At 43.3% G+C, this 144,179-nt stretch overlaps 2 protein-coding genes across 2 annotated transcripts; both read left to right on the forward strand.

The window, feature by feature from the left end:
* Positions 1-15,111: 15,111 nt before the first annotated feature.
* LOC124722420 lies at positions 15,112-95,996 on the forward strand. Its single transcript, XM_047247586.1, has 5 exons — positions 15,112-15,156; positions 16,369-16,522; positions 17,660-17,804; positions 75,977-76,124; positions 95,902-95,996. Exons 1-5 carry the CDS (start codon positions 15,123-15,125, stop codon positions 95,994-95,996), a joined length of 576 nt encoding a protein of 191 aa, XP_047103542.1. The 5' UTR covers positions 15,112-15,122.
* A 43,414-nt stretch (positions 95,997-139,410) lies between these two features.
* Positions 139,411-140,856, forward strand: LOC124722423 (translation initiation factor IF-2-like). Its single transcript, XM_047247587.1, has 2 exons — positions 139,411-139,862; positions 140,364-140,856. The coding sequence occupies exons 1-2, from the start codon at positions 139,411-139,413 to the stop codon at positions 140,854-140,856; spliced, it is 945 nt and encodes a 314-aa protein (XP_047103543.1).
* The last annotated feature ends 3,323 nt before the right edge of the window (positions 140,857-144,179 follow it).

Below are 144,179 nucleotides of genomic sequence, written 5' to 3' on the forward strand. Positions count from 1 at the left end.
GACTTACAATAGCGGTATTCTCAACGAGGCGGACACCAGCGTCCGTTACTATAGCAGTAACTTGTTTTCTGCGCACCTGTCGTATTTCACTTGCAACGTGATAGGTTGACGCATTGTCGTCGTCATAGCCACACCGGGCATGGCTGCGGATCTGGACTCCTTTCCCCTGTTCAAGACGGATGCGAAGGACCTTGTTTTTAATTATACTAAGACCCGGCCGAAGGTCTGCATCATGACCTTCAGGGACGTCGAGAACATACTGGAGGCGGTGTTAATAAAATGGAAACTTACGCCGGATCCAGAATAAAACTTCACGACTGTAACGCTGCGTGGCTTTCCTGAGCTGTGACTTTGGAAGGTATGTCCACCATTAGAGGACGGATCTGAAGCTGCCCACTTTTTGTATGCAGTGCTGCCACACAAGATGCACTTCCGTTAGGTGAGAGGCTGCAGCAAGGTGACTTGTATTGAATTTCCAGACGAGCGAAGCGGTCACTTAAGTACCACCCTGCTGCTTCATTTCACTTGCAAAGTCACTGTGGTCACTTAGAGACACAGACTGCTAGGATACTCTGTATAAACCGTCTTGTGGAATTTTGAGACGTAGATCCTGCCTATCCTATTGGCACCGTTATTATAAATATGCTTGAACAGCGTTGAAATTGTATGAAAATGGCATCATGTGTCGAATAATTCCTTAGTAGCCAAGATCTCCGCGAGTTCGAGACATTTAGTAGGCTGAGACTGCTGGTCGTCCGAGGCTACAGCACAGTTACAATGGCCGCCAATTACTATTGAGTGGAACGTGGTCAAAAGGGAGCAAACACCTCTATGAAAAAAATTGGTCATATTTCATCCATGCCGGGAGTCGAGAACATATCGAATATTTTTGCCTGTTATCGACACAGATATTGGCAAGGTAACAAACAGTGTTTGGAGTTCCCAGAATTGAGAGAATGTTTTAATTTTAATTTTGAACTCGGATACAAATTCCCAAAGAAATATTTTGTTCGTATGATGTCATTACAAATTCTCGTTTTTCTGATTTTTTTCCTTTACTTGTACTGTGAAAATTACTTCCTGTCAAATTTTATGACTCCAGGTCAACAGGAAGTACCCTATAGGCTGTAATTAATGAGTTTGCATCTATGAAAATATGTGAAAAAGACAGAAATTTTGATTGCATTGACTTAGAAACAACCATTTTTACACCGCTAAGGGACCGTACTTAATGTGTGATGCATATTTAAACTTGATAATCTACCCATTCCTGAGAAAATGTGTTTTTAACAGGCGGACAGACAGACAGACAGAAAGACGAACAACAAAGTGATCCTACAAGGGTTCCGTTTTTACCGATTGAGGTAAGGATTCCTAAAAAGGTGGACCTGACACGTTTGTTATTTGTGCCAGACGGCGCATATATATTGAGAAATTACACCCCACTGATATTACACATCATGGCGTGGCGCAAGCACGGCATTATAAAGAATTGTGGTGCCACGTTCAGTGTTGAGGTTAATACTGGTAGATGACACAACCAGTTTTACTATCATAACTCTTGACAGTCACTTTTTGAAGTAAAATTCCTGTAAAACCTCCGTACTTTTAAAAAATCAGTAAAAGGTAATATTTTATGCACAGTTGAAGTCGAACTGAGCGTTCATATGGAAATCGCTTTCAACTGTGTGTTATTTGTAGGCATTTAAACCCGTGAACTCAATATAAAAAGCAAAAACAAACGTGCAATTACTGCCTTGTAAAAAACACCAACGACAAATTTTTTAACAAATCTTACAGACATTGCACTGTAACAAAGCTGAACTCAAGTCGCTACTTTGTTAGTAGAGATTTGTGTAAAACATTTCTTCCGCAACAGATGACAACGGGTCAGGAGAAAGCTAATTGCGTATTTTCCTCCTGCAGAGCGCCCGCTGCCCGCTGCCCGCTGCCCTGCCCAGCGGTCGAGGTGGCCGTTTCCGCCCGGCTGACGGTAGGAACGGCGCCCTAGACTGTCGTAGCCGAAAGTCTACATGTGCGCTGTGGCGCCTGCTCGCTACTCTGGTTGTTTTTTCACTTAGCGGGCGCCGCGGCCTGCACTATTGCCTTGTTAAGAAGTGTCTTTACGTGTTCGGTTTGTTCCCGAATGCTGGTTTGCAGAACGACTTTCTCGTCATGCGGAACACACGAATATTAACTTTCGGTACCACTTCCGCTTCCCGGCGTTCGGAAACGAATGTTCAAAAATGTTCAGATGTGTGTGAAATCTTATGGGACTTAACTGCTAAGGTCATCAGTCCCTAAGCTTACACACTACATAACCTAAATCATCCTAAGGACAAATACACACACCCATGCCGAAGGGAGGACTCGAACCTCCGCCGGGACTAACAGCACAGTCCACGACTGCAGCGCCCGGCTAATCCTGCGCGGCGGAAACGAATCTGGGCCCTGTTCGTTGCCGCTATTACCTCTGCTGCTCCTCTTGTGTGATTTTTTGTTGCCCACAGAAACCCTTGCTGGTGGGGGTGGTGGAGGTAAAGGGGCCTCCATTCGTTCCGGAACCTCATTTCAACCGGCGGTTCCTGGTGTGCCGCCTGGAACTGTTCCGGTGTTGCTGACGGATCCGGAGTTACCTCCATCCCCGTCTGCTTGTGACATCTGTCGGGGTTGTGGCCACGTACCCGTGGTTATAGAACTCATTAACTTAACAAGAGCGCCACCAGCGCTCTCACGAGGAACCTGCACCTGGCGTTTATGGGTGCAGTCTATCCTTGAGTATTCCGCAGAGTGACAGGTAGAACAAGCTGAGGTTGACCAACATACGTGACCTGAGCCCGACATCAGCCAATGTTGACATAAGAGGCGATGTGTTTCTTGAAGTCCACACGAACACTTTTCATATCACTATCAATCATATTGGTAGGCACCGGACCATTTCCCATTTGTCACTGGTAGGACTGCAGCGAACTAGGTAAGAGCGCGAGAAATCAATTCTTTTGGGCACTCAAGTGACACGTTAAATATCCTGCCTTTTCGAACACCTTAACCAGATAGCACACTTCCAGCAAAGGGCTTGAATTTAAGGTCTCCGCCGTTTTTTATCCTAGAAATTGCTCAAAAATGTCATTTGTCACGAGTTTCAGAAACAGCGACCAGTGTACCAGGTGGTTACGATTAAACTTCCCCTATTTAACGCGTTGTAACACGGAAACTAATAACCGTACGAGAATCCAAGTTGGTAGCATTAATGTCCAGAGTACAGGGTGGATGATTTCCATGCGTCACAGTGCCACCGTCCTGTTCCAACTGTGGTCACTAGGTGCCGTGACCAGTCATCGTTATTCATAGTCTCACACACCTGTCCAATCTCAGTGTGTCAACATCAGCTTGGGCATTATTGGTGAAGTTCTTTTATCAAAACAATAGTAATGTTGCAGCTGCACTTCGAGAATATCGCCGGCCGAAAGTATTACGGAGGGGTCCTCTTTCTCCATCTGCTGTGTGGAGCATGATGAAGAAGTTCGAATCACCTGGAGAACTAGGTGTCGCACCTGGAAGAGGTTGATGACCGGTTGTACCACACGTGGTTGATGAAATCGCTGTTGCTTTGGCAGACAACGCTGGGCGCAATTCCCGATCGTCTGGCAGTGCGCTTACTGTTTCACGACTGTTGAACTCCCTGTGGTCCACTGTACGGGAGGTGCTTCAAAGCATTCTCGAATGGTATCCGTACCAGATCCATATCGTACAAATGCTTGCACCACAGGACGCACAACGACGTGTTGACTTCGCTCTCCATTTTCTCGCAAGGACTGAAGTTGACGAGGGCTGGCCCTGGACCATCCTAGGGACAGACGAAGCTCATTTTTCTCTAACGGGTGAGGTGAACAAAAAGAATTGCCGAGTGTGGGGATGTTTACTTACAGTCACTGTGCATGAAGTTCCTCTGTATGGTGAACGTGTCACCATGTGGTGTGGCTTCACGTCTATGTTCATCATTGGCTCGCTCTTTTTGAACAGGCTGGCGCTCAAGGACCAAAGACGTGCAGTGTGACAGGCCAGCGTTACTGCGAAATTCTTCGCCAGCTTGTCATACCCACCCTACGGGAAAGAAATGCATTGAACTCAACAGTCTTCATGCAAGATGGGGCCCCACCGCACATCGCTCGTGAAGGTCACCTGCTTCTCCGAAACACATTTGGAAACGATCAAATTATCAGCCGATCGTTTCCAGATGCTTGGCGGGCACGATCACCTGATCTCAGTCCCCGCGATTTCTGGTTGTGGGGCTACCTGAAGGACAGTGTGTACCAGGGGAACATCCACACGCGTGCTAATCTGAAGCGCAAGTAGCCAGCATGCCTACGGACATGCTTCGTTTGGCTGTGCAGAATGAAATCTTGCGCTTTCAGGCTCCTCTGGACACCGATGGGCACCATGTTGAGCCCATTTTGTAGCAGTAATGGTACCGGTACGTAATGATATGATGTACCCTAGCAGCACATTGAAAGCGTTTCAATTGAATACATTCTGCTTTATTTCTCTTCCCCATGTCCTTGACATTAATGCTACCAAGTTTGGTACTCGTACGATGAATAGTTTCCGAGCTCTAACGTGTTATATAGGGAAAGTTTAATGATAAGCACCCGTTATATAAAGTCCTACTGGAATACATCTACCATTACTTCCGTCAGTTTCAGATTCTGCAATAACCATTTATGAATCTCAAATAATGCCAGGCGCAAAGCATTCTACTAAAAAACGCAGCGAATAGTGTTGGCTCTAGTGAATGTCCACAGTTTTGCTTACAGCATTTTGCATCTTTCCAAGATAATTTACGTGGTAAACAAAGTAACAGTACGAACTGTGAAAACCTATGTCCTAAAGTACTACTCTGTTTTGTGCTGTTCTTAAGGATGTACTGCCAATACAGTGAGACTAAGTTAAGAGAAGTCACCCAAGAGGCACCCACAATGATGAACTATATTATAGTACGGTTTTCGCTAACTTATGACCCATACTGTGGCAAATTTTCTGACATACCTAAGCTTCTTAAACGTCAGTTGCTGATAAATTATTTATTCATCTTTGTTATTTTTAAATGGAACCTTTTTCTTCATTTAACTAAGCTTTTGTTCCGCATCGGTCAGGGATCAGCATGATTAATTTATTTATTTATTTATTGCCAAATTATAGACCTGTTACCTGATTTTTAAAAACAGGTTGTACATCTTACAATTTTCGTTTTTCATCTTTTAGCAGTTTTCTTTTATTTTATCTATAACATTTACAAAGAATAATAATTTTCACACTAACAATAATTTAAGGTTGAAATAGAGATAAAATTTTGTTGTTTTTTAAGAAGAATATAAAAAAAACGGTAGGATAGAGGAGAGATTTGTTAGTACCATCTCCGAATGTGACTGACGGTGAATACCTCGGAATGATTTCTTCGAGCCGTTGACAGCCAGTCACACGCACACAGAAAAACACACACACACACACACACACACACACACACACACACACACATAATTGGTTGTTGGTAGAGAAACAGTATTACTTATCCTGTTTATGTGTTAACGTTAGGTGACAATCCGTGTACAGCATTTGGTTACTTCTTGGCTAGATCGCCAGCACCTTACGCTTATTTACTGTCACATCTCGGCTTCCTCCTCCTGTTTCTCCTCATTGTCACTGTTTTCGGTGTCACTGTGGGTATCGCTGTCCACCCTCTGGAGATTGTTGTTACGCTGACATTGGCATGTCTGTTATGTCGTGTCCGCATGCACTCTTCATTGTTTTTTAAATACCGTTTGTCAGTACGTTTAATTGTGCCCATTGTTCTTCGCCTCTTATTGCCGTGTATATATCTATGTCAGTGTCTGTGTAGTCTATGTATACTGTATGTCTATTGTTAGCGTATTGCCCGCAGAGAAAGACAGTGTGTTCTGGGGAACCTTCTTCCTCGCCGGTGCATGTAGGTGTCTGCCTCAGACTCACGCGGTTTAATTGCATACGATAAGGTCCGTGTCTGGTTAAGAAATGTACCATACTGGGGCTAGGATCGATATGTTTCACTCTCAACCGCTCCCTTATGTCAGGGAGGAAGTCGTGCAGTCTACGTCCCTTATCACTTTCATCCCACTCACCTTGTCATGTATCCAAACGCCAACTTTTAAGGTGACGTATCGTCTCTATAGGAACAACAGTTATTGTGTGTACCTTATCTAGTCTCGCCATCTTTCACCATTACCTTGCAGCTCTGTATTTGATCGTGATATCTATGGGGCATATTCCGAGCACCAAACACAGTTCAGCCGCTGAGGTGGTACCGAAGGCTCCAGATAGCCTAAGTAGGACACTTCTCTGCCTTCGTCTGACCGATGCTTTATAGCTGACAAAGTTCAGTCTATGCGCCCACATGCTAGCTGCGAAGCTGAGTACTGATTCGAAGAGCGCTAAGTGGTATGTCCGTATGACTGGTAGAGGTAATCTGTACTGTTTTAAATTTAGCCTCACCAGTTTGTGTAGCACTTTTTCTGCTTTGTCTGTTGTTAACCTTATGTGTTCGTACAAATTCAATTTTTCATCTATGTGTAACCCAATATAGCGCGTAAAGTGTACTCGTTTGATGTTTGTGTCCCCAATTTTAACCGAAGGATTCCTTTGGAGTGATCCTTTCAGTAATGTGTATGTTGATTTGTATTCAGCTATTCTGAGTTTATTGTAGTGACACCATTGTGTAATTGTTTGTAGTATTCCACAGGCATTCTCTTCTAACTGGGCTCTGTGATTAGCAGTGACTACAACTACTAGGTCATCTGCGTAGGCGACAATTTCGTCTGACCTGTCATCCCCATCCAGGAGTTGTAGGAGGTGTTCGATTGTTATGTCCCAGAAGATATGACCGCAGATCTACACTTGAGGACAGTCCTTGGTGATTCTTTTAATTACTTTCCGACTGTCCATCTTCCATTCGACTACTCGGTCTTTGTAGTAGTCTAGAAAACTGTTGTACAGTGACTGCAGTACCTCCAGATGTCTTAACCTCTGAAAGAGTACAGGCCACCAGAGATTATCGAAGACTCCGTCAATGTCAATAATTATTGCCATGGCGTATTCCTGTTTTATAGTACTAACTGTGTGTTGGGTCTGGTTGATGGCATCATCTATTGATCTGCCAGTTCTGAAGCCAAATTGGTGTTGGCTCATACTCCTGAGAGCTCTGTGTGTTTGCAGGCGCTTACACCGTAGCTTCTCCTGATTCTTTGCTAGGGTGTGTGGTTTGGTCGTTGTGTTCCGAGTGTGAGTTAGTGCGTATGTTATGACATTGTGATCAATACTGGTTATTTTGTCGTGTACAGTCCAGTTCGTTACATATGCCATTGCTGCATTATTTGCTAGGATCAAGTCGATATTACTGCTCTTACCATCGAAGCTTGCATATGTTGGTATAGGTCCTTCCGTGTTCATTACATGTAATTGTGTTTCTTGTATTAGGTCGGTGATTACGCGTCCTCTGTCATCAGTTCTGTCTGAGTTACAGAGGGTCGATCTGAAATTAATGTTAGCACTTATCACTAATTTTTTGCCTCTGGCATACATTACTATGCCTCTGATGTAGTCTGTGTACGGCTCTATTTGATGGCTGTATTGGGCGTACATGGATGCAATACCCAATGGGACGTTCCCATTAGTTATCCCTACGGTAACTAAGTGTTGATTGCATAACTGTGTTACCTTAATTATGTTACGAGTTCTATTTAAAATTACTATTGCAGTCTTACAGTCATTTCCACCTGTTATTGAGGTAGCATGTTTTGGTAGACATATTATTTGCCCATTACTATTATACGGTTCATGTAATCACATGATGTCTGCCTGCAAGTCTTATATTATTTTAGGGGTTTCCGCGCTGACTGTCGTGCTGTTTTTTGTATTATGTTGTAAGATATTCATTTTTTGTCTATGTGTTCTGGGTGTTTTACGTGTACAAAACATTTACTGCCTTTCTGTGAGTAATCTAAATATGTTCGTCAGTGTGCTCTTACATGATCTATATACAGGGTGAGTCGCGTAAGACGTAACACCCCCTTTATTGCGGGGGCAGCATCCGCTGCACTGTCTTCACAGCATCTCTTTTTTCTCTAGTCTACTTAAAAGTAAGTTAAATTCTACATTATCGTAATAAGCTGTATGCTGGCTTGCTGTTGGTGCTGGTTTCTGTTGCGGTTTCTGAGGTGGTACTAGATGGATTGTGGCTTGGTGTTGGCCGCTGACTGGGAGACATTTAAGATCTCTTTGGGATGTGCAACGGTTACACTTCATTTTGCCACACGTTTCTTCAATGCTTTTTGCCCTCACATGTTTTTCACTGATGTTGGTGGTGCTTGCTGGTGTGGTGTCGGTGATGGTGGTGATTTGTGTGGGACTGACTGTATGTCTTATTTTGTCTTTGTTGGTGTATGGAGTGGAGGTTGTTTCTAGACGCACGTTGACATCGTTGCAAATGTCACATGTACCTCCCTCAGATTGGTCCTCAACTGTCTACTTTTATAAGGCTGCGTCCTGTAGTTCAGAGTTTTGTATTGGTTTGTGGCCTGATTGTTTCCTTGTGTAGTGACTCAGGGTCTACGTATCTGTCTATTCCTTGTTCCTTTTGACTGGGGTGAAGAGTTCCTCACGAGACAAATTTGACTGGTTTGACGTACTGTTCACATTTTAGTGTGTCGTAGGGTTTTTCATGTGATGATGATTCTGGTTTGCGTTCATCTTGTGTACGTGTGATGTGACATACTTCGGTTGGGAGAAATTGTGAATGAGTATGTCGGTTTTGTTTGTACATTTTCTTGTGCACAATATATGTAAGCTCATCTTCCATCTCATCTATCCTCTGCGTTAATTTTATTTGGAAGTTTATCCAGTGGTGCAATTACCTTTTAATTTGCTTTGCTACCTCGTAGTGGATGGAGCCACCGATTGTCATGTCATCTATATATTCTATCGTATTAATACAGCTATAATGTAACATCGTTGAGTGTGTTAGAAGCGGGATGAGTTCATTATCGTCGTAATTCTCCGGCGGAAGATTCATTTGTCTTCTCCAGGAAATTGCTTTTTGGTAGCTTCTCTGTAATGTTGACGGTGATTTGTATTTGTGTGTTTTAGTTGGTTGGCTTTAGATGTTCGTGTTTCTTGTGTGTGTGCTGATTTTAGGTGCCATAGTCTGTACTGTCCAGAAGCCGGTCATGCAATTGTTTATAGGTCTGACTATCACCTCCTTTTGTTTTATTGCAGACGCGACCTCTGTATTTGCAGGGGATGCAGATGCAAACCTCGGACGTGCACTCAGTGCGCTTGCGTTCTTGGTTACCGCACTTGGCACACATAACGTCGGCGTTTATGCATGTTTTAGTGCTGTGTCCTCGGTCACAACACTTAAAAGATTGGTTTACTACTGAATAGTCTTTCACAGAGAGTGATTCGAAGTCTATGTAGACTCTCCGCCTTCGCGTAATGACTCTGTACAGGTGTGGGCTAGCCTCCAGTCTCTGGTGACTGGAATCCCTTCCCTTATGCCCTGTTTTGTTTTGTTTTGTTTTGTTTTAGGGTGCAAGCAATAACTGGGGTCATACGTGCCCAGGCCCTCTTTTAAACATTCTTTTGACTTCTCTGTCGAAGTCCTCTTTCGTGGTATCACTGCTCGTAAAGGCTTTCTAGAAACTCCTCGGCGACCAGCGTATCTGGCACGTGATATACTGCCACGAGTGGCTTGCGTTTTGGCGGCCCTTTACAGACAATGGTTTGCAGGTCTTTAGTCTTTTCAATTATTTCTCGACAATCCTCCTCTGTTTCCGTTTCTACTATAACTGCTATCTGGGTAAGTCTGATTGACTCGATATGTATATTCTCTTTCCTGGGATTTATGTTCTTGGTGACTGTCTGTCGAACAGCTCTGGCGTCTTGATTTCCTGACGATTTAATATATGGGGTTGTGGCCTGTTTTGTTTTAGCCTGTTCTATTCTTCGAGCCTCTTTGATTTTGGGCTCTATTGTTAAGGCGGCAGCATATGTCACTGTCTGTGCTTGTGTTTGTGCTTGTTGTGAGAAATGGTTCAAATGGCTCTGGGCACTATGGGACTTAACTTCTGAGATCATCAGTCCCCTAGGACTTAGAACTACTTAAACCTAACTAACCTAGGGACATCACACACATTCATGCCCGAGGCAGGATTCGAACCTGCGACCGCAGCGGTCGCGCGGTTCCAGACTGTAGCGCCTAGAACCGCTCGGCCACTCCGGCCGGCCTTGTTGTGAGACTTTATTAGTTGATTCTCTAATTTGTTGTTGCAAGTCTTTGTTTGCTACACTGGGTTCCCTATTTTCGTCCTTTAATTTCTCATCCTTCTCTTGCAAAGTTTGTATTTTTATGTCTTTGACTGGATTCGATGGTCTCTGTAGTTCAAGTCTTATTCGCCTATTTTCATCTTTTAGGCAGGACAGTTTAGCTTCAAGGCTAGTTATTTGGAAAGCTAAGGGAAACACTTAGTCTCTAATGAGGGTTAACAGAGCAGATGAAACATGCTTAGCTTTTAACTCTACCCCTATTTCGCACAGTATTTTGCTAAGGCTGCTATCTTTTGACTGCGGGACATAGGCACAAGTTCTTCCTCCGTGTGTTCCATTCCGGGTGTGACGTTGATGGCTCGAGTTAGCGACACGATCTCGGCCAGCGGGAGGGCGACGACCTCTCCGTTGACGCGTTGCACACGACGAACGCAATAGGAGTACTTTAATCACTCTCTTTGTTTTATTTACAGTACGTAATGAGTAAACGAGAACGGACCATATAAGATAACACTTACGCTACCCGAGAATTAAATATCAATGTCCACAATCAAATTTTTACCGAGAAAAACTGCATCTGAATGCGGAGACACATCACACTGCAACCGACTCGGCAGCAATCTTGGACCAGAGTTCGTTAGCATGGTTAATGATGGATTTGTCACGATTGGTTTAAGAGGTGGCCGAATGTCCCTCCCGACGCAATTCCGTTACCCCTGGGACGGAGTATGTGTACCCCAACTGTCTACGATAGTGTGGAGTGAGTGAAGGTGTTCTAAATGTTTGTGAATCATGAAACTGAGCCGCGCGGTGTAGCCGCGTTGTCTTGGGCGCCTTGCCACGGTTCGCGCGGCTGCCCACGTCAGAGGTTAGTGTTCTCCCTCGGGCATGTATGTGTGTGTTGTACTTAGTGTAAGTTAGTTTAAGTTAGGTTAAGTAGTGTGTAAGCCCAAGGACCGATGACCTCAGCGGTTTGGTCCCATAGGAACTTATCACTTCCATCATGTAACTGAGGCAGTGCTCGGCTACTAACCGCCCAAAAACCATATCCAGGCTGACCGGCACACGGACCCTCAGCTTTAATCCGCTGGGCGTATTCAATCCGGAGTCGACGAACCTCCCCGTCCTGGAAGTGCCGCCTTAACACCCGGGCAGGTGTTCTTTTTTTAATGCAACAATATATTATTTCTAGACATCAGCACAGCAAGCCACTGTCCCGCCGTCAGAGCAGGAGGCCCCACAAACGACTGTTCTGTAATTAACAAAAGCAAACGCATAACTCAGGTACGATTAGTGTGTTTATTATTACGTTGTTGTAGCAAGTGGTCAAAGAGTTTACCATTATTATCGATACATGTCATAAAGTGATTCCGGTCATATAATAACGCATATTAATTTCACCTGAACGTGACGTATCACAGGCGTTTCATGCGTGAGTCGTCGGTTATTCCTTGCTTATCTCTAGTTTTAATTTTCGCCACAGATAAAATTCCAGAATTGTTAAGTATGGTTACATAGCTGGCAATTTTATATTTACGGAACGATCAATCCAACGATCTACATATGTTCTATGAAGGTCTGTAATTAACTATGAGGAATGGGTGGGAAATCTGTTATGTTAATACCACATAGAGTGCCTTACGTCTAGTGTGATATCTTCCACTAACTGCCGCAGCATTTCTCTTAGGAACTGTAGATACTACTGGCTGTTTAGAGTCCTGTTAGTTAAAAAGGGACCAATGATGCGATCTATGACAAACTCGCACCACACGGTAACAGACGAAGTCGTCGTTCTTCCACTTGTATCACAGAGCTTAGATTTCTACTGACGGTTGAGCATACTGCGAAGATCGATTTGCCCATGATTTGAAAACGATGCTTCAAACGTAAACAAGATCTTGCAGAGAAACGCCACGTCACTTTGCAGTTTTAGTATAACCATTTGGAGGACTGCAACCGATTTCGAAACTCGGTGTCACGAAGCTTTCGATGTATCGGGATGAGGAAAAACACTTCTTACGCTCGCCGAACTCGCTCATTCTAGCTGCCTCGTAAAGACAGGTGGATTGTGTGTTCCCGCTTCTAAAATGCTTATTTCGTGTCTCTCATGAACTGCTGCTTTTTTTTTTTTTGGTTTGGCGTAATTTATCAGTCACACTTTCAGTTTCTTCACTTCTTTTATGATTTTTGCAAAGAGAGATGGCGATAGCGTGCCACGATCAGGATACTTTTCATGGTACATAGACACCGCTGCTCTAACAGTCTAACTGTCGTACACATTGTGAAAAACTGAATAGCTTTAGGAGTAAGTTGTCTGACGGCTACAACATCAGAGCACAGACTGATGGGCGTCAGGTGTACAAGGAAACACACGAACCATACCGGAGTTGCGTGTTTGTTTACTTTTGGTGCAGTAGGGCAGACGTTTATGGATGCTCTTCCTCTGATAGCGGGGCTGTGGATTACGGCACTGTTACCTTGTTACTATTAGGGCAGTGAAGTCAATCTCCGAGGCTGCTTCCAGTAGCATGGAAGAAACTATATACGCTGCTGCCCAAAACTTAACGACAAAAGTAAATTTCACATGGTGTGTCACTTCCAGGTAACGTAGGCCGAAGAAACCTGGACCATACATGGAAATGACTGCCACGGTATAGTACAAAAGGTAACGGAAATGACAGGTAACAGAAATGACAGATAACAGAAATGACACTTCTATTCAAGGACAATACTAACACTGAAGTCACTACGATTTATGATGGTACCCTGAACATGAGAGGCGAGACATGGTTCTTAATAGGGTATGTGAACACCACGGATGGCAGTGCGTGCTCCGTAACGTGTTCCAGTGCTAGCCACCATGTCGATAAGGATTTCCTGTAGTAGGGCGTTCCACTCCCCCAGCACGTGATGAAGTAGTACAGTACCACAATAACGTTGACCGATGAATATACCGTGTTCAAAGATCAAGAGGTCACTAGGGACATGCAGAATTGTGTCTCCCCACACCATAAAACGAGGACCACCAAAACGATCATGTTCGACAATGTTCCTCGGTTCGTTATATGTTCCCACCTCTCCCCACATGACGGTGCGTTCAAAATCACTAGTTAGACTGAATCTGCTCCCATCCGAGAAGAGAACACGAACCCACTCCTCGTCGGTGCAGTCCCTGTGCTCTTGCCACCAGCGAAAACGGAGTCGCCGATGTTCAGGTGTCAAAGCAACACTATATACTGTTCGCCGGGCAAAGAGACCACCCTATTGCAGTTGCTGTGCCATTATGGAGTGTCAGATTGCGTGCATTGCAGTCGTTTTAAATGTGGATGCAGTTGCACCCGTTGTTTGGTGTGAGTCCCTCCTTGCCTGTTGCAGAATGTAGCGGTCATATGCTGATGTAGCGGGACGTGGTCGAGCTGTTCCTCTTCTTAGGGCAGCTGTGCCGGAGGTTCGAAACGCTCCACAATCACGTGAAACAATCCTGTGAGCAACACAAAATTCCTGGGCTACACTCGTAACACTTGGTCCTTCTTCCACTTTCCCCATGATTCTTCCCGCTGAGGAGCCATGCAAAAGTTCTCTCCATGCCATGTTCTAACGAAGAACACTACCACAGTGCACCGTAACTGCTCGCTGATTGACACACACTATCTGTTCGCGTTTCTCCAACTACTTCATGTTGTGGAGGTGAACTCACGCCATGTGACATCTCATTTTCTGTGCAGGATTTCGAGACTTCTGGCAACATGCTGCCGTACATTCATTTATTTCCACAGGCTAGTTAATATGTTACTTTAACCAGATGGTCTTTAAGTTTGGCACAGCGGTATAGTTCCACATAAAAAAGCGAAGTTCAAAGTCTGTTTCATAATTCGGGAACTACAAATTTTAAAAATTACTTGCGTTCGTCAGAAAATTTTCCACACTGTTGGCTATAATATAGTAAACGAAGCACCTCATTTATTTATTCGTTCTGGACATAGTTTGGCTGGTCTGTCCCAGCAGCACCACGCCTCACGCCACCGTATACAGATAGTTCCTCAGAATTAATTGAAGTAGTAACATTGTAGAGGCTGATCACAGGCCAGTTGTATCAGCTAACCCGTAAGTACTCTCATTTTCTTGAACAAGTGGCACGTGTTCGCGGAAACTAGTTCCTCAACCTTTCTTATTTCCCCTCACTGGAGATATTCAAATTTTGTACATCAGTAAAACCATATCCACGTTTGGACAGCTATCAGTAAGAGGGAAGGTATGGGGTTTCCCTTCGAACTTTTACGGGTTATTTAAGGAAATCGAAAGTAAGGGATTCAATATGGACGGAAGTGTAGTTAATAATAATTCACCTTAATCTCGTTTCATTTATGCATTTTATGATCAACTTTTCTCCACCTGTGACTAATTCTCCTTCGTTTAATACGAATAATTGATTATTTCCTCATACTTATCATTCTTTTTTGTGTTACTTTCCAAACGACAACACTGTATAATGTGTTTCATGGTGCCGATTACACGGTATTGCAAACTCATAGGGAGTTGAAAAGCGCTTCGTCAGCGTCTTGACTCCAAGATCTGTCAAAAGATGGAACAGGCGTCGTCGTCGGCGACGTTATCTCCAGCAGCTACCATGGTGGGGCTCTCTCGCGAGTGCTGCAGCGCCACGGAGCCGACGCAAAGCTCACCTGCGACCCGCGTCATTCTTTCGCCGATCGCCGAGCAGCGCAGTCGTATTCCGGTGATTTGCCGTTCATCTGGTTAGGGTTAGAGACATGGAGTGCGGCACTATCATTCTACTTCTGTTAGGTAAGACTAAATTTTCACTGCCTCTCAACTCGATAATCATGGCTGTATGAAGTGTTTCATATAGTGACATAAGTTAAATATTTTTCAAACTTGCTCTAAATAGAGAGGTAAGGGAGTTCGTCTGATTTATGTAACACCTTTTGGAAAGATGGTCGCAGTTTAGTGCTCTAAGACTGAAGGGTATTTACTAATGTTAGTCACATGTCGTCTCACGTAGCCCATCATCTTCAGTACTCTTTGCATTTACCAGGACTAATATTCTGAGAAACGCTTTTTGAATTGCAAAGGAAAGGCAAGTATGTAGATGTGAAATGAAACACTTGTTTTCTCGCAAAAAGTGTGATTGATCATATCTGCACAAAGAAGGTCTATATAATTTGGAAGAACCGTGAACTATCTCTGCAAGGTTCATTTCACCTTTAACTGCCTTATTGCTTGGGTACTTGTCTTTAACTGTTGGCCATAGAAGTGGTAGCTACACAGAATTTCTTAACAGAAATTGTAGTGGATTGACAACTGCCAGTGACCTTTTCATTTCTCCTTTTAGTAAGACTGATTTTCAGAAATATAAAAATAAGAACAGTGATAGGTATTCCAAATTAACTGTTGCAGTGACTTGTATGTCGGGAGGTTATACGGCGCTCAGTTCAACGAACGAAAATATTAATGAGTAGTTGAAATTTTGGAGACAGAAACAGCATTTATTATTGTAAGAGTTTTGAACATAATTCTTCAAATAAGCGTTAACAACAAATATATGTGAACGACAACTTCTGCTGCTCTCATTGGAATCCTTCCGGGTACATGACTGCGCTATAATACATGAAATACTATCGTGGCCTAAACCTGTGTTTCTTTCAGTACTTTAGTATTTAAGCATTTTGTGATATGAGGTAGTGGTACAGCCACAAGGATTTTAATGAGACTTACAAAGGCCGCGAAAGTTAAGTATTTATAACTTGTATTGAGATCCAACTCAGTTTTCTTCTACTAACTATTGATATAGCTGTGTGACTGACTTGAAAAGTTTTGTACGTGAAGAGTGGAATGTCATCTACTTAGCAGCAACGACACAAACGACTCTTAATTCTTGATAAAGTGTTGCTAGGAGGTCTTGAATTTCTGTAAATTTGTCTAGAAATCATAACAGTACGAACGTGCACAGAAAGTCTGAATTTAATATGAACACTTATATAGTCTGTTTTGTTTCAGTATTTCATACGATGTATGGGCAAGGTCTCGCAGATGGTGGCTTAACCACTCCTACTGATTCTCTCGCAGATGGTGGCTATTCCACTCCTGATTCTCTCGCAGACTATTCCACTCCTTCTGATACGCAGTATGAATTTGCTGGTCGTCAAACAGAGTAAGTAGTAGAAAAATTTTAATACTTATCGTTCCACTTGTTCCCGTATCCCGTTGCACAGGTAATAGTGAAATTCCGGATGAAGTACTCGCAGTTCAGTTCAGTGCGACCAAATGTAGGCTACTGGGAGGTTCGGCCGAGGGAAGATTTAACCGACTGCTAGCGTGCTGCATGACTGTGTAGAGATTACCCAATTGTCTTTGAAATAGGCACGTGCCTACTAAAACATAACTCAGTCTCATCATTTCTGGAGCCATCTTGTAAGTACTTATTATCACTAATGTTGTGCAGGGTGATTTAACTAAGCAGTTCTCCTTAAATATTTAAATAAACCAGTTATTATTGCTTTCTCTGTCTCAACCTTACTGCAATTAGTAAAATAGAATATTACTCGAGATGCGTTCCGATTATATTGATTATTCTGTAAATATGGGTACACATGTTTGTACATTTTTGGCTGTTTTAGGTTAAAAACAGTATTTTGTTTATAAAGACTGAAAAACCAATAAGAATTGATTTTAACATCTGCTGCGGAAGTTAGCCATGTAAACAGACATATTATTTAAAGAAACGCTCAGGATATCGCAATTTAGTTTTCATCTAGATTAGTTGTAAGAAATTCGTCACTAAACGGCACACATTACATCTTCATAGCTATATTCATAAAGTTCATATCATTATAAACACTTTTTTTTAACTTAAGTCTAGTAATGTCTGCTGCTAACGTAGCAGATCTCAAATACATAAATTCCACCACGTTGTATTCCTCGAAATTCGATAAGTACTTTCGAAAAAATTAATAAATTTCAAACTCAGTAGTTATTTTTAAACCAGTTGTCTTATGCGGAAGTTGGTGTGTTCTTTCCCAGTCAGAGTCAAATAAGAATTACGTACTTAAATTTTCGCCTTAAGTTAATAAAGTCATAAAATGTGGCACATCTCTTCCTTCTTTCCAGGGAACCTAACTCTCTTCCCGTACTTATTCGAAACTTCTTAGTGTTTCTTTATTGTTTCTTGTGACAGTTATATGAGTTTCCTGATTTTATGTTACTGTCACGTACATATTACTAAGAAAATGTGTAAAGCAAGTGTAGATTTTTCCAACACAGCATTAACCACTTCACTTTTCATATCCAGGAGCACTCTTGGATGTGGGCAAGAACTCGGAGGACCGCAGCCAGAATTTAGCTTTACACAACCAACCGAAATTGAAAATATGTCGCAGCAAAAGGAAATATGTGATGTGACGACGGAGGAAGCCGGACTGGGTTCCACAGCGCCGGTACAGCCAGAGCGCGAAAAAAACGGAGGCCAGGACACATCAGAACCAGACCTATACAATCTTTTTTATGAAGCCACCATCGCTTTCTTGAAGGGTGTAGCAGTATTGTTAACGTCATTAGTTAGCATCTGCATTGCAATATCAGTCTGGGTAACATGCAAAAGTTATTTTTTATCCCCTTCTATTAAACGCCTTTTTCACTGCGGCCCCGAAGTTCTACCTGACATATGCATGGATTCAGTTGCTGTCGAGAAAGTTTAGACGCTTTCTTTCTACTTTACTTTTTCTCTATTTAATTTCGTCTCCCTCCCCATCGTTCATCTCTCTCTCTCTCTCTCTCTCTCTCTCTCTCTCTCTCTCTTTCTCTGTCTGTCTATCTATCTTTCTCTCTGCCTCTCTATCTGTCTGTCTCTCTGCGTCTCTCTCTCTCTCTCTCTCTCTCTCTCTCTCTCTCTCTCTCTCTCTGTCACTAAAGTAGCCATTAATAGACACAAAGACACTCACACATGCACACACACACACACACACACACACACACACACACACACACACACAAATAATGATACCGAGACTTTCATCTAGAAATAGATACAATTAATACTCGACTAGTTAGAGAATTGTATCACTGACTATCAAAACACTTTTGAAACACGTATCCCACTAGCAGCTTCAGTGTTATATGAAGTAAACTGTTAAGTAATACTTTTTATAAACAAAACGGTGGTGTCACAAGAGCAGTCTAGCGTAACGCCTTGTGAAAATTACCACTTTCGCTTTAATGTTAATTTTACGCAATGTTTGTGCACCTGTTGTTGTATAAATGGAAAAAAACGTTGCATGAGAATAAATAATGCACTACCTTCGGGGTGCTTATGAGCAAATGTAGTCGACTTCAGTTGGATTTTATCCGTTCTTACCATTTGTGCCCCTGATTTACAGGATTTCAGGGAGTATTTTGACTGCACAATTACTACGCATGTGAAAGGAATAACCATCGACCATCCAGTGACCTTTTTCTATGAACTTACTTAATTCGTAAAAGTCATACTTTTTAATATTTATGCCACCAAAGGTCAGAGCGTTATGTACCTAGGCAGTAGTGCCAGGCACTAAACTTACCACACATTCCAGATAATCTGCACGCTATCAGAAGGTTACCTGAAAGAGAGACGAAGATCAGGGACCAGCGGATTGTCAATACGAAAAGTTGCGGAAGTCATTTACGAATGAGGTAAAGGATATGCTGAATGTGTGTACCAGTATAAGGAAACCGAAGACCGGCATTATGGGCGACAAATGAGACATCACAAGAAAATATATATATATATATATATATATATATATATATATATATATATATATATATATATATATATACAGCATGAAACTTCCAATCCAGTGTGTTTCTTTGAGCAATAGGGAAAGTTTAATAAAGGTAACATCATGTACTTGTAATAGCAGTTGCCCGTAATAACTATACAATTGTAGTGATAGTGAGAAAGTCTCTAACCAATTGTAATAAACGGATGCGATCAAATACGCATTTGCGTCACAAAGTGGAAAAATTCATTCAACGCTTCTAGAACAGAATAACTTGTTGCAGATGCTTGTTCTGGTCTAGAGAGGACAGATTAATGTCCATATATATTTTTTTATACGTGGCAAACCAATTTGTGGCACACTAATACACAGTTGAAGTTTGTCATTATTCGGCTAGTTCATTTCACAGTAATTTTCAATCAATAATTAATTTTGTGTGCAGTGGATCTTGAGTTCAATGTAAATAATCTTATAGTAGTTTTGTGACGGTATCACTCTTTTCTTTTCCAGTCGAGTGTCTTTTTCAGGCACAGAAAGAGAACCATGTGGGTCTGCCATTTAATTTACATTTACTTTCATGTTATATGTAGGTAGAGTTCATTACCTTATTCTGTTTCTATGAGCCATCATGATAATAGGAATAACTTTCTGCCTATAGGGATGATCATTTTAATCAAATATAAAGTTTCACTTAAATATAACAATATTTGAGATCACAGAAGTAAGCAAACATTTGAGTGTTGTGCAAGAGCGATTAGTTTTTGAAGGACTCCATTTTACTTATGGCACATCATATATCTGCCACAACAGACTATATAATTTATTTCTCTCAACATTTAGTGCATAATGTATGATCATTATGGAAGGCAGTACGCTGTCGACTTCCGTATTAACATTTTGAATGTGTTTACAGGGAGAAATATATTACTACATGACATTGAGCGTTCCGGGTCCCATAGAGAAAGCATACTAGTTATAGTGCAGGGGAACAATCACATATGATTTGTTACTACGTTTTTCTCTTGTCGAGGGGCACACTATACTATAGTGATCAACGTACCATACACCTACGATGCATAAGCACAATACTGCAAGAAGCCATGGAAAAGTAAAATTTCGCGGTGATAAAATGTCTCCAGCAGCAGTGCTGACTTTTGCTTCTCGAAATGCACAACTGTCAAGAATTCTATACTTCAGACTCTATGAATGACAGTTACAATGCCTTTCCGTAAACTTTTATCAGATTCTTCATCAGCTCTCTCCCATTGAAATATTGCTTGCACGAATATAATGCCAATAAACGACATGTTTGGATAAATTGTGAAAGTATAATATAGTCTCGACGGTGAAGTGTTAATGTCATAATATGAAATAAAGTCACAAAATATATACAGAATTTTCTACAACTAAACAATAAAGTGCGTGAGGACGACATCAGTCAGTCTAAAAATAGAAACGCATTACACCAAGCAGAAAAACATAAAACTGTCATAAAATTATGGCACAAATAGTATAGTCATGATGTAAAATCTATGGTACTGGATCAACAATTTTGAAGTTAAATTAACAGGTAACTGCCACAACCACTTCACCAACTATCTTAATGTAAAATCAGCCTGATCAGTTACTAAATCACTCATAAATAAAGACTCAAATGTGTACAATGATGTATCAGTTAGGATAATGAAGGTAAGTATACGCTACATCAGTTCTGTACTTCCCTTGTTCACTTTGTCTTTCATATGCACTCTGTTTCAAAATCCGATACAAAGCCACAGAAACACTGAGTCATTTCATCACCGACGGTATTCGCGTGGGCACCGTACTCTGAGAAGGGAGGAACAATGAAAGATTAGGATTCAAGTTTTGTTGGCCACTAAGGGTATTTTGTGAAACATTATTACATTAAAAAACACACATTTCTGCCACTTACTTCACTAATTAAATTTTTGTGACCTCGGTATCGAGCTATTAAACCACTATCAGTGAAGCTACACAATGCGCTAATAGTCCGAAATCTAAGCCGAGGAAAGAGTTCTTTCCCTTTATTAAAGTTTAACATTACATTGACGACGATATCATTAAGCTGACATCGGAGATTGATGGGCAAGGAAACTGCCCATGTCATTTTCAACGCAAAGATTCCGTCACTTGGTTTAAACGGTTAAGGGAAACTCAGTTCGAGATAATGTAAGTAAAGCTATCAAGTTTAAAATAAGCAAATCATCTGGCCACCAGCATAGTCACGACTCAGTGTATTGTTTGCTTGGTAATATATAAGGTTAGACAGTGATGAGTCAAAACATTTTGGGCACCTGCTTAACGGTGAGCTGATTCACCATTGTAACGCAACAAAGCAGCTATTCTCAGTGGCAGAAATTTGTAAATCCTTTGTACATCTCCCAAGGTATATACCAATAGCACCAGATGTATACGAAAAGATCACATATTTCCCGTAGATTACGGGCCACAGATTTCTGGGTGCCAAGCTGGGGCCCAGTAGCGTCCCACATGCAGGGGTAGACAAAAATACGGAAACACTGAAACCACAACACACTACCATGCCTAATACTGTGTAGGAAACCCGTTGTCATTCCAAACATCTGACAATCTTCTCGGAATGGATAAATACAGGTTCTGTGTGGTTTCCAAGGGAATCTTACACCATTATTCCTGCAAAATAGTTGCATATCCAGGTAATACCGATACCAAAGAAAGGATATGGGAGCAATCCGCTGAATTACACACCCATATCACTAACGTCGATTTGCAGTAGGATATTGGATCATATACTGTGTTCGAACATGATGGGTTACCTCGAAAAGAACGGTTTATTGGCAAACAGCCAACATGGATTGAGAAAATATCGTTCTTGAGAAACTCTACTAGCTCTTTATTCTCACCAAGCAATAAGAGCTAACGACAAGGGAAGTCAAATTGATTCGATATTTTTAGATTTCCAGAAAGCTTTTGAAACCTTCACAAGCGACTCACAATCGACTTCTAGTCAAACTGCATGCTTATGGAGTCTCACCTCAGTTTTATTTATTTTTTATTTCACACGTCTATATCAGAAGTACCAAACTGAGGAGCAAATCTCCAAGGTCATAGAACGTGTCACCACATGATATTACAACATGACATAAATAACAGAAAAAATAAAATGTTTATGAACCCAAAAAGCAAGCCATAAGTTTATGTAAACGCAGTCAACAATATAACACAGGAAAAAGCTGATTCTTTCAAAGAACTCCTCGACAGAATAGGAGCAGTGACCCATGAGGAAACGCTTCAGTTTCGATTTGAAAGCCCGTGGATTTTTTAATTCTTGTGGTAGTTTATTGAAAATAGACGCAGCTGTACACTGCACACCTTTCTCCACAAGAATCAAGGAAGTGCGATACAAATGCAGACTAAATTTCTGCCTCGTATTTACTGAGTGAAAGCTGCTAATACTAGGGGATAAGCTGGACTGCGACTGGATTCCTGGCTTCCTGACAGGAAGGTCAAAGTTCATAGTAACTGACGAAGAGTCATCGACTAAATCAGAAGTGATATCTGGCGTTCCCCAAGGAAGGCCCTCTGCTGTTTCTGATCTACGTAATCGATTTAAGAGGGAATCTGAACAGCCCTCTTAGATTGTTCTAAAAGTGGCAATTGACTCTAAATAATGAAAAGTGTGAAGCCATCCACATGAATACTAAAAGGAATACGCTAAATTTTGGTTACAGGATACAACATACAAATCGAAAGCCTGTAAACTCAACTAAAGATTTAGGGATTACAGTTACGAATAACTTAAACTGGAACGATCACATGGATAATTTTGTGGGGAAAGCAAATCAAAGACTGTGATTTTTTGGCAGAACACTTAGAAAATGCAACAAGTCTACTAAAGATACACCCTGGACTGTGCTTGTCTTCTGGAGTGCTGCTGTGCGGTGTGGGATCTGTATCAGATAGGACTGACGAGGGTCAAAGAAAAACTTCAAAGATAGGCAGCTCGTTTTGTATGATCTAAAAACAGGGGAGAGAGTGCCACAGATATGACATGAATTCGGGTAAGAGTCACTAAAGCAAAGGCAATTTTAGTTGCGGCAGGACCTTCTCATGAAATTTCAGTCACCAACTTTGTTTTCGGAGTGTGAAAATATTTTGTTCAAAAATGGTTCAAATGGCTCTGAGCACTATGGGACTTAACATCTGTGGTCATTAGTCCCCTAGAACTTAGAACTACTTAAACCTAACTAACCTAAGGACATCACACACATCCATGTCCGAGGCAGGATTCGAACCTGCGACCGGAGCAAATATTTTGTTGGCGCCACCTACATAGGGAGGCATACTCACCATAGTAAAATAAGAGAAATCACAGCTGGCACGGAAAGACATTAGTGTTGGTTTTTCCTGGGCGCTGTTGAAGAGTCGAACGGTAGAGAAATAGCTTTTCGTTGGTTCGATGACCCCCTGCTAGGCACTCAATTGTGAATTGTAGAGTAATCATATAGATGTAGATGTACCGATGATGGAGCTGGATAGCGATTACGCACGCGTCTCTCCAAATTAGACCCCAACGACTCAGTGATAGTGAGATCTGATGACTGTGATGGCGAGGGTAGATGCAACAATTCAGCCTCGCGCTCGCTCGACCACAGCATCACCACTAGGCAACAAACATTGTACCATGGGATGGACCTGATCAACCAAAATGGTCACATTATCCATTGCAGTAATGCAGCCTTACCTGGTATCCATGGGCTCCATGGAATATCACAATATGTCTGCCCAAATCTTCAACGAACCCGCACCACGTTTCACTGTTGGGACATAAAGCGCGGTCAGAAGCTGGAAACAGTGTGAAACAAGACTCGTGCGACAAAATCATATTCTTCCACAGTCCATTTTTAATGGCTTCGGTACCACTTTTTCCTGTTGCGCGAATTTCCATCACTGATGAATGGTTTTGTAATTACAGCTGACCCGGTAATTCGCAGCTTACGGAGCTCGCTTCATGTTGGTTTGCTGCTGATGGGTTTCACGAGTGCGGCATTCAGTCCTGCAGTAAATTTTGCAGCTTTCATCCTCTTATTTGTCCTCACACTCCTCTTCAGCCGGCCGGTGCGGCCGTGCCGTTCTAGGCGCTTCAGTCTAGAACCGCGTGACCGCTACGGTTGCAGGTTCGAATCCTGCCTCGGGCATGGATGTGTGTGATGTCCTTAGGTTAGTTAGGTTTAAGTAGTTCTAAGTTCTAGGGGACTGATGACCTCAGAGCCATTTGAACCATTTTGAACTCCTCTTCAAAGGCCGTCCGTCGCTCACCACACATTTTAGTACGCATCTTGCGAACGATGTCTTCCCGTTTCTCCTGTATGCTGTATAAACCTTACATGTAGTGCTTTTTGAAACACCAAACACATTGGCCGCACTCAAAATTGCACAGTATGCTGTTCTGACCACGACTGAAACTTTCATCGTGTTAAGGATATCTCACTGGTGCTGCTCGTGTTCAAATACAACTGGGAAACATGCATTACTGTAAAGTATCTGCATTTATGTTCAAGCATACATTTCCATATTTTTGTCCAACCCTCTATGTCCATCGAGTGCATATCAGGCGAATTTGGTAACTGATCCATAAATATGAATTCACTCTCATGCTCCTCACGTCAGTGCGGCATGATTCTGGTCTTTTGACGTGGAAAGTTATCCTCCTGGAAGATATTGTCATCGAGGGAGGCTAGATGAAGCGTGAATGGATGCAGGTGGCCGACAATAACGTCCATGTAATCCACGCCTGTCCTGGTGCCTCCGTTACTGCCACAGGTCCCGTAGAAGCTCAGTTGAATGTCCCCATAGCGTAAAATGCCCTCAGCAACATGCGATCGTGGCGTGGTGCATGTTTCGAGCAACTTTCGCCCTGGTGCAATATGAAACCGACTAGGCGACACTTTTCAATTGATTCACAGTTGAATCTCAATGGTTCGAAGTCCACTGCAATTGTAACTGACGATGTCGTTGGGTCAACATGGGAATATGTACGGCCGTCTGATGTTGGGTCCCATGATCAGTAATGTGCACTGAACGGTATGGTCTGAAACACTTGTGCCTGCACCGGAATTTTAGTCTGTTACCATATTTGCCACCAGTAGCTTGTTTTAGAAAGCAGGACATTCAATTTCAAGATGGACATTCGTCATCTCGTTTTGGCTCATCAGTCTATATATCATAACGTTTGCATACACCTTAACATGTGGCAAACTTGTTGAAGACTAATACTGCAAGTGAGATGAGTCTTTATATCGTGTGGGGCATTCTTTAAATTATATGTGTCTCCTTGATCATGTAAACTGACACTGTGCCCGCGTTTAGGATTTTCATCGTTTCCCTCGATCGGTTGAGGCGAAATTGGCGAGGGTTTCTTTAAAGGACTAAGAGGCAAAGATGAGTATCCGGGGGCTATTTGCCTGTTGATATACACAAATAAATCAACCGTCGTTACTGTGGTTCCGTCTAATACCACATTCACGTGGCACCTGTCTGAATGAGGCAGGTAGAAGGTTCTAGCTGGATATGTTCACTACAGTCAATATACAAAAAAAAGGACAAATTTTATCCGGAAAATACAATTAATTAACGTTTCCTTAAGGCAAATGCATCAGTGAAACTTGGAGAGATTGCGGATTGGCTATTACGTGAACACCTATATGCATCATCGTGATCTTACATATGCCAAGGAATCATGCCTGGAAGATCCATGAGTTAACGACATGGTACCTACTGCGTCTGAAACCATTCAAATTACCATTTTTCGCCACCGCCACCCCCTGTCATAGTGGCAGCCTTGGCTAGCAGAGACCCATATTACCGTAGCAAAAATCTCTTTGACTTCAAAATAAATTTACACCCTTCAACGAAGTGTGCCCTCATGTGAGACTTCCTTGTAGATTAAAACTGTATGCTAGAGCGAGACTCAGACAAGGAGCTTTTGCCTTTCGCGAGTAAATCGTTTACAGACGGAGCGATCTGGGTATCACTCACGATCCATCCCCTCACAACTTTACATGTGCTAGTCTTCCCTCCTACTCTGTAAACATCAAAGACGTTCTCCTGCATACCTTACGGAAATTAGCATTTACGGAAGAGGAGATGTTCCGGAGAAAAGGCTTATCCGCAGCGTAGAGGATGGTTTCCAGAATGAATTTTTACCCTGTAGTGATGTGCGCGCTTCTATGGCGCAGACAGTCGCAGAGTTAACCGACTTCAGAAACAGACGTGGTCCTCCTCCCAAGTAGCTATCATAGTCATAGTTATCGGTAAGCTTTCTGTTCTAAGCGTAGTGCAAACTAGAAACTTCGTTCGCCAGATGTGGTCACTATGTTCGTATCAGCAGTGTTTATACAACTATGACTGTGAGCGGATAAAGCTTTCAGTTCTAAAAACCAATTTATCTTAAGAATGCCTTCATTAGCACTGCAATTACCAAACCACAGAAACACAAATGAAGAACCAAATCCATAACTGATTGCCAAATGCGAACGTTCACAGAGAAATTGGAAGTTTTGAGTAATACAGACTGAGATTCATGTCAAGAAATTGGACACTGCAAAAGAACTATGTCCAATGACCGAAAGAACGAACGTTAAAATAATGAAGAAATTGGAAGTAAATTTACACAGTTCTGTTTCAGTCTTTTCTAACATAACAGGAGACACAATTTTCTCCATAAAATGTAAAAAATAACACAAAACGTTGACAGTAATATTTAGCATATGTCATTCATTATCAAAACGCTCTTTCAGTCTATAATAATGAATGGAGAAGGAAATAAGTGCGATCTATTCGCAGTGGTTACACTATAACTACTGCTGATACTTTGTCGATAAAAATTATAGGCATCTTGATCCGTGACCATTTCAATTTGCAGTATGCTTTAACCAGACAGAAACCAAAATGACAAATTTCAACCATCCTTTAACAGTGGTATTTTACAGCGGGCTTATCACTAAAATTTAAGTTTCTGTAATGAAGTAATTATCTATCATTGTGTGAAAATCACACACAAAACACCGACCCATCACATAGCAATTAATTGCAGCAGTCCACTCTCTGCTTACATGATTCAGCAGAAGATTTAATTTCCTCTCTGGCAGGTTATGATTTTGAAACGCAGGCGATAAACAATACTTCAGACTGTCACATCACCCTGCATCCTCACACCATCTCTTCCCTCCTTCTTCCCAAGCCGTGTACGTTATAATCTGTGTTCGTGGATGGATTCCAACGTTTTATTATCTAAATTTAGTCCTCTGTTTTGAGTTATACAATTTTGGTGAGGAGTTGTTGCAGAAAGTCTAGAAGCAGAAAGTTTAGTAGTGGACTAATGAAATTGTTTGATCCCAAATCCTGCAGTTTTCAACATGTTGAGAGCCACTGAAAAATCTTGGAGGTTAGCGCAGGAGCTTAGCAATACCTTCAAGATAGTTCTTGGGTTCATTAAGTGCTCTGCTAATACTATCGTTAGCGTGCTCTTGTTTGACTGAAAAACTGTGGCAGGGGAGGGGGGCGGGAGGGGACGCACAAATAGAACAAAAAAAAAAAAAAAAAAAACGACAAATAGACATGGAGACTAGTGCTCTCACAGTTGACGTAACCATGAATAAATTAGAAAAAAGCTATTGAGAAGTTGAAAAATAGGAAAGGAATGGTTTTAGATGATGTGAGAGTGGAAAAAATTAAATATTTTGAGAGCCAAGCAAATTCATTACCACCGTAAGTTTCGTCATTTTCATTTGTCCCAAAATGACGAGCAAAGCCCAAATCCGTGTCGTTAGCACTCTCTTCAAGTCATTTTATACACTTACTTTGGAAGATGTTGAGTGCTGTGGCAAACGTCCGCTGCTGTCGTCAGTGCAGTTTGGGTGCAAAGCGGTGTGCTGTCTCGTTGTATAATTAAGGGAAAAATGTATCACAGGATATGGTTCAATTCCTAACACTGACATTCATAAAACAGTATGAATGATTGTCACCAGCTTTGCCTTGACCTGTGATAGCAAAAATGGTCACCCTTTCCATACCACTATTACCACTATCAGCCCTGTAGCAATCTGATTACATTCAGTTAAGTTCCTAACTCCCACAACTAAACGAGAAACATAAATCAATGCTAGTATCAGCTTAACTCCAACTACCACCACACAGTGTCAGCTAAAATCTGCAAAATAAAATTCTTAGGATTATCTTTAAAAGGACAGTCACATGAAATTAAAGATGTTAGTTATGACATAATCAATACAATTAATTCTCATTTCAACAACCACCTCCACGTCCTTTTGTACTACCTATACGTCATACGCTCGAGAAGGCTGACTTAACAATTCTGGGTTTTTCTATCTCTCCCCACCATTTGAAAAATATAATCGACGATAAGATATCACTGCAGGAAGCTGCTACAGTAACGTTACGTATCTCAGTGCTAAATCACGCCACTCGCCTCAAAAGTCGAAAGCTATCGATGAAACATCACGCCCACACACAGTGACATAACTTATCGTTCTTGTAATACTTCCGTGCTGGAAACTTTGCTTGTGTAATCCCTACGGAAACAAAACGTTAGTCGTGAGAAACTGATATGTTAGCGAAACTAATTACCGTACCCTGCTATCCTCTGGACACTAATGCGTCTTCTGCCCTAGAAGAGGTACAAAAAATGAACCTCAGTCCAGTGAATTCTCAGAGACCCTTGACATTATTCAACAACTACGCATTTTCGCCAGTCACCGTATAGCTACAGCGCGGCAGGTATCCTGCCGCAGTCAAGGCCACTTCCATAGATGTTCCCAATAGTAGCACGCGAACAGCTGACCAGCTCCGCCGTTTCCGAGGTGCTTGCCCTCAGGTGCCAGGCCACAATAATTAGCCCTTTGTCAAAGTTGCTTATATATTGATGTGCATGTCAGGATGTGGCTGATGTGGAAGTGGGGTCTAAAAAAGAACAAGTGTTAATTTTTCAACTCCGGTCGGCAAACTGCCTCCCGTTTATTGAGAAAACATTAACTGATTGACCTAGCCGGGGTACATTATGTGGGTTTAGCGGCCCTAAGGCGCAAACAGATTGAGCTGGGGCTCGAAAAGTGCATGGAGGCAACCGGCCAATGCGTCTGATCTCGACGGGGGCCTGTCTATAAAAGAGAGCGATCCACACGCCTCGTCCGCGCAGCTCGGTGCAGTGGGCGCTCACACGTGATCTCCTGGACCTTTCTGATTGGCTGCTGTAGGAGCTCTGCCTAGGCAAGCGACGCTTCCCTAAGCGTCACCCCGTCAACAGAAAGGGTGTTTGTTCGTCGAGCACGTGAAAAAGCCGTGGGATAGCGGCACATACTGGAAAAATCTTATGTGTTGCCTACCCAGGGTCCGTGCACGGCTTTGTGAAGATCCATTGCCATCCATAGATCACACATTTAAAAAAAAATTCCCTTTATTGAAAATAAAGGACTCCCGTACTCAATCTGTCAGCACCTGTACATTGGATTTCCCCAACTCTGGCCCATATTGTCTCTGGAATGATGCCTCGTTCGTCTCTACACTGAGGTCGCAAAAGACGTGGGGTAGTGATATGTACTTATACAGATGCCGGTAATATCACATACATAAACTATACAAGGACAGCTCATTAGTAGAGCTGTCATTTGCACTCAGGTAATTCCTGTGAAAAGTTTCCAATCTGATTATGGCCCCACGATGGCAATTAACAGACTTTTAACGCAGAATGGTAGTTGGAGCTAGACGCCCGGGGAATTCTGTTTCGGAAGTCGTTAGGGAATTCAGTATTCCCATATCCATAGGATCAAGAGCGTGCCCAGAATAAAAAACTTCGGGCATTACCTCTCACCGCGGAAAACTCATTTAACGATCAATAAAGGCCGCGTTAGCATAAAAATGTCAGTGCTAACAGATAAGCAACACTACTTGAAATAACTACAGAAATTTATGTGGGACGTATGACGAACGTATTTTTTGGGACAGTGCGGAGAAAAGGGCGTTACAGGGCTGTGGCAGCAGACGACCGACGCGAGTGCCTCTGCTAACAGCATGACATCACCTCTCCCGATGTCGTGATCATTTCGGTTGGACTACATAGGACTGGAAAATGATGGCCTGGTGAGATGAATCCAGACTACAGTTGGTAAGAGCTGTTGGTAGGGTCTCTATTGCAACGGGGTTAGCTTTTCTAAATAGTTTATAATAGTATATATGTGACTGAGCATAAAATTTGTGCATCATGGTGTTCAACACAATCAACCTGTTTGCTAACAGAATGCCCCTCTAGCAAAGAAGAATGAAGAAAAATGTTGTCAATCGTTGTGCAACAGTTCCCCTGCACGCTCGCTGGAAAAATACAGTTTGCATCAGGTGATATCTATTAAGGAGAAGAATGAGCATCCTCTTCCTCGCACACTCACTTACAGAATTAACACTAAAGTCACCACATACCCCTCCACGATGTCAGTTTTTAGTAACATTACGTGTAATTTCTATATATTAGCTTCTTAAGTCGTAAATCATGAAGAGTATGCACACATAAGTATGATTCTGGTAGGGGGTATGCATAAAGTAACAGAACAACCAATAAATGGAGACCGTTCAGTAGCATTTCTGGGACAATTCTGCAGTCGTCATTCCCAGTGGTAACAAAGATAGTGACCAAACTTTGCAATGTAAATTGAGTCAGTGTCAATCGCTAGCACAATAGGTACTGCATTGTATCCTTAACGAGATCTCATAAATACCCGTGTGGCGCTAGCCGAGAGCTTGATACATCACAGAATAAAGTATGACTGTCTTAGAGAAATATGTCTGAGTGAAGTGCAAATTCTGTAGTACAGGTAGGTTCTGAAGAGCACACTTGGAGGACTATAACTTTCTTTCTGTACTTCATACAAACTGAAGAAGGTGCTTTATGATAAATGTTAGCACTCCAACGAAAGTGAAGAAGTGGAACATATGGATTTGAGGACCGCAAATACTATCTTGAAGAACAGAAAAGTCCGACTGGATAGTGGAATATGAACGCAGTTGGAAGAAAATTTGCGTGTAGTGTGTCATTCCAGCAAAATCATTGCAGGCCTTCTCTCCACGTTAAAATTGCTGTGAGGCGGGACTCTATACTCAAGGCTGTGCATCAACGGCTCTTACTAAAGGCACTAGAGAACAGTTTTCACTTTTCAGTTTCAACATTTTTGAATCATTTAGAATTTCATCCCAGTGTTTCAGATAATCTTAATAACTGATTGCTACAAGGAAGTATTAAGTGTCCATTGGGTGGAGATAAAGAAATCCCTTGTTGGTCTTCACGTCCACGCTGTGATTTCAGAGTTTAGAATTTCATAACGCATATCTCGTTTCTACTACTGGTTGTAGCAACGCTGACCTTCAAATGCGCGTTTCGGCATCCGTTGCATTGATAGACCAAGGAACATAACAAGGGTTTGGGAAGGATCTAAATATCGGCGTGACGTTTACTACGCGCCTCGTGGTGCTCTTATTTGAAGTAAACTATCTGTGGTAAACGTCTTTAAAAACGAGGGAGTGCAGGAAAGTAATGCCTCCGAATTCTTTATGTGAATACTCATAAAGCTTTTAAAATAAAACAAATGCTATTAGCATTCTATATCTGTATTCTTCATGTCTACATATCTGCAGCTCTCAGCATCCAGAAGTTTTCGAATTGTAGCATGTAACATTTGTGAGTGTAACGTAACTATGTTTGTGCGTGAGAAACAGCGTACTGTAATCGAATTTCGAATTCGAAGGGTTGGTCTACACATGAAGCACCGTCTCCTTCAGCATTAAAATGCCAGACGACCCACAACTGCTGCGACATTTGCAACAATCCGACGCCTTGGATTCACTGTCATCGATAATTCCTCGAACAGTCCCGACTTGGCCCCACTAGACTGTTTTCAAAACTTAAAGACCACCTTCGACGACTTCACTTTGATAGCGATGAAGAGGAGCAAGCATAAGTGAGGTTGGGTCTCCGTCATCTAACATTCTATAGTGACGGTACCAACAAACTTGTAACTCGCTGAGAGAGATGTGTTCATCGCACCGTTGACTACGTTGAGAAATAAATATGTATACGTGAAGAATAAGGATGTAGAATGTTAACGATGTTTGCTTTATTTAAAACGTTTTAAGTGTTTTTATATAAAAATTTTTGGAGGCATTACTTCTCACCAGGCCGTTGTATATTTCCAATTTCTACCACAAAATGGATAATTAACGACGTAAATTCGCGAAACGATTTCCAAAATTTCTCCTTCTAACTGTTACGAAAAAGTATCGAATTTTATTTCGTGTTTTTCTTAATATTAGTGGTATGCATACTTCGAAACAAGACATCTTACGGGAGAACAATGTAAACGTTTGTTATCCGTGTTTCATAGGTTGAGTAACCGTCACTGCTGGCGCGGGTAACTGGAAACAGAATGACTTTGAAACGCATGCTACGGGAAAGGCAGTAAAATTTACAGTTATAAGCGGTACTCTCGTTGCTGTTGCGTTATCGTGAAGCTGAGAGCCTGCTGCTGCAACCTACGCTCGCCTTTCTGGTTTCCCGTCGCTCACTAGCAAAAGCATCAGTACGAAATTCCGACTAAGGAAAGTGAGAAATACAGCAAAAACCACTATTTATGACTTAGACAGAATTTCTAGTTTGTGTGATGAATTGCACTGGCTCTAAATGCTGAAAAATGTAAGCTAATGCAGATGAGTGGTAAAAACTATCTCGTAATGTTCGAATACAGCATTAGCAGTGTGCTGCTTGACACAGTCTCGAGGGTGAAATATGTGGGTGTAACACTGCAAAATGATATAAAATGGAACGAGCACGTAAGGACTGTAACAGGGAAGGTGAATGGCCGACTTCGGTTTATTGGAAGAATTTTAGGAAAGTGTGATTCATCTATAAAGGGGAACTCATACAGGACGTTAGTGCGACCCATTTTTGAATACTGTTGGAGTGTTTGGGATCTGCATCCGGTCAGGTTAAAGGAAGACATCGAAGCAGTTTAGAGGTGATCTGCTAGATGTGTTACCGGTAGGTTCGATCAACAAACGAGTATTACGGAGATGTTTCGGGATCTCAAATGGGAACCCCAGGAGGGAAGGCTATGTTCTTCCCCAGCAACACTACTGAAGAAAATTTAGAGAACTGACATTTGAAGCTGACTGCAAACGATTTTACTGCTGGAAACGTACATTTCGTGTATGGGCCACGAAGATAACAGAAACTGGTCCTCGTAGGAGTGATGTACACAGTCCTTTTCCCTCGCTCTATTTGCAATAGGAATAGGAAAGGAAATAACTTGCTGTGGTACAATGTACCCTCTGCCGCGTTTCATTCGTTGACTTGCGGAGTGTGTATGTAGATGTAGATATAGATAAATGCGTAGTACATGGTCACGTCGCTACATACATAGTGAGTTCCTGAAATATACTCTACTGCCTTTAATGCTGTAATATCTGTAAGAATAGAAAATAACGAAATTTTACTTATTGTACGTACACAGTATAGTAGGAAGAGTACGTGACTAAATTTGTTGGTGATCTGGGGGTGCAGAGGGAGAGGGTGTGAAATTTAGTACACCAGCCTACCACCTCCTGCAGCAGCCACGTTTCTTCTACGTCTGGGAGAGGTGGAGTGAGCTTGACTGTCAGTTCTAACTACATCAGTTCTAAGTTAGATTTCATGAATGGTAGTGGCTGGCAAGTGATGACGTGATGTCTCTCAGCAACTCAAGACCAGATGTTTTCAGTGGGTGATGTATCTTGTGAAGGAACTGTACAGACTGACACTCGAACAACCTCCGTATCCAGACGGATCGGGACGTGGCGGACAACGCGCGGTCTTGCGCTATCTTGTGAAAGATAGGACACAGACACCAGCCTTAACACATCAGAAATGTGGCTTCTGACATCGAAACTACCGGCTACGGGAACCATAGTTGACATTATTTGTGACGAATTACCGCTGCCGTTTCTGAGAGGCCAACGGAATTGAGCAAATCATGAAAATAAAAATGTTTTTGATTTTGTGGAAACATCACAAGCGTAACTCAATAATTTCTCCGTTCTCCAAATAGAAATATAGTGTTGTGCACAAACTTTCATTTTCTTACGTGGATTACACCTTGACCTGTATTCTTGTACTGAAATCCACCAATCTCCTCAAAAGTAAATGTTTGTGAAGGAAAATATTTTTAATTTCTTGTCCGTTATTGTACTGATACTAACCCATACTAAATTTATCAGTATAACGAGTCAAATCTAACCTACCGTTACTGCATCATTTTGTGTGATTAGATTCGATGGGTAGCTCCGGTGGTTGATGGAGTTCGAAAAAAGAACAGTGGTCGATTGCGTGTATTCAGCAGCCTGCATCTTGCTGAGGTGTAGTCGCTCCGCTGTGCTCGGTAGTTGCGCCCCTGAACTTGTGCGTGTAGGCATCCCGCTGCATATATTTTAATAGACCATGAGAAAACAATGACAAAATGGTTCAGGCGTGTAGGGCCAGAACTTGAAGTTCATCAGACATGTTGGTCATCGAGATACGGCTGTATATCCGCGAATTAGTGAGTGAAGACTCTGGCAGAAACTCCTTAATTAGTTACTGAGTATGTAGGTCTCCATGTTGGCTTTGTGACACTGTTACGTGAAATAAACGAAGCTGCCTTAAGTTGGTTCATGGGCATGGTTTAGCCACGAGCGATCAGCTCGGATAAGGAGATGTTACAGCGACATCCCAGGGGTGGGTGTGGTAAAATCACTCTCCAATTTTAACATAGACGAATATATTTTTTCCTAAATATAAATATGAGGCAACCACCCCTTCGACTCACAAACTGTAAATTGTTACTCTCAGCACAAGCAAAATGGAAATACTAATGGTGATGTGCTAGTCTGCACTGACGAGCCAAAACATTATGATCAACGGTCATTTCGAAACTGAATGCCGCCTGGTGGTGTTGCGAACCCGTGTAGCGCTGTGTAAAGTGTGTCAGTGAAATAAAGTGAGGTGACAAAAGTCATGTGATACTTTCTAATATCTTGTCGGACCTCCTTTTTCCCAGTGTAGCACAGCAGCTCGAAGTGGTACGGACTCAACGAGTCGTTGGAAGCCCACTGCACAGTTACTGAGCCATGCTGCCTCTATAGCCGTAAGTAATTGCGAAAGTGTTGCTGGGGCACGATTTTTTGCACTAACAGACCTCTCGACTGTGTCCTATAAGTGTTCGATGGGATTCATGTCGCGCGTTCTGGGTGGCCAAATCATTTGCTTGAATTGTTCAGAATCTTCTTCAAACCGGTGACATGCCACATTGTCATTCTTAAAAATTCCATCGGTGTTTGGGAACATGAGGTCCATGAATAGCAGCAAATGATCTCCAAGTATCCGAACGCAGTCGATTCCAACTAAACACAGCCCACGTCATTGGGGAGCCACCACCAGCTTGCACAGTGCCTTGTTGACAACTTGAGTCCAGGGCTTCGTGGAGGCAAAGTTGCAAAAGTTGGACCATTATGGAATAAGGGGGATAGCTCGCAACTACTTCACCTCTTAAGAACATACAGCGGAAGGTCATTCTCCCCGAAACTGAGAATGGTTACGGCGTGCGGTCCCAATAGGCCACACAGTTAAGTGCGAGATGCTCCAGGGGTCGGTGCTGGAGCCGCTACTGTTTCTTATTTTTGTAAATGATATTTCTTCTAGTATTACAGGTGATCCTAAAATATTTCTGTTAGCTAATGACACCAGCTTGGTAGTGAAGGATGTCGGGTCCAATACTGACATAGTATCAAATAATACAGTTCACGATAAAAGTTCGTGGTAGAAAATTAAATTGAAGTTACATAACACTAAGACTCACTCTTTACACTTTCTATTACACAATTTAACAAAAACTGGCATTTTGATACACACAATGGACTTATATTAGTGAGACTGAACATTTCAAATTCCTAGGCTTTCAGATAGACAGTAAGCTGTCGTGGAAATCCCACGCTCAGGATTTTGTTCAAAAAATAAATTCTGTTTTATTTAGCAATAGAATAGTATCTGGAATAAGTGGCAGTTCAACGCGAAGAGTAGTCTACTTTGCTTACTTTCATTCGCTTATGATGTATGGTATTACTTTTTGAGGTAACCCTTCTGATTCAAAAAGGGTATTTTTGACTCAGAAACGGGCGGTTCGAGCAATATGTGGTTTAAGTTCACGAACCTTTTGTCGACCGCTGTTCAGTAGCCTGGGAATTGATATTCCCTTTAATGTCGTATTTTGTTAAAAATATCAGCGTATTCAGAAGAGTTAGCAGCTTTCACTCCGTTAATACTCGGCAGAAATCCAAACTGCATTTGGAACGAATCTTTTTGACTCTTGTGCAGACAGGCGGGCAGTATTCTGCTGCACCCATTTTCAATAAACAGTCACAAGAGATAAAAAACCTTAGCAGCAATCCACGCACTTTCAAGTCTAAATTGAAGTTTCCTCGTGCTTCACTCGTTCTATTCTGTCGAGGAACTCATGGAAAACTTTTTAAAAGATTTGAGCTGATTCCGATGTTACGTTACTGATTACGTTTATTTAAACTTACGGTATGTCGTCTGCATAGGATTCATATACATTTCATTTTATCTATTATTATTCTCCTGTTATAATTTCGTGTATTGACTCCAACCATGACCATGGAGACTTGCTCATTAGTTTGGTCCTACGGAAAATGACATAGAAAATAAAAAAATTAAAAAGTAAAACATAAAAGAATTAGATGCACCATCAGAAGGAATGTACACAGATGGTCGTTAAAATTGGAACAACACGAAGGCGGCGTGCAACGAATGTCAAACTGGCATCACGTGTATTATGTGCATGAATGCACAAATAATCAGTATTTCAGGGCAACCGCACTACGTTTGTAGCAATAAATACCATTTATATTCTCTGTCTATATCAATATCTACTTCTGGTAGATATCTAATATATCTTGTACATCTGGTACTAGGGGACTTGGAAAAAGTAAGTTAGACATGTCATCTCAGGCTACGACAATTGCGCAACAACAGTGGGGCATTGTCACTTTCTGGGTTTCCTGCTGACACAATTCACGTGCAATAAGGATAATGGGTGCATCACCGTGTGCGACTGAAATAGGGCAACAACTGGGAACGTACTCCAAAACTTGAAATACGCGGGACAGTACCACTCTAATTGCTACAATATCTAAATTGCAAACAGATTCGCGTTGAAATTATGGCGACGTATGAACCGACTACAACGTCACATTCAACAGTGAAATGGTGCCAACAAGTTGACCAAGGCCGCACAGACGATGATGATGTTGATCGGGAAAGAAGGCTACTGACATCGAACACAGACGACAATGTGCAAGCCGTCGACAAAGTGATTCACCGCAGTGACAGATTCTCCGATGACGAGCACGTTCAGACAACGATTCTCCAATGGCTCCGTGACCAAGGAGATGATTTCTGTCATCGAAGAATTAAATGACTGGTAGAACTTCGCCAACTTTTTATAGAGGCTTTGTGACTATGTAGGAAAATAGTGTCATGTATACGTGTCGCTTTGAGATGTAGTGCAGCATCAATAAAAGTTACTCTACCAGCCATAATAGTGTGGTACTTATTTTTTGTAGTTCCCTCGTACATACATACCTCGCAAGCCAACTTACAGTGTGTGTCGGATGAAACTACTGGTAGCACTATCGGTTTCCCACTTCTCTAGTCCATTCGCGAAAGACACATTGGAACAATGGCTGTCAGTAAACCTCTGTATTAGCTCTGTAGCCGCCTGGGATGAGCGGGGCCACTAAGGTGTGGAGGTCGTGGAGTGGTGGATGGCGAGTCGATGGTGGTGGCCGGTGGTGACTAGGGAAATTCAGCTGAAAGGTAAAACATCTTTTATTCAATCTTGTATTACAATAATCGAAGTGCTGTAATGCCACGCACATGCCCCTTGTAGGCGCGTGGTCTGTCTGCAGCGCCGTCAGTGTCTGATGTCGTGCCAGCGTGCTAGGCATGTGGCGTACGCGTTCCGCTTTGCTGACATCGTTTGCTCTCTTAGCAGCGCCTGACACTCTTGTACTGGGCGGCCAATTACGAGGAGTGACATCGACGGGAACGTCTGCCGGCTTCTCGTAGAGGTCTATTCTCACCGGCAGAGAAGCTCACCTTAGTGCGAGTGGTTGGCGGTGGTAGCGCCCTGGCCACGAAACACTGCTCTCCAAGGCCGCTGCTGCAGAGCCTGCCGACGGATTGTCGGATGTACTGCCCCAAGACCACGGTTTCGGACTTAACCCTGTGAGCTGATCCGATGAAGGCGGCTGCCCAGACCGGCGTCAGCTGTTCGCTAGTCCATAACGTGGTGAAGGCTTGTGTGGACCTGGCGTCACCAAGGGTGCTGCCAGACTGCACACAGTTGTGCTCGAATCAGAGGGTATTTATGGCAGTTAATGCCATGTTCGTAGTGCGATCGTTTATTCCAGCTACGTGCAGATCAACACCTTCGTGGCCCAATGATGTGCAAACACCTCCCAGTCCTGTTCGTAGTTACACGTTTGTCTGCATCGTTGCCAGGATTGCGTACCTCAGGCTAGACCACCTGGTGGTACATAAACAGTTTCGTTTAAGAAACCACATACCAGTGCATTTGCGGCTGCCTGCTCGCCCCACATACTGCTCGAATGGGCTTTTCTTACAGTAACGCCTATAATTAACACAGGCGGTAGAGCTCTGTCCTTTCTTCTAATTGTGGTCATTTCATGAGCCATATATGGAAGGAATTAATATGTTGCCGACTGTTCCCAGAAATATTCTTTCGGAGTCTCTTGAGAAAACCTTTCGGTGGTGCACAACGCCTGTCTTGTAGCGTCTGCCACTAAACAGTCTCGTGGCGAAATGCGCCTGTCTTCGTTGGCTCTTGTCTATCTCTTTCATAAATCCAACCTGGTAGAGGATCCAAGACTGATGAGCAATACTCAAGAATCGGTTGAACGATTCTTTTGTAAGCCACTTCTTTTGTACATGAAATACATTTCCTTAAAATTCTTCCTACGAATCTCAGCCTGACATCCGCTTTTCCAGTTTTTTTATTAAATGGAAATTCGGTTTTATGTTGTTTTGGATGCTTAACCCCAGGCATTTTACGGTGATCTGTCATCAGCAGTGTAGGCGTACAAAAGTAAATTTCTCCACCTACTTATGCACAATATACTACATTTACTTGCGTTCAGGGTCTATTACCAATCACTTCACCCATCAGCAATTCTCTGATGGATTCCTGCAACTGACTACTCTCTCTTGGCGTTGCTACCTTCTTAAAGACAACTGCATCATCCACGTATAGCCTCATGAAGCTTCCGACATAACTCACTAGACCATATATATATATATATATATATATATATATATATATATATATATATATATATATACAGTAACCATTGTATTACACTCCCTTAGCGTACTTCTGAAATTAGCTTTATATTCGTCGCTTGTGATCCATTAAGAGAGACGTTTCTAATTCTATCTGCAAGGAAGTTCTGAATCCAGTCACAAATATTCTCTAATACTTGATAAGCTAGCATTTTTTCACTAAGTTACATTGCGGAATTGTGCCAAATTTCTTACTGAAGGCAAACAATAGGCCATCAAACTGAGCGTCGAGTGAGTTGAGTTTTGCAAGATCTCTGTGTGCAGAATCCATGTTGATTTTTAAAGAGAAAATTTTCTTTCTCCAAACGCGTCACAAAACGTTTAATAACTGACTCAGTATTTCTACTACTACAGTAATCTGAAATGGTTAATATTTTTAAAAGGAGTAGCTCCAGTTGGAATCAGCCCTACGTTTAGTTTATCCACTTCTATAAGTGTACAGTTTCAAACAAATGAAAGAAGTACATTAGAAATAACACAGTCGTTACATTAATAACATGAACACAAAACCACTATCATCCATGTGCAACCTAAGGCATGGAACATCTGTTTAGTAATTGATGTCAGTATTACTTTCTACACGCAATTTCAGTAACAGTAGAAATTATATTCATTGTAATATTTAATATAAATACTCAGTGGAACTATGCAAGCCTAATACGCCTCTTCCATACTCCACAGTGTTCAGAGCTAATGTACAAATATCTCTTATGTTTGCTGAGTAGTCTGCAGTATGTAACGTTTACGATTACGTAAAGTTAGTTTAGCTATGATTACTTCCAAGTCGCTCTCTAAATTACTGGTCACTCATTGCTTCCTTTACACTGCAGTCATGTAAAGCATCATAGTGAGGAAGTAAAGATGCTTGACTGAATGATATAAACGTGAAGTGTATTATCTACTGAACAAAACTTTAATTATTTACTAAGTGATCTTTCATAATCACTTCATCGTTCACTCAGTATCTGCTCTATGACAACAATCGGCAACAATTTTACATTTTGAAAAGTGAGTGCGAGTAGAGTATTTTTCATCCAGCAGCACTATCCCTAAATTTGAAGATGACCAAAAACCTTTTACTTATTTCATGTATCAAACAACAAGTTCTGAAACACAGAGAACTAATTGTCCCGTATGGAAGACATTATTATTATTATTATTATCGTGTCAGAAACATATATAAAACGCAGTTTACACAATTTTTGATAGATAAACACAGTTCATATACTCTCTGGCCAAAATTTGATCACTTTCAGTGTATTTTCCTTGATTAAGGTCATCTTCTGTGGAGGTGGCTGAACACCGTCGATACTGAAGCATATGTTGAACAGTCTATTCTTCCCTGCAGTCACCTTGGGTTTAGTTTTCTTTAACGTATCCCCATTTTTCCAACTTAACCCGTGATCTATCCACTCCTGACCTCAGCCTATTCCAGGGTTTCCTGATTGTGGAATTCTCATCATGACCAGGGAGCAAAGATTCTGAAAATCTTTTCCAGCCAGAGGGGTAGGATGTCTCAGCCCTCCGTAGTTGCAGCCTGGCTTCTCCATCAGTGGTTGTTATTTCCTACGATGTTCTGAGAAAATTTTTCCTTGCTCTTAGTCGTTGTGAGTAGCGTTGTTGCCCATGCACATAATGCGTTTTTTTTTTTTTTTGCTGCACCAGTTTCGTTCTTTCCCCGTTAGCTGTTATTTCTTCTTGAACAGGAGGTGGTGGAATTCCTGCAAGGTGGTAGAGCCATTCCACAGGGGTTGACTTCAAGCAGCCTGTTATTATTCTGCATGTGCCGTTTAGGTCAATATCCACCTGTTTGGAATGAGTTGACTTATAACGGACAGGACAGGCATACTCTGCAGCGTAGTAGCATAATGCCACAGCAGTAGTTCAGATAGTTTCAGCTTAACTATGCCACTGTGATCCGGCCGGTTTTCTCAGTAGGTTGTTCCTGGTGGAAGTTTTTATTTGAAATTCATTTAGTGTTTTTTGAACGTTAGGAGCCTCCCCAAAGACTGCGATTGAGAAAAGCAATTGGGCGTACCCTTGGTGTCAGAAAACAACGGCTAATCCTGTCACACCAGAAACATCCATACATAAGACCTTTCTAGGTCCACAGCTAAGCATTAACTCAATCAACATAGAAGGAATAACATCAGCCAAAGAAGAACTACTACAGGAACTTTGCAGGCAGCACCAATGTCAAGTACTGTGCATACAGCAAACATACAGGAGCTGCGACATGCGTAGACCGAAGATACAATTTGAAAATTCAGAGGCTTCTTTTACCAGATTCACAGAATAGCTGGCTGTTTCTCAAGGAGTTCCTTGCACAGAGGAGGAGTGGCCATGCAAGTAAAAAACAGTATTCCAAAAAAATGGTTCAAATGGTTCTGAGCACTATGCGACTTAACTTCTGAGGTCATCAGCCGCCTAGAACTTAGAACTTATTAAACCTAACTAACCTAAGGACATCACATACATCCATGCCCGAGGCAGGATTCGAACCTGCGACCGTAGCGGTCGCTCGGCTCCAGACTGTAGCTCCTAGAAACGCACGGCCACTCCGGCCGGCAAACAGTATTCCATTTGAGTCCATAGACATATCATGGCACTGCACTAAACATATATTTGAATGTTGTGCTGGAACAGTTGAAATTAGTAAAACTGAATTTCTAATTGTTGTTGTTTATAGGTCCCCTAACTCTGACTTCTGAGCATTTCTGCTAAAGTTAGACAAGGTTCTTGGTTCACTTTATAGGAAGTACCAGAAATCAATTACATTTGGTGACTTCAATATCAGTTTTGTATATGATCCTGCAAGAAAAAAAAAGTTGGTAGATCTCCTAAACTCATATGATCTGATGCAAACTGTGTTTTTTCCAACTAGCATGTAGAGGAACAGTAGCACAGCCATTGACAATATTTTTATTCATTCTCCATTACTACATGGACATTCTGTTAATAAAAGGGGGAATGGCCTTTCAGACCATGAGGCCCAAATTTTAACACTAAAAAGCTTTTGTACTCAAACAAATGTCACATGTAATTGCAAACTATGTACGAAAGCTAATCCAACGTCAGTAGAGCGTTTTTTAAACCTCATGAAGGAACAAGAGTGGGAGGATGTTTATAGTGCTGATAACATGGATGGCAAATAAAATGCTTTCGTTAACAAATTTCTTACGTTCTTTGATACCTGCTTTCCATTAGAACGTTCTAAACTGGGTACTAGCAGTAAAAGGCAGCCTTGGTGACTGACTAGTGGGGTAAGGATATCACGTAGAACAAAGCAGGAATTATATCAAAACGTTAGAAGTAGTCACAATCAAGCTACAGTAGCCCATTGCGAACAGTATTGTAAGGTGCTTAAAAATGTTATTAGGAAGGCAAAGAGTATGTGGTACGCAAATAGAGTAGCTAATTCACAGGATTAAATTAAAACCATATGGTCAGTTGTGAAGGAAGTGTCTGGTCAGCAGCACAACGTCGACGATATAGAGCCAGTTGGTAGTAAAAATATTTCTGTACCTTATAAGTCGGATATACGTACAGTATTTAACATTCCCCCCCCCCCCCTTCACCCTCATGAACCATGGACCTTGCCGTTGGTGGGGAGGCTTGCGTGCCTCAGCGATACAGATGGCCATACCGTAGGTGCAACCACAACGGAGGGGTATCTGTTGAGAGGCCAGACAAACGTGCGGTTCCTGAAGAGGGGCAGCAGCCTTTTCAGTAGTTGCAGGGGCAACAGTCTGGATGATTGACTGATCTGGCCTTGTAACGCTAACCAAAACGGCCTTGCTGTGCTGGTACTGCGAACGGATGAAATCCGGGGGAAACTACAGCCGTAATTTTCCCGAAGGCATGCAGCTTTATTGTATGGTTAAATGATGATGGCGTTCTCTTGGGTAAAATATTCCGGAGGTAAAAAAGTCCCCCATTCGGATCTCCGGGCGGGGACTACTCAGGAGGATGTCGTTATCAATAGAGAGAATACTGGCGTTCTACGGACCGGAGCGTGGAATGTCAGATCCCTTAATCAGGCAGGTAGGTTAGAAAATTTAAAAACGGAAATGGATAGGTTAAAGTCAGATATAGTGGGAATTAGCGAAGTTCGGTGGCAGGAGGAATAAGACATTTGGTCAGTTGAATACAGGGTTATAAATACAAAATCAAATAGGGGTAATGCAGGAGTAGGTTTAACAATGAATAAAAAATAGGACTGCGGGTAAGCTACTACAAACAGCATAGTGAACGCCTTATTGTGTCCTTGATAGACACTAAGCCCATGCCTACTTCAGTAATACAAGTTTATATGCCAACTAGCTCTGCAGATGACGAAGAAATTGAAGAAATGTATGATGAGATAAAAGAAATTATTCAGATAGTGAAGGGAGACGAAAATTTAATAGTCACGTGTGACTGGAATTCGAGAGTAGGAAAAGGAAGAGAGGGAAACGTAGTAGGTGAATATGGATTGGGGTTAAGAAATGAAAGAGGAAGCCGTCTGGTAGAATTTTGCGCAGAACATAACTTAATCATAGCTAACACTTGGTTCAAGAATCATAAAAGAAGGTTGTATTCATGGAAGAAGCCTGGAGATACTGACAGGTTTCAGATAGATTATATAAAGGTAAGAGAGAGATTTAGGAACCAGGTTTTAAATTGTAAGACATTTCCAGGGGTAGATGTGGACTATGACCACAATCTATTGGTTATGAACTGTAGATTAAAACTGAAGAAACTGCAAAAAGGTGGGAATTCAAGGAGATGGGACCTGGATAAACTGACTAAACCAGAGGTTGTACAGAGTTTCAGGGAGAGCATAAGGGAACAAATGACAGGAACGGGGGAAAGAAATACAGTAGAAGAAGAATGGGTAGCTTTGAGGGATGAAGTAGTGAAGGCAGCAGAAGATCAAGTAGGTAAAAAGACGAGGGCTAGTAGAAATCCTTGGGTAACAGAAGAAATATTGAATTTAATTGATGAAAGGAGAAAATATAAAAATGCAGTAAATGAAGCAGGCAAAGTGGAATACAAACGTCTCTAAAATGAGATCGACAGGAGGTGCAAAATGGCTAAGCACGCATGGCTAGAGGACAAATGTAAGGATTAGAGGCTTATATCACTAGGGGTAAGATAGATACTGCCTACAGGAAAATTAAAGAGACCTTTGGAGAGAAGAGAACCACTTGTATGAATATCAAGAACTCAAATGAAAACCCAGTTCAAAACAAAAAAGGGAAAGCAAAAAGGTGGAAGGAGTATATAGATGGTCAATACAAGGGCGATGTACTTGAGGGCAATATTATGGAAATGGAAGAGGATGTAGATGAAGATGAAATGGGAGATATGATTCTGCGTGAAGAGTTTGACAGAGCACTAAGTCGAAACAAAGCCCCGGGAGTAGACAACATTCCATTAGAGCTACTGACAACCTTGGGAGAGCCAGTCCTGACAAAACTCTACCATCCGGTGAGCAAAATGTATGGGACAGGAGAAATACCGTCAGACTTCAAGAAGAATATAATAATTCCAAACGCAAAGAAAGCAGGTGTTGACAGATGTGAAAATTACCGGAGTATCAGTTTAATAAGTCACGGCTGCAAGATATTAACGCGTATTTTTTACAGACGAATGGAAAATACTGTTAGATGCCGACCTCTGGGAAGATCAGTTTGGATTCCGTAGAAAAATTGGAACACGTGAGGCAATACTGACCCTACTACTTATCTTAGAAGCTAGATTAAGAAAAGGCCATCCTACGTTTCTAGCATTTGTAGACTTAGAGAAAGCTTTTGACAATGTTGACTGGAATAGTCTCTTTCAAATTCTGAAGGTGGCAGTTGTGAAATACAGGAAGCGAAAGGCTATTTACAATTTGTACAGAAACCAGATGCCAGTTATAAGAGTAGAGGAACATGAAAGGGAAGCAGTGGTTGGGAAGGGAGTGAGACAGTGTTATAGCCTATCCCCGATGTTATTCAATCTGTATATTGAGCAAGCTGTAAAGGAAACAAAAGAAAAATTCGGGGTAGGTATTAAAATCCATGGAGACGATATAAGAACTTTAAGGTTCGCCGATGACATTGTAGTTGTGTCAGAGACAGCAAAGGACTTGGAAGAGCACCTGAAGGCAATGGACAGTGTCTTGAAAGGAGGATGTAAGATGAACATCAACAAAAGCAAAACGAGGATAATGGAATGTAATCGAGTTAACTCGGGTGATGCTGAGGGAATTAGATTAGGAAATGAGACACTTAAAACAGTTTTGCTATTTGGGGAGCAAAATAACTGATGATGGTCGAAGTAGAGAGGATATTAAATGTAGACTGGCAATGGCAAGGAAAGCGTTTCCGAAGAAGAGAAATTTGTTAACATCGAGTATGGATTTAAGTGTCAGGAAGTCGTTTCTGAAAGTATTTGTATGGAGTGTAGCCATGTATGGAAGTGAAACATGGACGATAAATAGTTTGGACTCGAAGAGAATAGAAGATTCGAATTGTGGTGCTACAGAAGAATGCTGAAGATTAGATGGGTAGATCACATAACTAATGTGGAGGTATTGAATGGAATTGGAGAGAAGAGGAGTTTGTGGCACAACTTGACTAGAAGAAGGGATCGGTTGGTAGGTCATGTTCTGAGGCATCAAGGGATCACAAATTTAGTACTGGAGGGCAGCGTGGAGGGTAAAAATCGTAGAGGGAGACCAAGAGATGAATACACTAAGCAGATTCAGAGGATGTAGGCTACAGTACGTACTGGGAGATGAAGCAGCTTGCACAGGCTAGAGTAGCATGTAGAGCTCCATCAAACCAATCTCAGGACGGAAGACCACAACAACAACATTCAACATTCATTTTCTGAGCATTGCCAGTGAATTAAATAAAAACTTAGTTTCTACAGGGAATCAGAACTCTCTCGGAAAATGGCCTTCCGAGACTGAGATCTGAAATACTACTCTGTGATACTGACAAGGGGGAGACTGAGTCAGTAATTATTTCACTGAAGAGTAAGGATTCTCACGGATATGATGGAGTGCATAACAGGATATTAAAACATTGTACTGCCCATGTTAGCTCTGTATTTAGTCACATTTGTGTTTTAGGAATGGTCAGTTTCCTCAACGATTAAAGTACTCAGTTGTAAAGCTGCTTTTTAAAAAGGGAGAAAGGCATAATGTAGACAAATTTAGACTAATTCCTATGCGATCAGTGTTTGCTAAAGTTATTGAAAAGGCTGTGTATGTAAGGATAATTGATCATTTTATATCACACAATTTGCTATCAAATGTATAGTTCGGCTTTAGCAGTCGTTTAACATCTGGAAATGTTATGTTCTCTTTTCTCTGTGACGTACTGGGTGGATTAAACAGAAGTTTTTGAATCATAGGCGTATTTTTTGATTTAACTAACGCGTTTGATTGTATTGTTCACAAAATATTGCTCCAGAAGTTGGACCATTACGGAATAGGGGAGGAGCTCACAATTGGTTCACCTCTTACTTTAACAACAGGCAGCAAAACGGCATTATTCACAGTGTTGAGAATGGCTCTGATGTGGGGTCCGAGTGGGGTATTGTCAAATGCGAGGTGCCCCAGGCATCAGTGTTGGGGCCACTGCAGTTCCTTATTTATATAAATGATATGCTCTCTAGTATTACGTGTAATACTAAAATATTTCTGTTTGCTGATGACACTAGCTTGGTAGCAAAGAATGTTGTGTGCAACATTGGTTCTGTTTCAAATAGTGCATTTCATGACACAAGTTCATGGCTCATAGAAAATAAGCTAACGCTAGTAAAGTGTCGTGGAAACCCCACGTTCAGGATCTTGTTCAAAGTCTTAATGCTGTCATTACTACTATTCGAACGGTATCAGAAGTAAGTGATCGTTCATCACGGAAATTAGTCTACTTTGTTTATTTTCATTTGATTCTGTCGTATGGTATTATATTTTGTGATAACTCGTCCCATTTTAAAAGAATATTTTAAGCTCAGAAATAGGTAGTTCAGGTAGTAAATGGTGTAAATTCACGAACCTTTTGTCGCCCCTTGTTCACTAGTCTGGGTATTTTGATATTACAAAATTGTTAAGGCTTTCGGGGCCACTTGTTGACAAACTGCCTACTGGCTTCTGTCTCGGGTTCTTCGGCCGACGTTCATCTAATGATTTTACTGGCGTTTCGCCAGCACGAGTGGCTGGCGTTGTCAAAGCTTCACCCTCAATTTCCGGTAGTGAACTGGAGCTGAGCTCGCGGCCGCAGACTGTATGTACCTGGCGCGCCAACGTCCGAGAGCTTCTCCGCGGTCATTTCCGGTGCGGTTCTCCTCTTGCTACCTGCGACGGTCGTTCGCTCCGGTACGGAAAACCAGGATCCGTTTACCTTAAGGCTTTCCTCTTTCTTGTTGAAACTGTTCGCGTGTTTTTGTATTTTTACAGCTTCTCTGAACAAGCGCGTGTGATAGTGCTTCTCTACAGCCAGAGTTTCCGTATCGGCAAATTTTATTACGTGGTCGGTTCCACTCAGTGCGTGCTCTGCCACGGCTAATTTCTCCACCTGCCCCAACCTGCAATGTCGCTTATGCTATTTGATCCTGGTGTTAATCGACCGTCTAGTCATTCCGACATAAACTTTTCCGCATGTGCACGGTATACAGTATGTTCCCGACGTTGCAAGTGGGTCCCTTTTCTCCTTTGGCGATCTAAGACATTCTTTGATCTTCCTTGTCGGTTTGAAAATCGTCTTTACGCCATGTTTGCGCAATATACGGCCGATTCTGTCCGTTGCTCTGGAAATGTATGGCAGAAAGGCCGCACCCGAAATTTCTTTTTCTGATTCCTTACTTCGCCGAGTGTTTGGCTCTGTTACACTTCTAATATAATTTATGGATTACCCATTGCTCCTCATAACACTTTCCAGGTGTTTCATTTCTCGTCTGAGGTGCTGCGGCTCACATATTCGTCCTGCTCGCGTTACGAGCGTATTAATCATGCCTCTTTTCTGACTCGGATGGTGGTTTGATAGTTTGTGCAGGTATCGGTCCGTGTGTGTCGGTTTTCGATACACGCTGTGTCCCAGGTTTTCCCCGTCCCTTGTGACCAGCACATCTAGAAATGGCAGTTTCTTGTCCTTTTCTACTTGCATGGTAAATTTTATGTTGGCATGGAGGATATTCAAGTGTCTTAGGAAGTCACCGAGCTGTTCTTCACCATGGCTCCACACCACGAAAGTATCATCGACGTATATTTACCACACCTTAGGTTTGCAAGTCGCCAAGTCCAGTGTCTGTGCTTCGAATTATTTTGACATTGCCCTCTCAATATATATATATATATATATATATATATATATATATATATATATATATATATATTCTTTACTGTCGTTTCTTGTTAATAATATCAGCTTATTCCAAAGAATTAGGATCTTTCACTCAATTAATACTCGGCAGATATCCTATCTGCATTTGGATCGCACTTCCTTAACTCTTGTGCAGAAAGGTGTGCAGTATACTCCTGCATACATTTTCAATCATCTACCACTAGAATTTAAAAAACTTAGCATTAATTCAAATCGAAACTGAAGAATTTCCTCATGGGTCATTCCTTCTATTCTGTTGAGTAGTTCCTTGAAACATGGAGCTGATTCTTATGTTATATTGTTGAATGCGTTTACTTAAACTTATGGTTTGATTTTTTTGGGTCCATAAACATTTTATTTCATCTGTTGTTACTTTTATGTTGTAATTTCATATACTGACACGCTCCATGACCTTGGAGATTTGCTACTCAATTTGGTCCTAGGAAACTAGACGTGGAAATAAATAAATAAGTAAATAGAAATGCGCCTTTCCATCGTAAGACCACATGATTGAATACATAAATGCTCGTGACTTAAAGCTTCTACGTATTTGTCGTAATTGTGCTCGTTCTACGTTTAACACAATAGTTGGCAGTACATGGCACAGTACCTGTAGTGGCAATGTGAGTACGTCTCACTTTTTTCTTTTATCTCTATCTCTTCGTTACCGCTATTACTTTCCTCCCGTTAATCAATGATAGTAGGAACCGTTTAATGTAAGTAATGATCTGGAACTAGTTTCAGTTACAGCCTGACAAATGATGTAGCAAAGTATTATTTACCGTAAGAGTATTTATTACTTTTACTTTTACTTTTAAAACAATTTAGAGAGAGATTACAAAAGAACTGTTCAGAAAAATCGTAGTATGAAACTTAGACTTTTTTACAAACTTGTGTACTACTGGTGATTTCTTCCGCATTTCAATAATGGTACCATACATACCATAGACCTTCCTAGACAGTACTTGACAGTTTTGCAGTCCTTTAACGAGTTCCTGTTGCTTCAGTTACGTTGCTTAGTCGGGTATCTTGTGTATAATTCCCGTGTTTTTACTTCAGACCGACACATTCATTTCTAGTATGGCAGTTTCCGCCTCTTGACCACTCACGTCACCTTTTAAAACTTAAAATATATGCTGGGCTATAAGGATTGATCTCGCGGAACAGTCTTCAAAGTTTCTATTCCTCCGATAGTTCTGCCAAATTTGCATCATTAAAACTGTGCATTGACTGTTTATTTGTTTTCTTTCATCCCCCTCACCCCAAGTGGGCTGGGCTGGGCTGGGCTGGGCTGTCCGTAGTACAATACGCCATTCCTTAGGCAAGAGCCTTTTTAGAAATTTAATGAGGGATGATTTAAAAAACCCAGTTCGGACTGTTTTCTTTTTTTAAAATTAGAAATCGAAAACGGGCAGCTAAAAAACGAAAATATACTATACATTTTAAAAACACGTCACAGAACGGTGAAATTCTGTAAAGAAAAGCACTGAAACACTATACTTCCACTTAAAATCTGAAGGATCTGCTCTGGGAGACAATATTTTCCACAGGGCTGAGGTGTGACTAGAAAAGATAACGGTCTGTTTTTTTCGAAAACTAGGGAGACGATGGTAGCCGGTGGGGTGGACAATAAAGCGAAGACAGAAGATCAGAAAGACAAAGGGTGTAGAAGACTTCGGAGTGTTGGTAGGGTAGTGTCAAAAAAAAAGAAAAGAAAGTAATGTGAATGGATATACAAAGAGAAAAGAAGAGAGAGCACTCATGTGGAGCTGGATAGATGGGGGGAAAGATGAGGTTGGTAGGAGGAATAAATACCTGGGCGTACGGTTCGTCCATAAACCAGTTCTCTAAATCATGAACGAATTATACTGCTATCTCCGTTTAAATAAAGAATGATTTTTAGTAGGAGCAGTTACCCGGAATTCCGCATAGCGCTAAAGCATACTGCTGCTGCTGCCTAGCGGACAATGGCGTTACCCACATACTAAGTTACGCTACTTTAAACACAGATGTCTCTTCTGCACTCATTCTGACATTCTCGCCTCACGTAACCCTCACATGTCAAAATAAATATCAGCTTCACGTCATTACCGAAGATGGCGCAGGAATCCAGTCAACAGAGTTTCTCACCGTTAGTTTTACTTTCAAAAGCAGACGTGATTCCATCGTATGTTACAACATGAAAATGAAACATTTTCCATAATTATCCAACATATTGACATCAACTTTATACGCCAGAAATTATGTGCATATGTCCTCCGTCTTTGAAAACGGGAGTGGCCAGCGCTTTTTTGCAGTCGCTAGGCACCCGTGAGTGCTCCTGCAAATTTCAGTAAACCGCTGCTGAAAGAGGAATAAGAGCTTTCACATTTGTTCATTTATACCGTATTGTCTCTCATCTTCCGACCCGCTGCCAGTATGGCCACTGAGCAAATTCGATCGGATTAGTGACCTAACATACGAGCAAATTTTTTTATAGTTTTTAGTCAGCTCTGTTAGCAAAATTTTACTTTCAGACCAACTGTACTCCTCTCTCATTGCTGTCTATATGTTTATTTTTATATCGTTCAGTTTTTGCTGGCCAGCTAGGTATTTCCTTCGTTTAAATATACGACGAAGTTCTGTTGGCTTCCGTACCAACGTTCTGACGTGGCTATAAAGCCTCCGTGGTTCTTTCCTGTTTCTTAAAATCTTACTCTTAAGATAGTTGACTCAGGCGTATTAAACGATGCTTCTGAATTATATTCTATTCTGATCCACATATTCGTCCTCAGAACTCAATATTTAATGCTGACTACTCAGATATTACTCCATTTGTACTCCATGCTCTTGCAACGAAACAGACTTTTCCTAACATTTTCACCATTCCTTGCAATACCGTAGGCACTGAGACTGTCATACCCTTATGATAACCGATGCCATTCTTTTACTTTCAGTGGCTGAAATTTCATGTCTGTTTGTTCCTAGAATGTCCAGGACGTTACCCGCACGAGCTGGTTGTCCATTTCCTCGAAGTAATTTACGGAGAAGTCGTTCAGAATAATGTCAAACGTATCCCAACCTCTGTCACCAGATTTGATCAAATGACTCTCCTTCTATAGCTGGAACGAACTGAAGTCTCCCCTGTTACAATAGTTTGAGTAGGAAACTTGTTCACGATAATCTACAAGTTCTCCCTGAAGTGTACAGCCAATAGCAGCTCCTGCCATAGGCGGTCTATAAAAATATCCGATTTCTATGTTTGACCCACCTTTGATGGTTAATTTTATCCAGATTATTTCACGTTAGGGATACGCAATAACCTCACTAGATACTTTACTGCAAAAAATGTACCGCCACCATTGATTTCTAGTGTCTTGCGATGTACAAGGTGACTCCGTGATAATACAGCAGACTTTTAGGGATAATGGAGAAGGTTAAACATATCAGTTTGAGGCAGGGGACCCTGGTCCAGAAACGATCGAGTCTAAAGTTAAAGCGAAAGTCGTTCTGACACTTCTGACAGTGGATCTCTTCTACTGCAAGGTCTTTGCTTCTCATATTTTGGGAGGAGGTGGTATCGACCGAAATACGAAAAGAGTCGCCGGCCGATGTGGCCGAGCTGTTCTAGGCGCTTTAGTCTGGAACCGCGCGACCGCTACGGTCACAGGTTCGAATCCTGCCTCGGGCATGGATATGTGTGATGTCCTTAGGTTAGTTAGGTTTACGTAGTTCTAAGTTCTAGGGGACTGATGACCTCAGAGGTTAAGTCCCATAGTGCTCAGAGCCATTTGAACCATTTGAACGAAAAGAGTCCAATAAACATGGGCTCTAAAGTGTACACCTTACGAGCTATGATCACTCGTTCATCTTTGCTTCTGTGAAACAGCTCTTCTATTGAACAAAAGCTCGTTGCTCTTAAGGCCTGCAGTTTAGAGCCAGTTTGTACTGGACACTTTTTTACTGTTTTGGGACCTACTACCTCCTTCCAAAACAAAGAAAGCAAGGAGCTTGCTATAGAAGAGGTCCTCTGCCAGAGTTATCGGAACGGTTTTCGCTTAGACAATAACTTCCAACTCGGTCGTTTCCAGGCCAGCGTCCAAAGCTCAAACTGATACATTTACACTTCTCCACCCTCGCTGAAAGTTTATAACATCATTACTAAATCACACTGTACATTCCAGTCCGAATTTAGGATTTCGCTGCTATTCCCTTCCGATTTCAATTAATATTCTGTTTTTAATAATGTCTGGGTATTATTACCGTTAATAAGTGATATTATTTCTGACACCTTACCAATGATGTTTCTGAAGTTTACAAAAATGACACTAACCTTTACCATTTTTTATCAGCGAGAGCTGACGATCTTTGAAAATAATGCAGTACACATTGAAAGATTAGGCTGCACGTTTCTCGTTCCGAAATCGCATTTTTATGTTAGTTATTTGTAGGAGTCCGTGTTACATCTCATGAATAAAGAAAAAATATCTGCGATCAATTGCTGGAAATAAAGATCTGCAGGACTGCGACCTATCAGGTCCGCAGTTTTTCGTTCGGCGATATTCATAATCACATTGGCCGGGATCCCATGCGTGATTCGAATATGAAATATATTGGTCAATACCTAACACCACACATTATAGCAAAGCTCCACGATGCTAGTGCCCGACGTGACAGACACACTATGTGATCAAAACTATCAGGACACCTGTCTGAAAATGACTTTCAAGTTCGTGGCGCCCTCCATCGGTAATGCCGGAATTCAGTTCGGTGTTGGCCCACCCTTAGCCTTGATGACAGCTTCCACTCACGCAGGCATACGTTCATTCAGGTGCTGGAAGGTTTCTTGGGGAATGAGAGATCATTCTTCATGGAGTGCTGTACTGAGGAAAGGTATCGATGTCGGTCGGTGAGGCCTGGCACGAAGTCAAATGGTTCAAATGGCTCTGAGCACTATGGGACTCAACTGCTGTGGTCGTAAGTCCCCTAGAACTCAGAACTACTTAAACCTAACTAACCTAAGGACATCACACACAGCCATGCCCGAGGCAGGATTCGAACCTGCGACCGTTCGGTCTTGCGGTTCCAGACTGTAGCGCCTTTAACCGCTCGGCCACTCCGGCCGGCGGCACGAAGTCGGCGTTACAAAACATCCCAAAGGTGTTCTGTAGGATCCAGGTCAGGACTCTGTGCAGGCTAGTCCATTGTAGGGATGTTACTGTCGTGTAACTACTCCGCCATACGCCATGCATTATGAACAGGTGCTCGATCGTGTTGAAAGATGCAGTCGCCATCCCCGACTTGCTCTTCAACAGTGGGAAGCAAGAAGGTGCTTAAAACATCAACGTAGGGATGAGCTGTGATAGTGCCACGCAAAACAACGAGGGGTGCAAACCCCCTCCACGAAAAACACGACCACATCATAACACCACCGCCTCCGAAATTTACTGTTGGCACTACACACGCTGGCAGATGGCGTTTTGGCATTCGCCTTACTCTCACCCTGTCATCGGATTGCCACATTGTGTACCGTGATTCGTCACTCCAGGTAACGTTTTTCCACTGTTCAATTGTCCAGTGTTTACGCTCCTTACACCAAGCGAGACATCGTTTGGCATTTACCGACGTGATGTGTGGCTTTGAGCAGCCACTCGACCATGAAATCCAAGTTTTCTCACCTCCCGCCTAACTGTCATAGTACCTGCAGTGGACCCTGATGCGGATTATAAATTCCTGTGTGATGGTCTGGATAGAAGTCTGCTTATTAGACATTACGAATCTCCTCAACTGTCGGCTGTCTCTAGCAGTCAACAGACGGGATCGGCCTGTACGCTTTTGTGCTGTACGTGTCCCTTCTAGTTTCCACTTCACTGTCACATCGGAAACAGTAGACTTATGGATGTTTAGGAGTGTGGAAATCTCGAGTACCGACGTATAACGCAAGTGACACCCAATGACCTGACGACGTTCGAAGTATGTGAGTTCCGCGGAGCACTCCATTCTGCTCTCTCACGACTTCTAATGACTACTGAAGTCGCTGATACGGAGTATCTGGCAGTAGATGGCAGCACAATACACCTAATATTAAAACGTATGTTTTTGGGGGTGTCCGGATACTTTTGATTGTTGTTGTTGTTGTTGTCTTCAGTCTTGAGACTGGTTTGATGCAGCTCTCCATGCTACTCTATCCTGTGCAAGCTTCTACATCTCCCAGTACTTACTGCAACCTACATCCTTCTGAATCTGCTTAGTGTATACATCTCTTGGTCTCCCTCTACGATTTTTATCCTCCACACTGCCCTCCAACGCTAAATTTGAGATCCCCTGATGCCTCAGAGCATGTCCTACCAACCAATCCCTTCTTCTAGGGCGCTGCAGTAGTGGACTGTGCGGCTGCTCCCGGAGGAGGTTCGAGTCCTCTCTCGGGCACGGGCGTATGTGTTTGTGCTTAGGATAATTTAGGTTAAGTAGTGTATAAGCTTAGGGACTGATGACCTTAGCAGTTAAGTCCCATAAGATTTCACACATATTTGAACATTTGAACTTTCTTCTAGTCAAGTTGTGCCACAAACTCCTCTTCTCCTCAATTCTATTCAATACCTCCTCATTAGTTATGTGATCTACCCATCTAATCTTCAGCATTCTTCTGTAGCACCAGATTTCGAAAGCTTCTATTCTCTTCTTGTCCAAACTATTTATCGTCCATGTTTCACTTCCACACATGGCTACACTCCATACAAATACTTTCAGAAACGCCTTCCTGACACTTAAATCTATACTCGATGTTAACAAATTTCTCTTCTTCAGAAACGCTTTCCTCGCCATTGCCAGTCTACATTTTATATCCTCTCTACTTCGACCATCATCAGTTATTTTGCTCCCCAAATAGCAAACCTCCTTTACTACTTTAAGCGTCTCATTTCCTAATCTAATTTCCTCGGCATCACCCGACTTAATTCGACTACATACCATTATCCTCGTTTTGCTTTTGTTGATGTTCATCTTATATCCTCCTTTCAAGACACTGTCCATTCCGTTCAAGTGCTCTTCCAAGTCTTTTGCTGTCTCTGACAGAATTACAATGTCATCGGCGAACCTCAAAGTTTTTATTTCATCTCCATGGGTTTTAATGCCTACTCCGAACTTTTCTTTTGTTTCCTTTACTGCTTGCTCAATATACAGATTGAATAACATCTGGGAGAGGCTACAACCATGTCACACTCCCTTCCCAACCACTGCTTCCCTTTCGTGCCCCTCGACTCTTATAACTGCCACCTGTTTTCTGTATAATTGTAAATAGCCTTTTTCTCCCTGTATTTTACCCCTGCCGTATTTAGAATTTGAAAGAGAGTATTCCAATCAACATTGTCAAAAGCTTTCTCTAAGTCTGCAAATGCTAGAAACGTAGGTTTTCCTTTCCTTAATCTTTCTTCTAAGATAAGTCGTAAGGTCAGTATTGCCTCGCGTGTTCCGACATTTCTACGGAATCCAAACTGATCTTCCCCGAGGTCGGCTTCTACCAGTTTTTCCATTCGTCTGTAAAGAATTCGCGTTAGTATTTTGCAGCTGTGACTTGTTAAACTGATAGTTCGATAATTTTCGCATCTCTCATCACCTGCTTTCTTTGGGATTGGAATTATTATATTCTTCTTGAAGTCTAAGGGTATCTCGCCTGTCTCATATATCCTGCTCACCAGATGGTAGAGTTTTGTCAGGACTGGCTCTCCCAAGGCCGTCAGTAGTTCCAATGGAATGTTGTCTACTCCCGGGGCTTTGTTTCGACTCAGGTCTTTCAGTGCTCCGTCAAACTCTTCACACAGTATCGTATCTCCCATTTCATCTTCGTCTACATCCTCTTCCATTTCTATAATATTGTCCTCAAGTACATCGCCCCTGTATATATCCTCTATATACCCCTTCCACCTTTCTGCTTTCCCTTCTTTGCTTAAAACTGAGTTTCCATCTGAGCTCTTGATATTCATACAAGTGGTTCTCTTTTCTCCAAAGGTCTCTTTAATATTCCTGTAGGCAGTATCTATCTTGCCCCTAGTGAGGTAAACCTCTACATCCTTACATATGTCCTCTAGCCATCCCTGCTTAGCCATTTTGCACTTCCTGTCGATCTCATTTTTGAGACGTTTGTGTTCCTTTTTGCCTGCTTCATTTACTCCATTTTTATATTTTCTCCTTTCATCAATTAAATTCAATATTTCTTCTGTTACCCAAGGATTTCTACTAGCCCTCGTCTTTTTACCTACTTGATCCTTTGCTACCTTCACTACTTCATTCCTCAGAGCTGCCCATTTTTCATCTACTGTATTTCTTTCCCCCGTTCCTGTCAATTGTTCCCTTATGCTCTCCCTGAAACTCTGTATAACCTCTGGTTTAGTCAGTTTATCCAGGTCCCATCTCCATAAGTTCCCACCTTTTTGCAGTTTCTTCAGTTTTAATCTACAGTTCATAACCAATAGATTGTGGTCATAGTCCACATCTGCCCCTGGAAATGTCTTACAATTTAAAACCTGGTTCCTAAATCTCTGTCTTACCTTTATATAATCTATCTGATACCTACTAGTATCTCCAGGATTCTTCCATGCATACAACCTTCTTTTAAGATTCTTGAACTAAGTGTTAGATATGGTTAAGTTATGTTCTGTGCAAAATTCTACCAGACGGCTTCCTCTTTCATTTCTTAACCCCAATCCATATTCACCTACTTTGTTTCCTTCTCTCCCTTTTCCTACTCTCGAATTCCAGTCACCCATGACTATTAAATTTTCTTCTCCCTTCACTACCTGAATAAGTTCTTTTATCTCATCATACATTTCATCAATTTCTTTATCCTCCGCAGAGCTAGTTGGCATTTAAACTTGTACTACTGTAGTAGGCATGGGCTTCGTGTTTTTATCTTAGCCACAATAATGCGTTCACTATGCTGTTTGTAGTAGCTTACCCGCAGTCCTATTTTTTATTCATTATTAAACCTACTCCTGCATTACCCCTATTTGATTTTGTATTTATAACCCTGTATTCACCTGACCAAAAGTCTTGTTGCTCCTGCCACCGAACTTCGCTAATTCCCACCATATCTGACTTTAACCTATCCATTTCCGTTTTTAAATTTTCTAACCTACCTGCCCGATTAAGGGATCTGACATTCCAAGTTACGATTCGTAGAACGCCAGTATTCTTTCTATTGATAACGACATCCTCCTGAGTAGTCCCCGCCCGGAGATCCGAATGGGGGACTTTTTTACCTCCGGAATATTTTACCAAAGAGGACGCCATCATCATTTAACCATACAGTAAAGCTGCATGCCCTCGGGAAAAATTATGGCTGTAGTTTCCCCTTGGTTTCAGCCGTTCGCAGTACCAGCACAGCAAGGCCGTTTTGGTTAGTGTTACAAGGCCAGATCAGTCAATCATCCAGACTGTTGCCCCTGCAACTACTGAAATGGCTGCTGCCCCTCTTCAGGAACCACACGTTTGTCTGGCCTCTCAACAGATACCCCTCCGTTGTGGTTGCACCTACGGTACGGCCATCTGTATCGCTGAAGCACGCAAGCCTCCACACCAACGGCAAGGTCCATGGTGCATATGGAGGGATTACATAGTGATATTGTTCGTTTGAGCGTGTAGGATCGTACAGCCACGTCAGGTACCTCGGGTTAGGAAATGGGCTGATAAAGAAATATCCACATGCACAGTGCGACGACGTCTGATGCAGCATCGCTTGTCAGCACGACTTTCCTGGACGTGGCAGTGGACGGAGGAGCACAGAAAGTGGTGCGCCCAGCGACAGTGCTGAACACAGGAGTGGCGTCAATTCGTATTTTCAGACGCTTCCCGGTTCTGCGTACAGCATCACGATTTCTAAGTCCGTGTTTGGAGTCTCCAGCGAGAACGAAGGTTACCAGACAGCTTTCGCCCAGCTGACCAGATGGTAAGGAGAAGCACTGAACATACAACGCGATCGCCAATGGTTCACATAGCCGGTGATTTTGGAGAGCAGGCGCTGCATTTCTGGCGTGTTAAATCTGAGAACTATATTCTCTCTTTGAGGTTACTGTTACGTTATATTGCAAATAAATAACGCCAGACTGCATGTTTCTACTGGTGTCCTGACTTACCTCGATACAGTGGGTTTTCAACTGTTTCCGTGGTGGCACATTCTTCAGAGTTCTCAGTCACTGAAAATATCTCGCAATGCATTGCCTAGAGAAAGGCGCGCCAACACGCGTCAGCTGCTACGATTGGTGAACTCTGGTACAGAGTTCAAACAGCATGGAATGCCAACTCCCATCTGTCACGTAGGCTTAGTTTGACATGATGCCCAGCCGTGTTAGAGCGATTGTTGCGGATGGATGTGATCGCTCTGTTCACTAAATTTCGCGCACTGTGTATCTCCAAATCACCTACAAATTATTCATTCCTAGAACTGTGTATACACACATTCAGCTAATTTTCATTATTTACATATTCCCTGGTGTTGGAATTTTAATGACTGACAGTATGACAAATGTGTATTATAACTACCTTTATTTTCTGTTCTTTTCCTTATATCTCATTAGCCAAATCGATTTCTTTTACCCTGAAGTCCGATTATTTGTCGGCGAATTCCGTTGCTGTTACGTAACGATACGTTTGCCCATACTGAAAATACAACACATTTGTTCATAAAGCTCTGTTCTAAAAGCTTTCCCCTCATCAGTAATGTTTGTTTCATTAATAACTGAAAACCCTGTGTCCTAATGGTTCGGAAGTTTTCTTGCCTTCATGCTCGTCCATTCTACATTATTACGACCGTCCTATATACAAAAACGAAGCGACGAGTATTGGGGTCGGTGCCTCCCGTCGTTCCTGGAGACTCACGAGGAGCTCGCAATGAAATGTATGCTACTGACAAACATAAATACGAAACTCAGGTTGGTTGCTCATGAGGATATCACAGCAGATGTTACAGAACACTGAAATGAGACTGGTCTGATTACGAGCTTGAAGTATGCCATTAAACAAGTGATGTTCAAATGTATAGAATAAAATACGTATTCAGTATAACTTTAATGAGAACGACGTTCAATGAAATGTTTTACCTGAGACATAACTATTTCATTTCATTAAATCTTCAGCATTATTTAACTCGCTCTATATTGTCAGTATTTGCCTCCTGAAAGTGAAAAACTTAAACGTTACTAAACCCAGACTTCAAGAAATGTGTGCTGAGGAAAACGTTCACTTTGCAATTTGAAAACACTATCGAAATCTCACTGCCAAACCTTGCGCATTCGACCATCTGTTGTTAAAATGAATGTGACTAACTTCACAACGATCAAAGCGGCAACTCTAATCACTCGCTTGCACTGTCTACGTAACACGGACTCGGGAATTGTTATACTGAAGAGATTTCTTATTATGTCTGTCGCCCTTTGCTTGCGACACATCTGTGTGGCACAAAGTTTAGTATCGTATTTTTTCATTTTACAATAAAACTCATTAATTCTATTTGTTTGAATTTTGTCTAGCGAGCGGAGAAAGCAGGTTTCCTAGACACACTATGTTTGAAGTCAAGGCTGGTTTTAACAGTGGAATGTTGATCCTGGTATGGATCGAGGGTGCTGAACTCAGCACTCAGTTTTTTCTTGCGTGACCAGTTCATGAAGAACGTCGTAGCCGGACATCATACAGGGGGGACTGGGTTGGCATTCGTTGGTGCACGGGTCAGTGCAGGACGCAGATGAGCTTGCGAAGTTGAACTGTAGACCCTGTTAGACGTTCACGAGAGCAGCTGGCAGTGATACACTGTTTCCGCAGAGGGTAACAGCAGCAGCAGAGTATGTCCTCACTAGGGAAATGGGTAGAGAGAGGGTATGCGTGCGTAACGAAGCTCTTCTGGCTGAGTCAAGAATCAAGGTCCCCAAGTACGAGTCCTACAGTTTATGGAAGTTAGCCAGCAAATGGCATTCCGGCTGGATGACATCAGTTCAACTCCCAGTGGCATCTGGACTTCTGAGCAACAGGTACACCTGCATTTTATTGAAGACTGCATCTATAAATCACAGCTGGATGACCAATTTCAGGATACTTCTTGGTTGATATTGATAATATTTAAGTGGACTCAGCCCGTCACCGTTTTGAAAGGCCATTGTTCTCCTACGTCTAAGTCACAACAGAGCCGATGCATGAAACTTTGTCATATGACAATGTGGTTACTATCGCCACAGTGGTCTCTGCCTTTCTGCTGTATCATAGAAGTTACAGCCCTCGCTGCGCCATTGGTACTTGAATGTAAGGCAGCTCCCCCTATCACACCGTCGAGATGGCGTTTCTTGTAGTGTCAGCGAAGTCCACATGTGGTTTCTCGTGTAAAAACACCTAGTTGGCCCCTGTAGCTGAGACTTTTTGTGCCATCCTGCCGTGCCTTTCTCTGATAACGCGATTACAGGTCTCTATAACTAAGCCAAGAGAAGCAAAGGCGCAACAGTCTATTGCAACAAAAAGTTATATGATTTGGGTGGCGAAACGCATCAATAGTTGTAGGCCCAAGCGGACTGTTGTAATACAAAAGGTCGAAGGATATTCATTACAACTTTTGACAGTGAAGGAGATCAATAATTACGGGTTTAACTGTTTTATGATACAAATTTTCGAAAGGTAGACATTCCTCAACTACAAATAGCTATCGCACTCTTTTCTTTGTATTTTATTACTGTTGTTGGTGCGACAGTTTGTAGAATGAAATGTATTTACCACTGTAAAAACAATAGTAATGGTACCCTGACATATTTGATAGGGTTTGAAGTTCCTCGAATATTCATTCTTGGCGATACCCACCCCAGGTGCATGGGATAGTCCCCGCAGTACTCCACTTGGTTTCCTGTAGAAGTTATCTACAGAGACTTACTTTCGTAACTATCTACCAGTCGGAAGTGGGAAGTATTCTAACTAAATTAAGCACTGTGATGACGTGGAGAGATCAATGTGTTACCTCCCGACTACATTGACATCCTCTGCGTATGAAATCAATTAATGTCATTACAGAGTCGTTCTTAATTACCATACTACTGTACCAGGAATCATAGTCTGTATTCCATACCAGAGCCGCTGCCCTTCGCAGACTTGCTCCAGAGTAGTGTTCAGATACCAGTCCTTCCTCCAAGGAAAACATCTTTACATTTCTAGAAAAAAATCCAGGTACTTTTCGTGACAGTCGAACACGATGACTGCTGGTACTCATAGTCTTAAAGCTGCTGTAGAACAGGGCCGCGACCAGTCAGGCAAGGCGCTTATGTCCTCTTCACCTAGGGGCCGCTGCTGTCGCGTTGCCGTCCTGGAGGGAGGTCCGGTCAGCGTGCGACTGGCTGACTTCTTCCCACAGCCTTCTCTGTTCTGTCGTTCCCGACTGGCGTGCTGGCGTTTGAGTTTACGCCGTAACACCCACCTTGGCCACTGGCTGCTACGACATAACCACTGGAAGAATAAAAGTTCCCTTAACTCTCTTGATTCATCATCAGCCCTCTGTTTGCTTTGTACCCACCACCTCGGTGCAATCACGCCAGGGAGAATAGCTGAACGCCATATACCCCCCTTGTAAGAGTGGGGTTTTGTTTTTGCTTATTCTAGAATTGAGAACAACTGTGTGAGGTGAAATCACAAGTTTAATGTCGCACTATTTCTCACAAAATTACAGCTTTCACGCAGTTTTCAACTCGCCAACATAAAAACAGCGCAATGGATAATGCATCTTGCCAACAAAAAAAAAGTGAAATAAGTTTACACACAACAATGTTAAATATTAACTCTCTGAAAGCACGTTAATCTTAAACACAATATTATGAAAGTTTACTTGGAAGTTTCTTTACAAAATTGCTCCTACACATGCGTTATGATGTTGGTCATTTCTACGAAAATCGTCCGATTCGGTTTCAAAGTTTGGTACTGTTTAGGATGACAATCAAGTCTACAGTGGATGGTTAGTCAAGTGACAAATTTGAGCACAAGATTACCCAAGGCCGCTCGAGTTTACAGTGGACGCAGCTGGTGAACCAAGAAAGATTATGCCTCTGCACGCGGTATTTACCTTAGGCTGCGACGTGCTGCTGTCTGCAAAGCCGCTCTCTCCCACTGAAATTCCTACAAAACTAATCTGGCCTTTGCTGAACTTTCCAGCTAAAACTTTCCCTATGTTTCTCTTTATTCGAGAAATCATGTACTCAATCCTAGTCTTCTTATGTGGCGATATACACAAATATGGTTGGAGCAGTGTGCATATTATAGTGCCCTCTCAGTTCTCGCAAGAACAATTAACTAATTAGGCTGGTTCGTTGCTTCACAGTTGGAGCTAAAGATTGCTACAGCTAATTCTTTAACTGGAGTGCAGCCGCTGTGAACGTAGTGTCCACATAAATTTCTTCTCTGCGTCGTAGGCAGCGTTCAGCGCTTCATTCTGCACTTGATGCCAGTTCAGAGAAGAGTCCCCAAATTTCTCTCTTGTCATGCTCATGGCAGAACTGCCGCCACCACTTGGGTTCCTTTTTTACGTCACGGCTTTTTTCGACCAATAGAAGTGTTCCTCTTATTTTGTAGAAACACAAACTAGCAATTGCAACGTCCCTTCTATCAAACTCCGTCGAAACTTCAGTAAATTTCCTTCGTAGTGCGTTTCCGCCAATCAGAAATTTTGTGCCCGCTATAGACGCCTAAAGTACATTGACCTTTCCATGTGTCGCACTTACTGGACGAAAATGTGTCACTCTTTTGTTCGTATCCCATTGGAATTCCGAAACACCGTTTTCTAAAGCTTCTTCTCTGCCCTTGTGCAGATGTCCCGCTACAGGCGGTCCTCCAAGTTGAATGACCTGGCCTGGGTTCACTGCCCTCCTTCCTGCCTCCCTTTTAAGTGGTTTCTGGAGTAACTCCTGTAGCGCGGCTTCGCCAAGCCGTTGTGGACCTGGCTTTTCAAAACTAAAAGCGACTAGACTCGCGTGCCCTGTTCTACCTTCCACTCAAAGACATGCATTGTATAGGAATGGTGTGTTAATAGCCGTCAATTGACTATCATCCCTTTTGTATTAAATATTGATAGGCAAATGTTCTCATAACTGCTGATTTACGTTAGGTGTCATCTTCACCTTCTCATTGCAATTTGTAAAGGTCTCATGTAAGGTGCGAATCAGACCATACATTCTGCCACCTTACACCCTCTAGAAGAACAACTCTTCACCCACCCCAGAGATTAAGTCACCCAGACTTCTACAAGAAACATTCTGAACTATGGCCTGTTCTATAGAACAGTATTTGAGAGTATTCATGTCAATACTGGTACTACCTTTTCCCGACATCCACTATTGGTATATGTATAGTAAAGATGTAGGTCCTGTACTCTAAGCCATTGTGTATTAAACCAGGGATCTAGAAGCGATGAAGAGGCTTTGTCCCGCCATAGCCCTCAGTGGTTCACAACCCCACAACAGGCCACAGCAGTCTGCCCACCTCACCGCTGCCCCACACCGAACCCAGGCTTATTGTACAGTTTGGCCTCGGCCCCCAGTGGACCCCCCCCCCCCCCCCCTACCCCGGAAACGTCTCATACCAGACGAGTGTAGCCCCAAATGCTTGCGTGGTAGAGTAATTATGGTGTATACGTACGTGGAGACAGTGTTTATGTAGCAATTACCGACATAGTGTAACTGAGGTGGAATAAGGGGCTTCAGCCCACATTCGCCAAGGTAGATGGAAAACCCCCTTAAAAAACATCCACAGGCTGGTTGGCACACCGGACTTCGACACTAATACACTGGGCGGATTCGTGTCGGGGACAGGCCTTCCCGCTTGGGAAGCATCATGTTAGACAGCGGGGCTAGCTGCGTGGGCACTCTAAACCATACTTGACACATTTCTGTTAAGTGATATGATTAACACACTAGGTTGTAGCGTACCCCAGCGACAACAATTGTTACAACAAATAATCAGCTGTATGTATTTAATTGAAGGTAACGGCCTTGCCGCAGTGGATACACGGGTTCCCGTGAGATCACCGAAGTAAAGTACTCTCGGGCGTGGTCGACACTTGGTTGGGTGACCATCCAGGCCGCCATGTGCTGTTGCCATTTTTCGGGGTGCACTCAGCCTCGTGATACCAGTTGAGGAGCTACTCGACCGAATAGTAGCAACTTCGGTCAAGAATACCATCATAACGACTGGGAGGGCGGTGTGCTGACCCCACGCCCCTCCTACCCGCATCCTCCACTGAGGATGACACGGCGGTCGGATGGTCCCGGTAGGCCACTCATGGCTTGAAGACGGAGTGGTTTTATTTTTTTTATTGAAAAAACCTCTTTTTTGAAGTTACATTGCTCATATAAAATGAAAAAATACGATTTACAAATTTAATATTTTTATGTTTTCATATTAGTGGCTAAAAATTTAACTGAGTTTACTCAAGATATAGTACAACTAGACAGAAATAGTATATTACCGAACCATTTAAAAAACATATATATTCTGGAAAGTAAAATGGATGAATATGCTGAAAAAGTGAAAATATTGCTATTTTCAAAATATGCATACTTTCTATTGTTTAAACACTGCATTCATACGATTTTGTTCAGAAAACAGGAGAATCATTTACATAATAACGAAATTTAAGAATCTGAATCAAATTTACACATATTTGACGTACACCCACGTCGCGGATAATGTAGCTGTATCCGTTGCTGAATGGATGGTGGCAAGACGAGCAGGCGTTTTCCTTTTCCGGTCGCTTTTCCTGCTGCAAAGGACACACTGCATAGTTTCGAGGCGCTCATTCTAACTACAGTCCTACTTTTCAGTATCATCATATGCATCCTCACCCTCTCCTGTAGCGTACGTGGAATCGTCTTCATCACTCGGAAAATTCTCCTCGTCGCTTTTTTCAACAAGCTCGTTAAGATTTTAGTCCACTTTAAGGTACTCTAATATAATCCGAATTCATAAATTATATACCATCTGATTATTTGAACCCAGATTTATCTATAGTACAAAAAAGAAGTTGTTGCTGTTGTGGTTTTCAGTTCGAAGACTGATTGGTGCATCTCTCCATGCTACTATATTCAGTGCAAGCCCTTTCATCTTCGAATAACCACAGCAACGTATATTGTTCTGAATCTGCTTACTGTCTTCTTTTCTTGGTCTCCCTCTACGACTTATACCCCTCCATACTTCTCTCCAGTACTAAACCCTTGATGTCTTAGAATGTGTCCTACCAACCGATCCCTTCTTCTAGTCAGGTTGTGCCACAAATTTCTTTGCTCCCCTATTCTCTTCAGTACCTCTTCTTGTCTAAGCTGGTTATCACTCATGTTTCACTTCCATACATGGCTACACTCCATGGAAATACTTTCATAAAGGACTTCCTGACACTTAAATCTCTACGCTATGTTAACTAATTTCTCTCCTTCAGAAACGCTTTCCTTGCCATTACTAGTCTACATTTTACATCCTTTCTACTTCGACCATCATCAGTTAGCTTGCTGCCCAAACAGCAGAACTCATCCCCTACTGTAAGTGTAACGTTTCCTAATCTAATTTCCTCAGCATCACCTGATTTAGTTCAACTACATTTCATTATCCTCGTTTGGTTTTGTTCATACTGATCTCATACCCAACTCTCAAGACATTGTCCCTTCCGTTTAACTGCTCTTCCAAGTCGTTTGGTGTCTCTGACAGAATTACAGTGTCATCAGCAAGCCACAAAGCTTTTATTTCTTCTCCCTGGACTTTAATACGTACTCCATTTTTTTTCTTTCTTTTCCCTTATTGCATACTCAGTGTAGAAATAGAATAACATAGTGGATAGGCTATAACACTGTCTCACTCCCTTCTCCACTACTGCATCCCCTTCATGCCCTTCGACTCTTACGACTGCGATCTGGTTTCTGCATGAATTGTAAATAGCCTTTCGCTTCCTGTATTTTTCCCTTGCTACCTTCAGAATTTCAAAGACAATATTACAGTCAACATTGTTAAAAGCTTTATCTAAGTCTACAAATCTGTCAACATAGGTATGTCTTTTCCGAAGATATCTTCTAAGAGAAGTCATAGAGTCAGTATTGACTCATGTATTCCAACATTTCTTCGTAATCCAAAGGGGTTTTCCCCGATGTCGGCTTCTACCAATTTTTCCACTCTTCTGTGAAGAATTCATTTTAGTATTTTGCCGTCATGACTTATTGAACTGATAGTTAGATCATATTCACACCTGTCCGCATCTGCTTTCTTTGGGCTTGGAATTATTATAGTCTTCTTGAATTCTGACCGTATTTCGCCTCTCTCATACGGATTGCTCACCAGATGAAACAGTTTGGTAAAGGTTGACTTTCCAAAGGTTTTCGGTAGTTCGAACCGTGTAAGGTGTCATGAAAACCCTGACATGATAAGCAAATCCAGTAGTATGTCACATAGCTCCGAATAAATCGTGACATTAAATTAACCAAAGTAATATGAGTAACGAGTGAGCAAATGGAAAACCACAGACTAACACAAGAATGCCTAAATGCATGTCATAGCTTCCCACCGTTGGACAGACGCAGTTCCGAGGGGAGAAACGAGAACAGAAGCCGAGAGCAGAACCGTGTTAAGCTAGAAGGCCCTACGATAAGGGACGGACACCCACGTAGCCAGCTAACCACCAGGACCACCCCCAGCCCATGTTAAAAGGTAGAGCCCTCCAGAAGAACAGTATAGATCTTACGATAACACTAAAACGGCCACACCAGCCGCAAGTTTTAGCGTGAGACTTTTTCGCGTCTCTGTTACGTTGCAAACCTAAAAAACATTGCCCCACCATGAAAAGTAACCGCTAGGACCACCCCCCAGCCCATGTTAAAAGCTAGAGCCCTCCAGAAGAACAGTATACGTCTTACGATAACACAAAAAGGGCCACACCCGCTGCAAGTTTTAGCGTGAGACTTTTTCGCGTCTCTGTTACGTTGCAAACTTTAAAAACATTGCCCCACCACGAAAAGTATAACGTTTCTCATTGGATAGACAGAATTTTTGTAGGTACAGCTTAAGGTTAACATTGAGGCCCTGATTGGTCAGATGAAAACACAGCCAGACAGTTTTTTTTTAACCAACTTTGGTAAATTGTAGTAAGGAGAAGTTAGAAAAGACTTGCTTCCGAGATGGTGAGATGCATGGAGCTGCGCCATCCGCCACCCCCTGATGAACACCGACAAGGTAATGAACGCACACGATGCCGCATTTTTGAGCGCATAAGGCTTCACTCAGAACTGCAGAAGTCTCATCTGTTACATCCCCTTTTTACGTAACACTAGGGTCGATCGTCAATTGAAGCTCATGGTATTCACATTTACTACATAAGTTAAAATCTGAAACGCCATGATTTTTCTGTTGTATAATTATTTAGAAGCCACATCAGCCACTGTAATTTATGACAAGTTAGATAAGTAATTAAAGATAATTGTGGGTCACTGTAGACCATTTTGATAGTTTTCTCTTTTGTGAAACTTAATTTAAACCTAGATTATAGATGTGATATGGCATACGTCATCCTTCGATCCATTGTAGAACTTGGAAACCCATTAAGGGAATATTCGTTCACATTTTTGTTGAATGCAGTTGGTTTTTATCATCCTGGGCTGAAACATTTCCTTTTATCAATAGTGCAATTTATAAACAATGTTTTGTGAGTAGAATAAAATTTCCAATGGTAAACTTAGCTGCTTATTCGACGTTATTTTATCAGCTAACTAAAAATAGGAAAGCCTTGAACCCCTTCCACTAAATTTAGTTAGTATTAAGATTCTTTTACAGGGAGTGCAGTGGAGCTGACGCTGAAATCATTAAGTATTTGGTTATTTCATCGCTAGTCTCACAGAACTTTTCTGAACTCTACATGTCATGTGTGGTCTGGCGTCTCCTTACCAGCAACAGGTCCCAGGTTCAAACTAGTCAATTCCCTAAAAAACACGCTCAGAGCGTCGTTGCGCGAAAGTGGTAGGGAGACACGACATAGAACAACAGACACCACGCAGAATGTTAGAACGGAATGTTATCTACTCCAGGGGCGTTGTATCGACACAGATCTGGCAGTGCACTGTCAAATTCTGTTCGCAGGGTCATATCTCCCAATTCATCTTCATCTACGTCCTCTTCATTTCTATAATATTGCCCTCAACTACATCACCATCGTGTAGACACTCCATATCTTCCGTCCGCCTTTCAGTTTTCCCTTCTTTGCTTAGGACTGCTTTTCCATCTGAGCTCTTGATATTCATACACCTGCTTCTTTTTTCTCCAAATGCCTCTTTAATGTTCACATAGGCAGTATTTACCTTTCCCTTAGTATTACATACTTGTAAACCCTTACATTTGTCCTCTAGCCATTCCTGTATTTATTATTGGTTTCATTTTTTAGACGTTTGTATACCCTTTCGCCTGCTTCATTCACAGTATTTTTGTATTTTCTCCTTTCATCAATTAAATTCAATATATTTTGTGTTACACAAGGATTTCGTCTAGGCCTCGTCTTTTTACCTGTTTTAACCTCTTCTGCCTTCACTATTTCATCTCTCAAAGCTACCCATTCCTCTTCTACTGTATTCCTTTACCCTGTTCTTGTAAATCGTTCCCTAACACTCCCTCTGAAATCCCAACAACCTCTGGTTCTTTGAGTTTATCCAGGTCCCATCCCTTTAATATCTTACATTTTCGCAATTTCTTCAGTTTTATCTACAGTTCATAACCAACAAACTGTTTTCTAAATCCATATCTGCACCTGTAAATGTCCTACAATTTAAAATCTGGTACCGAAATCTCTGTCTTACCATTATATAATCAATTTGAAACCTTATGGTATCTCCAGGTCTCTTCCATGTATATTAGCCTTCTTTCACATTCTTCGACCAAGCCTTGGCGATGATTAAATTATGTTCTGTGCAAAATTCTAATAGTTGGCTTCCTCTTTCATTCCTATCCCCCAGTCCATGTTCACCTAATATTTTTTCTTCTCTTATTGTTCCTACTGTCGAATTCCAGTCCACAATGACTATTAAATTTTGGTCTCCTTAACTATCTGAATAGCTTCATTTAGCTCATCATACATTTCTTCAGTATTTTCATCATCTGCGAAGCTAGCTGGCATATTAACTTGTACTACTGTGGTAGGTGTGGACTTCGCGTTAATCTTGGCGAAAACAATGTGTTCGCTATGCTGTTCATAGTTCCTGTCTTCTTATTCATTATTAAACCTATTCCCGCATTACCCTTATTTGATTTTGTATATATATTCCCAAATTCACCAGACCAGAAGTCCTGTTCCTCCTGCCACCGAAGTTCGCTAGTTCCCACTATATGTAACTTTAACCTACCCATTTGTTTTTAAATTTTCTAACCTACCTACCCCATTATGTGATCTGACATGCCACGCTCCGATCCGTAAAACGCCAGTTTTGTTTCTACTGACAACGACTTCCTCCTGAGTAGTCCCCACCCAGAGATCTGAATGGGAGACTATTTTACCTCCACAATATTTTACCCAAGAGGATGCCATCGTCATTTAACCACACAGTTGAGATGCATGCCCTTAGGAAAAGTTACTGCTCTAGTTTCCCCTTACTTTCAGTTGTTCACAGCACATGCAGCCAGGCCGTTTTGCTTGATGTTACAGAACCAGATCACTCACTCCTCCAAACTGTTGCCCCTGCAACTACTGAAAAGGCTGCTGCGCTTCTTGAGGAATGACACGATAGTCTGGCCTCCCAACTGATACCAATCCATTTTGGTTGTACCTACAGTATGGCCATCTGTGTCGCTGAGACAAGCAAGCCTCCCACCAATGCAAGGTCTATGGATCATGGTGGGAGGGGGACGGGGAAGGGGTGAGGTTAGACATGATGTAACATAGCATACTCACTTTATTTTTTACTCTGATTCCAAAATCTACTGGAAATAAAATTCACTTAAATTTCACAGACTAGACCATACTTCATACCCTGGGGTTTAGGCAACACCAGTCGATTGTGGACGGCTGCCACAGATGGGTTGACGCTTCCATTGTGATGATAAGGGCTTTAGGATAGTGGTATTGTCGAATGCATAACAGGTGTCACCTTAGACCAAATTTTCTCAGGTTTATATACTTAAAATTAACGAAAAGGGTACTTAGAGTGTACTGCACTCCAATGTGTCAAACAAAGATTGAACTGTCATTATCACAGGGTATTATAGTAAAGAAATACACCAATCAGTTAAGGTATTAAAATTATTTTTTTGATTATGATATCACATACTTGAACATAGTGTAGTAAATTTTCATATATATCATTCTGTGCAAAGAAAAATTTTTTTAAATATGTGACAGAAGGCATAATGGCACAATGGCAAGTCACAGACATCCTGCGTTCTCATGTGGTCCCATCCTAGACGACTTTATTGTGATGCTATTTTCCAACAGGACAATGCTCGTCCACACCGCTACAGGTGTCGACTCTGTCCCAGTGCCAGTACCAATGATATGAAATACTAGTTACAACAGTTGTGGGGCAGCTTGCACCAGGTGGGGATACAACAGCTTTATGACACTCTTTTCAACAATCCTGCTCTGAGTTATATAGTCCAGTATTCATATACCTTCGATGTGTTTCTTCCAGATTCTGTGATCAAATAATACGCAGCAAAGATCAACTGAGATTATTTAGTAATGCTTGAAGGTATTAGTCAACTTATTTGCCAGTTATATGACATACCCTGCTCAACAGAACCGTACGTTTGCTTTCCACAAAATATACTATTCAACTCTCGCTGCATGGAAGGGAGTGGAGAGTCAGAAACTGTGTGATAGCGTATTACATTGTGGGACTCAAACTTGAAATTTGTTTTCTGTAAATGGATATAGAATACATTCATTTATAAAACAAATATATTGTGTATGTTTTACTTTCTGTGTAAAAAATAGAAAACTACTATTATTTCGGTTTTCGTGTCTTATTTGCTGGTTGAACATCCTCATATGAATTACGGAAACAATTCCGTTAGCAAACATAATCCATTCGAATCTTTTATTCATATATCACAACTTAATAATGAAATGGCTATGCTTATATTATTGGCCATAGTTACACTGGAGAGCTAAAAAAACTGATATACCTGACTAATACCGTGTAGGGCCCCCGCAAGAGCGCAGAACTCCGGCAGCAGGACGTGGCATGGACACGACTAATGTTTGAAGTAACTGGAGGGAACTGATACCATGAATCCTGCAGGGCTGTCCATAAATCCGTAAGAGTACGAGGATGTGAAGATCTCTTCTGAACACCACGTTCCATGGCATCCCAGATATGCTCAATAATGTACAAGTCTGGCGAGTTTGGTAGCCAGCGGAAGTGTTTAATCTCAGAAGAGTGTTCCTGGAGCCACTCTGTAACAATTCTGGACGTATGGATTGTCGCATTGTGCTGCTGGAATTGCTCGAGTCCGTCGGAATGCACAATGGACAAGAAACGATGCAGGTGACCAGACATTATGCTTACGTATGTGTGATCAGTCGGAGTCGTATCTAGATGTATCAGGGGTCCCATATCACTGCAACTGCACACGATCCAAACCACTACAGGGCCTCATCAGCTTGTATAGTCCCCTGCTGACATGCAGCGTCCATGGATTCATGAGTTGTCTCCAAGGCCGTATACGTCCATCCACTCGATAACGTTTGAAACGAGGCTTGTCTGACCAGGCAACGTGTTTCCAGTCATCAACAGTCCAATATCGGTGTTGACGGGCCCAGGCGAGGCGTAAAGCTTTGTGTCACACAGTCATCAAGGGTACACGAGTGGCGAGCGGTCTAAGGCGCTGCAGTCATGGACTGTGCGGCTGATCCCGCGGAGGTTCGAGTCCTCCCTCGGGCATGGGTGTGTGTGTTTGTCCTTAGGACAATTTAGGTTAAGTAGTGTGTAAGCTTAGGGTTCAAATGGCTCTGAGCACTATGGGACTTAACATCTGTGGTCATCAGTCCCCTAGAACGTAGAACTATTTAAACCTAACTAACCTAAGGATATCACACACATCCATGCCCGAGGCAGTATTCGAACCTGCGACCGTAGCAGTCACGCGGCTCCGGACTGAGCGCCTAGAACCGCGAGACCACCGCGGCCGCCTAAGCTTAGGGACTGATGACCTTAGCAGTTAAGTCCCATAAGATTTCACACCCATTTGAACATTTTTACACGAGTGGGCCTTCGGCTCCGAAAGCCCATATCGATGATGTTTGGTTGAATGCTTCGCACGCTGACACTTATTAGTGGCCCAGAATAAAAGTCTGTGGCAATTTGCGGAAGGGCTGCACTTCTATCAGTTGAACTATTCTCTTCAGTCGTCGTTGGTCCCGTTCTTACAGGATCTTTATCCGACAGCAGCGATGACGGAAATTTGATGTTTTACCGAATTCCTGATATTCACGATACACTCGTGAAATGGTCATAAGGAAAAATCCCCACTTCATCGCTACGTCGGATACGCTGTGTCCCATCCCTCCCGTGCCGACTATAACACCACGTTGAAACTCACTGAAATCTTAATAATCTGCCATTGTAACAACTGTAACCGATCTAACAACTGCGCCAGAAAGTTTTTGTCTTATATAGGCGTTGCCGACCGAAGCGCCGTATTCTGCCTGTTTACATATTTCTGTATTTAAATACGCTGCCGGCCGGGTTGGCCAAGCGGTTCTAGGCGCTACAGTCTGGAACCGCGCGACCGCTACGGTCGCAGGTTCGAATCCTGCTTTGGGCATGGATGTGTGTGATGTCCTTAGGTTAGTTAGGTTTAAGTAGTTCTAAGTTCTCAGGGACTGATGACCTCAGAAGTTAAGTCCTATAGTGCTCAGAGCCATTTTAAATACGCATGTCTATACCAGTTTCTTTGGCGCTTCAGTGTATTATGATGTTTCAGAATTAAGTTACCCATCGTACTTCAGTCTGAGAGTTGGCATTGTAATATAGAACTGCTCTGTATTTCATGTTGACACACTGCAGGTAATACATTTCTGTCTGCGAACCGTGGCGAATATGTAAAAAATTATATCTAAGAAATGTGGTATAACACTCTCGGGTGGAGTAAATTAAGCTTATGTAGTGGATGTATGCCCGGCCTTGCTGCAAAAAAAATTGCTCTGAGCGCTATGGGACTTAACATCTGTGGTCATCAGTCGCCTAGAACTACTTAAACCTCACTAACCTAAGGACATCACACACATCCATGCCCGAGGCAGGATTCGAACCTGTGACCGTAGCGGTCACGTGGTTTCAGACTGAACTTAAACCTCACTAACCTAAGGACATCACACACATCCATGCCCGAGGCAGGATTCGAACCTGTGACCGTAGCGGTCACGTGGTTTCAGTCTGAAGCGCCTAGAACCGCACGGCCACACCGGCGGGCGCCTTACTGCAATCTACTTTCCTAGTATGCGTTCATTTAATGTATTTCATAAGCCATTTATCAATAACAGAAACAAATGGAGTTCATATTACACTAACAATTGTCGTCATATTGTATACGAGACCATTAGAGGTAGACAATCGCAGGTCCGTTGGCAGAATTATCTACATGTATCTATCATTCCATCTAGTCATCAGAGTTGAGAAAGGTTCATTCGTGAAACAATACTAAATATGACTTTTTTTTCGTCCCTTTCGACGAATTCTATGTAACGTGATCCAGTCGACCTGCCTTCAGTCCCATTTCTGCATAGATTCTCAAATACTTCTTGCTACTAGGTATTCTGCGATTTTAAATTCCATTAAATGTTTCTTTCTCTTCCGTATATCAGGTTTCATTTAATGATTTACACTTAAAAGCTTCTCCCTGACTATAGGAGAAACAAATGTACTATCATGACTGGAAACTATTTGGTATATTTTATATCAGATTTATTAAATCGTTCCAAAATAATTGAGAAGTGTCACACCACTCTCACACTTCAGCTACAATGTTGATCAGAATAATATTCTTTTCTGATTTATGTTTGTCATTTTTTGTAGGATTTATCAGCTCGATTGTAGTTATAAAATGATGAATAAAAACTTGCCATTACTTTTCTAAACTTAAATATGGCACTGTTCTCATTCATACCCCTCCACCATTCACTGTTTTTTTTTTTTTTGTGGCGATTCATGGATACACCAGCAATTCAAAATTAAGTCGTATTAATTTGAGTTCTAAAAGTGACCGCCTACATGGGTAACCAAAGGGCAGTAAGTTAATTCACTAATTTGATGTATAAAAATTCAGGGTGTAGCCCACAATTTCAAGATTGCCGAGAAGATAATACTATCTTTATGTAAAGATAAGAACTTTTATCATCACGTGGACATATATTCATGACTAAAGCAAGCGAACGCTTGTATAATACGAGTTTCAAATGAATAAAATTTGAGAGGTCTTCCCTTCATAATGCAAAGAATACCAACAACGAAGGATTGTTAATGTTGTATACGACATGGACGCTATACAGTTAATTGCTACACACGTAAGAGCTGAATGCCGAATGTGACAATGAAGTAGAATCACGTCATATATAGAGGACGATGCCGTCATTGTGTTCACCGTGCAGACTGGAGAAGGAAGCCGTAAGTCGGATGTCTTAACGTTTATTCACAGACTGGCGCTGCAAAATGCACCCACCACTGCTTCTGAAAGGCCAAAAAGAGACTACTTTGAGCTGCAGCCAGAGTGTCCAGATAGCTGACCGATCAAGATAGTCATGAATGCCTCACAATAGCAGCGCACGAGAGAAAGTTCCTGTACAAATCTTCTTGCACTTTGTTTGCAGCCTTGCAACCTGATGAACTGATTTATGTTGGTCCACCTGCGCGTCAAGACCATCTTCAGTCTCTGATGGAACATCAAGTCCCGGCCACTGCACGCCGCAGTGCTGCCTTCCTAGTCAATACCGCTGAGAAGCTGTGAGTGACATTGTACAACACGCCTTCTCGTGGCTTAACCAGGGGGTCCAGGGAGCAGCAAACTACGGTCTTTACGAGTGGCGTGCCATGGCTGCCGCCTGCCTCTCGTTCCAGTGGGCGTACTTCGATGGTGCGGGCCTTCCTCCTGTCGGAGGCCTCAACTCAACATCATACACTCCTTGCAGGGCTAGTCGGTATTTACTGGAGTGCCGTTTATGATCTCAATGAGAGCGTCCTTGCTACACACGCTCCCCTGAGCTGCTAGCGACTGAGGCAGAGAGTGCAACACTATCGAGCGTCCCGTCATGCCAGGTTGCAGCATTATTTAATAATACAGTGTTTTACAAAACTCAGTCTAAATTGCAACTGAATTTGGTATTTTCATGTATCTAAATTCTGACCTGTTATGATAAAACGACTACCATCCAACCAGAGTCGAAAAATAAACGTTACTCAGTCTCTTGTTGCAGCTCTGTCAATAAAAACGTGGTTAGCACCTAAGGAAAATACATCGCAAATTCTCAGCAATTCCAGCGGAATCCTGAGTCATAATGGATTAACAGCTACAAGTGAATGCTTTCCAACCGACGTTTTCCTTCACATTGGTGTTTCGTTAAATATAAACACAATTACCAGAATGTAAGTTAAAATTTCGAATCTGTCTTGTTTTTATCATTGTATTTATCATCTTTATGACCTTAATACCATAAATTTTCTCAAGCAACATTATTAAGATTACACAGTGAGTTTCCTCTGCGTTGGACGACAAATTGCATTCAAATATACGTCTGGACTATATCAAGTGTAACAGACAAGACAGGATTGCCCGGTGTAATCTGCCACGTCATCATAAACACCTACACACACACTCAGCAAGCCACCAAACGGTGCATACCGTATATTAAGATGACCGATCGCGGAATAGAAAAGCAACTACAATCGCTTAGTGTTGGGAAGGCACCAAGTCCAGAAGTGATACCTATAACATTTTCAACGATTATGTGTAAGAACTTGCTCCCTTTGTAGCAGCTGTTTAACGTCTCACTGGAGCAACAAAGGGTACCTAGTGACTCGAAAGAAGCGCAGGTATTGCCGTCTTCCAGAAGGGTTGTAGAACAGATGCGCGTAATATTACACGCCTATATCATTGACGCCAGTTTGTTGTAGAATTGTGGAAAATGTTTCATGTACAAGAATTATGCGTTTATAAAAATCAGCTTGCAATCTGCTAACAGAGATCTTGCGAAACTCAGTACGCTCTGTTCCTCCATGAGATCCATAGCACTGTATACAGCAGCTCTCAGGTAAATGCCATGCTCCTTAACTTCACGAAAGCAATTGAATACTCATACTGCCGTTTAGATAAAAAAATACGAGCTTACTGAGTGTCGAACCAGTTTTGCCACTGGATTCACTACTTCCTTGCAGGCAGAACTCAACACCACGCTCTTAACGACTGATGTAAAGGTAATTTCGGGAGTACCACAAGGAACTGTGATAGAACCTGTTTGCAATGCATGTAAATGATCTTGTAGAAAGCGGCGGAAGTTCTTTGAGAGCGTTCGCTGATGGTGCGGTTGTCTATAAAAAAGTAGCAGCCCAAGAAGACAGCACTGATCGCAGAATGACCTACAGAGGGCTGATGAATGGTGGAGGCTCTGGCAGTTGACCCTAAACGTAAATAAATGAAACATATTGCACATACACAGGGAATGAAATCCATTACTCAATAACTACAATACTGATTACATATTGTTGCTAGCAGTGTCTACTGTAAAGTATCTAGTAGGAGTAACTATCCAGAGTGACCTTAAATGGTATGACACATAAAACAAATGTAGGAAAAGCAGATGCCAGACTGAGATTAATAGGAAGAAACTTAAGGAAATGTAACTCATTCACAAAGGAAATGGCTTACAAAGCGCTTGTTAGACCGATTCTTGGGTACTGTTCATCCATCTGGTATTCTTACAAGGTAGGTGTGATAGGAGTGATGGAGAATTTTGTGTCGTCTCGTTGTCACAGTAGGCTTGTACCATGGGATGCAAGCAAAGGATGTTGTTGGTGTCCAGTATCCTCTTTCTGTATCACAACTGCATCCATATATTAACAGGGTTCTTTACTCATAAGAAAGCTGTTTAACTTAAGGTAGTTGTTTTGGTACAAGCTCTTCGTTAATAATCCACGTTAGCCTCACTGCTGGTGAAGAACAAGTCTGCTATATACACTACTCTGGTTGCTAGGTACTGACTGACTCTGGTTAGAGGCTGAGCTAACTGCGACTGCGACTCTCACTGGGCTGCGACTGACGACTCGACTCAGTGATTCACTGGATGATTGGCTGCGATTGACTGGGCCCTCCAGTCCGCGGCGGCGATTTAAATACTGGTGCCTGAGAGGGCGTTGGCAGCACGTTCCTTGTGAATGCGTCGTTGGTCTCTCTCCTCATAGGATCGTTGCTGGCGCTTACTATCGACCCTCCTCGCAATCTCTTTGTCGCCTGGTGTGCTGGCGACAGCTTACACCAGCACAGAGAAGATAGAACCAAGAGCGGCGCGTTTCGTTACGTATTCGTTTAGTCAGTGAGAGAGCGTTATGGAGATGCTCAACAATCTTCAGTGGCAGACGGTACAAGAGAGGCGTTGTGCGTCATGGAGAGGTTTACTATTGAAATTTCGAGAGATCACGTTCCAGGAGGAGTCGGGCAACATATTATTTCTTTACTTGTTCCCACACGTATCTCACGAACCGACCATGGCAAGAAAATTGGAGAAATCAGAGCTAATACAGACGCTTAGCGACAATCATTCCACCCACGAGCCATTCGCGAGTGTTAGGTGGCTTGCGGAGCATGATGTAGATGTACCACAATCAGTTATTTTCTTTCCTATTCCACTCCGAAATGGAGCGAGGGAAATACAACTGTCTTTATGGCTCCTTAACAAACCTAATTTCTCTTATCTTGTCTTCGCGGTCCTTACTCAATATATACGTTGGTGACAGTAGAAACGTTTTGGAGTCAGTCGCAAACACCGATTCTCTAAACTTTCTCAGTATCGTCCCTAGCAAGAATTTTACATTAACTCCGTCTTCCTAAAGGTGCAGCCTAGCAGCTGCTGTGCTGAGCCCGTTTGCACAAAAGGGTAGTAGCAAATCAGATCCCAGCGAGGAATTTTCAGTGGCAAGTTCTGGCGCTGTGGGAGGTCAGTGCTGCGGCCCACTGGTATGAGGGTCCGGCAGCGTGCGCGTCGCGGCGGCCTGCCATGACTGTGCACGTCTGTCAGAGCCTCAGCGCTCTCGTTAGGTGAAGCCGTCCTCAGGCTCATCCCCAGATATCTGCGTGTCCCTGTTGTAGGTTATGGAGATGTCGTGTAGGGAAATGAAGGTCAGCCCGAGAGGTAGTCCCAATATACTGCCGGTAGGGCGGTACATGTACTGCCCAGGAGTGGCGGCACAGGCACCCTGCTCACAAGCAGAAGCGCTCGCAGACAAGCACTCGGTTCTTCAGGTACTGATGATTGAGACGGCTCTCATCTTCAGTGAGTCGCCGTTCTGACCAGCAGGAATACACCTCGCAGATTTGAAATTCCCTTCACAGATAAATGGTTGCGCATTCACAGCAGTGGGCTCCAAAGTAGTGGTGGCTGTTGACACTTGGTTGTAGTCACAAGGACGTCCTGCAACTAGTAGAGCTGACCTTCAATCGCTTTCAATGATGCAGGTGGACTGGCCTAACCCTGACAGTGAGTGCAAGGTTCAAATGGTTCATATGGCTCTAAGCACTATGGGACTTAACATCTGAGGTCATGAGTCCCCTAGACGTAGAACTACTTAAACCTAACTAACCTAAGGATATCTCTCACAGCCATGCCCAAGGCAGGATTCGAACCAGCGACCGTAGCAGCAGCGTGGTTCCGGACTGAGTGCAAGGAAGGCGATGGATTTATAGTAGTCGATGTCATGATAAACCCCACATTAGTGACAGAACGTACTCCCGTTTTCTGATCCTGCTGGCGCTCCTGGCTGCCATAGTGTTTAACTTCAAGGCTTCAGTGCGTTCCTTTGCGCAAAGTTTATAACCTGAAAGGTGTTCTTGTGTCATCCCTAGTTGGAGTTACTACATTTATCCTCGTTAGAGAAGAGCATCGTGTCTGGTCTGCGCTGCTGTCTAAGTGCTTAATCAGTGGTTCCTGCCACCCTCTAAAAAATGGCTCTGAGCACTATGGGACTTAACTTCTGAGGTCATCAGTCCCCTAGAACTTAGAACTACTTAAACCTAACTAACCTAAGGACATCACACACATCCATGCCCGAGGTAGGATTCGAACCTGCGACCGTATCGGTCGCGCGGTTCCAGACTAGAACCACTTGGCCACTCCGGTTGGCCTTGCCACCCTCTCTCGCTTAATGTGAGGCAGTAGGCTCCTTGTTCCTTTGTACTTGAAATCCTCCACTTAGTGTCCTCCTGGCTAGTTCTAACTAAATTTTGTTACTACACTTCATTACTATTCTCCAGTGCAACATGCCCCTGCCGTTTATAAAATTCCTAACGAATTTTTGTTCATTACCAACTAGTATACATGGTCCACTAATTCATCCCTCACAGAGTATTTCAGCTTTTAAACTGAAGCTTTTACATAAGTCGTAATCTTCTTAAATAACACACTAATTCCTAATAAGTCTTTATTCTTACTTGCTAGTGCGTAGAGCTATAATTCAACATTAATTACTCCATAGCATATCCTGTCACACTGCTAAACTGGGCAACAGGTAACTGATGCACGGGAACTTGTGTTTTACCGTTCTCTGCTTGCAACGAACGTAAATTACAAAATTGTGACGAGTAGCTCAAATGGTTGCTTTCATAACCTGGTTACATTGTTTCTGTTGGTACTGTTAGACGTGTTGCAGCATACGTTCTTTGGGTATCCACCCCATCTCCGTCGCTATTAATTGTTATAATGAATGAAGGATATCCGGGGGTAGGGTAGTATTTAGACATGATGGTTTTTGGAATGACAGTATCTCTAACGATTTCTCTGGCCGAAACAGCGCTGAATGCTTTAACTCCATCATTGTGGTACACATGATTGTTGCTGGTAGGAGAAATGTCGTCTCCAATATATCACATTCCGTTCCCATTATTATGATTCTGCTGTCTTTTAGGTGCAACTAAGTCGCACCTGTGGCTTTCCTTTTTTTGTAACAATTCACCATAATAATCTCTGGAGTGTGTGTCAAATATAGCCTGTGGTGTCACCGCCAGACACCACACTTGCTAGGTGGTAGCCTTTAAATCGGCCGCGGTCCGGTAGTATACGTCGGACCCGCGTGTCGCCACTATCAGTGATTGCAGACCGAGCGCCGCCACACGGCAGGTCTAGAGAGACTTCCTAGCACTCGCCCCAGTTGTACAGCCGACTTTGCTAGCGATGGTTCACTGACAAATTACGCACTCATTTGCCGAGACGATAGTTAGCATAGCCTTCAGCTCCGTCATTTGCTACGACCTAGCAAGGCGCCATTATCATTTGCTATTTATCTTGTGATGCATGTACCGTCAAGAGCTATGTTCACCTCTTATGGATTAAAGTTAAGTATTCCAGCAGCTTCGTACTTTATTTGCTAGTCTCAATTACTTTACCTGTTCCAGACCTCATGCCAGCCTGCATGAGCTTAAACGCGCGCCTTTCGGCTTCCTCTCATAGTGACTTGGCTGTCTTGCCAAGTCACAACATAACCATTGCATGCCTAATCTTTGAATAGGCTGATAGGGAGTTAATACTTCCCTCTGACACACTGTTGCTTCAGCTTCGCCCCAGAAGCAACTGTACCCTACATGCCTGTGTGTCTGTCCGGATTACCCGGGTTGGACAGACTGAGATGCTCACCTGCTGGCAACCCTGTTAGTATTTTTTTGTATCCTGCTTGGATACGCAGCGTGTGGATCCGCACCAATTAAATGCTTCTGCAAAGTAGGCCGAGAGTGAAGGACGCGAGTAGGAGCCAGAAAAGGTGAAGTACTTCCGTACTGCAGAGTTAAGTTAAAGCACCTTTACTGGTGTATAAACAGATACAAACACATTACTTAACTTTTGGTACAGATTTGCATGTAGGTGCAAAGCCGTTCATGTATCAAAGCTAACAGTTACTAGAAGTTACAAAGGCAAAGTCTATAATGGCTAGCCCCCATACAAGTCGAAGCTAAGTTACTAGGTCATCTGCTCTTTGTCACATTGGCTGAATCTGGAGCGGTGCTCGTCGAGCTCCATATCATCGGCTAGAGGCTGCTGTGGTCGGCGTTGTTTGTCCGCTCTTGTAGTGTCAACCTATGACAGCTATCGATATCACATCCCTCCCCCCTGAAACAGCGCACCATTGTTGAGCAGGGCTTCCGACGGCGGTTGGAGGGACGCAGGGTGGCGCAACTGAGGGGGCAGACTGCGGAACTGCTGGGGCGCGCTGCCCACCCACGTCTCCGATTTGGTCGCGAGGGGGCGAGGAAAATGCCCCATTGAAAACCAGTCCCGGACACGCGACGCCACTAGGTATGCTCGGATGAGGAGGCGGAGGATCAACCTCCATGGGCAACGGCGGCAGCGTTGGCATGACGGCAGTCTCAGAGTCCATCGCCTCCGGCACCGAAGAGGAACACGGCAGCGGTGGCAGGAGCGCACGCCGCGGATGCGCGAGCGGCGGAGTCATGGGCTGAGGCAGCAGAAGCCGCGAAGCCTCCAATTCTGCCATAAAACAACCAGCAGCAGAAAACCGAGGACGACACAAACGGATCTGGCTCCGGTGTCGCTTGACAGTGCCGGAGGGACCAGAAATGACAAATAAGGCGCGACCAAGCTGGCGAAGAATGCACCCCTGCTCCCAGCGCTGCCTGCCAGAGAAAACGCGATAGAACACGAATCATGCGGCGCCAAGCCAGAACGAGGCGAAGCAGTGGGAGCGCGCGGCGGCAGGTGCAATAGCTGCAAGAGCGACTGATGGGTGCTGCCATGTAGGCAATTCAGCTGGGGAATGGGTACCGCGCAGCTGGGAGCGATATGAAGCCAGGAAGAGTGTGCGGCATGCAGCTTGCTCATCCGCCAGTTAAATGTACGCACAAAGCGTTCAGCCTCGCCGTTTGACTGGTGGTGGTGGATACCATTAGCAGCACAGAACGCTCGGAGGACACAAATTGGGGGCCACTGTCGGAGACAATAACTTCAGGAAGGCCCTCAATGCAAAAAATAGACGTCAAAGTCCGAATAGTACTGGCAGATGTAGTAGAAGACATAGGTACAACAAGAGAAAAGTTGCTGTACGCATCAATAAGTATCAACCAGTGGGTGTCCCAGAAAGGGACCGCAAAATCAATATGAACGCGCTGCCAAGGTGCAGTAGGAGTCGGCCACGCAAAGAAACGCTGGCAGGGAGCAGATTGATGCTCCACGCAAGAGCGACCATTAGCAAGCAAATTCTCAATTTGTTTATCAGTGCTGACCCAAATGCAGTGACGACGCGCTAACTGATCATTGTCAGTTCGTAACAAAATAACACCATGGTGTACAGACAAGTTGTGATGTTGCGCAAAGTAACGTCGAACAAGGGATCATGAATCTGCATAGCAGATGGAGACCATTGAGTACGAATACACTGCAAAAGAATCTGCAAAGAAGCAATACGACGAAAGTCCACCAGAAAACAATCAGCCAATTCCTTATCCTGCGATCAATAAACATGCGTGACAAGTCGGAAGAATCAAACTCGGCGGCAGGACCGATAGGGAGGCGAGACAAAGCATCGTCATTGCCATGCTGGACCGTAGGCTGAAACAAAATTTCGTAATTGTAGTTAGACAAAAACAAAGATCAACGTTGCAACTTTCGTGCAGTATGGGCTGGAACTGACTTGACGGGTGAAACAATGACGTGAAAGGCTTATGGTCGGGGACCAAATAGAACTTGCGACCATACAAAAAAATCATGAAACTTAGTCACTCCATATACAATAGCTAAAGCTTCTTTCTCGATTTGAGAATAGTTTTGCTGGGCAGAATTGAGCAACTGAGACGCAAAAGCGATCGGGCGATCGACAGAATTAACGCGGTGCGAGAGAACCGCTCCGATGCCGTGAGGAGATGCATCGACAGCCAAAACAACTGGTTTGGAGGGATCTAAAGGAGTCAAACAGTGATCACTCAACAAAGCAGATTTGAGCTTGTGGAATGCAGCATCACGTTCCGAAGACCAAACAAAAGGAACGTTCTTACGCCTAAGGCGATGCAAAGGCGCAGCTATCTGCGCTGCATTTGGTATAAACCGAACATGATATGCAATTTTGCCCAACACAGACTGAAGTTCTTTCAAGTTCCTTTGTGCTGTCAAGTCTCTACTCCCACTGAGATGTGACTGTGAGGGGTAGATACCCTGTCCATTAATCATATGTCCTAAATACAGAATCTCAGTTTGAAAAAATTTGCACTTGTCTCTATTACACTTTAGTCCTGCCTGCAAAACTACAGTAAATATGGCAAGCAAATTATGCAAATGTTCGTCAGGGGTTCGACCCGACATAACTATATCGTCCAGATAATTTGAGCAAGCAGGGACAGTGGCACACAACTGCGGCAAGTAAGACGGAAAAATAGCAGAAGCCGAAGCATAACCGAACGGAAGGCAGCGAAACTTGAACAAACAAAGGTGGGTCTTGATCACAAAGTAGCGCTGCGACTGTTCGTCTAGCGGAATTTGAAAGTATGCGTCCCGCAAGTCAATCGTGGAAAAGAATTTTCCCGCACCAAGCTTATCAAAAATGTCTTCAGAACGCGGTAAGGGAAACGTAGCTACCATTGTCTGGGGATTTACTGTAGACTTAAAGTCAGCTCAAATACGAAGACGACCGTTTGGTTTTTTCACGTACACTATAGGCGAAGCCCATGGCGAAGCAGAAACAGGTTCAATGACACCACGGTCTTGCAAATACTGAAGTTCAGCAGCTACGGTGTCGCGCAGTGCGTGCGGTACCGGGCGTGCGCGCCGGAAAATAGGTATGGCATTGTCTTTAACTATAACATGCGCTGCAAAGTAACCAACTCCATCAGAAAAGAGTTCGGCAAAATCATCGCATAGTGCAGCAACACTGTCTGCATGGTCACTAGCGACGGCTGATGTGGCCGAGCGGTTCTAGGCGCTTCAGTCTGGAACCGCGCGACCACTACGGTCGCAGGTTCGGATCCTGCCTCGGGCAAGTTTAAGTAGTTCTAAGTTCTAGGGGACTGATGACCTCAGATGTTAAGTCCCATAGTCCTCAGAGCCATTTGGACCAAGGTCACTAGCGTTGATGCAAAGTACATTGTTCCGAATCGGGAGGTCAAAAAGTTCAAATGCGTCCAAGCCCAAAATTTTCGGAGCATTACAAGAGTGGAGCACATGAAAAGACACAGTTTTCGTCGTTGCACTATACGTGTCTAGCAAACTACACATGCCAAGCGCTGAGATTTACTGTCCAGTAAATACAATCAGTGTGGAATGTGAACGACGAAGCGGGGACAAACCAAGCAAGTCATACGTTTATCTGTTCAGTAAAGAAACAGACGCGCCAGTGTCCAGCTGCATGCGAACAGAACGTCCACAAATGTTCAAAGTCACAGAAAGTTTCCTCATATTGCGCTGAATGCGAGAGGAAGTGTCTGGAAAACTTGATTCACACGACGAGCTGTAGAAGCACGTGAATCAAAAGGCTGTGAGTAAACGGCATTAACGCCCATAGGCTGTGGTGAACCATGATCACGGCGGTTTCCGTTGCGGTGACGCCCACGCGAGTCACGCGAACGGGAAACAGGCTGCAAACTAGAGCTTCTCCAACTGCACACAGCTTGCATATGTCCTTTCTTATCACAAAAATAGCACTGTACTTGACGAGATGCGCAACTGTCCTGTGGGTGGGCACGAAAGCAGTTAGGACATGATTTCAGTTTCTGAGTAGGTGCCCGGTTGGAAACATGTTCACTTGAGCTCGAGCGGCGCGGTGCGGCTCACTGTGCCGGGACAGAGCAGGAGGGCACGTGTTGTGCCTCGCTAACAGTACAGACACCCGAGGTCACGTCGAACACAAAAATAGCCATATTTAATGTACCTTTTCTGTCTAGCAAGTCCACTACTTCCTGCAAAGACGGGTTTTTAAATTTTAGGATTTGCTCGCGGATGCGGTGGTCTGCCACATTCCGCGCAATAGCGTCTCTAATCATTATATCCGCATATGAGCGTCCACATGAGCAATTAGAGTCACGGTCAGATGTTAGTCCCTGAAGGTCCGCTAACCATGATTTATTGGACTGAGAAGGGCCACGCCGGAGACGAAAGAATTTGTAGCGTGCAGCTACGACATTTACATTGTCACGGAAGTTGGAATTCAAACCGTCAATCACTTCGTCGTAAGTTTTAGTTTCTGGGCGGGTGGTGGGAAACAATTTTACGAGCATACGTTATAACACAACACCCGCGTTGGCAATAGAAAAAGCCAGCCGCTCTGTACCTGGTATGTTGCATGCTGTGAAGTGTGCCTCGAGCTGGGCGATGTCTTCTGGCCAGCGTTCAACGTCCGGATTGAAGGCACGATATGGCGGTGCCGTGGGCGTCGGCAGTGGTACAGGCGGTGGCGTCGGAGGCGCCGTAGTAGCTGCAGTTTGTAGTGTGACCACTCCATTTACAGCAGCAAGCAGCTACGTCATTTGCTGAGCCTGAACCGTACAAGATCGGACAGCGAAGCCTGTTCCTGTGGCGAAGCCATCTTTTACATAAAATGTCTTACAGCGAAGGGTGGAAGCACTCATAGATGCACTCACACTGGGAAATAGACAAAGCTAAAGCAGTAGCGAGCAAAAAACCCAAGAGGAGAAAAAGAATGATCCTCGTCGCCACTTTTTTGTATCCCGCCTGGATACGCGGCTCGTGGATCTGCTCCTGTGAACTGCTTCTGCAAAATAGGCCGTGAGTGAAGGACGCGAGTAGGAGCAGGAAAAGATGCTTTAACTTTACTTACAGTACCGAAGTACTTCACCTTTTCCTGCTCCTACTCGCGTTCTTCACTCTCGGCCTATTTTGCAGAAGCAGTTCACAGGAGCAGATCCACGCGTCGGCTATCCAGGCGGGATACAAAAAAGATTTCCTTAGAGTAAGCGAGTAGATTTGCCAATCTTCTGAAATTATTAGTACCTCGTTAGTGCGTACTTGTACCCTTTTCCTTATTGCACCGCATTTTCCCCTGCAGTTGTATGTAATAAATCACTTATACCGGGCATTCAAACCTTCTACCGGAAAACGTATTGACACACACAATCTCGCTCCATCTGTCCTCAGTTTGCCTATCGGTCGTGTGGTAAAACAACTCTAAACTGCCCTCAGGTTGTTCAACTATATGACATTACTTAGCTATAAAGTTCTTCAGTGATTATCGCAGTCCTGCTAAGAACTGCTGCGGCGGCAATAGTGTAGCACTCCATTGTCAATGTATGTCATAGAAGACAGATTCCTGTAACGTTGCTGTTTCCAATCTTGTGTTACTGATACTGTCTATCAAAATCCGTAATAGTCTAACTACAGCCATCTGTCCATCTATTGCGTGTGTGTGAAATCTTATGGGACTTAACTGCTAAGGTCATCAGTCCATAAGCTTACACACTACTTAACCTAAATCATCCTAAGGACAAACACACACACACCCATGCGAGAGGGAGGACTCGAACCTCCGCCGGGACCAGCCGCACCGTCCATGACTGCAGCGCCTGAGACCGCTCGGCTAATCCCGCGCGGTTGTCCATCTATTGCATCCAGCTGATTTTGTACTCTTTTTAGATCGTCGTTTTAGTTAGTTTGGTGTTTTGTGTATAATGCATCAGTTTCGTTGCCAGGTCCGCTACGAATCTTGTGTTACTCAATGCAGCTTGCTCCGGGTTCACTAGTTGGTTGGTATGTCATTCTAATTTAGCCTTCGTAGCGTCCGCTAACTCTTGCAACTGGCCCAGTGTGCTGTATAAATTCTAAATATCTTCGTCATCTGATATTCTGAACACTGCCTTCAAGAGTTTTTCACCTGCATTTATACATCCTCTGTTTATCCCGAGTCAGTGTTATCGGCACCAGACCAGTCGATTACCTGTTTCAACCGCTACCTCACCTAATCATAAGAGAGTCAGGATCAGCGGTACTCCTCCTGAACGTCCGACAGAATTCCCTCTTTCTCTGCTACCTTCTGCAACTCCCCAAAGGCGTCTTCCAACCCGTGCACCTCATTTCACATCTACCTTACATTCAAAGTTAATCTCAGCGTCTACCGATGACTTGTTAAGAGGACGATGGGTTGTCTTGAGAAGACCACTCCAGATTGAAGAGGTTGTTTCCGTAACGAAGCACCTGCTCCCCTCTGGACGAGGTGTAAGAACTGCAAGATGCCATATTCTTCCTGGATGCCCGTGCTGGCACGCCGCCTGTAGAACGGAATATCTCGTCATTTCCCCTCCCTCCTTCCGAAAGCGCTGGTGCACGATAAAATACTGCCGGATACTACCACGGTAAGAGTCCGTTAACTTACTTAGTATACTAGAAACAAACTCCCAAAACAAAACAGTACCAACCTCATAGGTTCAGAAACACGAAGTCCAAATATGCACAACAAACAAAATGAAACTACACACTGGGTCTTAACGCATGCGGTATGTTACGTTACTTCTGATCATTTTAACTACTGCCTTTTTCGTCTGCTTAGAGATGTTATTATGTACCACTTGTGGTGTTGGAATGTGTTGCAAAGTGTCTACCACTCCACCGAAGGTTCCGACTCGGCTTTTATGAATAATTGACGTCTTCTGTGGAAGCTACAATTTCACATTTACTAGTAATGTTATCTCTATCACTTGATTTGGACCCTAGTATCTAGTCAAAAATTTTTTTGTTCTTCTGTTTGGTGTATACAGGTTTGTTACCAAAACCCACTGACCCGCTCTACATTGCGGCAGTTTCCTTTTACGTTGCCCATGTTTTCCTGACGTTCAAGTGCCTTTGTATTTGTCCGTTTGACCTTCTGCCAAACTTCTCTTCATCGCTTCGCTAATTTCTTTACTGACTCCCCATCAGCTCTTAATTTTGATATCAGAACCTGGAAGAAAGATAAAATCTTTCTACCGTATACCATCACTTATTGTAAAAGACATGTACTAGTGTGTGCTTTAGAATCACAGTATATGCAGGGACGACGTATTGAAGATGTGTGTCCCATTCATCATGCTGACTATTCACATAATGACTAACGTTTTATAACCTGTGTGATGAAAACTTTCAAAATATCGATTTTATTGTGGCTGGAAAGGACTAGTGCGAAGTTTTCAGATACGAAGCAGGCAGCACAACTGTTGCAAGAGCTTTGACAAAAAAATTGTTCCTTCATTTGCAATTATAGTATCAGGAACACAAAATGTTAATACCCAATTATTAACCACTGCGTTTGCGATTGTGTTCGCTTGCTGGTCTGGAATTACTGTCATTGCTACGAACCGAAAAAAATATCTATTATGGCTAGAATATACGTATTTCCAATTGATATCCTATTAAATTCTCCAAGAACACACAAAGCAAGCATTTCAAAAGATTTTGCGGCTTCCGGTAACCTTTGTACAGGTGTATGCTGGTGACTAAGATTTTCTCTTTGTGCAAATGACACGCAGTCTTTCACGTACTGTTCAACATCTCGCTTTTGGGTTCTCCACCAAAACTTTTCGGCTACATGCCTATCTGTCGCTCTGTGTCGCCCAACGGGTTGCCATATGCCTACTGCAGTGCTTCGTTTCTGAACTATGCGGGAACCACCACGATCAGTCCGCAATTCGTATTTCTGCACGGCAAGCCGTCAGGTGCAACAAGCTGTGGCTGCGGCCTAGAAGCACGACACTCTTGTGCCTTTTGCTTCTCCTTTATTGAGCTCTGTTAGCTTCAATGCTCACTGCGATAATCTACTCCAAGAGTCTTTCAATACAAACAGCCACTTAAGGGAATCATGATCAGTAACCGCCTTAAATCTTTGCCCATACAAAAATCAGCAAAGGTAGGTAATACCGTAAATAGCAGCTAGCATTTCTTTCCCTGTTATTGAACAGTTGTGTTCGGCCTTACTCAGTTGTCTCTGTGCATAAGCCACTGGATGTTCCCTGTTAACTACGATTTTGCTCACACAACAACCAACTGACTAGATGAACTCCTCTTCATAGTTAGGAATTACCAACACAGGACTAGACACCAAAGCATTTTTCAATTTTTCGAACATCGGTTGACACTCTGCTGACAACTCGAATTTCACTCCTTTTCTTAAGAGACGTTTCTAGGGCTCGGAAATTTGTGCTAATGCACAACAAATCCATAGGTAAGTCCATACGTTCACTAACCTAAATCAGTTTTCCTGTGCCTGCTGTTACGTTATCCCGCAAATGAACCTTTAGTGTACATGTACACAGCATAGATGGTAACACCTTCACGACAGGCGCACGTTGCGACATTGTTTCATTAGCAGCTGTGAAAGATCAATTATACTGCCATGTTTCTCCAGAAAATCTAGTCCGAAAATTGTTCAGTACTCCTAACCGAAATGTGGTAACACCTGAATATGCTCCTTAAACCTTTCAGCCGCAAGGTTAAAAGTGATCAGTGTTGTCCCCAATAGTTTCACCTCATTGTTACACACTCCACGTAACCTACACTGTGGAGAATGAATTTTATTCTTACCTAAGAGCTCAAGACTAACAGCTACATGTCCACTCATGTCTACCATGAATTTAAATTTCTTATTATTTACTGCACCAATTAAGCAACAATCCGTCTCTGCACACGTTCTCGCAGTGTAGTGTTTTATTGGAAATGACATCCGACGGTCAACATACCCCTAATTACGTTTAGCGCACGATTCTTTCTGTTGGACTTGTCCTGCTTCCTACCTTTGCAGCCATGCGTGTTACGCCCAGCCTCGCCTCATTCACGGCACTGTGGATGGCGTCATTGCTTTCTCACGCTGTCCACTTATCTAAGCCTGTAGCACTTTAACTCAGAGTAGAAGACACCACGGTCATTTCGTTTCCGAGTTGCAATATCTTTCTCCTGTAACTATGTAACAATTGTTTTAGCTGAGGACCGACACTGAGATTTTTTGTCCTCGCCCGTCCTGACTTATCCACTAATCATCCCCTTACGAATACGTCTAAAATCTCTTTCTATGCTTCCCGCAGGAGCACCTTATTCGCCTCTGCACTGTGCGACAGTTCGAAAGTCTGCGAGTTTAGCCTATGAATTCTGTTACAGAATGCCTCTAAGCGTTTCTGTGTCAGTCCCAAGAGCTTTCCCTTGAAAACATAAAGGAAAAAGAAAACAGGCCTACAAAAATTGGTCACTCACCACACTGCTTAATGACAGATGATGATGGCTGCAGATGTGCAGGTACGGCTCCTTGACTGCGGCCAAACGTGTAGGACTGCAGCTTGTTCTGGCACAAATACAGTGTGCCAGAACCACTTCTTGACACCAAACTTGCAGGTTCCAAGACATCAGAAGACCACTTCCTGAGTTCAAATCAGCAGGACACAGCCAGATGCGGCTTCCAGTCTGTGTGTAGGATAAACAGGGGAGGTGCGGTGGTGTAGCGCTGTGGCGTCCCGAAGTGCTAGTGAGACATCATCCAATTAACAGTCATTCAATAGCAAGAGTTTTACATTCGCTATGTCTCCTTCCCAGCGTTGCCTAGTACAAATGCTAAGAGTATCACGTCAGTGATGAGGAATTAGCAGGCACAGGCTCCAATTTTGTCGGAGGTCAGTGCTGCAGCCTCATTGTAGGGTGTTCTGGTAGCCGGCGAGTCGCTAGAGTCCCCTGTGGCTCTAGACGTCTGTCAGAGCCTCAGCGCTCGCTTTAAGTGAAGCTGCCTCAGATATCTCCATGTCTTTGTTGCTGGTTGTGGAGATGTCGTGTAGGAACACGAAGGACATCCCGGGAGGCAGACCCAGCACACAGCCGGTACGGCGGTACTTGTACTGCCCAGGATTGGTAACGTAGGCGCCCTGCTCCCAAGCTCAACGGCTAGTAGGTGGGCAGATCGGTTCTTCATTCGTGGAATATGGGAGTCAGTATAGGGAGCGTCACTACGTTGTGTCTGCTCTGCACTATTGTCTAACTGCCGAATCAGGAATTCCTGACACCTTCTCTTGCAGACTATGAGGAAATAAGCTCTCTCTCTATTTGTACTTCATTTCTTCCGAGTGTTGACATTGTTTACTCTAACGCTGCGCATCCGGCAGTGATTTTCTACTGAAAACTGATTCTGGTAAAATTTTTTTTCTACATTTAATTACTATTCTACAGAGTAATAATTCCCTTGGGACAAATGCTACCTATGTAAGGGGCCAGAGGCAAAATATACTCTCTTAAAACCATACAGGGATTTCATTTGGACCTGGCAATTATTTGTTTTCAAATCTTTCACCTGCTTCCCAATTCCGGGATTGTCACTTTCAACGTCAGCCTTATGGGAGTCTGTGTGACGATTTAACTTGTTGTCGAGATATTTAGTGTGTCCTCTCGTACGAGCCTCGCCCCGTATAAAGACAGTTCCTCAGGATTAATTCGAGCAGTAACACTCGCGCGGCTGATCGGAGGATAGCTGTAGGAGATAGCCCGCAAGCGCTGTCGTTTTCTTGAACTAGTGGCATATGTGAGTGGAAACTACACTGAAGAGCCGAAGAAGCTCTTACACCTGTATAATATCATGTAGGGCCCAGAAAGGGTGCAGAAGTGCCGTACCACGACGTGGCATGGTCTCCACTAATGTCTGAAGTAGTGCTGGAGGCAAATGACACCATGAGTCCCACACGGCTGTCTATAAATCAATAAGAGTACGAGCGGGTGGAGAGCTCTTCTGGACAGCACGTTGCACGGCATCCCAGATATACTCAATAATGTTCATGTCTGGAGAGTTTGGTGGCCAGCGGAAGTGCTTAAACTCAGAAGAGTGTTCTTGAAGCCACTCTGTAGCAATTCTGGACTTGTCGGGTGCACATTGTCCTGCTGGAATTGTCCAAGTCCGTCGGAATTCACAATAGACATGAATGGATACAGAGGATCAGACAGGGTGTCACCTGTCAGAGTCGTATCTAGACGCATCAGGGATCCCATATCACTCTAACTGCACACGCCCCACACCACTGCAGAGCCTCCACCAGCTTGAACAGTCCCCTGCTCACTTGCAGTGTCCATGGATTCATGAGGTTGTCTCCATACCTTACACGTCCATCCGCTCGATATTATTTGAAACGAGACGCGTCCGACCAGGGAACATGTTTCCAGCGCAAGGCGTGAAGCTTTTGTGTCGAGCAGTCATCAAGGGTACACGAGTGGGCCTTCGGCTCCGAAAGCCCATATCGATGACGTATCGTTGACTGGTTCGCACACACTTGTTAATGGCCCAGCATTAAAATCTGCGGCAATTTGCGGAAGGGTTGCACTTCTGTCACGCTGAACTATTCTCTTCAGTCGCCGTTGGTCACGTTCTTGCAGGATCTTTTTCCGGCCGCAGCTATGTCGGAGATTTGACTTTTTATCGGATTCCTGATGTTCACGATACTCTCGTGAAATGGTCGTACGGGAAAATTCCCACTTCATCTCTACGTTGGAGATGATGTGTCCCATCGCTCGTGCACTGACTATAACACCATGTTCAGACTCACTTAAATTTTAATAATCTGCCATTGTAGCAGCAGTAACCGACCTAACAACTGCACCAAAAACTTGTTTTCTTATACAGGCATTGCCGACCGCAGCACGGCATTCTGCCTGTTTACATATCTCTGTATTTGAAAACCAGTTTCTTTGACGCTTCACTGTAATTCATATCTCCCCTCACTGAGAAATTAAGATGTTCTAGAGAATTTAAATCAGATCCACGTTTTGACATCTGTCAGTAAGAGGGAAACTTCGGGATTTCTCTTTGAAGTTTTATGGGTTATTGAAAGAAATCGAAAGTAAGGGATTCAACGTGGACAAAAGTGTAATTCATCAAAATTCATCGTAAATTCAGCTCATTTAATCAACTTCTGTTCAAAGTCTTTCCAGAGGTGACTAAGTATGTCTCTCATTCGTATATTATGAATAATTGATTATTCCGTCATAGTTACCATTTTCCTCTTGTTAGAGTGCTAACAACAAAACGTATTGATAGCACCATATTGCAAAGTCATTAGCAGTTGAAAAATGCTCCGTCAACATATTGACTCTCATATCTGCCAAAAGATGGAACTGGCGTCGCCGTCGGCGACGTTATCTCCAGCAGCTACCGTAGTGGGGATCCCTCGCCAGCGCTGCAGCGCCGCAGCGAAGCTCACCAGTGACCCGTGTCATTCTTGTGCCGATCGCCGAGCAGCGCAGTTGTATTCCGGTTATTTGCCATTCATCTGGTTAGAAACATGGAGTACTGCGCTATCATTCTACTTCTGCTAGGTAAGATTACCTTTTCACTGGCTCTCAACTCGACAATGATGGCTGCATGAAGTGTTTCATATAGTGACGTTGCTTCATAGATTTTAGTAATTAGCCGCTTCTTCCGTTTTTCAGGTTTCTTCTAAAAACAGAGGTAGCGGGTTCGTCTGTATTCTGATTTATGTAACACCTTTTGGAGAGCTTTAGTATAGTTAAGAATCAATGGTATTTACTAAATGTTACAGTCATATGTCGTCTCACGTAGCCCGTCATCTTCATTACTGTTTGCAGTTAACAGGACAGACAATCTAAGAAATGCATTTTAAATTGGAAACGAAAGGCAAGGATATAGATGTGAAACAGAACACTTTTTTTTCGCAAAAACTGTGATTGATGATACCTGCACAAAAAATATCTGCATAATTTGAAACGACCGTTTGTTTTTACTTCCTTATTGCTTCTATTCGGTGCTCCTCTTTAACTTCTTTCATCTAGTGTTGACTATAGCTGTGGCAGCTACACAGAATTCCTCAACTGATACGTGATGGACTGGCAACTGATGTTGTCCACTTGTTTCGGCTTTTGTTAGGGCTGATTGTCAAAAGTGTAGTCCGCCTACGTAGTTGAATGGTAAAGTTCTTGCTTTCCATGCAGTGGGCCCAGGTTCGATTCCCGGCCGGGTTGGAGATTTTCTCCGCTTGTATACTGGTTGTTTCATTCTCGCCCAATGCGGCGTCGACTGAAATGAACTGGCCGAACTTCCCGGATGGGGCCTCCCACCCAACACTGCCACATGATCATTTAATATTTTTTAATCAAAAGTGTAAAGATAAATACACTGACAGCTATTTACTGTTCTAGTGAGTAAGATGTCTCCAGACCATATAGGACACACTTCATCCTACGACAAAAAATTAGTAGTTGAAAGATTGCCGACAGAAACAGCACTTATTATTATTCATTATTTTAAGAGTTTTGAACAGAATTCTTCAATTAAGCATTAACAACCAATTTTCGTCAATGACAGATTCTTTTGCGCTCATTGGAATCCTTCTGGGTATACTGGTCCGTTATCTTGTAAAATACTTAAAATACTGACAAAGCCGAAACCTCTGTCTCTTTGAGTACTTTAGCTGTGAAGCATTTCGTGAGATGAGACGGCAGTACAGTCACAAGGATTTTTAATGAGATTGACACAGACCGCGAAAGTGTACATATTTACAATTTTTATTGAGACCCAACTCAGAATTATGCTACAGGCTACCGTTATAACTGAGTCACTGACTTGCTAAATGTTGCACATGAAGAGGCGAACGTCAACATCTTACCTGTAACAACACAAACAACTCTTAATTTTTGATAATGTTTTGCTAGGAGTTCTTGAATTTCAACAATTTTGTCTAGGAATTATAACGCTACAAATGTACATGTATTTCGAATTTAACATGCACACTTATATGCTGTCTTGTGTTTCAGCTTTTCATACCATGTATGGACCACCTATCACAAGTGACGGCTATTCCACTGATTCTGATTCCCAATATGAACTTGCTGATCTTCAAACTGAGTGAGTAGTTGAAAAATTTTGGTAGTTTATAATGGCCCTACTTGTTATCGTAGGCTTTTGAACAGGTAATACTGAAATTCCGGATGAAGTACTCGAAATCCAGTCCGGTGCGACCAAATGCAAGATTCTGAGACATTCGCTCCAGTAAAGATTTAATTAATTGCTGCATGATTGTGCAGAGTTCTCTCAATTTTCTTTGAAATTTTCCTGCTAGACCACAACTCAGTATCATCATTTCCGAAGTTTGAATTATCTTATACGTACGTATCATCAATAATGTCACGCACAGTGATCCAACTAAGCTGTTCATAGCAAATATTTAAATGAACGTTAAAGACATCACAGTTTAGTTTTCATCCAGATTAGTAGTAAGAAATTCATCAATAAATGGTATCAATTAACTTTTCATAGCTATATTCAGTACGTTGATATAATTATAAACAACGCTTTGTCAAATGTAACTTTAGCATTGTCTGCTCCCACATCGTAGATGTCAAAGACACAAGTTCAACAGCGTTTCACTCCACTATATTCGATAAGTATTTCGGAAAAATTACAATATTTAAAACTTAGTAGTTATTTTTCAACATGAAACCAGTTGTCGCCTTATGCGGAAGTTCGTGGTTTTTTTCCGTTTTGATTCAAACAAGAAATACGTACTTCATTTATTACCTTAACTCGACAAAGTCATAAAATGTACCTTATTTTCTTGACGTGCTTTGCCGAAATTTTTAGTGTTTGATTATTGTCTCTTCTCATACTTGTATGGTTTTATGCAACTGTTACGTACGTGTTACTTATAAAAAGTGTAAAGGACGTTTAGAGTTTCCCGTCGATGCGTTAATCCCTTCACTTTTTTGCCATTCAGGAGCACTGGTGGATGCGTCCAAGTACCTGGAGGAAAGCTGCCAGAATTTAGTTTTATACAACCAATCGAAAAATGTGATGTGACGATGGATGAAGCCAGACTGGGTTCTAAAGCGCCCGTACAGAAAGAGTGCAATGGAACCGGAGGCCAGGACACATCAACATCAGACTTCTGCAACATCATTTATGTCGTCGTCATCACTGTCTTTAAGGGTGTAGGAACCTTGTTATTATTATTACTTACTATCTGCTGTGTAGTGGCAGCCTTGGAAACATGCAAAAGTTACTTTTTACACCTCTCTGTTAAACGCCTCTTTCGTTATGCCAGTGGCCCTAAAATGCCAGCTGTCATTTCTCTGGATTCAATTACTATTCAGAAAGTTTAATAGAAGCTTTCTTTCTATTTTCTCTTTTTTCCGTTTCTTTTGGTCTCCCAATCCCTCCTCCATCTCTCTCTCTCTCTCTCTCTCTCTCTCTCTCTCTCCCTGACCCCCCCCCCCTCTCTCTCTCTCTCTCTCTCTCTCTCTCTCTTCTCTCTCTCTCTCTCCCTCACTCTCACTCTCTTTCTCTCTCTCTCTCTCTCACACAACCACACACACACACACACACACACACACACACACACACACACACAAACACACAAATAGTCGCTAACAAACACACACACAAATCACAAAAATAACCACAAACAAGGGCGCGCGCGTGCGCGTGCGCGTGCAGTCACAGAATAACATACATACAGCCATTTAAGACGATATCAAAAAAGATCCATCCTACGATCGACACTGTCACCTACAAGTAGATACAATTAAAATCTGAGAGTTGTATCACTGATTGTAAACTTAAATTTGAAGCTCTTATCCATCCAGCAGCTTCAGTGATGTATGAAGTAAACTATCGACTAATACTCTTCATAAATTAAACGGTGGTTTCACAAGAGCAGTCTAATATAACGCCTTGTCAAAGTTACCACTTGCGCTTTGATGTTAAATGTACGCAATGTTTGTGCACTTGTTATTGTATAATTGAGAAAAACATTGCATGAGAATAAATAATGCACTACCTTCGGGGTGCTTACGAGAAAAATATAGTCGACTTCAGATGCTTATTATCCCTTCTCACTACTTCCATCTACGATTTACAGGGTTTCAGGGCCTTTTTAACTGCCCATTCAATGTTCATATGAGAGGAGCTACCACCGGAGATTCAATGACATGTTTCTATTAAATAGCTTAATTCGTAGAATACTAGGCTTATTAATAATTATGCATTAATATGTCAAAAATCCGCCTCAGTTGCGAAATGTTACTGAGGCGGATTTTTGACATATTAATTTATCACAGTTGCTGACAGGGCTGCAACATGTTAAAAATTCTTAATAATTATGCCACCATCGCTGAGCATGTTATATACCTAAGCAGCACTGCCAACCACTAAATTTACCATAGATTCAGACAACATAAACACTATCAGAAGATTAGATGAAAGAGGGACAAAGAGCGGAGACCAGTGGACTGAAAAAGCGTTGCTGGAGTCATTTATGAATGATGTAGACGATATGTTGAAAGCGAAGAGAGAAAATATAGTATAATAAAATATACAGTTCGAAATTTCCAATGCAGTGTGTTAGTGTGAGTAATAGGGAAAGTGTAATGAAGACAATTATGTGTATTTGCAATAGTAGTTTCTCATAATAACCATATAACTGCACTGACAGGAAGAAAGTATCTAAACAGTTGTAATGAACGGATGTCACTAAATAGGCATTTACGCAAACAAATGGGAAAAAAAATATTCAACGCTTGTAGAAATGAATCACTTGTTGCAGATGCTTGTTCTGGTCCACATACGACAGATTAAGACCCTATCATTTATCTTTTAAATGTTAACCCCATTTGTGAAGAACTAATACGCAGTTCAAGTTCGAAGATGTTCTACTATCTCATTTTACAGTAATTTTCAATTAATAATGCCTTTGTTCAGCAGTGATTCTTAGATTCAATTTAAATATTCTCATACTGGTTTTACTACAGTATGCCTATTTTCTTTTGCCCGATGAGTGTCTTTTTCAGATACAGAGAAAGACCCATGATATTTTTCCATGTTCTGATACTACTTCATTTATATTTACTTTTATGCTACATATACGTAGACTACTTTATCTTATTCTGTTTATGTGGGACAGAATGATAAAAAAGAATTACTTTCTGTCTAGCAGAGTGACAATTTTAATCAAATATAACGTTTCATTTAAATAAAACAGCAGTTCAGATCTCGGAAACGAACAAAAATTTGAGTGTTGTGCAAGTGAGTTTAGTTTCTCAATGAATCCATTGTAATTATGGCACTCCACTCATCTTCCACAACAGACTACAGGGTTTATTTCTCTCCACACTTAGTGCAATATTATTCGTCACTGTGAAAGGCATCACGATGCCGGCTTCAGTATGAAAACGCTGAAAAACTTACAGGAAGAATCATTTTACTACATGTCTCCTACAGAGAAGGTTTTCCATCATAATATAGGTAAGTAATAGAACAGTCGTGGCTAATTAGTTAACATGTTTTTCTCTGGTCGAGGGGCACATTATACATAAAGTAATTAACGGGCTGTAGGTTTATTATGCATACACGAGAAACTATTAGAAACCTTGGTAAGCTAAGAATTAATGGTGATAAACAAAATACTCAGAGATACATATCTAGAAGTGGTGATGATATTTGCTCCTCGAAATTCACGCTCGTCGAGGACTCTGTATTTCAGACACTTTGAATGACAACTAGGACAACTTTTCATAAACTTTCACCAGTTTCTTCCTTAGCTCTTTCCCATTGAAATAGTGCATGCAGAAATATAAAGTTCACAAGCAACTAGTTTGAATAACTTGTGGAAGTAAAATACAGACTCGAAGGCGAAGTGAATATGTCATAACATGAAATAAATACAAAAAATATTTACAAAATTTTCTGCAAATAAACAGCAAAGTACTGAAGGACGACGTCAGTCAGTCTAAAAAGTATGCATTACATTACGCAAATACGGTGCTCTCAGACATATGTACAACTGGAGTAAAGTTAGGGCACAAAGGGTATGTTAATGATATAAAATCTGTGTCACTGAATCAACAATTCGTAACGTAAATTTACTGGTGACTGCCACAAAAAAATGAAGAAGAACTTTTATCAAGCAACTTAATGTAAAATCATCCTGATCGGTTACCAAATCATTCATAAATGAAGACTCATATGTAAATGATATAGCAAATATGAAAATGAAAGTAAGTACTCCCTACACCAGTCCTATACGACCTCTCTTGTCCAATTTGTCTTTCATATACACTCTGTTTGTATTCAGATACATAGTCACAATACCACACTATGTGGTAGCATAGATAAAACAGAAAATTACTGTCGAATTCGTTACTATTAGCATTTTCGAAATTGTTTGAGAAATTAAAGTATGAATCAGCAGTAAAACATATCAGTACACATGATCCATGGTCAGGGTGGCAATTTGACTTTTTGACTTCAAGAAATCATCAGCACCAAACTATAAAATTCATTTATAAGAGCGTGACCCAGTTGCTGACAGTTGGTGTCCTGTTTGACTTACCAAAATCAATTGTTTATGAGCGCACTTTACTCTTGCAAGTTGGAGCATTTCAGAAAAGTTGTTGTTCCCTAGAGTTAACACACGGAATACAAATTTTTATCTGAACGAGCTGCTGTATAGTAGATGGAAGAAATAGAATTCTGGTAATAACACTTTAATTTTTAGTAAAAATAACGATGCAAAAATTTCTATTTTACTGCAAATGATTTAGCAAACACGGTAATGGGAACATTAGCTCTTGAGTACAGATAAAAGAGATAGTAGCTTTAGGTCGATAAATCACTGTGCAAATTGTTTATGACATAAACCTCTGTTAATAGTAACAGCGAATGTACCATTCAGCTCTGTCGGGAGACATGGGACTTAGTGTTCGTCGGCCATCTCACTAGAGAGTTCTAACTACCAGAGTGAAGTTACCATGGTGACCTTTAAGATGTTGTGGTCTCAATGTAAGACAGATAAAGAGGGATTCGTTCAGAAACACGCAGCCATTTTATCACCGACAGTATTCGCGTGGCCACTGTATCCTGCGGAAGGAAGGAAGGCCAAAGGATTAGGGTTTAAGTTTTGTTGAGTCCTCTGCAGATATTGGATGAACATTATTTTTTTGGAATAAACGCACATTTCTGCCACTTATTTCACTAATTAAATTTTTTGCGACTAGTTGTCGGGTTGTTAGATCACTATCAGGTGAGTTACACTGTGGGCTAATAGTCCGAACTACAAGTTGAGGAAACTGTGTTTTTCAATATTTGAGTTTAACATTACATTTACGACGAGATCATTAAAGACAGAGCAGAAGATATCATCGAAGAGGGATGGACAAGGGAATTGGCCATGCCATTTTCAAAAAATTAATTGCTACCCTACTGAGGTTTGGTTGATAATATTTTAAGTTATACACTGATAAGCCAAAACATGTCAACCACCTGCCTAATGATGAGTTGCTCCAGCTTTGTTACGCAAAACAGCAGCGTTCACATACAAGGTGTGGCCAAAAGTACAGAAACACTGAAAACATAACACATTACCACACAGTGTAAGAAATCTCTTGTCATTCGAAATAGCTTCTTGTCTTCTCGGAATACATGTGTGGTTTTCAAGGAAATATTACATCATTATTCGTGCAAAATAGTGATAAGTTAGGGTAACGTTGATGGAGGTGGATGATATTCACGCATCCTTATCTCCAAAACAGAGCACAAAGGCAGAGAAATATTAATATCTGGTGACTGTGGTGGCCAAGGAAGATGTGAAATCTATCCACGTGCTCACAAAATGCAATTCTGTACCATACTAGGTGTGAAAAGTCCTTATCGTCTTGGAACACATCATCATGAATGGGGAAAATTGTACTGTGGGATGGACCTAAACGACCAATGTGGTCAGATTATACTTGGCAGTAATGTGACCTTGTCGAGTAACCGTGAGACCCACGGAACATCACAATATGGCTGAGTAAATCATCATCCAACACCCGCCATGTTTCACTATTGGGACTTGAACTCGGCCAGAAGTTGGAAATAGTGTGAAACAAGACTCGTCCGTCCAAATCACATTCTCCCATTTCTCCACTAACTTGTTATTATGGCTTCCGTACCTTGTTTTCCTGTTACACGCATTTCCATCACTGATGAGTGGTTTTTCTAATTCCAGCTCGCTCAGCAATTCGCAGCTAATGGAACTCTGTACGTGTTGTTTTGCTGCTGGCAGGGCTTTGTCAGTGAGATATCCGGTCCTTCAGTGCCTTTTGCAGCTTTCATCCTCTCATTTTCCTTCACAATACTCTTCAATGACCGTCCGTCACGATCACTGGACACACACTTCAGACCGCACTTAGCAGATGATGTTTTTCCGTTCCTCCAGTATGCGGTATAAATCATCGATGCTGTGCTACCTTAATAAATGGTTCAAATGGCTCTGAGCACTATGGGACTTAACATCTGTGGTCATCAGTCCCCTAGAACTTAGAACTACTTAAACCTAACTAACCTAAGGACATCACACACGTCCATGCCCGAGGCAGGATTCGAACCTGCGACCGTAGCGGTCACGCGGTTCCAGACTGAAGCGCCTAGAACCGCACGGCCACACCGGCCGGCGCTACCTTAATACCAAACACTTCGGCTGTCTTGGTCAGGAAAGAAACCACCATACGAGTACCAACAATTTTTCTACATTCGAGGTCACTTAGCTCCGACACGGTGCACTCATAACTACAGGGGACTGTTCTGACAACGACTGACACTTGCAACGTACTGAGCACATTTCGTAAGTGGTGTTCGTGTTCAAATGCGGAGACGAGGAGGAGGAGATTATTGTTTATCGTCCCGTCGACATCGAAATCGTTAGAGAAGAGCAAAAGCTTGCATAAGTGTAGGGTGGAGAAGGAAAGCAGCCCTGCCCTTTAGAAAGAATCATCCCGGCATCTACCGTAAGCGATTTAGGGAAATCACGGGAAACCTAAATCAGTATTCAAGGACGCAGGTTTGAACATTCGTTCTCCTGAATACGAGTCTAGTTTGCTAACCACTGCGCCACCTCGATCGATTAATGTTCAAATATAACAGGGAAACCTGCATGTGTTTCTCTCAAACTTTCCCTACTTTTGTCCATCCCTCGTATCTTCAGTTGAGTGCTGAACAGGCGAATTTGATACCCAACTCAGATATGTGAATTCACTACCATCCTCCTCAAATCGCTGTAGCATGGCTGTGGCCTAATGACATGGACAGTTATCCTGCTGGAAGACGCTATCATTGACGGGGGCGACACAAAGCATGAATGGATGAACGAGGTCCGCAATAATGTTCACGCAGTCCACGCCAGTTATGGTGCCTGTGATCACTGCCACAGGTTCCATAGAAGCTCCTGTGAATGTCCCCCACAACATAATATGACCTCAGTAACTTGGGTTCGAGGGGCGGTGCATGTTTCAAGTAACAGTCCGCCTGAATGACAGCGTATCCGCACACGACCTTCGACCTGTTCTAAAAATAAACGTGATGTAACCGACCAGGTGGCACGTTCCAATTAATTCACAGTTCAATCTCAATGATACGAAGTGTATTGCAGTTGTAATTGACGATGTCGTTGGGTCAACGTGGAAACATGTACGGCCATCTGCTGTTGCGTCCCATGCGTACTGCGTACTGAAAGGTATGTTCTGAAACACTTGTGCCTGCACCGCCATGGTAGTCTGTTGTCATATCTGCCACAGATCGCCTTATTTACAGAGCGGGGCACTCAATATCGCGATGGGCATTTGTCATATTGTTTTGGCTCATCAGTATATATCTGATAACGACTGCATATATTTAGAATTTTATAGGCTTCACACGTGGGAAACTCATTCAAGATTAATTCTATATGAGTGCTGAATCTTTATACCGCGCGAGGCATTCTTTTAATTATATGTGTCTCCTGGTAAGTACAAATCGGTAAGATGTCTACATTTTGAATTTTTGCAGTTTATTTCAATCGGCTGAGGCGAAATCTGCAATGGTTTCTTTATAAGAGCTAATGGACAAAGGTGAGTATCTGGGGGCTATTGGTCCGTTGGTAAACACAAATAAATCCGCCGTTGTTACACTGGTTACGTCTAGTCACACATTCACGTGACTCCTGTCTGGATGAGGTACACTCGCACTCCCGTTGCAAACGTTCATAGCAGCTAATACGTAAGAAATGATAGATCTAATTGCAGACGGAAAATACAAATAATTAACGGTTCATTAAGGGAATAGCATCAGAAAACCTTGGACCAATTGCAAAGGATTTATTACATGAATAACTATATGCACCATAGCGATTTTACATATACCAAGGAACTATGTCAGAAAGATCCATGAGCCGATGACATGGTCCCTATCGGTTCTGAAAGTATTCAGACCAACAATTTTCGACACCGCCACCTCCGGTCATAGTGGTAGCCATGCATAGTAGAACCCGTATAACAGTCGAAACAAACTCCTAGATTCCGAAATCGGTTTACGTTCTTCCGTGTAGTATGCGCTCATTTGAAACTTTCTGGCAGATTCAAACTGTACCCCAGAGCGAGACTAAAACTGAGAACCTCTGCCTTTCGCGAGTAAATCCTCTATAGATGGAGCTAACTAATGAGAAATAAAGTTGTTGGGTGGGATCGTGGGTGCCGGCCGAAGTGGCCGAGCGGTTCTAGGCGCTACAGTCTGGAACCGCGCGACCGCTACGGTCACAGGTTCGAATCCTGCCTCGGGAATGGATGTGTGTGATGTCCTTAGGTTATTTAGGTTTAAGTAGTTCTAAGTTCTAGGGGACTGATGACCACAGTAGTTAAGTCCCATAGTGCTCAGAGCCATTTGAACCATTTTTGGGATCGTGAGTTATGCCCATGACTCACGATCCCGCCCAATAACTTTATTGCCGGCCGGAGTGGCCGTGCGGTTCTAGGCGCTACAGTCCGGGGCCGAGCGACCGGTACGGTCGCAGGTTCGAATCCTGCCTCGGGCATGGATGTGTGTGATGTCCTTAGGTTAGTTAGGTTTAATTAGTTCTAAGTTCTAGGTGACTGATGACCTCAGAAGTTAAGTCGCATAGTGCTCAGAGCCATATGAACCATATAATAACTTTATTTCTAGTAGTTCCTCTCTCCTACCTTGCAAACTTCAATGATGTCCACCTGCGTACCTTACGCGGACTAGCAATTCTGGAAGAGAGAATACTGCGCAGAAATGGCAAAGCCCCATAATGAAATTACACTCTGCAGTCGAGTGTGCGCTTCTGGTAGTCGCTGAGTTGACCGAGGTCAAAAGCAGGGGTAGTGCTCAGCCCGAGTAGCTGTTGTAATTAGTCTCTTTATTTTCGTCTTAAGCGAACTGGGATCTGAAAACCTCGTTCACCAGATGCGACCATTGTTTTAGTGTTACCAGTGGTTATATTACAAACATTGTGAGTAGACGAGCTTACGGTTCGTTTGATTATTATTAACTAAAGAACAGTTTCTCTTAAGAATACCTTCATCAGTACTACCCAAAAACCACAAAAACACAAATGAAAAAGCCACCATCCGTCACTGATTGCAAAATACGACCATTCACACAGAAATTACGTGATTAATGAGTAACACAGTCTTTGATTTCAAGAAATGGGACTGCCCAAAAAAGAACTATAAGCAATGACTGCAAAAAAAAAGAATAAAAAAAGAAAAACAGCTGCTGATGCTTTGTATATAAATGTCCGACCATTTCAGTTTCTAATATTCTCAAACCAGAGAGAAGGCAAAATGCCAAACTATCACCATTTTTAACTACGATCGTTAGCTTATAAGAAGACTTAAATTTCTCTAATGAAGTAATTGCTTACCAGTGGGTGACGTGCATCAGTGCCGTTATACTATATACGAAACGCAGAACCATTGCGTGACAGTTAACTGCAGCATTATTCTCTATGTTTACACCTTTCGGTAGAAGATTTAATCGTTTCTTTAACACAATAGTACTTCGTTTTACAGGCGATAAGCAATAGTTGGTATTATCACAACACCCTGCAACCAACTCTACCTACCCCCTTTGGCCAAGTTGCTTGGGCAGATTTAATGTTTTATTATATGAACGTAATTCAGTTGTTGAGTTACACCACTCTAGTGAAGAGCTGTAGCAGAAGAAAGTTTAGTAGTAGATAAATTAAATCGTTTAATCCCAAACCTTGCAGTGTTCAGCAAGTCCAAAACCACTCAAAAAGCTTTGAGACTAATGTCAAAGCTTAACAATGGCTTCAAGGTACTTCCTGGACCGATTAAGTTGTCTCCTAATGCTATTCCTAGCCTGATCATTTTTAACTAAAAAACTGGAAAGGTTGCATAAACAGAACACATACATAACGAAAAATCACATGAAGACTACCATTTCCACAGTTGACGTGGACATGAGAAAACTAAGAAAAAAGTCACAGAGCTCTTGGAAAATAGTAAAGGTTTGGTTTTAGATTACTGAAGAGTGGAAACAAGTAAAAATTTTTGAAGTAACGCAAATTCATTACGTCCGTAACTTCTATCATTTTCATTTCTTCCATAATGACAAGAATACCCCAAATTCGTGTCATTTTATAAACTTACTTGCAACACGACCCGGCTTCGTATGGGTAGACTTAAATATCTACTTCCAGACAACTTGAATGGCGTAGCGTATTTTCTTTGGGGACCACAAATAAAATTTAAAGGAATAACGTCAAGTAAGTGAAAATCACCACGTTCATATAACTTACGCGATGAAAGCATCGTATGCCAGGAAAGTTATCTGGAAGTATGAATGAAACAAATTATCTTTCAGGTTCCCTCAACATAACTTCAGTAGATATCAAAAATACGATTTGAAAAAAAGAGGGCATCGAAGGGGGGTTCAAAGGGCTCTGAGCACTATGGGACTTAACATCTGAGGTCATCAGTCCCCTAGATCTTAGAACTACTTAAATGTAACTAACCTAAGGACATCACACACATCCATGCCCGAGGCAGGATTCGAACCTGCGACCGTAGCGGTCGCGCGGTTCCAGACTGAAGCGCCTAGAACCGCTCCGCCACTCCGGCCGGCGAGCATCGAAGGGTCTCAGATTCGCGTATTTTTATCTATAAGTACACGGCGTAATGTTTACCGTTTTTCTTATAACTTTAGCAGACAGCTGAAATGTGGTTTAAAAAATAAAGCAATGTGTGGACTCGAACTCGAGACTTCGTTACTACATTTCGCGACGTTTGCCACTTTTTTTAATAACAGGATGGAAACAGAAAGAAAACTCGCTCAAAATGAGGGTCGATCTTACAATTTTTTATCACTGTTTTCTGCTCTTTTAAACTAAGAGACCCATTTCTTGATATGTAAGAAAGTGCTTTTGGAAACTGAAAAAAAATGAAAATGTCTTGAAAACTAAATTTTTTTCCCGAAAGATGCAAACGTCGTCCTGAAAAGTCGTCTTTGAAAGACGGATAAAGTATTCTTCGAGACGTAGAAACACTGGTCTTTGAGGAACTAGTGACTTCTGTGCGAGAAATTAATAAATCTTCTACGAATTATTAATGTTCTTCGTCAAAGAACTGTAACTCTACACTGAAATCATTTAAGTCGTTTTCAGGAAAATACTAAAACTCCTCTTCGGGATAAACTAAATAGTCTATTCTGGAAGTAACTGAAACCCCCACTTCGAAAAAATTATACTCTTGGTAGAAGTTTTAGAACTCTTCATAGGGAAAAAAATATACTCTTCACCATGGGGAACTGAAAGCTCTTCCTTGAATAAAGTAGAAGATTTCTTATGTACTGTGCAATTGGAATAAAATTCTAGAGCCAGAATGGACAGAAAATAGTTTTAACAAAGCGTGGTACGATCCACGGGCTCCGAGGTTATAGCCTTGCACACTTCTCCTTTTTTTCCCATTACTGATCTGCTAGTAATGTAAGACGACTCGTCTCACTTTTATGCAGTTGTACATCACACAATGCCATCACAAGCCTCCGCCACCTGCATCCGACCTCAGCCATTGTGCTTCAGGTAAAATGTAAGCGTGACCATGTTGTGCCTTGAAATTGGGCAAGCCGGTTGCACCTGTATGCCGAAAGCATACACTGGTGAAGAGCCAGGTGATCGCCTCCCCCATTACTAGCGACTACGAAGTCTACAAAACGACCAAGCAGCCACTCTGTTAGCCTCTTCATTTGTGTAGCCATATTGTCCGTAGTTGTTTTACAATTTCTGAGGATATTTTGTGTGTTTTCCTCACCAGACTCGTTTCGCTTTATTGAAGCAGAGCATAGTCAGTGGCCGTTCGGTGTGGCCGAGCGGTTCTAGGCGCTTCAGTCTGGAACCGCGTGACCGCTACGGTCGCAGGTTCGAACCCTGCCGCGGGCATGGATGTGTGTGATGTCCTTAGGTTAGTTAGGTTTAAGTAGTTCAAAGTTCTAGGGGACTGAAGACCACAGATGTAAAGTCCCATAGTGCTCAGAGCCATTTGAACCTTAGTCAGTGGCCTGTAATTAAAGATATTTATAATTTGATTTGTTTCCTAGATCGAAAAACAGTTCGTTAACGAATTATTGGTATTTACTTTCGGTAATTTCTGCTCGTTTTTCGTCTACACCAGGAAGTGCGTCTGCTATCATGTCATTAATTTCCTTCTTCGTTAGGCACTTATAATTGTGGTCTAATTTTACTGTTAATTGCAGAACTATACATTTTTTACATTTAACACAGCATAATTTAGTACACCGTTGTTCACTATTTATTTGTATACTACTAAGTGTGCATTATGTTTTGTAGTGTTCTCAGTATTGGCACTAGTTTTTTCTTTGATCTATATTTGTTTTTATTTCTCTGTACTTCATTATATGTGTGTATGCTATTTAATTATGTTACTGTGTATTTATTTGCTGTGTAGGAGTAATGAAAGAATACTGATGGAATATAAATTTGTGGTGAGTAGGTGGGAGAGGAAGAAGCTAAGATTGAGTGAACATAAGTGCATAGTAGTGTGATGGAGAGAGTAGAAGAAAAAAGTTGAGGGCCAAGAAATGATATGAAATTAGGGGGCGTGGGGAGTTAACTGAGAGAGGGAGAATGGTGGAAAATGCCCTTTCCTTTTTCATGTGATTTCTTAAATTACTTTATATAGTATTTGGTTTCCAACATTTATTTGGTCATTCAGCTACTGTTTATTTTATGTTAGTGAGTTGTATGTATGAAAAATATCTTGGAAAGAAATGAAGTGTCTGTCTTTACTAAGTCTTATGACTTTCAAATCTTTTTCAATAGTGCCTGGTCTGTGGTGTTCCTATATAAGGTGGTCTGCAAATCTCTAATGGTTCGTACCGTATTTCAATGCTCTGACGTGTTCTTTATATCTTCTGTGAAATGTCCTGACAGTCATCCCAAGTTACATTTTTTCACGGTCTCAGCAACTCATCTGATAGATATCAGATTGTTGGTATCTGTCTACTTTTGATTTCAGTTTTGGGATGTGTTTTTGTACCTAGTTGTTTCTTATGTAAGCAGTGTTTATGCCTCGTCTTTTGAATATTTACCTATTTTATTGTGAATTTGTTGTGGTGGGTCAAGTATCCCACTTTTTTGTGGTTGTGCAAGCCTTATATATTGATGTGGTTTGGTTAGTCTTTTTCTTCATTATTTGTGTCTTTATTTTTCTGTTCAGTTTGTCTACAAGTGTTTCTTTGTGCCCATTTTTGATGCTATTTGCGTTATAATGGCCAGCTCTTTTTGGTAATCAGTGGTGTTTAGGGGGCTCCATTTCAGTCTGTTTAACATGTATCTGACTGCGGACTGTTTCTGATTCTGGGGGCGGTTTGACGGTGCATTTAAAATAGTGTCTCTTGCATTGTGGATGAACCTTAAAATAAAATACAACAACTACTCAAAACGTAAATATTGTTCACAAGAAAATGAACTTTACAACATAGGAAGACGGAGAACACTCATTCAACTTTCTAGACATATCCATTACAAAAGACAATCACAAATACATATACAAAAACCCACAAGTGACATTACTTTTAATGCAGCTGCAAACCACCCTCAGAGGCAGCAACAGGCCGCAGATGCAGACTGAACAGGATCCTCGTAAAATATTTTGATTAAAAAAACGAGCTAGCCGTTATAAAACAAACATCATTAAAATGGACACAAAGAAACACTGACAGCCAAAGTAAACAGAAAAATAAAGCACAAATAATGAATAAAATTAACCAAACCATATCAAAATATACACCCTGCACAAAAAGACGTACAGTGACCTGCCATAACAAATTTGCACGTAGCATACGTAAAATCCGAATGACGCAAATCATCGAAAGCGACAGCGAGACTGTCCAGTACCTAGCTTAGCGCAGTGTCTCACGTCGGCTATTAAGATATGTGCAGCGGGATGCCTACCTACACAAGTCTAGGGGAGTACCTAGCCAGCACAGCATAGCCACTTCATCACAGACAAGATGCAGGCCGCTGAATACACTCTTGTCGACCTCTGTTCCTTTTTTCAAAATTCAGTCACCAGAGGAGTTGCTCATTGAACCCCATCACGCAAAATTGCAAACAAACAACAAGTTAGGTTTGAATCATTTTATTGAATAATCTATCATGAGTCAGCAGCTTTAGTAAAGTCACGAACAAGAGGGTAACAATATTTTTTGTCAGACATATACATACTGAGGACGACTGATGAATTTCAATACGAGAAGAAAGGAGATGATGTATTCCACATAACATAATAAAAGTTTGTCCAGAACTTCACGTTTCTATTTGGACAAAAGAAAAATTATTTAATTAGGCTGTTCATAATGTTTCCACAAAATAGAAAACATTTTTATATGCGACTTAAACCAAAGTTGGCAGGGATGTTTCTACATCTGAAAGATGATGTCTATTCAGATTACACGACAGTCGCATAAGAGTGACGTTAGTAACGCCACTATGGGGATGCAATTAGATTTCCTTTAAATACACGCTGTAACGGTCGTAAGTGTTAGTTACCACAATGAGGACGCAAATCAAAATTCCTTCAAGCACACACTGTAACGGTCGTGAGCTTTAGTTACCTTTGAGGCTGGAAGCAGTTTATTCTAGTAAAGAATGCCTTAAAGCGACAAAAATGCCATTATCAACACCTCACTGAGAAAGAACCCCTTGACTCCGAGGTCGCAAGTTCAGTCTTTATTGAGGCTCATTTGAAAGTGTTTTGTTAACAGTTACGACAGGAAAAACGTTAACTGCTAATGACTCATCATGTGCATCAGGAGGGCGATAGAAAATGAGTGTGCAGTACCTTCAGATAGGCCATCCAGTCTTGCAAAGAAAGCATATAGAATCATACTGGTGTAACGGGGTGATGAGAACTGATGGAATGTGATGGCATGCAACCAAATGCTAAACAGTCTGTCATGGAGCTTATCGTGAAACTGGCTATCCTTTAAGGAGTAGCTGCAGACAGTGCAACAATATCTTTTGTAGATACTGACAAAAATAAACAGCCAGAGACTCAGTTTGGCCATTGGTTCCACGTGGTATGAACTGCAGTGTCACACACTTTCAGGAAGGAAAGTTTGCTTTAATGGAGTGCGATTTTTACATGCAGACTAATAATCAAGCGAAAACATTTTACACTGACACACTACTAACCAAAGGCAGTGCTCGTACCATAGTTACAGTTCTCTTACGCCCATTTTCCCACTCTTGCTTGCTGTGACGTATATATTCCCTACAGCCCTTGCATATTCACGCTCATGAGAAGGACTCGTAGGAGGGCAGAGCACCTCCAACACCTCGCAGGACAATAAATAACTCTCCAGCCAATTTACCATCCAGATTAACAGTCGCCATAATTATATAGGAATACGTTAAGGTATTGATGTTAGTTATTCTTGATACAGCTCTCCTGGTACTTCTAATTTCCAGAGTACCTTTCATATGAAGTTCCTCTTTGAATCTCGATTGGTCGGAGTTGAAAACAAATTCCTTACTGAATGATGGGGTTAATTTAGATCTTAGCCTCTAATTTACGGGTCGGTGCAGCAGTTTGCTGTGCATCGTCAAGTTTATACTTTGAAATTTCGTTATCTTAGTCCTCCAGTTCAGTAGCACTGTTTGAAGCTACGCTACCATTCACTGCTTGCCTTGAAATGATTGTAATCTATGTTGCGCATGATTTAATGTGCATACCGTAGTAGATAACTATTATGCGCATCCTGTGAACTATATCGAGGAGACTTGAAATAGACAAATACCAGTTTTTGTAACTAGTACGTCCTGTCCTTTCTTGAATATCTGTTCATTTTTGGAACACAACCTTAGAGACAGAAGTGATGAAACTTTCTGCAGGACCCTACCATCGTTTTGCAGTAAAATGCTCAAGCACGTACAGTGCAAGCTGTTACTGATTTGTTTGACTGATGCAGCTGCTAAGTGCTATACCACCTACTGCACTCCCCTGACTTAAGCCCTCGTGAGTTCAACTCGTTTTCTAAAATGGAGGAAACACTTCACGGCTTTCACTTCAGAACTGCTATAAATTCGTCGAAAAATAGATCGCGCCTCTCGGACTGTCAACACAACTGGCAGTGTTAAAAGTATCCTACGACTTCCACATCACTGGCAACGGGTTATACACAATGCTGGTGACTACTCTGAAGGTCAGTATAACTTTGAAACACTCATCTATTTTGTACGAGCTTTAAACAAATAGTTGCCACTATTAAAGCTCCAACCTTCGCACACAGCTTTCATTCATCTATGGATTTCTCTTGAACTCACGTTTTCCGCTGTCAGAAACTCGATTACAGGGCACTATTTCTCAAGTAACGACACAGTTGCGTTACACACAGCCAAGTTATGTGCTGCAATTTGGAGCCCTCTTGGCGCAGAGGGTTGTAACTTGTGTCAGTGAAGCGGGAAAGTCGACCCAGTAATACACCTCACAGATAATACCTCAAGCGATATTGAACACAGGATAAAAAAAAATACGGAGGCATTACTTTCCAGCACGCTATCGAACAACATTGTGAAACCACGCTGTTTACACTCGACCCACCTCTATCTGACAAAATGTCAATGCAAATGATAACAAACATTTAGACAAAATGTCAATGCAAACGTTGACAACCTTTCTGACAAAATGCCAAGCAAACGTTAACAAGCATTCTGTCACTGTATTGTACTTTTTAGGAGCTCTCGCTGAGAAAGTAAAACGTTCCAATGAGTTCCCAGCGACGCCCGACATTGCTTAATAACGTGACATCTTTTCCACTCGACGGTGTAGCTACAGTGAAATTGGAACCTTGTTGCAACCAAGGCCATTTCCGTAGACGCTCCCGACAGTAGCACACGAGCAGCTGAGCAGACCAGCACGTCCGTTTTCAAGGTGCTTGTTCCCACGCGCCATGACACAACAATCCGTCCTTTGTCAATGTTGCATATGTCATGGATTTCCCCTCTGTGACCCATATCATCGCTGGTGTTATGATCCATTCGTCTCTGCTCCACTTACATAGGCCGGCTGGGGTGGCCGAGCGGTTCTAGGCGCTACAATCTGGAACCGCGCGACAGCTACGGTCGCAGGTTCGAATCCTGCCTCGGGCATGGATGTGTGTGATGTCCTTAGGTTAGTTAGGTTTAAGTAGTTCTAAGTGCTAGGGGACTGATGACCTTAGAAGTTGAGTCCTATAGTGCTCAGAGCCATTCCACTTACATAACTTATAGCATCACGTTCTCTTTACACCACCAGGTAACATCCATTCTCGTGGTAGGCACTGGGGAAATGTTTTCACTTGTCAATGTAGATGTGTCAGCAGACTAACGTATTATTATTAATCTATCATATTGGCTTGTGCTAAGATTAACTGTTTATAATTTGTGAGAATAAGGGGTGATTGACTCATAGTTATCTTTACGAAAGAATATATTTGTCCATGTTAAAATTCAGAGTGTTTTTTTCTATATCCAACCCTGGTATGTCGCTGTAACATCTTATTGGAGCAGGTTTGTCTAATTCAAGTACCTGTGTCAAAACCCAATGTGGAGTCCTACATACTTACGAACTAATGAAGGAGTTTCTGCCTGTGTCATTGCTGACAATTCGTGGGTGTACTTGGATGCCCAACAAGCGCGTTGAACTTTCGGTTCTGGCCGTATACGCCTGTATTCTTTTGTCAAGAATAACGTAAATCCCCGAAAGCGTCAGCGAGCCTGTCCAGTACATTGGTAAGCGCAGTGTTTTCATATCAGCTAGTAAGATATACACAGCAGGATGCGTACACGCACAAGTTTAGGGGCGTACATAGTGAGCACAGCATAGCAACTTACGTCAGCCAAGTGCAGGCTGTTGATAACACACTTATTGAACTCTCTTCCTTTTTTCAAAGTCCATCTATCACAGGAGATGCTCATTGAGTCTAATCACACGAAAATATAAATAAAGGGCAAGTTGGACTTGAATCGTTTTTTTGAGTAATCTAGTTTGAGTCAGTTTTAGTGAATTCAAGAACCAAAAGGTAAAAATATTTTTTTTCAAACTAATACATATTGAGGCGACTGATGGATTTCAGTGTAAGAAAAGGTGTACGTCATACAATATACTGAAAGTTTGTGCATCATATTCTTATTTGGATAACTATAACAATGGCGTGTGACGAGGGCCTCCCGTCGGGTAGACCGCTCTCCTGGTGCAAGTCTTTCGATTTGACGCCACGTCGGCGACTTGCGCGTCGATGGGGATGAAATGATGATGATTAGGACAGCACAACACCCAGTCCCTGAGCGGACAAAAATCTCCGACCCAGGATTGACAGCCGGCCGGAGTGGCCGAGCGGTTCTAGGCGCTTCAGTCTGGAACCGCGCGACCGCTACGGTCGCAGGTTCGAATCCTGCCTGGGGCATGGATGTGTGTGATGCCCTTAGGTTAGTTAGGTTTAAGTAGTTCTAAGTTCTAGGGGACTGATGACCTCAGCTGTTAAGTACCATAGCGCTCAGAGCCATTTGAACCAGGATTGACAGTCTGTCGTGCTGACCACTCAGCTGCCGTGGGCGTACATTTGGATAACTGATAAATTGTTGACTGACGTGCGTTAGTGATGTTTTTATAAATCAGATATTCATGATTTGTACAAAACTGTGAAAACTGCTGTGATAACTCTTCACAAAACGTGTTAACTGCGCCATCCCGTATATAGTATTCCCATCGTTTTTTCCGTTCACGAATGTCTCTTCATGAATATGGACCATATACTCTGTACATTGCTGGATACTGAAATTGCAGCGCAGTGAAGTCGGCATGGAATATTCGTCAAACTGGTGTAAGAAGGCGTAACATCTATCTGTGATAGTCGGAATTCGACTGCGCCAGAAACGTAGTTTGCCAAGGCTGCAGTTTACTTTTCACCACTGTGAGATATTGCTTCTCCCGTTAATTAGGACTCAACGACTATTCCGCGAACAATCATTCTGCGCATACAGGAGAGCGATACTCAGTGCCACTCAGGCTGTCGATAGCGTCACGTGACTAGAGAACGAGACGGCAGACGTAATGTTCGTTCGCCAATGCAGGATTGCACAGAGAAGGCGCGTACTTTGAATCTGCAACTGGAATTTCTTGCAGTAGGACAAGTATCCAACGTACAATACGACGACGTCTGCAGCCAAAAGGACTGTCAGCACAGCGGCCATTGTTCCGACATTTCTTGACGCGGCAGCAGAGAGAGGTGCGTCGATAACGGTGAACCCAGAAGAAACAAAACATCATCATTTCAAATGATTATCCGGTTTTGCGTTGTGGCACTGAGGTGAAAGTCAGTCGCCAGATTGTATTTTTTATCCTTACACGCGACCATCATCTGCCGTAATGGTGCGGGATGCCTTTGTGTACACAACAGGAGCGCCCCTGGTTCCCATAGCCGGTACTTTCCATAGCAGGAATCACATTCTGACGAGTTAAAGGCGGTGGTTGTGCACTGTCTCTCAGTAAGAAAGCGAAAGACCGCCTTTTTTACGTGTCCTCCTGGCCCATCTGCATACGGAGGTTGTTAGAGACTTAACTCGGCCAGGTCCTTCACCAGATATCTCGCCCATTGAAATCATTTAATCTTTCTTTTCTAAGGAACGACACGCCATCACTTCCCTGCCATTATGATTTATGAAATCTGTTGAAGAACTGATGTAAGAATGGATACTCAGGCTCACTTCGACTACGATGCCCAGACGGATAAGAACCATTGCTGTTGCCAGAGATGGTAGCCTTCTACTACTAAATCTGTTGAAGAACTGATGTAAGAATGGATACTCAGGCTCACTTCGACTACGATGCCCAGACGGATAAGAACCATTGCTGTTGCCAGAGATGGTAGCCTTCTACTACATTTCGCAGCCTGCATATCCCCAAATCATAAACATATTTACACATTTATTTTTCCTTTTATACTGCGTATGCACAATAAGTAAAATTTCGTTATTTATTAATCCCTCCTAGCATTTAATGTTAGTGATAGATTATTGTTGTTGTTGTGGTCTTCAGTCCTGAGACTGGTTTGATGCAGCTCTCCATGCTACTCTATCCTGTGCAAGCTTCTTCATCTCCCAGTACCTACTGCAACCTACATCCTTCTGAATCTGCTTAGTGTATTGATCTCTTGGTCTCCCTCTACGATTTTTACCCTCCACGATTTTTACCCTCCAGTGGTGTCGCGACAGGCGTGAATGGAGGGACGAATGGAGACGTGTCGTCTTCAGCGATGAGAGTCGCTTCTGCCTTGGTGCCAATGATGGTCGTATGCGTGTTTGGCGCCGTGCAGATGAGCGCCACAATCAGGACTGCATACGACCGAGGCACACAGGGCCAACACCCGGCATCATGGTGTGGGGAGCGATCTCCTACACTGGCCGTACACCACTGGTGATCGTCGAGGGGACACTGAATAGTGCACGGTACATCCAAACCGTCATCGAACCCATCGTTCTACCATTCCTAGACCGGCAAGGGAACTTGCTGTTCCAACAGGACAATGCACGTCCGCATGTATCCCGTGCCACCCAACGTGCTCCAGAAGGTGTAAGTCAACTACCCTGGTTAGCAAGATCTCCGGATCTGTCCCCCATTGAGCATGTTTGGGACTGGATGAAGCGTCGTCTCACGCGGTCTGCACGTCCAGCACGAACGCTGGTCCAACTGAGGCGCCAGGTGGAAATGGCATGGCAAGCCGTTCCACAGGACTACATCCAGCATCTCTACGATCGTCTCCATGGGAGAATAGCAGCCTGCATTGCTGCGAAAGGTGGATATACACTGTACTAGTGCCGACATTGTGCATGCTCTGTTGCCTGTGTCTATGTGCCTGTGGTTCTGTCAGTGTGATCATGTGATGTATCTGATCCCAGGAATGTGTCAATAAAGTTTCCCCTTCCTGGGACAATGAATTCACGGTGTTCTTATTTCAATTTCCAGGAGTGTATATCTTGGTGTTAGATTCTACTTCATTTTTGTGGTACATTCAGAGGTAGACATTCATGCACATAATGTATTAACGTAATTGTTAGAAAGCTTAGTAACTGCTACTTATTTTATAAAACTGCTGGTTACATGCTGTAATATTAACAATCGTATTCATCAGCACTGCAAGTCTTGCAGGAAATATCTGCCTAAAACATGGTAATCGTGTCACAACATACAAGATTTCTCAGGGAGGATCCTTCAGTAGTGGCATGTATATACACTCCTGGAAATGGAAAAAAGAACACATTGACACCGGTGTGTCAGACCCACCATACTTGCTCCGGACACTGCGAGAGGGCTGTACAAGCAATGATCACACGCACGGCACAGCGGACACACCAGGAACCGCGGTGTTGGCCGTCGAATGGCGCTAGCTGCGCAGCATTTGTGCACCGCCGCCGTCAGTGTCAGCCAGTTTGCCGTGGCATACGGAGCTCCATCACAGTCTTTAACACGTAGCATGCCGCGACAGCGTGGACGTGAACCGTATGTGCAGTTGACGGACTTTGAGCGAGGGCGTATAGTGGGCATGCGGGAGGCCGGGTGGACGTACCGCCGAATTGCTCAACACGTGGGGCGTGAGGTCTCCACAGTACATCGATGTTGTCGCCAGTGGTCGGCAGAAGGTGCACGTGCACGTCGACCTGGGACCGGACCGCAGCGACGCACGGATGCACGCCAAGACCGTAGGATCCTACGCAGTGCCGTAGGGGACCGCACCGCCACTTCCCAGCAAATTAGGGACACTGTTGCTCCTGGGGTATCGGCGAGGACCATTCGCAACCGTCTCCATGAAGCTGGGCTACGTTCCCGCACACCGTTAGGCCGTCTTCCGCTCACGCCCCAACATCGTGCAGCCCGCCTCCAGTGGTGTCGCGACAGGCGTGAATGGAGGGACGAATGGAGACGTGTCGTCTTCAGCGATGAGAATCGCTTCTGCCTTGGTGCCAATGATGGTCGTATGCGTGTTTGGCGCCGTGCAGGTGAGCGCCACAATCAGGAATGCATACGACCGAGGCACACAGGGCCAACACCCAGCATCATGGTGTGGGGAGCGATCTCCTACACTGGCCGTACACCACTGGTGATGTCGAGGGGACACTGAATAGTGCACGGTACATCCAAACCATCATCGAACCCATCGTTCTACCATTCCTAGACCGGCAAGGGAACTTGCTGTTCCAACAGGACAATGCACGTCCGCATGTATCCCGTGCCACCCAACGTGCTCTAGAAGGTGTAAGTCAACTACCCTGGCCAGCAAGATCTCCGGATCTGTCCCCCATTGAGCATGTTTGGGACTGGATGAAGCGTCGTCTCACGCGGTCTGCACGTCCAGCACGAACGCTGGTCCAACTGAGGCGCCAGGTGGAAATGGCATGGCAAGCCGTTCCACAGGACTACATCCAGCATCTCTACGATCGTCTCCATGGGAGAATAGCAGCCTGCATTGCTGCGAAAGGTGGATATACACTGTACTAGTGCCGACATTGTGCATGCTCTGTTGCCTGTGTCTATGTGCCTGTGGTTCTGTCAGTGTGATCATGTGATGTATCTGACCCCAGGAATGTGTCAATAAAGTTTCCCCTTCCTGGGACAATGAATTCACGGTGTTCTTATTTCAATTTCCAGGAGTGTAGATTTCAACAACATTTTAGCTTCGACATAAATTTCTGCTTAAAGGCTTTAAACTTTTCTGCCAGCAGCTTGTCAGAAGAGGATTTATAAAAGCATGTGGTCCTGAATTCTAATTACTTCCCCATCTGTAATTGTTCGTACGCTAACTGAAATTTAAAACTTGGCATCCGAGGAAATCATAGTCTGACACTGAACTTTCACGAACATCTAAAAGTGTAACATCAACTGGGAAGAGAAGTTTTAAGTATTGGATATCTTGAGCTGAGCGTAATATTTACAGCATAACGCACTCTACCACATTGTTGGCTAGTGAACTCAACATGTTACCAGGTAGCAAATGTTAATCATAAGATAGTAAAGCGTAATCTCTGTATTGTTTTCTGTGCATATGCCAAAGAATAAATGTAAAAAATGTTTGCTTCCTTCTATGGATGTATAAAGTATTAAAATTTGCTGTATAATATAAAACTCGTTACAAAAGTCAAAACGGTGTGGAAATTTCAGTCACAGTTCTGGTTCAGAGCTGAAGAGCGCGAGTGCTATGCTAGCTATAAAGCAAATCTTGGATCGTACAAGATGAATGATTGCAATGCTCGTTCCTTTCTCTGAATTCTTAATATAACTGCTCGTTGAGTGCCCCTGGGTACAACGATAAAGCCGCCGCAGTGGGAACAACAATATTACGTGTGCACGAGGCTATGTTTCTTATTAGTGAGTCGCCAAATAACGGAAAAGTTGTAGGACAATGTAAAGGATCTTGGAATGTAAATCGAGACAGGTTAACAGATATTTATTTGCTGTAATGCTGACAAATATCATAAGAAAAATTAGCAGAGAACAAAGTTCTCTAAAACTCGGATCGAATTACAAAATGACTAGCCCCATGGAGAGTTACCAAAAAGTGTGAAAGTGTGTATGGAGGACGCCTAAGAAGGTCTGCTCCTCTGGGAAGCTCATGATATCATAGTTCATGATTCAACAAACAGCCAGAAATTTTAATCAAATTAAGCTACACAAGTTGCGTGACAAGCAACTAACGAGCTGCTCAGGATATGGGTCGCGCTACGACATTTGTGACACATTTTTCAAAAAGATGAGTGACCCTCATGGATGTCGGCGATCGAATGAAAACAAAATACAGATGTGCCTCCACAACCCCTCCTAATCTAATTCTCTCAGCATCACCCGACTTAATTCGACTACATTCCATTATCCTCGTTTAGCTTTTGTTGATGTTCATCTTATATCCTCGTTTCAAGACACTGTCCATTCCATTCAACTGCTCTTCCAAGCCCTTTGCTGTCTCTGACAGAATTACAATGTCATCCGCGAACCTCAAAGTTTTTATTTCTTCTCCATGGATTTTAATACCTACTCCGAATTTTTCTTTTGTTTCCTGTACTGCTTGCTCATTATACAGATTGAATAACATCGGGGAGAGGCTACAACCCTGTCTTACTCCCTTCCCAACCACTGCTTCCCTTTCATGTCCCTCGACTCTTATAACTGCCATCTGGTTTCTGTACAAATTGTAAATAGCCTTTCGCTCCCTGTATTTTACCCCTGCCTGCTCTTTAGAAAAACACGTATGAAAATCCGAGAATTTGTATAACAGTTGGCTGCGACTTCCCTTGACGCAGCAGCAGAGAGAGGTGTGTTGACAGCGGTGAAACCCAATGACAACAAAACATCCTTATTTCAGAAGAGGCTCGGTTTAGGGTGGTGGCGATGAGGAGAAAGTCGTCGACCAGATTGTATTTGTCATCGTTACACGCGACCAGCACCTGCTACGATGGAATATGACGCCTTTGTTTGCAGAACAGGATCAACTTTGGTTCCCAAAGCCGGTACTTTCGATAGCAGGAGCCACTACTGTGACGTGTTAAAGCCTATGGTTGGGCCCGATATCACGAGAACATAGCGTAACACTTTATTATGTCCATGTCGTCCTGACCCATCTGCATGCGGATGTTGTTCGAGAGTTGGCTTGGCCATGTACTTCACCAGCTCTCACTCATTGAAATCACCTGGTCTTCCGTTGTTATGGGACGTCACGCCATTACTTGCTAGCTACTACATTTTATGAAATCTGATGTAGAACAGATGTAGTAAGATTTGACAGTCAGGCTCACTTCGACTCGATACCCAGACGCATAAGAACAATTGCTGCTGCGAGAGGTAGCAGCCTTGTCTACTACATTTCGCAGTCTGAATACCCCCAAGTCATCATCAAATTTAGTCAAGTGTTTTTACTGTTATACTGTGTATGTACAATGAGCAATACTTCGTTAATTGTTACTCTTCTTGGTGTTCAATTCAAATGACCAATGTATTATATTTCCAAAACACAATGGCCACGTTACAACGTGATTGTGTACTGCGAATTTATGAATACTGATTGAAACTGTAGTTTTTACTTTCGATTGTCTGAATATCGTCCGGACACTTTTTCTGGAAGATGTAAAAGGCTGTATGGGACAAACGTAGGTTGTAGCAGCATGCTCTCAGTTTCCTGATAACACAGCTTTAACGAGACTGCCGTTTCCAGCTGTAAATTTGATTGCCTTTGCAGTGGCATGCGTTTCAAAGTCATTTTGTTTCGAATTATCCGCAACAGCACATACGTACTCCGCGATCAAACACTGATAACAAACGTTTATAACATTCTCCAGTAAGGTCTCTTGTTTCGAGGTACACATAACATTGGTTTTTAGAAAACACACACTAGAATCCTAGAATTTTTCATAACAGTTGGAAGACGTTGTGGTAGTCATTTCGGGAAAATATATTGGTAATGATCCATTTTGTGGGACAAATGGACCTTTATATCCTCATGTCACCAACAGATTTAATCGTGAATTCTTCCTGTTTCACTGTGTATGGTCAATAAGTAAAATTTCATTTTTATTATCCCTCCTGACATTCAATTTTAATGATAGTATATTACGTTTCCGGAACTAAATGGGTACGTTACGACAAGGTCGTGTACTGCGAATTTCTGAATAGTGATTCAAACTGTAATTCTCACTTTGCTTTGTCTGAACATTGTCCGGACACCTTTGCTACACGAGATAAAAGACTGTGACGACGAGGCAGGAAGACAAGCGCAGGCGGCTGCAGCGGGAGCTCAGATTCCTGATAACACAACTGTAACGAGAGTGCCGTTTATAGCTGCAAATTTGATTGCCTTTACAGTAGCATGCGTTTCAAAGTCATTCCGTTTCCATCTATCTGCAACAGCGCAAACGAATACTCAACCGATGAAGCAGGTGGTAATAAACTTTTACATTGTTCTCCTGTACGATCTCTTGCTTCGAGGTACACGTAAGACTACTTTTTAGGAAAACATGCATTAAAATTTGAGAATTTTTTCTCCGTTTAATGGCTATACTGTTGCTTTTTACAGGTCCCCTGCCGGAATCAAATTTTTTTGGTAACAAATCTTTAAGTCATCCGGCTTAAAAACCTGATAAAATCTGAGAATTTTTTCTCCGTTTAATGGCTATGCTGTTGATTTTTAAAGGCCCCCTGTCGGAATCATATTTATATGGTAACAAATCTTTAAGTCATCCGGCTTAAAAACCTGATAACTGATAAGCCAAAACATTGTTATCACTGCCAACCGCTATGTTGGATTCTGCCTGGTGGCGTTGCGCACACGTGACGTGGTAACAAAAGTATATAAGAGAAGTAAACACAAACGGTCTTATTACACTTTCTTATGGTACTCCTGATATTACCTTTAAATCTATCGTATTTATTCCGTTAAGAGCCACGCGTTGAGTTCTGTCTGCAAGTAAGTCCAGAATCCAGTCGATAATCTGGTCCAATACCTGTTCAGCTAGTAATTTTTCACCGCGTGACGGTTGGAAACCGTAGCAGATGCCTTCCTGAAGTAGAGCTGATTCCAGCTCAATCTATTCCTCGTACAAATATAAACTATTTCAAATTATTGCAATAGTATAGAAACTCGAAAGGTTATTACGACTTATTATGACACTTTTGGAGAAAGAAAATCCTTTCTTTAAAAAATTGTAATGGATTCTGCAAACAGATATCTTGCGAATTTCAAATCAGTCGACGCTCACACTGATACCGGTGATTTGAGATTCGCAAGATCTCTGCTTGCAGAACCCATTACAATTTTTTAAAGAAAGGATTTTCTTTCTCCAAAAGTGTCATAATACGTTGTAATAACCTTTCCAGTTTCTATACTATTGCAATAATTTGAAATAGTTTATATTTGTACAAGGAATAGATTGAGCTGGAATCAGCTCTACTTCTAATTTATCCAATACTGCATGAGTGCACCTTCAAATAAATGAAGATAATAGTTTACGAATAATACCATCTAGTCATTAATAAAATGAACACAAAATGACTGACCTCTGTGCAACAGAAGACATAAGACATCAGTTTAGCGACTGGTGTAAGTATTACAACAGAGGTACGAGAGATACAAAGTGACGATAACGTTTTGTTTGCAAGTTTCAGAAGGAGGTCAGAGCGAGATTTTAGATTTTCTATTTGGGAAAGTGCAGCGGTAAGGCTGGCAATAACATTTCGTTATCCACTTATAAGCCAGTTTAAACTATTTATTTCGCATTTCAAGACGAAGCATTTCAGTGATTATTCTTGAAACTGATACATACTTAAGGGAGGTTCTTAGTTGTTACGTGAAGGTTAATCAATTTTCAGTGTGTCATTTGTATTTTATTTTATAAAAAAAAGTTACTTACACAACTTTAATCATGAAAGATTATATGTAGGTTAACATCATCGGACTAGACGTCTATGTGAATTTCATAGACGCCAGAATCCACTGGAGCTGAGGTTGGGTTTTTAATTTTGTATTTGTTTTTATCACCAATGTCCTTCATTCCTATTTCTAGTAGTTTCTTGAAGAACTACACATTATCCACTATTTTCTTTGTTCAGATATCAGGCTCCTCAGTTGTTGTTCTGTTTAGTGGTGATAGCAGGAATATTCGTCCACATTTTTCATATACACATTTCATAAATATCTACATTATCCTTCTTTGTTCTGTTACTTCGAAACTTACGGTATCTTATTTATTAGACTGATATGACCGGAGACCTTTAATCTAATACTTGACGTTCAGGTCATCACATCTCAAATTTTTATTCGTATAATCTTAGAAGAAGCATTCCATAAAACTTTTCTTTGTAATTATCGATAAATTTAATCGCGCTTCCCTTGAAGTGAACAGACTTTGCTGCACATAAATAGCTTCACAGCATAACCTCAACCCATTTCACAATGACACACACATGGGCCCCAGTTGCCTGGCGTCTGATAAAAAGCGCAAAGATTCCCACCGAAGGCAGGAAGCAATGAGACTTACGCAAGGCCTCCATTTCCAGAAAATTACTCACGCACGAATGGGCACCCGTAGTTGCACAGTTGGAAATTTAGTACATTCTCTAAGACGAATAGTAAACAGTCGTCGAGTGGACGCATCTTAATAACGGCTCTTTCACACTACACAACATCCAAAACTAATGCGCGAACACCCCTTACACTTGCCAGGGAATCTGCAGTATGTAGCATATGATAATACGTAATATTAAAGTTACATCAACTGTGATTAACTGCAAGTCTCTCTCTAAATTACTGATCACTCATTGTTTCCTTAGCACCGCAGTCATGTAATCCACCATAATGAGGAAGCAAAGAAACAGCACTAAATAATATGAAGATCAAGTGTATCATCTACCTAAAAAGACATTAATTACTTACTAACAGATGTTTCTTAAACAGTTCTGTGTTCACCCAGTATCTCGTCCATGACAAGTTCCAGCAACAATTTTGCATTTTGTGAAGTGAGTAGGAGAAGTGTAGTCTGTATCCAGTAGCTCCATCTCTAAATTTGAAGATGACCAAAAACTTTTACTCATGTAATGTCTCAAACAAAAAGTTCTGGAATGTACAATTATCTAACACAACTGATTGTCACGTATAGAAGACAGAAACACTCCTTCTTTTAAGCATTTTGTATTTGTCACAACTGTTCATTATGTACATTTCAGGCAATAATTACACTCATTTTCAGAAAAAAACAGAACACCTTGAACTAACAGAAATTGGACGTCCATATTCACACATCATGTACATCAGTATGTTCAGCAGAATGATTAGCATTTCAGTCGTCTCGGTTCGGCATGCGTGCGGTTGCCTAGAAGGCACAGGGTCCGCCATTGGCGCTGATAACTTATTCCATGTGTGACGGCATCGGCGAGTATAAGGCTTGAATGACGCCCTGTGGTATAACCATCCATGCCGCATTCACCTGGTTCCAAAGTCCATCTGTGGAGGTTGGCATTGCTTCACAGCACTGCAGTCGTTTCACCATGTCCCACACATTTTCAATTGGTGACAAGTCTGGTGATGTGGCGTGCCAGGGCAAAAGAAGGACGTCCTGTGACACCAAGAAGGCACGTGTTCGGGCAGCAATATGTGATCGTGCACTGTCTTGCTGAAAAACGTCGTCTGGAGTTTCGTGCAGAATGAGTATGGCTATGGGGCGCAGGGTGACATTCATGTAGGTCGCAATGGTCACAGTGCTCTGGATACGCACCAATTGTGATTTGTGATTGAACCCAGTAGCACCTCATACCATAAGGCCTTGAGCTGGCGCTCTATGTCTTGTGTGAATGCAGCCACTGTGATGCTGCTTCTCCCGCCTGCGGCGAACAAAAATGCGGCCATCATTTTCAAACAAACAGAACCTGGATTCATCTGAAAACATTATCTGATTCCATTCATGTCCGCAGTGACATCGTTCGATACACCATTGCCGTCTAGCATGTTTCTGCACGTTCCTCAAAGGCAGGAGGAGAAGTGTACAAAAAAATGGTTCAATTGGCTCTGAGCACTATGGGACTTAACATCTGAGGTCATCAGTCCCCTAGAACTTAGAACTACTTAAACCTAACTAACCTAAGGACATCACACACATCCATGCCCGAGGCAGGATTCGAACATGCGACCGTAGCGGCCGCGCGGTTCCAGACTGAAGCGCCTAGAGCCGCTCGACCACATCGGCCGGGGAAAAGTGTACGACACGCACGTAACCTACTCTGTAATAAACAGTGACGGACTGTAGCCCCTGATATTCTACTATGTGTTACACTGTTCCACTTTTGTTCCAGAGCCGAGGAGGGCGCAGATCTGTCCTGCAATTCCATTCGGATCAGGTGTCGATCTTTTCTGGGGGGGGGAGGGAGGGGGGGCAGTCTGGGTGATGCGACCTGGCCCATCTCGTCGTGTTCTAAGGCCTTCCGTGAACCATTTTGTACACTCCCTTCGCACTGCCGAAACACTTCGTCCCGCACTAGCAGCAATTTCTCGAATGGATGCATCACATTCTCTCTTGTCAATAATGCATCCTCTTTCAAACTCACAGATTTGATGGTACGGTTCGCATGGCGATTTACAGCGACAACGAGAGCCCCAGGCACATTTTACGGGTAGGTAGTGTTGCGCCACAGTATCGAAGCTGACCTGGAACCCGTGCGCCGACATTGTTCGAATGCTAATCGTTTCTTCAGATCATACTAATGTATATTTCCTGTGAATATGAACGTCGTATCTCTGGGTCATTCAAGGTGTTCTTTTTTCTGAACGTGAATGTAAACGTAAGTGGCACAATATCTGTAGTAGCGATGTGAGCACATTTCACCCTTTCTCTTTATTTCTCTCTTCATTACAACTATTACTTTTCTTCCATTAATCACGTACGGTAGAAACGACTTAACGTAAGTGGATGATCGGGAGCTACACTGTACGAAACGATTAGAGAAACATGATTTCTGGCGTATACCATATCGCACTGAGCAATATGTGAGAGCTGGATATCTTTCCAAATTATACTACTACGTTTCAAAAATTAAGTAGAGAACAAAACATTATTACTTCTTCGAACGTCTACATAAAAAGTCCTGAAATGTCTGACAGGTTGGGTTGGGTTGTTTTGGGGAAGGAGACCAGACAGCGAGGTCATCGGTCTTATCGGATTAAGGAAGGATAGGGAAGGAAGTCGGCCGTGCCCTTTCAGAGGAACCATCCCGGCATTTGCCTGGAGTGGTTTAGGGAAATCACGGAAAACCTAAATCAGGATGACCGGACGCGGGATTGAACCATCGTCCTCCCGAATGCGAGTCCAGTGTCTAACCACTGCGCCACCTCGCTCTGTCTGACAGGTATCGAAAACGAAGTGGAAACTATCATTCATTCCGTCATTCCGGGTGCTTTTCATTGAACTTGGAGAACTTCAGTAACTTGTCTGCGCGTGTAGCATTTATTACTGCCTCACACCTACATGGTGTGCTCCGTACAAGTCTACAGAGGTTACTCTCTGTTATCCGTTCCCATTCTTCACTGAGACCCCATGAGAATTCTTGGATGGTCCGTAGTGGAACAGGACGACCACAAACACGTCTGTCTGGCACGCCCCACATATGTACGGTGGCGTTTGGGTCGGGAATTACCATCAGTCATTCCGTTACTTCAATGGCCAGGTTTCTCAAGTCATCCTTGCTGATGCCTGCCACATAGGCCTTGGCGGCAGCAGGAATTCAGTGCCACCACCATATGCAGCAGCCACCACATGGGCCAACAGGATCCGTTCGATGTAATGTCTGGCGGTAAGGCGACCATCTGAAGCCTTCCCACAACTTTACAGAGCCTTGAAAATCTGTCGATTTCCTGGACAACATTTGGCAAATGCCACTCACCATTGGTATCCGCACACGCACACCGGCGTCACCTAGCATCAGAGGGTATCTGGATAGGTCTGAGAATAACACGTTTCGCCAGTGACGAAGTTGCCAGTTGACACGGAAATGGAAGAACTGAAGGCGAGCTCCAAGACGTTGTCGTGTCGAGTGGGGTACTTGACCATGACGTCGGGGTTGTAAGGTCCTTTCTCGTAACCTGTTCATTACAGTCTGGGTGGAAACAGCGGCACCAGTGGCCCTCCTGAGAACGTCTTGCAGTGCTATAGCAGTACCATACGACGCCGCAACGCAACGATGCCGCAACGCAGAGATAGCCAGGTATCGGGCTTTATGGGGAGGGGATGGGGGTGTAATATGTACGACAAATGGAGATGCATTGGTATCTGCAGCAATATAATCGAAAGTCCATCGTTTTTTTTTTTTAATCAAACAGCCCGCCCTTGCAACTTTCACTGCTTTAATTTGATGCACAGTATGTGCTTGGTTGAATACAACGCCCAGAAGTGACAACTGCCATATGTGTACCTCACTAGAAAACACTGGGACAAAGGTACTCACGTCCTTCTCAGGAGTCGCCTGACACTGTAATGCATAATACAGCCAGTAGATGGCAACTGAATTTAATTCTTCCCTAAATTGACAGCGTAGAACTCAAGCCATGCAACAACACCACTGGTAGCACCTGCAACAAAACAGGGCCGGCCGGAGTGGCCGACCGGCTCTAGGCGCTACAGTCTGGAACCGCAAGACCGCTACGGTCGCAGGTTCGAATCCTGCCTCGGGCGTGGATGTGTGTGATGTCCTTAGTTTAGTTAGGTTTAAGTAGCTCTAAGTTCTAGGACACTGATGACCTCAGATGTTAAGTCCCATAGTACTCAGAGTCATTTCATTTCAACAAAACAAGCACCTACAAGATAACGGAGCAACGTGTACTGTAACAGTATTTATTACATTTACTTTTAAAACATTTCAGAAAGAAATTACAAAATTAATGAACAGGAAAATCGCGACATAAAACAAATCTTCGTGATTTTTCCACGTATGAATAATGGCACCACACATACCCTTCTTCCTTCAAGACAGTAGGCGACTTTTTACCAGTTATTTTCCGAGTTCCTGCAGCTTAAATTGGATTGCTTGGTCGATTTTGTCGTGTATAACTCCTTTCGTTTGACTTCTGACCAAGATTTTCATTTCCAGTGTTCTAATTTCCACTTGTTGACTATCGACGTCCACTGACAAACTTTAACTTCACGACATGTTATGGTAGGCCATACGGAATGATCACCAAACATCTTACTTCTCTTGTAGTGCTGCCATTTTTCACCTGGAAAAATGTGCACTGACTGTTTGTCCCGAATCCAGTTACACAAATCAACAACGTATTAAAATACTCTCCCTCTTTAAACGAAGAACGGTTTTCAGCATGAAATTGCAAAGCTGACAGTAGAATGACCACATTTACAATACACATTTACAAAATCCATACAAATATTAAAAATGTATGCATGTATGTTTGACATGCAAGGTATACTTTAACCATGGCGGCACGTCAATAGTTCACAAACTTAGCCGTTAGCTTCCGCCTTCAACCGGAAGCCAATTATAATGCCCCTTCTATATGTCATTAAAACAGCTTCGTTTCCGATTTACGACAACAACTGCACTTTTTTCCGCGTCTCCCTGACGCTCTTCATATATCCCCTAATTCTTTCGAAAAGTTTGAAGGTATTCGAATAGTTATAAAAATCCATGCTGTTCATACTGCTATTTAATTTTAATTCAGTGTATGGAGTGAAATGGGACTACGTTCGTTCGGGTCCCGGTCAGAATTTCAAGACCTACAGTCAACTGCAGGAAAACCGAGTGTACATATGAGATCAGTAGGATGTGGTTCAAGCTTATCTAAGTATATTTATAGAGAACTGAATATGGAAATAAGAAAGTGAGATGCATTACACTTCTTACAGTAAAGTTGTTAAGATTCGCATTTGAAAACCACATGACACCTAGTGTTGTGGGGAAACGTATCTTACCTTACTCCGATCGTGTCACCGATCATCTTAATATTATTTCCACACCTTCCTCTCCACCTCACAGCTGCCCAACTGTAAACATTCATTCTGGCTATATTACATTCACTGCAAGCATTTTCTGAAATTTGTAACACACACCAAATCCTCACGTCTCTGTCCACCGAACCTGTAAAGGAAACATTGGAATACTTGCAATATAGATACATGTAAACATGTGGTAATATACTCAGTGCAGTCACATTAGTGTGGCCACGTGTCAATAGCCTGAATAACCATTTTTTTCAGCGCGGGCGGGTAAGAGATATGCAGAAAGAGAGTCAGTGAGGTTCTGGAAGGTAAGTACAGGGATGTGAAGCCATACGTACTCCACTGTTGTGGCCAGCTGTTCTAGGTTTCGCGGTTGATGTTCCATCGCGCGAACATCCCGATCGAGGTGGTGCTACAGATTCTGTATTGGGTTAAAATCCTAGTAGTTTGATGGCGAGGGGAGTGCAGTAAACTCATGCCGATGCTGTTCGAACAACACACATACAATGCGAGATGTGTGAAACTTAGCTTAGTCCTGCTGATAAATGCCCTTCTGTTGAGGAAAAACAAACTGCCTGTCTAGGTGGACATGGTTCCCAAGGATAGATGCGCACTTGTCTTGATCCACTGTGCCTTCCAGATGACAGAAACATTCCCCAGACCATAACGCTCCCTCGTCCGGCCTGGAACCTTACGGCGATTGTTGCAGTGTGTTTTCTTTCAGACATTTCAAGCCATACATGCCAATGACCATCTGAATGATGGAGCATAAAGCGTGATTCGTGTTAAATGGCCATCTGTCGCCCATCAATTGACATCCAGTTGCGATATTGGGGTGCAAATTGCAGCCTTCGTCGCCGACAAATAGCAGTCAGCATGGGTGTATGAACCAGGCGCCTGCTGTGGTAGCCCATATGCAGCAACGTTTGCTGAGCGGTCGTTGAGGAGACGTTGCTGGTAGCCACTTCGTTCATCGGGTTGCTCAAGAGTTGCACGTCGACTCGCCCATACACATCTTCGCAGCCGCGATTCACGCCTGCCATCAATGGACCGCGGTACATCACAGTTGCCTCGGCGCCGGTTTTGGATAGCGCCATTTTCACATGCACGATGTACTTTAGCCACAGCGGCACGTAAATAGTTTACAAACGGTGGTGTGCGTACTGTAAGACTTTCGGTACACACACCATCAGATTATTTGACTTGTCGCTCTAACGAAGTAGGCGAGTGTCAGCAATATGTCTCGTGGTCTTATCGTGGCGTGTTTATCTTCTGCCGTTAGGTCAGACGATAGAAATGCCACTTGCACGCTTAGAGTAGCAGATTGACGGTGACCAACTTTAAACAGAACGTGATTAATTTTCATACACATTTATTAAAATAATAACAAGTATAGAAATAACTTGTTTCTGGATGCTATTTACAGTTGACAATCTGAAGTTCCTTTGGTCTTGGTACTTTAATCTTATTCTCACATATCTCTGATACTTGACGAAGTGTCTATACATTTCTCTTCTTCGCTATGTACAGGAATATGATTATCTTATTAGGCGCAGACTGAAACTTGGCTATAGACTGGTACAGACTAATGCAGACTTGTAAAGACAGGTGCAGATAAATGCAGACTGATGCAGACTAATGCAGACTGAGTAATCGGAGGTCTGTACACTCATTATAATACCTCGCGCGTTCAGGTATCACTGCGGGAGTGTGATCCGCGAGGAGAAAAGGTTCTACGTTAGCAGCAATCTCATTGGCTGCGTTACATATTAATATGCGGATCGGCGGAAGCAGAATTTGGTCCGTCTTTATGGCAGCGCCATCTCGTAGTGCGGAGACGGACGAGCGCTGCACCTGCGCTGTTGTGCTTAGCGGGGCGCGCTCTAGTGGGAAAGTTGTGTACGCGCTGACTACGCGGAACTATGTACACAACACAAACTTTGCAGTTTCCGAAGTGCTTACACCTTGGCCCGAAAGTCAATTATCATGCCCCTTTTAGATGTCATTAAAGCAGCTTCGTTTCCGCTTTACGACAATAACTGCACAGTGTTCCGCGTCCCCCTGACACTCTTCATATATCCTTCGCTGCTAATGCTGCCAATTGCCGTCTGTGAGTGGTTATTGACGTAGAACATTAATGTGACTGGACCGTGTAAGATCGTGAGTGCTAAGTGTACTAAACACGTCACGCACTGTTGGTCACGCTGAAATAAACCATTATACTATTCCAGCGAGTTTAAAATACGAGAAGTAGTTTAAATCAAGATTTTAAGTTATTAATCTCATGCAGAAAAATAATAAGCATTAACTGTGCATTATTAAAAAAAAAGTGTGTGAAATCTTACGGGGCTTAACTGCTAAGGCCATCAGTCCCTAAGCTTACACACTACTTAACCTAAATTATCCTAAGGACAAACACATACATCCATGCCCGAGGGAGGACTCGAACCTCCGCCGGGACCAGCCGCACAGTCCATGACTGCAGGGCCGTTAGACCGCTCTGCTAATCCCGCGCGGCGTCCATTATTAGCTACCTATCTGCGACTGTGCTCACTTGAATGACTTCAACAGTTTTTTGGAAAATTTTAATGGACAAATTGTTATTTAATTGCACACGACCTAAAATGTTTTTGGTTGTAACGGAAAAACTCCCAGTCCTTTGACTTACCAGCTAACATTGCCGAAAATGTTCAAGTGGACTGAAAATGGTTTGCTTACTATCTTGTTAGTCATCAGTCTGATAGGGAATCGAACTACACTTTTTACCAAAGACTGCTTGGGTTTACGTGATAAATGATATTGGTTTATAAAGTCGCCTGTTGACGCAGGTCTCTGGATCTATGACCGACGGTCGTTGAGTGGTTTTATGACGTTTCACCAGCAAGCATAGCTCGCATTGCCAAAGATTTACCCTCTATCGCTGGTTGTAGATTCCACGGTACTAACATTTTTGAGGCGTGGAACTAACATCTCCGTCTAGCTAAGCAGATTTCATACTATACTAAAATCATATAAAATAATTGTCGTGATCCCAAAATTGACACCAGTCATCGGGTTTAACCATAAGTTAGCATCGTCTGATCGTCTGGAAATACATATTTACTAGTTTTAGTTCTCCCGAGAAATCTCAGGCAAAAAGTTAACTCTCACTACGCTGTCACTCTGAAATCAAATCACACCAACTTTAGTATTATGTAACTGAAACATCAAATTTCGGTTAATACACAGGCTAGACATTTGAGCGGATGGAAAACTTCCATAGAATGTTGGATCTAAAAACAGAGGATTTTCTCAGCCACTTTTACTGTAGATTTAATACGTGTCATTTATTGCAAGATTGACCCTGCAAAATGCAGTTACCCAAACGACGTTCTAGCACTTGCAAATCCAGTAATTGCAGTTTTCATTCTCACAAGAACCTGTTCAGAGCTACAGAACTAATGTCCCCAGACAGATATACTTTATTGGTATTTCCTTCAGTTTCATCAGTTCGTTAGTTTAATCTCTATCATTAGCATCCAGTTAACCACGTGAAGAATAAAACAGTGATAGTGTTTGTCTATCTATGTGTTTTATTTTTAAAGTCTCCCATCGCGGGATGTGACTGTATGTGAAGGGTAATCTCAGGAACGGATGTAAAGGTTTTGATACAGTTGTCATTAAGGTATAGACTGAATCACGAGAAGGGTTCGTGTAGACTAATCACTTGATAATTACAGTAATTATGAGTGGGAAATATGTGAATTGTTACCTGTTCCATATTTAATTAGTGTTTGTTATGACATCTTGTGGCAATTATGGGAGCTACGTGTTGGTCAGCTATTGAGGAGATCGTATCTTGTGGGAAAAACAGTTAGCAGTAAAGTGAACTGCCGCTGGAACCCTACAGAGCAACGAAGCCTGACCAGAATCTGTGCATATCTACAGGGTGGTCAGAAACAGTCTTAAAGCCTTGTAGGGTGCTGCAGGGTAGGTTGCGCTGAGAAATAACTGTTAAGAAAAACATTCGATACGTTGCGCCGCTTCCGATTTAATTGGCATTGGAGTTAGCCAGCCAAGTTGTTGGCCGGCCGGAATAGCCGTGCGGTTCTAGGCTCTACAGTCTGGAGCCGAGCAACCGCTACGGTCGCAGGTTCGAATTCTGCCTCGAGCATGGATGTGTGTGATTTCCTTAGGTTAGTTAGGTTTATGTAGTTCTAAGTTCTAGGGGACTGATGACCTCAGAAGTTAAGTCCCATAGTGCTCAGAGCCACTTTTTTCAGTCAGGTTGCTGTGCGCGCAAATTCAAGCAGCCTGCCACAGTGTCGACAAATGTGTTCTTAGTTTGGTTTCCTCAAACCGAGCAAACGTAGTGTTTGCTCACCTATCTTGAAATTATCGCTTCCAAAAATGTCACATTTCAACTACAATGATCATTTCAAAGAGAGGCAACTCACGGACCCACAAACGTCAGTGTGTTACCAGATTTTACCACGTACAGGTGCTTGAATTGGTACGCGCAACGGTCTGATTGACTAACTTCAATGTTAATTCAATCGGAAACGGCGCAACGTATTTAATTTTTTTCTCAACAATAATTTTACAGAACAGCCTATCCTGCGTCACCCTTATAGGGTCTTCAGACTGTTTCTAACCACACTGCATATCTATACATGCTACAGCCCCAGTGAAGACTAATCTCAGAAACTGCTGTAGGGATTTTGATACGGTTTTCGTGAATAAATAAACTGATTCACGAGGAAGGTTTGTGTATATTTTATATTACGACTACGCCATAAAAGCCAAACTGCCGTAGTTACATCATGCTGCCCGTGCAAGGGGCCCTAAATGCTTTGCTAATACATCCTCTGCGAATAATACGAAGAAATGCGCACTGAAGTTTCTACATTTCTCCACCGAGTAAAATCATTCGCTGGTAATTTAAAACGAAAGGGCCCAAGTTATAAAGGGTGTACACGCCGAAAGAAGCACATTGGTTCTGTCTGTAGGAAAAGTTTATGGGACAGTTGTTAGGAAACGTTCTGTGGATGGCAGCTCATCCGCCAACCAGACACGAAACGCGGCGTCAGCTGCAATGAGGCAGGAGATTAAGGCAGCCGTAGAAAATCAGAGGAACTGGGACTGGGCATAGCTCGTGTTCAAGCTAAAACCTGCCGACGGCAACGCCTGGAGAGTCGTTAAAAGCTTCCTGCGCCACCGACAGCGCATTGTGCCGCTGTAAGTCGGGAATTACTCGTCTACGAACCAGATAACAAAGCCAGCGTGCTGGCCGACGCATTCGCGGACATTTTCACGCCGGTAGCCGATATCGCCTACGATAACAGAGTCCAACGGGTTGAGCAGCATCTGCCAACCTTTCTGGCTTCTAGGACTTTCCTATCCTTGCACGACTCACGCCACACCCAAACTTCCATGTGTCGTCAACCATGCGTCTGTGATTTATACTCGTACATCCATAACTTATATTCCTGTACAGGTTAGACGTTGTGCTTGAAAGTCTTTTGCCTGGTATCGGCAGATAAATACGGTATTGCAGTGCGTGTGTTATTCTGATAACGCTGCAAAGTTCCTTTGGACATGCATACCCTGAAAACCGATGATAACCCACGACAGGCAACCAGTTACCTACCCATCATCTACATCTACGTCTACATGGATGCTCTGAAAATCACATTTAAGTGCCTGGCAGAGGGTTCATCGAACCAACTTCACAATTCTGTATTATTCCAATCTCGTACAGCGCGCGGAAAGAACGAATACCTATATCTTTCTGTACGAGCTCTGATTTACCTTATTTTATCATGGTGATGGTTTCTCCCTATGTAGTTCGGTGGCAACAAATGGTTCAAATGGCTCTGAGCACTATGCGACTTAACTTCTGAGGTCATCAGTCGCCTATAACTTAGAACTAATTAAACCTAACTAACCTAATGACATCACATACATCCATGCCCGAGGCAGGGTGTCAACAACACATTTAATGATGTTCACCCCAAATCCTGTATCATTTCAGTGACACTCTCTCCCCTATTTCGCGATAATACAATACGTCTTGCCCTTCTTTGAACTTTTTCGATGTACTTCGTCAATCCTATCTGGTAAGGATCCCACACCACGCAGCAGTATTCTAAAAGAGGACGGACAAGCGTAGTGTAGGTAGTCTCCATTGTAGATCTGTTACATTCTCTAAGTGTCCTGCCAATAAAAAAGCGTCTTTGATTAGCCTTCCCCACAACATTTTCTATGAGTTCCTTCCAATTTAAGCTGTCCGTAATTGTAATTACTAGGTATTTAGTTGAATTTACGGCCTTTAGATTTGACTAATTTATCGAGTAATCAAAGCACTCATGTGGATGACCTCACACTTTTCGTTATTTAGGGTGAACTGACAATTATTGCACCATACAGATATATTTTCTAAGTCGTTTTGCAATTTGGTTTGACGTTCTGATGACTTTATTAGTCGATAAACGACAGCGTCATCTGCAAACAACCCACAGACGGTCGCTCAGATTGTCTCCCAAATCGTTTATATAGAGAAGGAACAGCAAAGGGCCTATAACACTACCTTGGGGAACGTCAGAAATCACTTCTGTTTTAGTCGATGACTTTCCGTCATCTACTACGAACTGTACCCTCTGTGACACGAAATGACGAATCCAATCACATAACTAAGGCGATATTCCATAAGCACATAATTTCACTACAAGCCGCTTTTATGGTGCAGTGTCAAAAGCCTTCCGGAAATCCAGAAATATGGAATCAGTTTGAAATCCCTTGTCAATAGCACTCAATACTTCATGCGAGTAAAGAGCTAGCCTACTCCCTTCTCTCTCGAATGTTTTTGAGAGGCTGTACGCTAGGAGACCGATGCTACGCCTCACACAAGAGAAAGTCGTACCAGCCGAACAGTTTATGTTGCTGAACGGTCACTTTACCTTTCACCAAAGCTGCGACTGGTGGAACCGGCAGTGACGGCGCTCGAAACAAGGGAGTGCCTTGGAGTTGTGTTCTTCGACGTTTCCAGGGCGCGACGACCTCGTGTACAATCTCTTTTTGCACGGGATATCGATGTCAAATGTGGTCCTTCTTGCGTCCTACCTTGCTGGAAGGGCCTTCCATGTGAGAGCACACCAAGGAGCGTCCACTGACCGGCGGATACGTGCAGGGGTACCGCAGGCGTCGGTGATCGGCCCAATGCAGCACTCCCCATACAGTGCCGACGCACCAAGGGTTGCGCCGACGATACAATGCCGTTCACCCACAGCGTGGGTGTTCAGGCAATGAGACGCCACCTACAACTCGGGTGCTACGTAATGCGGGAATGGGCAAGGATATGGCGACTTAAATTCAGGCAGCAGTCTTCACCCGAAGAAAGGCTCCATACCTGCCGCCTGTTAACACCATGGAGGGTCTAATGCCATGGACGAAGACTGCGAAATACCTCAGGGTGATCCTAGACCAAAGACTCACCTGGGCCCCACATATACATCATGTCAACAATATAGCAGTGGGGTGTGTCTGTGACCTGTATCCTCAGCTCCTCACAGCACAGTCGCTGCTGCCGGTGCACCACGTCATTACGGTCTATCAAGCACTGGTCAGACCAGTTCTAAAGTACGCACCCGTGGAGTGCGGAAAGGCCGTTGACTCACGCACCTTGACGCTTCAGAGGGTGTAGAACCGAGGGATATCAGAAAATTACACTTCGTGAAATTTGTACCCAACCAGAGAGCCGTGAAATTTGGGCATAATTTTTCCTGGAAACTACCTGCTCATTACGTCAGATCTTACCTGCACTACGAGTCCCTGATTGACCAGTCTCTCCAGCCACAGTGGGGTGCTAGGCGTCAACGTCGCCATGCAAATGACCAACGTGAACAAAATATCCTACTACAGTATTCCACTATCTGTGTTGTTCAGAAATATGGTGCAAAGTAACGTAGTTTTGAAAAACACAGGCAGTATCGCATTTTTCCGTATAAATCGGGCAAGTGACTGTCAGTTGCCAGGCACAATGTTGCTGACGAATGGAAATTTGAGTCTGGTCGTCAGTAGTGCTCCGACAGTGGGGTGTCATCAGTAAAACTCAGCAGTATAAATCTTAAAACAACTACACTGACAAGATGTAATAGATTTCCAAATTTTATAGCACCTCCATTATAACATTGCTATTACATCATATGATTTTGCCTTACGTCCAATAAGTGAAGACTAACCTGGAAGGTCAGGAAGTTTTACAGCTAGTAGAGTGAGTGTTTTCAATGGCAAAAAGCGTATCAAGTATGGGGGTGAGGAGGATTGATGAGTGGTTGAAGATAATAAAAAGGTACAGTGAATTTAATATAAATTTTTTTTGAAAAGGGAAATAACTTATTTTCATTGCAACGTTGTTCTCTTACACTTTATACCATGAGATACAGGTTTTCCATGCAGTAATTTTTGTCACTGACACCCACAGATATATGCACTTCTGTTGCCAAATACTGCAATATTACTGACTGGAAGCGATCTACAGTCTTGTTTTCCAATGTAAATCGGTATCACATGTAGCAGTTAGACAACCACTGTTCAAAAATTAGTCGTGACACAGTGCAAATTTTCATATGTAGTGTGGTTCGCAATCTCGGCAATCCTGTTTCAACCCTTTTGACAGAACGTGGAATAGTACATTTTGTCAGTCTGATATGTGTGACTGCTCCATACTGGCAACAGAAATCATCTTGCAGTAAGCTGCATCACAGTTTGCCTTATAGTGTTTTGCTGCAGTATGAAATGTGAATGGACATTGCGCAATTTATTGTACAGTTACTTAAAAATCAATGTATATTTTGCATTTTTTTAAATAGAGCATTGCTGCAAATGAATTTATTCTTCGTTGTGAACAAACACTGTTCTTCTTACAAAAGTGAAAACACAGCAAGAATTTGAAGAGGCTTTAACAGCATTATACTCTTTAAATGTGACTTATCTGACTATTGCAAATAGAGTAATGATGTTTAAATTGTAACTCTTCAGGCTTTCCCGGCGATCTAATGACATCTTGGGTTGTCGGGTGTTCTGCCGGATATCAGCGTCGTACTTGCACGATATTTCGGTCACGTAGCACGTGACCTTCATCAGGTGCGACCTGAGACTGCTCCTCGAGTGGACCTGGTCCAGTATTTATGCCTATGGCCTTCCCCCTCCACCAACGGCTGCAGGCGCTTCCTCTGTGCTCCGCGCCCATTCCCTGCGACCTGCTGGAGCGTTGCTGCTCCGTTTTCCGTCCGCTGCGGTTCTAGGTGTTCCCTCTGCGGTCCGCGCCCACCAAACGCGTCGGAGTCGCTGAGATGTGCAGCCGCGAGAAGGACGTACCTGCGCTTGCTAGCGACGCGAAGGGTGTGGCATATCGCCGTCCGGCCGCGCTTGCGGCGTCGGCGGCCCCATCTGCCCCCCACTTACGACGACCAATGCTATGGCTATGGATTTGATGGACACAGCTCCTGAAACCTTGAAGACAGCGCTGTCTGCTCCGCTCCCCGATTCTGAAGATAAGAGCTCCACCGCCCCTCAGCCACGCGGACGAAACGGGAAACAGAAGAGGAGCGCAACAGCCGCGACGTCCGCTGTTCGCAGCTCGCCGATCGAGAAGAGGGCCAAGCAAGATTTCATCCCTGACGCCGATGGTTTTGTCCCGGCCCGGCGCACTGCAAGACGCATGCAGTCTTCGACGACGCTTCCAACTGCCGTCGCCAACTCAGTCGACGCGCTCGCTGACGCGCCGGACCAGCTGCCGCGCGATCCTGCGCCGAAGAAAGACTCCCATCTTCCGCCGGTGGTCCTCCAGTTTCGGCCGCCCTATGGGGAACTGCAGAAGTTGTTGCGCAGCTGGACAACGGCCGTGTACACCGTGAAGCCAGCCGGGCGTGACTCGTACAGGGTCACACTCCACACTGCTGACGACTATCGCCGGGTCACTCAGGAGGCGTCTTAGCGTGGTATCCCATTCTATACCCACGCTGACAAGGTCTTGAAGATTGTAATCCGCGACCTCCCGTTCAACATGGAAGCCGATCACCTGCATCGTGAACTCGCTGACCTGGGCTTCTACATCCGGGCAGTCGTGAAGATGAAGTCGCCTAAATCACGCGATGATATGCCGCTGTTCCTGATCGTCTGCTCCGACGCCGTGGAGAACCGCAAACTCTACCAATTGACGCGGGTCGCCGACGTTCCGGTTCAGACCGAAGATCTTCGCTCTCGGAGGGGCCCAGCGCAGTGCTTTCGCTGCCAGGGGATAAATCACGTCGCGCGCCACTGCTCTATGCCGGACAGATGTGTTAAATGCGCCGGCGCCCACGCAGGACGTGCGTGCCCCCGTCCGCCCACCGAGAAGCCGACATGTGCACTCTGTGGCGGTGCTCACGTGGCCAGTTATCGTGGGTGTGAGGTGTGGAAGCGTGCCATCGCTCGCCAACGTGGCCACACACCAGCGCCACGTCCGAAGAAGCCAGCAACGAGACGGCCCGGCGTCTCTTTCGCGGCGGTAACGTCAGGGGCGCCTTCCGCCATCCCGGCTGCGTCGGCTGCTCCTGCCCCTGCCACATCCGAGGCCGTGCCGACACCTGAGGCTCCTGCGCCTCCACCACAGCTGCTAGTGGCGGACCCGGGTACTGCCTCTCCCAGGACGTCGGCCGGACCGCGCCCCGCCAACCGCCGGCGCGGGGGTCACCGCCACATGGGTGCCCAGCGCTCAGCACCGTCAGTCGAGCAGCCCCAAGTGGACTCTCACAGCGAAGCAGCCACGCCTCCCCCTTTCAGCGACGGGGCCGCGCCGGCTGCCTCCACCGCTGACCTGGCCAACCTCGTCGCGCCGCTCACTGCCCTGGTGACCAGTGCTACGAAGTTGATTGAAGTCCTGTCGTAGCAACTCACCGCTGCAGTGCCGATGGCCGCTCCGGCCCCAACCGCTGTCAACCCTCACCAGTTGCACCATGGGCAGCGTTAGAGGGCTCACGGTCGTCGCATAGAATGCCAACGGCGTCCGCACTCAAGCTGACGAACTTCGCCAATTTCTTCGAGATGAAGCCGTCGACGTCTGCCTTATCAACGAAACCCACCTGAAGCCTGGGGTCGACGTCAGGGTGGCAAACTACTCCAGCTATCACACCGATCGACTGACGGCGGGTGGTGGGACAGCCGTTTACGTCCGCAATGGCATTCGTCATCACGTGATACAGCTTGCACCACTGGCAACGCTGGAGGCCACTGGTGTCGTCGTTCACACCTCGGCGGGCAACATCACGTTCGTCGCTGCCTATCGACCGCCGTCTCGTCCGCTGGACCCTGCTGACATCGATGCTCTGCTCTCCTTGAGGGGGCAGGTGTTCGTCGCCGGGGACTTCAATAGTAAACATGTCTCCTGGAACTCCAGGATCACCAATGCCGCTGGCCGCTGCCTGCTCCAGGTAGCGGAACGTCACCATACGCTTGTGGTGGGGCCGTATGACCCGACAATCTTCCCTGCCCGTGGCCTCCCGGATATAATCGACATCGCGGTCGTCAAGGGCATCCCTCATCAGATCACCGCCACGACGAGGACGGCACTATCTTCTGATCATGTCCCAGTGGTTCTTGATATCGACCTAGACGCCCTCCAACAGCCCAGGAAGGGCGTCTCACTTGCTGGCATCGACTGGGACAGGTTTCAAGCAGCCGTGACGGACTCACTCGCCGCCGCGCCGCCCCCTGCGGAAGCTGGAGCGGACGCAGCACTTCTGCACTTCGCGGCAACCACGATCGACGCTGCCACTATAGCAACGCCGCCTCGACCTCGCACTCCGCCTGACTACTCCCGACAGCTGCCACCGGACATCCTTGCGGCCATCACTGAGAAGAACCGGGTCTACCGGGAGTGGCAGAGGACAAGATCTGCCGACACCAAGCGCCTCCTCAACAGGATGCGTCGGGACATCCGGGCTGCCATTGACAACCATCGCAATCGCGACTGGAATAACAAGGTCGCCACCCTCTGTCTTGACGACGGCACGGCCTGGCAGACGACGAAGCGTTTCCTATGCCGCATGCAACGTATCCCTCCGCTACTGGTCCATGGTCAGGCTGTCTACGAACCAGCTGCGAAGGCTGATGCCCTCGCAGACGTCTTTGAGGCTGCGTTTACGCCGATTGAAGACCCGACCGACGCTGTCCACGACGACCTGGTTGCTGACCGGCTCCCACGCTACTTGGAGGCACGCGACGACGATGACGTCATTGAAGAGACGACGGTGGAGGAGGTGTCGTCCATCCTGCGTGCCCTGAACCCCAAGAAAGCTGCGGGCCCACACGAAGTTTCCAACGCCCTACTCCAGAAGTTGCCGCCGGTGGCTGTCACTCATCTCGCCGACGTCTTTAATGTAATCCTCCGGTCCTGCAGTTTTCCTCAGTCCTGGAAGCATGCAGAGATCGTGGCGATTCCGAAGATGGGGAAGGATCTGCGCCAGCCCGCGAACTACAGACCTATTAGTTTACTGCTGGCCATCTCCAAGGTCTTTGAAAAGCTGCAGCGCCCCGTTGACGAGGAAGGCCTCCTGCCCGAAGAGCAGTTCGGCTTTCGCAGGGGCCACTCGTCAGTTCACCAAGTCCTTCGGCTAGTGGAAAATGCGTTCGTCGCCCTCTAGCAGCGCGAGTTCTTCGGCGCGGTGTTCCTGGACGTGTCGCGTGCTTTCGACAGTGTGTGGCACCGCGGCCTCTTATTCAGACTTTCTGAACTTGGGGTCCCAACGTCGCACGTCCGTCTCATCCGTTCCTATCTTGCCGACAGGACCTTTCATGTGCGGGCTGCGCATGGCTTGTCCTCCGTCCGCCGCATCAACGCCGGTGTGCCGCAGGGATCAGTCTTGGGGCCACTCCTGTACTCGCTGTACACTTCTGATGCGCCGAAAATCGACCGTGTGCGGCTCGCCCTGTACGCGGACGACACGGCTCTATATACAAGGAGCCTCAATGCCGCCGTCTTGCGCCGTCGTCTGCAGCTCGCCGTTGACACCCTGGCAGCCTGGGCCGTCAAGTGGCGTCTACAATTCAATGGGGCCAAGACGCAGTTCCTGATCGTCACCAGGCGACTCGTTCCTGCAGGTCTGCAACCGCTCACCGTCGGTGGCAGCCCTGTCCCGTGGCGTCCAACGGCGCATTACCTCGGCGTCACCATCGACCGCCGACTCACGTGGGTTCCACACATCCGTGAAGTGAAGACCAAAGTGCGGAACAGGCTCCGCATCCCGTACCTGGTGCTGAACCCCAGCTCCCAACTAGCATCGCGGCTGGGCATCACTCTCTACAAGGCGCTGCTCCGCCCTGTACTCCAATACGCCGCTGTCGTCTGGGGGAATGCCGCCGACACGAACCTGATGAAGCTGGAGACACTGCAGAATCGCATCCTTCGGCTGGCCTTACACCTGCCTTACGATTTCCCCACCGCTCATCTTCACGACGTCGCGGAAGTACCTCTGTTCCGTGACCTCTTCCAGGCGACCGCCCGCACCTTTTACGAACGTGCAGGCCGGTCACACAACGCCCAAATCCGGACGCTGGGCCGCAAACTGACGCGCAGCGTCACCACCCGCTGGCCACACCTGCTCGCTGCATAGCTAGCACTGCAGAACTGTGCTGAGGAGATACCCAAGAAGACAATCTACATGTGAAGACGCATTACATCGGCATGCATGGGAGGCAAAGCAATAGCTGCTGCGAACTCCATCACACATCGGAGGCCAAGTTATCTCCGTGCAGATCCACGCAAGGCGCCCACCAAACGCGCTCCTGGGGGTTTCATCTACGGTCTGGGGTACCAAGCATTCGCCCTGCGGTCCGCGCCCGCTCACCACGACCTGTTGGAGCGTTGCCGCTCCGTTTCTCGTCCGCTGTGGCTCGGGATGTTCCCCCTGCGGTCCGCGCCTACCAGTCCCACTTCTGGGTGTTCCATCTTCGGTCTGGTGCGCCTGGCAGTCCGTCAGGGGCTCGTTTTCCATCTCCATGTCTCTGGTTCTGCTGTTTGTGTAGTGTTGCAGCTGGCCCCATTGCTCCTTTTAGAATTCCAGAGCCGGATCCCAGGCTCTGCTTAGCTGGTACCCTGTGTCACGGTTCATAAGATCGTCAGCCAATTTAATTTCTATCGATTCTCTTATAACACTGTCCCAAAATCTGGGTGTTTGTGCTAGAATCTTGGTATCCTCTTACTTCATGCCATGA

Source organism: Schistocerca piceifrons, chromosome X (genome assembly GCF_021461385.2).
Source record: "Schistocerca piceifrons isolate TAMUIC-IGC-003096 chromosome X, iqSchPice1.1, whole genome shotgun sequence".
Classification (NCBI taxonomy): Eukaryota; Metazoa; Arthropoda; class Insecta; order Orthoptera; family Acrididae; genus Schistocerca; species Schistocerca piceifrons.

Coding starts and splice junctions, on each gene's coding strand:
- LOC124722420 (XM_047247586.1), top strand. CDS start 15,123: ATGGAGTGCGGCACTATCATTCTACTTCTGTTAG. Junction 15,157..16,368: donor TATCATTCTACTTCTGTTAG/GTAAGACTAAAT, acceptor GTTTTGTTTCAG/TATTTCATACGATGTATGGG. Junction 76,125..95,901: donor ATACACTCCTTGCAGGGCTA/GTCGGTATTTAC, acceptor CTTGTGTTTCAG/CTTTTCATACCATGTATGGA.
- LOC124722423 (XM_047247587.1), top strand. CDS start 139,411: ATGGATTTGATGGACACAGCTCCTGAAACCTTGAAGACAGCGCTGTCT. Junction 139,863..140,363: donor AAGCCAGCCGGGCGTGACTC/GTACAGGGTCAC, acceptor TCACGTGGCCAG/TTATCGTGGGTGTGAGGTGT.